Source organism: Thunnus maccoyii, chromosome 1 (genome assembly GCF_910596095.1).
Source record: "Thunnus maccoyii chromosome 1, fThuMac1.1, whole genome shotgun sequence".
NCBI classification, from domain to species: domain Eukaryota; kingdom Metazoa; phylum Chordata; class Actinopteri; order Scombriformes; family Scombridae; genus Thunnus; species Thunnus maccoyii.
This window is the reverse complement of record NC_056533.1, coordinates 22,045,948-22,167,843: the sequence shown is the minus strand read 5'-3', so window position 1 is coordinate 22,167,843 and position 121,896 is coordinate 22,045,948. Positions and strand designations below refer to the sequence as shown.

The 121,896-nt window shown below is 38.4% G+C and overlaps 1 protein-coding gene across 2 annotated transcripts; it reads right to left on the bottom strand.

Annotated features, from left to right (window-relative positions):
- Positions 1-8,452: 8,452 nt before the first annotated feature.
- Positions 8,453-92,944, bottom strand: galnt18b (UDP-N-acetyl-alpha-D-galactosamine:polypeptide N-acetylgalactosaminyltransferase 18b). Of its 2 annotated transcripts, none has more exons than XM_042418424.1 (12): positions 91,740-92,944; positions 91,303-91,602; positions 56,158-56,353; positions 53,626-53,792; positions 46,460-46,643; positions 45,234-45,431; positions 44,847-44,961; positions 24,639-24,824; positions 21,992-22,129; positions 16,152-16,247; positions 13,455-13,619; positions 8,453-9,165 (listed from the first exon to the last, which is right to left on the bottom strand). In XM_042418424.1, exons 1-12 carry the CDS (start codon positions 91,924-91,926, stop codon positions 9,019-9,021), a joined length of 2,079 nt encoding a protein of 692 aa, XP_042274358.1. In that variant the 5' UTR covers positions 91,927-92,944; the 3' UTR covers positions 8,453-9,018. The 2 variants fall into 2 exon arrangements, with proteins under 2 accessions (XP_042274358.1, XP_042274367.1); XM_042418433.1 differs by having other exon boundaries at positions 91,774-91,851.
- Between the last annotated feature and the right edge of the window lie 28,952 nt (positions 92,945-121,896).

Sequence of the window (121,896 nt, the reverse complement as noted above, 5' to 3'; positions counted from 1 at the left end):
CTTTCCAAATAAGGATTGTGGGGGGTTTCCTTTGACGCTCTGGAAACACACCCCACTACCTCGGACCAAAGCAAAGAGCTAGCTTACTGGGAACAATGAACTGTGCACACTTGGACTAATGTTAAATAAAGCTAAATTTAAACTTACCAAACTTACCCAAAATATTGCAACAGGAGTCTGAGCAGCAGGTGAATGAACTGTCTATCACACAGCAGACATCAAAGCTATTTTAAGTCTTCAAATCTTATTAATGGAGCAATAATTTCCAAAATGACCACCAGCACACTTATTAGAGGGCTTTAATCTAGCGATTGAGACCAGAATGACTTGTTGAAAAAAATAATTGACTCAGTATTTCTAGAGGTAAGTTGACACTTTTTGAATTTTAGCCAGGACGTCGGTGGCATTGCACTTCAAGGTTCTGTACTTCTGCATTGACTTCAGCCTCAAGCCGTGGAAGTTTCCGCTTGGTGTATTATGAAGTCTAGGTGGATGCATTTAGCAGCAATTATAACTTAATGTAGCATAACATACTGTACAGTATAATTGAATAGATTTCCAACATCCAAAACAAGGACTTGATTGAGGAGAAATAGGTGAAGGGGATGTCAAATCATGAATTACAGTCTCGTTCTGTCACTTATCCAAAGTTTGAGAAGCACACATTCTTGCATCACCAGCAGGGGTGGATTCATTCAGCATAATGTATTCAGCAGGTTTGACTCAGCTTTTATTCACACTAAGTAAAGATTGCGATCAGTGTTTGATTCAGTGACAGTTGATGCCTGCCTCAAAAGAGAAATAACACTCACAAAGACTTTCTACAGAGGCAGACAGATTTAACCTAAAGAAGACTGCAGATAATACAGTCAATACCCATTTTTACTGTTTAATCTGATTTATAGGCTTGCTCATGGAACCTCATCCATCACTGTCAAAACGCAGCTACATTGTAATGGATAAAATGTCACAAAGTCTACATCCTCTCACTTACTTAAAAGTGCAATATGTAGGATTTGACCACCTGCACCAAACATTGCAGCATACCACCAGAAAGCACAGTCCGCCGAGATGACCAGCTGTCTCACCTGGCCAGTGGCTGCAGCAGCAGCATCCCTCGACAACATCAGCACAAATTTCCAAATAGACATTATTTTGATAAACTGACCACATATTGGGAATCTAAATGATTACTTTCTCTTTCATCTGAAAAAATATTTAAACATAATAAAGCGACATATTAACAATCTTACAGTGAAACTTACAGCAGCTTTCAGCCTGGTTCAAAATCTCTGCCATTGCTGTTGTGGTGGCTCGGGCAGAGATGCTCTATAAGAAAAGAAGATGCACTATAAGCTGTGCCAATGGTATGAAATGGTATACACTTCCTGTCTCCTAAGTGAGCGCAGTCACTGATCTCAAATAATCTAGCCGCTTTAACTCCACATAATGTTAACGGTAAGATCTCTGCAGAGTTGCCAGGTTTGTGTTTTCTGCAAAAAAGTGTGCTATTATGATAAATAGTGAAAGAGCAGGATATGGGGGATACTTGACCTGATGGTCTGACAACCCTCAAGCTGTATGCATTGTTGACTAGCAGCAGCTGGCAGCAGCAGCGGCAGCAGCAGCAGCAGTAGTAGTGGAGTCAGTGAGGTGGAGAATAATAAATTCTAGGTTGGGTCAGCAGGAGGGACAAACTCTCACAAGGTTGGGGTTAAAATCTTGTGAGAATTTCACAAATCATCCCTCCAGCTGCTCCAATCTAGTACCAACCGTGGAGAATCTGAAGCTGTTAGTGTTGATAGTTTAAATGTTCCAAATGTCACAGAATTGAAAACAACTTTATTGGACAAAACTAAGATCATTTGATATTTTTAATTCCAGGCGTTAGGTGTTATTAGCTAATTTATGATTGTTGCTCAGACATACTGTTTAATTAAACAACTTTATTACTGTTGGTGAAAATTTCTCACAAAAATAAATTAAGACTGTTTAGTTAATAAGTTCTAATAATAATAATAATGTTCTGTAATCAATCCAAACATTAATCATTACTGGGAGACATATTTACCATTTAATGCCATCTCTCCCCTTTTCCATGAGTAGATCAAGAGCAGAGTTATTATTGCATATGTGTCATTAAGACATGAACATAATTTATAAGCTAAATTAGCTGCAGTTTGTCCAACTGATCTGTTTGTGACATTCAGGCATCATTTCATTATGAAAATCCTGTCAGCAGCAGCCTGAGCAGCACAGAGAGACACAGACAGTTTAGCTGTAGCCACTCAGGTGAGCTCTGTCATGAAACTCTTGGGTTGTGTCACCCAGAATCTCAGATGGGGTTTGCAGCACATTACCTACAGGTTTCTACACATTTATTGTGATAGTCTATGATAGGTTCATTTTAAATAATATTTTTAGTCTCAGATTTATAGTTAAGTAGTCTATCAATAAAATAGAATGTAAAAATCAGAGAAAAATTCATGATACAAGTCCAGTTTCAGGCGAGTAAGCAAATGCATATTCAGTAAAGTTAACATTCAGCAGAATCAGGCTCTTTATGTGTGTGTGTGTATGTGTGTGTGCACATGTGCTTGTGAAAGAGAAGAGAGTGATAGAGAGCAAGTGCACATACACAATTATTTTGGCCATCTAACAAAAAAAAGTCCCCACAAAAGTTAAAACCAGACCTGCTACATCCTTGAGTACAATACAATGAATGTAAGTGTGCTACATTTATCGCATCAAATCACAGATTGTATCTAATATATCTAAAAAAAAAAATCTAATATAATCTAATTTTAAGTGATCATATTTGGAATTATTCTGGAATTGTGAAATGTTTAAATCCTCTGGGAATACATTTACACTTCAGTATCAGCACCTGTAGCTTTTTAACCTGTGTACCCGTGAAAATCTCCTGGATCACATTCAGTCTTTTCATTGTGACTCAAGGCTTCTTTCTCCACTTTCTCCTCCTATTTGGAGAATTTTATTTCCACTGGAGCTGATCCTTCATTCACCATTACGCTCTTTTACTTCTCATACATTGTGAACAGATATACACAAGAAGAAATACACTCGTCAGCCGGTTCGTCAGTATAGGTCAAAGCATTCAAGCATGACTTAAAAAGGGCAAAGATTAAAGTTACATCTGCATCTGTGGGCAATTACATTCCGTCAGGGCTTTTCAGTTAATATACTCACCTATGGTCCGATGCCTGTGGATATCTGAGAATATGCAGTTTAGGACTTGTAGCCATGGCAACGCAGTTACAACTCGGATTCGCTCTCACAGAAAACAATTAACAGTGACATTTATCCACATGTGAAGCATTTTGGCTGCGCGGTGAATACAAATTTCACACCCACACGCATTGTTCTGGTAAATCTGTTTTTCTGCTTAAACATTCCCTCTAACACTGTTGGCTCGCTGTAGATTGTAAGTGAAGAGTCATTTCATCTTTGGCAGGGTTGATGTTTATTTTCACTCACAGAGAAGTAGATACTTAGACTATTCATAGCTTCTATTTCTCTCTGTGTGTGTTGTCCCATTTGCCCTGTGGTACTGACAGCCTCCCCTCAGCTACATGTGGCTCACCTGCAGGAGAAGGAACAGAGAAAACCTGGATCCTGAGGGGCGTTCAGATACTCTTACTTCTGACAAGCTCCTTCCTTTTGCCATATGGTATTCAAAACTCAGCTGATTCCCCTGATCACACCGCGTCTTCTGCCAGGAATATATTCCTCAATGTTTTATGTCTCCGCGCCAGGGGCAGAAAATAATGACAAGACTTGATACGTTGCCTCTTAGAGCCTTCTCCCACAAGAGGCAAAAATATGAATTATAAAGTTAGAGAGAGACACAGAGAAAGAGAGAGAGTGTGCTTTATTACAGTGTTAATATTTGGTACGTATGGGGTACCAATTAAATATTGGTACTGGTGTACTAGGAGAGACGTACAGGGAAAAAGGGGGTAACAAATTTACCTTTAGAGGGAACCTAGAAATAAATTCCACCCTAAATAAGTAAATTGTTTTAGCACATATTTAATTATTACAGTGCACAGACAAGGAGGAGACCAACAGTCTTAGTCTGTATGTCCTTTAACAATAGTTATATCATGAAAAGGAGCCAGTCAAAATCAGTTGAAATCGTCAGGTGGAACCAACATTAGATCCCAAAACTACATGACTGTTCCCCAATATTTTATCATCATCTTAAAGGCTATGGCTGGTGATTTTCTATATTTTTCTTATTGTCAACAAATCTCATGTGCAGAGCCAAACCAACAATGAATTGATCCTACTTACAAGTATTGTGTGTGTATCCAAAGGCTGATATATTTATTCCTTTGTGCCGTAGCCCCCTGTTGTCCAAAAACTATTAAAAACACGTCAGTGAGCCACCCCGCTGCACTGGGTGACATGTTCCTTCACCATGAAGATTATGATCACATTAGTTTCTTTAAAAACAGCTCCAGAAACTAATAACAGCAATTCTCTTTCAACATTTTCTTCATGAAATTCACAATTTAGCACAATAAAAAAAGGTTGTGATATGAAGCACAACAAGCTAGCGAAGCACAAATGAAATTGCAAGCGCAGTGGTGTCTGCTTTATACAGATCTACTCCCCGGAGACTGAAAATGTGATCAAACTAATGTGACCATAATCTTTGAGGCAAAGTAACATGTCAGCTAGTGCAACGGTGTTTGTTGACGACAAGAAAAATATAGAAATCATCAGCCATTGTTATGGTTCCGTCCTAGTCTCGTTCTTCTATGTCCCTATACCAGTCCACCAGATGCCCTTAGACTTTTTCCCTGTTTGTTGAACTGGACTGAATGGGAGAGGGACAGATAAATTCCAGATTATATTTAAGGACCACTTGAGATACTGTTGCTCGTCGCAGTGAACCTTTGTCCAGTCATTTAACTGCCTAGTTCATAATACATGTGCTATTGGAAGAGCAAACAGTAGTGAAAGCTGAATTACTTTCACCTGGTTTAGTATGAGAGTGTTTGTTAAGTTACCAGATTGTTTTGTGAATGTGTTTCAGGCTGGTTTCACTGAGCTGTCAGGTTTAGTGCTTTCAACCAATTCACATTCCAAGTAGTTATGCATCACTTTTTGGATAATGGAACAGATCTGTGTTTTGGACGCTGAGTTACATGTCTCTCAGATTATCTTGCAGCTCACTTAGCTCTGTAGCAGTGTGTTTTTTTTGTTTGCATTTGGCCTTCAGGCATTTAAGGCTTTCTTGAACCTACTTATTGTGTTTTCTGGGTTTTTGGTTTTCTGTTTGCTCTGTGTTTCCTTCCTTTGCTCATCTACACACCTGCTCTGTATCAGCCTCATCAGCCCTGCCCTGCTCCTCCTCAGCCAATCAGCTCTTTTCCTGTTCTCCTGTTCCACCTGCACCTCATCCCCTTGTCGGTTTAGTTTCTACTAAAGTCCTGGTTTTCAGTTCAGGTTTTTTGGCTCCTCTGTTCTGTTTGTTCAGTCTTCTTCTGTATTCTGTTTTCTTTGATCAGCCAGCTTTGTTTTTTGCCTGCAGGAGCCTATAATAAAGACATTATTCTTCAGCCTCGCTCTGCCTGCGGTCTCCTGCATGTGGGTCCACCTAACAGCCATATCCTTTAAAAACATACACAACTATTTTAAGGCTATAGCTGTAAAGGTAAACACTTCATCCCAGACTGAGGCTAAGTGTTTTGTGCCCAACGTACAACATATGAATGAATTACTCTGTAAAAAAACTTTTTACTATGTAATTTCCCTGAGTTGAACAGTTTAAAATCAAGTCATAATTTTGAAGTAAATCACAATAATATATCTGCACCATTATCCTGATTTATCATTTTCCTGTCTTATTCCCCAGTTACAATACCCTGTAATTATTGAATCAGTATTAAGTAATAAAAAAATACTTTTACACATAACAGTGAAATATGTACACAGTTCTTAACCTTTTATTAATCAACATCTTGTCTTCTTCCTCTGTACTTACATATTTTTTCTATAGGTATGAGTGTTTTTTTTATTATCCCAAATATCCTAAATAATTACAGTGTAATCTGTGTACTGTAATCTAAAGCTTTGCCTGAGGTACATACAACTATCCTACACTTAAACTAAATGTGTCAACAGCATGTTTAGACTAAAACATAAAGTCCCACTGATGGACTGCACCTAGTGTAGCTAAGTAACAATAATAATGAAAAGGACAACCACAAACCTGTTGAGAATCAATGTGTAACATTTTTCCTGCACATGTTTTCACACAGGGAGTCATTTTAATCAACAGAAAACATCATTTTTCCCACAAGTAATACGGTGCCCTTTTAGTCCAAGTAGTTATTTCAAATTTCCATTATACACAAAGCGAAATCAGATCAGTATATTTCTGGAAAGTTAATTGAAGAAACAGTTTCCATTAAAAACCTGTCTCCTGTGACAAATTGCTCATATGAATACAATTTTCATGACAGTTGCTCCAGAAAGGCAGGAGATGTACCTGTTAAAAGTCGGCATTTAATTCCCACAGCAACTCAAATGACTGTAATTTTGCAAATGTTTGATCTCAAAGGGAAGACAGACATGTTATCAAAATCAGGCCAGCACTTTTCTGAGATATGGTATGTGAGTCATGCTCAGACAGAGGCAGCTCCACAGCTCCATCACTGTGGGGTACAGTTGGATGTGTCTTCTACTCCAGATTTACAGGGAATTAAATTCTCCGCAGTGCACTCGGTGCCAACCTAAAAAAAACTCCTCAAGTCATTTTGTGGCACAAGATTTTGTGCTAAATCAACAAGGGTGATAAATGTATGTATGATAATAAAATATTGAGCAAATGTACATACACAGAGTCTCTATGTAATTTTAAAGCTGAGAATATGATTTGGAAAGTATACCAGCAGGGAATTGGGATAAGAGGTCAACTAGAAGAGGATGTAAGTGATGAGCATGGGAATATGGTTTTGTTGAATTTCTCTCATTCAAAAGTTTGTGCATACAGAGGCACTCTTATTGCATATATTAAGATGTGTTAGTGAGGGAGGTCCCTTTGATGAAAGTGGGTTTCCATGTATATTTAATGCCATGGTTTGCCGAGCTCTGCTTGAATGTGGATGGTAATGAGGACTGGCGTGTTGAAAACAGACTGTGCCACTTGTCTCCTCCCCAGGTGCACACAACAGACATATCAGAGAGCAGTCCTGTTTCTCAGCTTCTGCCACTGCATTTGTCATTACAAACTGACTACATCACTTCCATGACTCTTTGCTTTCTGAATGCCGTGTGTGTGCATCTGTTTACATTGTTCAATACAAGGTTCCTTTGTAAAGGTCAAATCTGCGGTGGCCTTCAGAGCACAACACACTGCGGCAAAAGAAAACATACAAATGGGGAAAACATTTGACAAACCAATTTGACACAACACATGCAGCATAAGAAAAAAAACACAAATAAAGAAACATGTACTTAAAGGGGTACTCCACAAGTTTTTGCACTTCTGTACGTTTGTCGGACTCAAAATGGATAGCTTAAAAAAAAAAGGTGAACAGAACCAGATATCTTTTTAAAAACTCCATGCATTCCTCTTCCTTGTCAAAACCTGGTGCCTACCTTACCCACAATGTAACTCTGATTTGATTCACTCGACTTGCATGTCTTATGCTAGTAGTTGCTAACATAGCCACTAGCGATAAGGACCAACTACAGATAAGGAGCTACAGAGGTCTGGTAACCTCACCTCTTTCTAACCCCACACCTCCAGATTTTTTTCATTTTCAAAGTTTGAAGTCTTCAGACCCTAACTAATGTTGCCTCAAGTGACATCAATTGAGGCTAGACAGCACACAGTTCCCCCTGGAGCCACAGAAAGCTTTATACACCTTTTTTCACATATGCAGTAGTGCACCCCAAAACCTGTAAACATACTTTGGTGTGTAAAATCAGCCCCTTTAACTAACACAATTTTAAAATTAAGATTATTTTGTTAAACATTCTGATTTCATTATTCATATATTATTGCAGACTTCTATTGTGTACAGTATGATGTCCTGGCTAACAGCCTGCATCACAAGTTAACTCCATGAGCCACAAATCATAGCTACAACTTGATTGCCCAGTTGTGTTTATCAATTTTATTTTTAATTTTACTCTGTGCTGTGAAACCTGCAGCGTTTCTGTATTTGTTTGTTTTTGGCTGTGCTGTCTGAATTTTTAAATGTGTTTCTGTTTTTGGTGGAGTTTTTTATATGCAGAATGTTTTATTATGCTGCATATGTGTTGTCAAATTGGTGAAGATGTTCTTCCAGTCCTGCAATTTCAATGATGAGGCGACTCTTTTGTTAAGATTTGAATCACAGATTGTGCCTTAAATAACACATGAAAAAGGACACTTGCAATCAATAGTTTACATCAGTTATTTTACTGTTATATATTACAAATATTTGGGATATGTACATTTAGAAAATAATCTATAATTTTCAGATTTATTCCAACATTTTCCCACAACTGTACAGCTGAATCGCATAATAAACCTACAAACCTGAGACACTAAATTAAATAATTATAGCAGGGACAGGTTCAGAAAGCATGCTACACAGTAGCAATTATGAACAAAGTAGAAAAACATATTGGACCCATTACATCTTTTAAGTCAACGAAAATCTGACTGTACTGTATTTACCACAAAATATACTAAATATACTACCTTGGCAAATCTGGCAATGCAAAATATCCGCCAACTATGGCTGATCCTGTAGGCAAAATAAAATGTTTAACATTTACGATGTGATGTCGACTGCTCATCAGAGGACTCTGTGGTGCTCAAAATGAACATGTTCAACCATGCATCGCTCATCCTCTCTGACTCCTGTATTGTATTCTTACACACACAGACACACTCTACGCACACACACGCGCATACACATGTGCACACAAAAGAAGCAACTCCATCAAGTCCGGTGTGCTATTCGCTCCAGTGCTCCTTTCAGCAGACAATCATAAGGAACTGCTAAACAGCACGTTTGTGATGAACCATTTCTGTCCGGTGCATTTCTGCAGAGCCAGTTGGTAGCCGAACTCATTGTCACTGCTTGCTACCAGCTCTAGGCATCTCTTTGATTTCCTGTTCTGAATGGATCCTCCCTGAAAAGATAAAAGCAGGCCGGTTAAAATTGTGCTGCGCTCCAGAAGAACAATTTGTGTGCACAATATAACTTGCTTCCTTTAAACCCACACTGCTGTGAATGGATATGGATGTGAGCTGCTGATGCGCCATAAGCTTTGGGTGTTTTGGCTGATTCACACTACCATCTACATTGCGCCCACCAGATAACATCAACATGGTTTCAAGGCACAACAATGCAATTGCCAAAGAAATCATTCACTTTTGTTCCTAGCAGGGCAAAGATTTTGAGCGAATATACTGGATGAAAAGATTGACTCAAAAGCATGGGTGTCACTTGGCCTAGGATTTTGAACAAAGATTTTTTCTTTAGCCTCGAATAATTCTCTACTTTGAGCAGGCTGTCACTAAAGAAGACAGCGGTGTTGTAATTTTGTGTCTTCAGTGAACAGAACAGAGACCAATCAGAGAGGGTTTATAGGAAATACTCGTGATTATTGGCTGGCAGGTTTCTGTCAGTTCTTCATTTGATGGGGTCACTATGACAAACGCTAGCTCACACAGTCAGTCAGTGTGAGGAACAAAGGGATATATGAAGATTTTTTACTGGTAAAGGAGTTGAAGCTGAAGCAGTGGCACAAACATCCTCTAATACTGAACCAGGAAAACAAGGTGTGTAAATGTCTCTATGAGTCAATTGAGAGACATTTACGCACCTTGTTTTTATGAAATGAGCAGAGCATAAGTTACATACAGCTAATGTACTTTGCATTGCACTGTAGCCAGCTAAACCGTTAGCAATGATAGCTTAGATGTGCCTCCCCTTGGTTAGTGACACTAACTAGCCTAATCTTGTCTTAGCCAAAAAATGTTATATTTTATCGGTCTGGTAGTCCTACAAACAGCAATAACACCCGGGGCAAGTTTTGCAACGAAATTATGGTTAAAATTATGAAATAATTAAGTTTACTCAGTCACTTTGAGTAGTTAGCCGTTTTCAACCCTCATTTGTGAAATTGCCATTGTATTATGGGTTTTGAGGATTTTCCATCATGTAGGCATAGTACTAATGGTAGCAGGTGTCTGATATGACGCTCATTTTGGTTTGAGACATTCAAGTGGTTGGAATATGTGCAGATTATATGGTAAATCAAATCCAAACCCTCCCTTGTTTCTCCAATTTTCACCTTTTTTAAACAATTTGTAGCGCTCCCATGTAAGAAAAAGTCTATGTAGAAGTACGTTTCTAAAAGTTCTTTGATGGAGAAGAATCTGGACTCAGCCCCTGATGGTTAACAGTCCAGCCAACACCACTGTTCAAAAGAGGAAAACAAGACACAGAAATATGACAGACAGATTGGAGACAAAAGATCTAGTGTTGAGGTGGAAGAGAGCTTGAAACAAAGTCATAAAGGTCACGAAGACCTCAATTCAAGTTTCAGAGCCATTTCAATATAGTTTAAAGTCAATTACTTAAAAGACAAGAAATATTTAAATTATGAGAGGATGAGGAATGTGGAGCCTGGAGGAAGAACAAAACCTTTTAGCGCAAAAGGTAGTAAAGTCCAACCATTTGCAAACATTAATATGACAGCTGTCATCAGAATCTGAAAAGAGTGAGCACATCAGCACAGTGAAAATATTTCAGCATGTCCTGATGAAATGAGGCAGGATTTTCTCATTACAGTGTCAGCACTGACAAAGGGCAAGTGACTGAAGACGAGGCCTTTAACAGTGAGGAGAGAGCTCTTTCCAATAAGAGCCATACAGAGGGCAGTGGGAAGAAAAAGACTGAAGAATTAGACAGGCTGTATAGAATGTGGCCCAAATTATTCTTTTTGTATTTCCAGATACGTCTAGTCTGTTGGAGGTCAAGCAGACATTTTTTTATAACAGATTTATATGGAAGTGGGCATTTATGGACCAGTATGTAGGGATGTCTTGAGCCAATTCATAAGGTCAGTGTGTGGAGCAATTAAAGTGTTTAAAAATTAAAGTGTATTATAAAGCCAGATCTGTGTAAGATACTGTGTTTTTTTAATCCAAACTCTGGGTACACTCACTTTCATCTGAACTGTGAATGAGTGAACAACTGAAATGATGACATTTCTATATTCTAAACCATTCCCATCACAACTGAGCAGCTCCATCTGCTGAGGAAGGCCATACAACAAATATTTTATGTTAATTTTCAGGTAGGAAACCTGTATAAAAAATAAAAAATAAGATTGCCTTTTTTGTGTCACCAGGACGCTCTTTTTATTGATATGTAACTGACTGACACAGCAGCCTGCGTACTGAAGGTAAATAAATTGTTTGTGAACCAGGTGTCATCCCGTCATTGTCTTACTGAAGGACGCTACAATATATTTCAAATTCAGAATGACATTACAGTCTAGGTGTTGACTGCAGAATCTCAAATGCTGTGCCAAATGGTTATTTCATTCAGAGGACAGAGCAGCTCCACGTTATGTGACAAACTTGGCAGAGTAGCCTAATTTTCAGACTGAATTGCCATTTTGTTGCAGTGACAGCCTGACATCATTAGGCGTTTTTATTTTGGGGTTTATTCTATTTTGTTTTGCCCTAACCAATCAGCAGCGATTGATGTATCTGTCCTGCCAGTGTCATTTTCAGTTGAAATGGAAGCTGCAGTAGTGGTTGCTTGGAGATGCTCATGTTTTCTTTTTGTTGTAATGTTATAAATTTGTTAGTCCACTTATAACAACTTGTACAGCTCATCTATACTTGCCACCATGTAGTCATTTTTCTGTCACTATTTCTCATGGATATAGCTATTTTCTGGCTCTGGTAGAAGACGACAACATCCCCATTCTTATCCTGCCAACAAAGCTCTGATTGATCTCTGATTGTCTCTTCAACCTGGAGAAACAGCTGTCGATCAGAACAACACCAGACCTTTATGAACTGCTGAACAAATCTGAGATTAGGGTTGTAACCAATAAAACCCACAATCCCTTCAAATCTGGAACTTGTACTGATAAAAACAGCTTTGAATTTTACAAATTCTGATAGCGTCTTGGTCCTCCAGTTGTTGGTTGATAAATGTGTATGTCAGCATACAGTACAGAACAATAGGTATTTGTTACAAAAAAATCCCCCACATGTACCCACAAAACACATAAGCAAACCAAAATATACAGTCCCACCCACTGAGCATGTTTGCTTTTCCAATCAGGAATCTCTTGACAGCCTTTCTAACACCTGCCAAGACACTTGACTAAGCTGTACATGCGAGCACATATTTAATTTCTTCCACAAATCAAATTTTATCAGAATCACTTTTTTGTGGTTAATGAGAGGCCGTTTCAGTAGCTGAAGGAAGTCAAGCAAATGTTTTATAAATCACTGGGTAGAGATAAAGGATATCTTCAGTTAATCAGGCTTTGTGCAGAAAGGTGCAACATTTGAATTAAGATAAAAAAAAGATCCATATCTCTAATTTGTACACTGTTGTGCTCTCCAAAGTTGTCACAGCTGCATCAAGGTAATCTACACTATATCTGTCTAAGCTTGACACTTGGCACATGTGCAGTCAAAACTGTAAATAATTGATGCCATATTTCAGAGACATGATATGCTCCAGCCTTGCTGATATGTCTCTATCTTACTTACTAAATTATACAACGTTAACTAAAATAACCACTTAGAGTTCAGGGTGAGGATATGTGACATATGAGTTCAAGCATATGAAACCTTCTCACACTTGGTGCCCATTACGCTGTAAAAGCCACATTGACACACCGTAGAGGGAGTCACCTGTTTAACATGGTTGAAAGAATATTGCACTTGTTATAACAAGCCTCTAACACAAAGCACATTTAAAATTTTACACATATTTCGATAAAAGAGGAACAAAAATGTATAATTAACTCTGAAATGACAGCATAGCAGACAACAATATGAGGTATTTTGAGCTCAAATCAAAGCATGCAGGGAATCCAATCCACCCACTGTCATGGGGCATTTTGTGAGGTTGCTGCGTGTTCTGGCAAAATAGTTTGCAGGCATACAGCCGCTAATGAAGAAAGACAATCATTAAGTTTCAATGAGTCTTCATGTTTAAATGAGATGCAGGATTGTGGGGAACTCCAGTCAAACAGTAAATTAAACCACTTGCATGATTTACAGCCACCTCCACAGTTGGCTTTCCTGTCACATTAAATAAATTACCTGAACTGAGGCTGAATATAAACTAAGAACTTAGTATTGACTTTGTGTTTTTTTGACCTATAGCTCCCCCTGACCATGTGATGTGTATGTTATGAGCTGTGTCCTGTGTTTTCACCTGAGTGAAGAGCCAGTGGAGCTTCATGCGTTTGTCTGCGGCATAGCTGCACTCGATGAGGCGTGGTCTGCTGTTCACATCCACCAGGCACTTGTTGTCATCGTCGTCAACGGTGGGACTGAGCAGCCCGATGTGGAGCTGCTGAGTACTGGTGTAGTACACATTCTGTGAGAACAACACATCCTGCGGTGAACGTGGTGACTGCACTGTGCATTCAGATTGCAGTGGTTGACATTTAGATAATGGCCCTTCCAGAGCTGCATATGGTCATACAGGTTATAAATATATGTGGCTTGCTCCTGGGTTGTCTTTGGGTGGAAAAGAGACATATATGAGGTTGATTTACATACACTAGGTATGCTTACTGACTGAATGGAGGACAAAGAAAGACATGGCAGGACACACAAAAGAAACTAATTATTAACTCAGGATTGGGGAGAAAACCCAAATAATTGTCTCTGATCGAATCCCTCCTAATTATTTTTTCAAGGGCAGTTGTTTGCCCATATTTAGCTGATTGAAAACTGAAAATTTGTAGGAATAAAGCAGGAAAGGCCCATTCTGTATGCAAAAAGGAAAAAGGCTCAGCGGTTTGAGGATGAGAGAGTGAGTTTGTCGATTATATCTACAGCAGTTCTCAGAGTTTATTGGTAGAGCAGTGGTCTTAGTTTGATGCAGTTCATACAGAGTGATAAATCAAGTGATGTACATGATGTTAAAAATAGAAATAGGATGGGAAATTGCTGAAATATGCAGTTTTAAACAAACTAACAACAAAAGTATAAGGGAGGATTACATTTGTAGAACTGTTGGAGATACAAGAAGAAGACATGGGAGTTAGATTTATATCAGAGTAAAATTGAGTAGAAGGGAAAAGATTTAACAGGGACTCTATACATTTCAGGAGCTGAAGAAGGATTGTCTCTCATTCAGCAAACCCCATCAGCTGTCAAATCACCCCAAGATATTTTCTTTCATTGAATAAATATCAGGTCCATGTTTGGTTATTCTGCTGCCTGTCTTACTTTTACTCTTATCCTTCTCTTACTCTAATCTTATTTGTCTGATAACGCCCAAACTGCCTCCTTCACACAAGATGCTAAACAGTCTGATGAGTGTGATTTTTTATTTTGTCAGTGCTGCTCATTTTTTTGGAGCGGTGCAGGCTGCCAGGCTGTATGTGACTGTGGTTTTCATTGTTGCAGTGTTTATGTCGGTATGTTTTACTCCTGCTTGTGCTGAAGTGCTGCTGTACTGTATGTTTGCTGACAACACGCTCTTGTAATGTCAGCCGTGTGTCGGATTGTAAGCTTTGTCCTTTCATGTGTGCCTGTGCAATTTTCTTTTAGCACGTTGATGTACTGCATTCAGACTAACTCTCCAAAAGCAAGCATCAGTGAAAAGAAGTTGCCATTTACTATGACACATTTTGACTGATTACAGCAAATATTTGTAATTGTTTATGTGTGTGTATAATCATACAGGCAAAGCAGGGACTAATTCCACTCGATGATGTAACGCTGAAACATAAAAATAGAGCAAACTAGATTTGTCTTGCCGAGGAGATCCGTAATCTTATTAGAAATGTGGCGCTACTCTCAATCCTTTGTTTGTCGTGCCTGGATTTATGGAAGATTTATAGCATATAACAATTAATAATTTGCAAGTTTTAAAGTTATTTGGGTCTGAGAAAAGGCTGTACACATTGTGAAATGATTTCTGTTGAATTTATTACGGAAACCACGAGATTTCTTATTAAAACATTCTCCTACATCAGTTTTAATTTGCTCGGTGGTATAAATATCAATACTGGGGTAATGAGTGTGAAACATGTTCAATAGATTCATTTGACTTGAGAAGGATAATGTGAGATCAAGCTTCACTCTATAAGACAAGTTTACGACTGTCACAGCAAGGTTAAACAATCTCTGAAAACAATCTGCTCAGACGTAATAGGATGACGGGATCGATAGGAGCTGGATGAGGCCGGAGAAAATAAATGATAATCAAGCTGTGCTAACATTTGAGGGCATTTAAACTTCCTGTTATTTGTGCTGAGATATTATCTGAACAAGTAGTCCAAAGGTACACTTTAAAGAGCATTACTGAAATGACTGATGAATGTGACACAAAAAAGTAGAGCAAGCTGTTAAATTTTTTCTCTTTTAAATGTCTGTGTGAATGAGATAATAAGAAAGTAAAAAATTTTTTAAGCATGACATTAAACTGAAGAAAGCTAGACACAGAAACAAGTTTTCATTTCAGCTTTTGTAGAAACCTGGTGCAGTCTAACTTAATCACAATATAACATTTTACATAGTTTCATCAATAATGTTGCATTTTTTTCTGAGCTGGATTCAGTTGGGACAAGTTATCTCTAAATGACGGTGTATGAAAAATGGAGACGTATTTAAAAACACAGAGGACTGTTGCAGTAAAGGGAAAAATAGAAAAGCTGATCCTGTTTTATGAGGTAAAGTTACTGAGTTTGATCCAATCTGAAAGCACAGGAAAGGTGATTTATTTTTCTTCACGATCGAACAGGTTTTATTGAATAAGAAAAACCCAAAATGAAGATAAAATATGGAGGTGATATATTAAATCTCACTATATGACACACACCGCATGAAACAGTGGTGCAGAGAGAGAGAGAGAGAGAGAGAGAGAGAGAGAGAGGGGGCTCAAGGGTGCTCTAACCTGAGGCGTCATCCCGTGACAGAGATACAGGATGGGGACGTTGTCATTGTCAGGCCCCTGGTCCAGACACAGATCATTCTTCAGAGAGTTTTTCAGCTAACAGAAAAAGAAAAACACACATGGTCACAAACATGCACAAAGACACAAAAGATGCATATTGTGTAGGATAATGAACTCAGGAACAGAAGAAAAGTTTAATTCTTTCAAAAACATTATGATTCCTTTTGGCCTAACAGTCTTTCTGTGTACGTGCACGGACCCAATGACCTCTGACCTAAAGGCATAAGGATGTCAAGTAAACATTGGACAGAACTAAAAACCCAAACTTCTTACCACCAGCCACGAGAGAAAATGGACAAAACAGTTTGGGAAATGAACGACTTTGTTTCTCTTTTCAGATACAAACAGACTGCTCCAACCTGGATGAACTATTCCCCACTCACTCACTTCTCTTAAGTCGTAAATTTGAGGGAAGCCCACATTCCTCTCTGAGTGTCCCTCTCCTCCTCTCTTTTTCTTTTATGCACATTAAGTGTCTGAATTGGTCAGAAATGCCACTAAAAAATATGTAAAAATATGTATCTGGACATATCTAACCGATTTTAATTTTTGATGTGTTTAGAACAATTTAGTCAGTTTATTATGGAGATTCAAACTCTGCTTCAACATTAATTAATTATAAGTCACACATATTATTGCATTTGATTTATCTGATATAAGTGTTTTATGTGTAAATGTACCATTTAGCTGTGGTTCTATTGCTTGGATAATGCTTTCTTAATAGATTTAATTACAGAATAGGAAAATAAGATTTATTAATTTTATTCTGTATTTTATTTGGTTAATCAATATTAAAATTTTTAAGTGCTTCTCACTTGTTCCCATGATCAGTGTCAACACTGACGACAGAATGAGTGAGTATTCAATTTGCAAGCATGTATAGTCTTCAAATATTCTATAAGAATAAAATAATTCCCATTTATTTGAGGGTCAGTTTTCTCTCCACAAAAAAGAATTAATTAGTAATCAATGTGGTCCCTCAAACGAGTGCCAAGGATCCTCTTTCTCTCAAAATACGCCTCCTAGACTGTAAAAACGTTTATAACTCTTTGTCAGGCGGCTGTTGCTCTTCTGCTTTTTTTCCTGGCTTGCTGACTTCTGCTACTTCTTCTGTTCTCTCTCAGCCTTATCAGCTGTGATAGCTGTCCATGCATTTTGGGCTTTCTCTTCTTTTTTCCTACAGCTGAGAGCTGAAAGCTCCAGAAAGAGACTCAACTAAGAAGCAAAAGACTGCAAAGATGCCTCAGTCACAAGCCAAGTCACACCCATTTGCATTTGAATATATATTATTTTTGTAATCTCCTATTTTTATCGTGTAGTTAAACTTTTAAAGACTTTCCCAAGGACTCTTCTGATTAGTCTAGCTCCACTCTGCTTTGCTGAGTGGAGCTCCATGCATCCAACTCAGCAGTCTGCTACTGAACGCACCGAGACTGGGACACCTCCCTGCTGTGTGTGTCCGCTACATGGCCTCAGCTAGTCTGAGACTGGATTCATCCTCCTGAGAAGCAGTGAACCAAAGTGCTTCACTGAACCTGCAGCAGCTTTTTCATCTGACTGTCACTCTGGCGAACTGAGGATCTCCAAGTCTGCTTCGCCTTGCTCAGTGCTGTCTGGGAAGTTCTTCATCATTAGCCCTTCATCACCACGGAAACAGTAGGAAAACTATCTACCATGCTTCTGTCTCTGAGTTAATGCAAAGAGCTTTACTTAGAGTTAATTGCCCCTCATTGTGTTTTTGTCTTGTTTTTGATAACATTCATTCATTAATTCATTCATCCTGTCGGCAATAACTTGTTAATTTAATTTACCCATTTTAATTGTATATATGTAATTATGCTTAGTGTTTCCCTATTTATCCCTACTCCTTAAGTAGTTCATAATAAATATCTTGATTAATCACCAAGTTGTTGTATTTGTAGTCCTTTATATCAGAGGATGAGGGTCGCTGTATTCAGAGTTCATGACTTTCAGGTATAAGACTGATTAATTCCATTTAATTATTTTACCTCCTAATTAGTTAATTACTTAATGGAGGTGGTGCCCCTATCAACGTTACGAGTGCATAATATTAATTTCAAGTGTAGTGTTATTCCTACAATTATGTCAATAATATGACAGTGTTTACAGGCCCAGACTAACGAAGATATTCACCCTAATCAGGTAAAAGTGTGAGTCAGACTGAAGTTGTTAACATGAATTTTTGATACCCTGTGACCCCATCGGGTATATATTTTACTATGAAGAATTTAGTCGGTGTGAGCTTCAATGCAAGTTCATTAAAATTAAAACATGTTGCACAACTATTCTCCAGTTCACCACACTTTACTCACCTAACCAAATGTTATGATGAAGACATAAAGAAAAATGAATACTGGATCACATTTGTTCTCACAGAGCCACAGAACAGGATTTCTTTTAAGAAAAATTGGAAATTTTGTGAAGGGATGGATGTGTCGTTGACATTTTAGGAAATACACTTATTCGCTTTCTAGCAGAGTTAGAGGAGAAGATTGATACCACTCTCATATGTATTCCTTAACAAAATCTACTACAAACACCTCTAAAGCTCAGTATTTAAAAAGTCATCCATACAAAACAGTGTAAAAATGACAATTCGTGGTATTACGGGGGATTATGTCCTGGACTATCTCTTGGCTCGGAGCAGTTGCCAGGCAACCAGTGGAGAGACCACGAGAAGCCAAGAAATTGTCCGACACATAACCCTGTGTAAATCTGCGATTTGTCATTTTAACACTTAATTTTTTTACGGATTAAATAAACAAGCTATACTGTGCCAATTAGTAAGCTTTAAAAGGTGCTGATAGACAGATTTTGTTACCTTCGGACAGAGCCAGGCTAGCTGCTTCCCCCTGTTTTTTAGTCTTTGTGCTGAGCTAAGCTAACTAGCTGCTGGCTGTAGCTTAATTTTTATCTCACAGATATGAGAGATGCATCAATTGTCTTATGTAACTCTGCACCGAAAGGTGTGTTTCCCGAAATGTCAAACTAATCCTTTAGTTCGACTTCGAAATTTGTTTGTTATCTGAAAGTATTGTGATGACCGCTGTCATCTTGCGGTTGCTGTGTGAGTCTCCTGTCTGTCTGCTCTCTGCAGGTGCTCGTTGGCTAACCTGGAACACCTGAGGGCCCCAGTGTGTTCCCAGGGTATTTAATGGTGCGTTCCATTTGAACTGGGAAGTCAGAATTTCAGAGTTCCCATTTGTAAATTTCAACTGGAACACCGCCTGAAGTCGGATTTCCCACTCGTAAAGTCGGAAGAACCTCACCAACCCCAACCTCAAAATACAAGATGGCTGCTCCACGCATCGACAGTGTGAAAGCTGTAGTAATAAACAGTTTATTAGCACTTCTGTCTTATTTGTGTGTCATTAAATCAATCATACACACAGTGCTGTCCAACTTCTATGTGTGGACATGTAACTACAGTGTTTGTATGTACAAAATACCACGTAATATGTTGTTATCAACTGGTATTGTTAACAATGGCAATATTTGCTATGGTTTTTTTTTTTTTTTTTTTAATGGTTTTCCGACTTATTGTACTGGAACGCGGTCACCTCGGGTGTAATGTCATTCCCAGCTCTGACTTCTGAGGTAAATGAAATGCAGCATTAGTCCTGGCTGCAGCACAGCTCTCTCTCTGACTGACTCTCTACTCTGCTGTTGCGGCTTTGCTCCTCTCCCTTTTGATTTGGTTATGTGGGTTCAGTTATTTACTTTGCTTTCATGCACCTTTCAGCACACACACACACACACTCACCACCCATGCATCACATACACCATTGATGCACTTCCACGCCTCATATTGTAAATATTCAGTTATCTGTTTAATTTGGTTTAATTTGCTTAAATAAATATCTTTTGTTGAATCTTTTTCTTGGTGTTTCTCCCTTTTGTTGTGGCCACTTGAACCAGGTCATCACAGTATCAAGAAATGGAAGTTTTGAAAAATATTCAACCTTTTTACCCATCGGTAGGTTAAGATAAAAGATTGTTTTTGCCAAAGAATACTCTAATACTCTACAACTAAAAACAGTTATAATAAGTTTCTTATTTATGGTGATTTATATTTACTTATAGATTTCCCTTACAAGAGTAAATATAGCATTTTGTAAAGAAAGTAAGTTATGTTTTGTGTACTTAGAATGGTGATCTATACAGTACGTCACATGACGGATCAATGGACGGTATATTTTGTAAGGAAACCAGAAACATCCTCAGACCACATATATGTTTGTTGAGATAAATAAAGCGTGGTGTACTGGAGAGGAGTTGTGCAGCATATTTGAAGTTTTATGGACTATGAATAATGGTAACAGACAATTCATGATCATGTGTGGTGTCCACAGATAAAATAAGCTACTGCCAAAACACAGTGAGGATACTGCATTTGCCACCTGCTCTCTTCAACTCAGTATTGCATTATTTCTACTATGGGTGAAAGAAACTATTATCCAAACATTAAGCCCTGCTTGCTGCTGTGCTTGCTGTTGATATGAAATGTATCCACAAGACCGTGTGAGCTTGAGTAAAAGTGAAAAGACAAAGATGTTTATAAGCAGCAGTAACCATCTAATACGGACATCAGCCAGGCATCCTCACAGGGATTCCCATAAAGAGAATATAAATATTAAATTATATTAACAGAAAATACAGAAGGAGGAAGATCTGAGCAGGTTGAAACATCTGAAAAATGTGAATCATACACCAGAGCTCCTTAAATAGATTTTTGCTTTATAAAAATGCTAATTTAATGCGTTACGCTTGATGAACATGACTCAGACTCAGAGGGTTATTCATGCGCGTCATGACAAAAGGTCTGCCTGATTGCGAGATACAAACTGCACCTTGGGGAGCTCCAGGAATGGCAGTTTTATGTGAGGAGCGAATTAGGTAAAGATGTGAGATCAGAAGAACACAGCTAGGGATGATTCAGCTCCCCATTGGCTCAGGAGATGTCTACTTCAATCAGATAATCAGTAAATCCACAGGCAGCACATGGTCCTGTGCTACAACTCAAGTCTAAACATGTCTTGTGCGGGAGAGTGAAAAATATTAATGTGCAACACTTGGAGACACCTGTTGGGGACAATATTTAGCTGTGTGGCCTGGCCTTGTTTGTTTACCTCTGTGATGATCTTCTCTCATTTAATGACTTCTCAAACCACCACGACTGACTAGCCCATCAAATGCATATAGCAAATATAAAATAATGAGGTCAACTAAGTGAAAGAAATGAATGTAACTACGCTGGACTATTTCCTTGCTATATCCATCCACCATTTGTCAGTTTGTACATGAACAAATCATCCGTACAACGTAGAAATCTGTGCCATAATAGTGCGGTCGGTGTGTCACTGTGTATTAGGATGCATCACAGTGATGCGAGGTGGGAGGACCGTGGAAATAAAGCTGTTTGGGAACAACTGGGAATGGGAAAATAGAAACACTGCCAGCATGCCCTGTTGGCTGTCAGTTTCTCTGGCTTCTCTGACTAATAAAAGCCCTCAAGCAGGATATAAAAAATCTATATTTAAAGTAAGCTTCAACATATTTTCTTTTTCAGTGACTTTTTTGGAGGAAAAAGTCAAAGTTGCAGCAGCAAACATCCTCTTGGTGAAATGTTTGCGCTGCTGACTGCAGCCATCCGGATCTCAACACAAGGGATTAAAATGATTTGCTCAGGCATGGTTCAGCCTTGTTTTGGCTTTTGCGCACACCGAATTTAATTTGGGATAAGGAGGAAGAGGGCTTACTACTCCGTATGCGATGGTGTCGCTGTACATCCTCATCTCGGGGTAGATGTTGACCAGATACCATCGGAAAGTTTTACACTGCAGCCTTTTCCTCAGAGCCTTCCTTTCAGAGATATCACCAATATCAATCCCTGAGTCCTGGGTTCAAAAAACCACACACACACACACACAGAAACACACAGAAGCACACAAAGCATAAAATTGATTAACCGTGGTTTGTGGAGAAGTGATAGATATCAGCCATTGAGAAGGGTTGTGCAACCATTTGTTATGTATTTGAATAGCCTCTGTGGGGTTTGATTTTTACTGTTCTGACTTGAAAACCGTCTATTTTCCACACATCCATACCCAGGGCCAGTCTCCTGTGACAATATGCCCAGACTTGTCCAGTGTATCTCATCTAACATCACTGATGCCTCTCTTTATGTAATAACTCAGAAGCTGGAGTGAAAACTGCATTGGGTGCAAATCTTGCTGACGTGGCTCTCTGTCCAAAAACATCTAAAAGTGAACTCAGATGGGCGCGAACGCACATGAACGCGGGGACAGTGTTGATTTTTACACTCTCTGAGGTAAATTAAAACTGACATTTTTGCTGTGTGGTTAATTCATGGGGCTAAATCTGGGGCTAAATTTCATGCTTCTTGAGTACAGACTCTGTTAAACGGCTCATTATTGACTGAATGAATTGCCTGCAGATGTTCATCTATTCATAACGTGGATTTACATATTCAAACAGATTATGCAGGAGAAGAAAAAAACTTCAGTGAACAAACATTTGACTTCGCCTTTGAGGGATGCTGCATTTAACATAAGACAACGTAGTATAAATATTTATTTTATTTTATTGAATAGTTCAAGATTAAATAAAAACTTGAATCTGCTCAACACCACTGAATACAACTCTGATAAAATAGTGGAAACACAACGCAGACTATGTAGACTACATGTTTTGTATCAAGTAGATGTACTGTGATACTGCAAACTATGAGACATTACGTACAATAAGAGTCGACACTGTAGACGTCTTTATTCAGCATCTCAAATGATACAATAAAGCCTCAAATAAAGAGATTAAAAAGAATAAATTGATTGCATTTTTGCTGAAAAATGTAATTATGTACATTCTTTCTGTTTGATTATTTATATTGCTCCCATGTCACAGCTGTAATGAAATTATTTTCTTTAATTCATCGTTTAAAATTCCATTGTTGCCTTTTATATTGAAGTTTCTAACCGTTAATGTCTCTGTTTAGACTGTTATATCGAATCATATCATATTTATTTATTCTGTGGCACACATTTAATTTAGGCCATTCTGTAAGTGTAAGAAATCATTTTTGAGGCTTCTGGAGGTGTCAGGAGCCTGATTCAACTAAACATCTGCGATGGGAGGAGTGCAGCTGATAACAGATCACACTCTGCCTTCTAACATTTAGATTAGGTGCCGGTTGAATGGAGCCGCTTGATGGTCTGGTAGATTTATAATGGCATCGTTTGATATCTTCTGTATTCATATTTGTGCATCAATTTATCACATCTGACTTGGACTTCTGAATGACTGCTCTGTATGGAGGGCTGCAATGACAAATCCTGTGTACAGGTAACATTTAAAAATACTATATAAAATAAACAAACATATTGTAGTAATAATAATAATAAACATATTGTGACTGAAGCTCCTTCTGGTTGTCTGGTTGATTTGTGACATGTTATTGATAAAATGACAGCTACAGTCTACTGTAATATTCTCATTAATAATATTGAGGTTTTCCTTCCTTTTCAGCACACATTGAAGTCTGAACTGTTTTGGTTTCTGTCAGTTCAGCCTTTTGCTAGTTAATAGCTGACATCCTACGTTGAAAAATGGGACAAATGTACGTATGTCAAAGAGGCTATATGCAGTTTGGCATATAGTGTTTCATCTCAGCTGTCTATAAAACTGTGACACAGAAAACACTTCATAATTAAGTACAGCATATGATGGATTCCTGCTTTGTCATTCCAGGGCTATAATTTCCCCTTCAGTTACACTACACAAATTAAGGATTGTTTTTTTATGTCTTGTCACCACAAAAATTCCTTAAAACGAACGGATTGGTTTAATAAACTGATTTGTACTCAGGTTATTTGTCTCAGAGCTCAGAATACTCTCCATTAATACAGACTAGATCAAAATAATAAATGCTGGGGGAATCTTGGTGGTCTAGTGCTATATAACCGCAAATCTTCTCTTGGTTTCCTCTCTGCATCTTCTACTGTAATCTATATAAAAAAGGCAAGATTCCATAAACATAAACTTTAAAAAGTGGTGAATGCAAAGGAGCTGCTGTTTATGCAACAATGTTGCTCAAAGTGATAAAATAAGTTGTGAGTGCAAGTTGTATTTTTCAAACCTAATTTTCACACAGTTGAAGTTTGTATCATTGAAGATTTGACCTGACTTTTGTTTAATGTAAAAAAAAAACACATACATTTACATATTTCTAATATATGAACAACAAAAATAATGAATCATTTGTATCACCTGTATTGTGATACCACTATTATCGTGAATAAAATATTTTGCTAGTGAATCATAACAAGACCTACGCTGTGAACTCCAATTCACCAACTGATCAAAATCATCATGGCGATGATCACTCACCTCCACGGGAATGTTCCAGGCCATGTAGACATGGCTTTTAAACTCATCCATCCAAACTTCTGCCACTCTGAGGGCGTTCCGCCGCACGTGAGACGTCAGATCCTCCGTGTAGGGTTTGTGAGCGCGCTCGATGTGGGCGATGCGAGCACAAGGCAGGACCTCAACACTGCCGCCACACTGCCACACCTGGTTTTACACATCACAAATAGAGAGCAAGAAAAAAAAATAATTTAACAATGAACCTGCTTTGCCTCTCAGTGTTCAGTTACAAATGTTCAGTTGTAGCCTCACATTAATTAAAAGTCACAATGTACACACATACTGTAGCCTTGAAGATGAGAAGTTACATCTGCACCAAAGGCTTAACTGATGTTGTTGTGACATACTGAAGGGCCTCACGCTTGATGCTCATACTAGCTATGAGTTGGGCCTTCTGAGCTGCATGGAAACACTGTTTGAAGTTTATTTTAGAAAGTTTTACTAAAGACTGACTCCTTGTGCTGCAAGGAATCACGAATCTCATGAAAAACACATTTTACAACTGAGACGTTTCATTTCAACTTCATGAAAAATGTTAGTTTCTGTGTACAGAGCTGTGAACCTTCACTCTTTTTCACCTCAGGGGCTTTGCCTCTTTTCTGCAACTTTTTTAGTTCTGATGCAAACACCAGACATTACTTTCACTGAGGTGGGAGAGCAGCTGAGGAGTCTCCCCACTGCGAGTGCAGTGGGCCATGATGGCATAATTTCCAGGCTGCTTAAAGCGTGTGCTGGCCAACAAGCAGTGCTCTTCATCACCTCTGCACCCTACTGAATCCTCGACTATGAGGAGGGAGGAGGCGGCGTTCCCATGGTGGAAAATGCGAATGGTCCCGGTGCCTGAGAGGGCAAGCGTTAGTCCTTGATGAGCAAAAGCCAGTGGCACTAACTCCTCAAATAATGAAGACCTCTGGGAGGCTCAGGATCCTGGTGCAGGGATCTTTGCAAACTTATTCTGACTGAAATACTTCTATCCAGCCATAAGTGACAGTGAAAACATATATCAGTGTCATTATATATTCAAATATTTGTATAAAGATTTTATTGTTTTTATATTTTGAATTTCTTTCAAACTTCATTTTGGTCCACTGAGCTCTACTGGTACTTCTGCTGCGGTTTTACATCCTTAATTTGCCTTTGTCATACTTGCCTCCATACATTTCTAATCAATATGTTAAGCATTTAAAATGATGGATGGCTGTGGTTATTTATGTAACATGTTCCTGCATCCTTTTACAGTTCAATTTTCCCATATGAGTGATTAACATTTTAATTCATTTTGTCATTAAAAAAATGTATTAATAAATCAAAAAGGATCAGATTTTCTGAGTCACAAAAACTTGTGACGATATGAGAATTAAATCTTGGAGGGAAATGAATTAAGCCGTACAATGTTACTGATTAGCATCTGAAGAATTTGAATGGTATCGCAAAGCAATTCAAAGACTCCACAGAAGAAATGAAGACGTGCTCTTCTGTTTACACGCTCAAATTTGTGTGGGGTCATCAAAGGAGATGTCACTACCAGAGCCTGTGGAGGATGCTCAGAAACCACTTAAATGTGCTGTGCTTAGCATTAGTCCAGGACACCCGGTGTTTTAGTATGAATAAGATTTAAATGATCACACTGTGCTGTTATATCAGCACCCAGCAGCACAGCTTACATCCTTCCTGTGTCATTTCCATCAAAAGACATGTTGCCAAAGAACATGTGCAGCGTTTGGAGATGAGCGTCATCAAAGATGAATTAGAAACATCAGACGTAAACTGTAGATGTGATTGGGACAGTAATGATGGGACACTTTCCATGGCCATTAAACTGGTTGTCAAGCAGATGTGGTCATGGCTTGTCAGTGTGTCGTCACTGATGATTATTTAAGAGAAAATGTCTTCTCGGTCTTTTATGGGGCCAGAACAGCGACAATTAAATTTTGGCATTGAAAATAAAATTTGGCATTGAAAACAAAACCTGAACTGAAAAAGGAAACATTGGCATTGAAACACTATTGGGAAAAACTGCATTGGCACTGAAACAAGTTCCACTGAAAAATAAAACATGGGCATTAAAAAATGACAATGTCATTATATTATTTAGAGATTTTTTGCATTATGATGTGTTTTTCAACATCAATCTTCAGATTTTTTTCTTCATGTTTATCTTTTTTCAGTGAGTTTTTTTTTATTTTATTTTATTTTTTTAATTTTTTACAATGTCAGTTTTTGTTCAGTGTTACTGGTTTTCAATTTCAACTTTCTGTCACTGTTTTGGCATAGAGAGGAGGGCTGGGCCTACTTTACCCAGTGTGCTTTGTGGTCTGACAAAGATATCCGAGGGCGATGACATCATGGTATGGAGATTTTGAGCCAGACTTGTAATTTTTGCTCTTGAACTTAATATGTCACTTTATTAAGATTTAACATTTTTTCAGTTGAGAACCAAGTAACCATGCAGATTCCCAATATGTGGTCAGTTTATCCAAATAATACCTTGTTTGTAAATCCGCTGCAACGTATTCGGCAGCAGATTTACCCTCTGCTCTGCTGTTAACCACCAACTGTCAAATAAATGACAAGAAATGGGTCATTACTGTCAAGATGGAAGTCAGAATCCTCCAGTGCTACAGAAGGCTGTAGACAGTACATTGCTATTTGGCTCAAAATACAACTGACTTATACAGTTGTATATTCATAATAGTGCACTCTCCTTGAGTGATCGAACCCACCATCTAATTTGCATTGTGACTCACGCATTCTGTTTCCAGTGTGCTGAAGTGGAAAGCATGGCTCAACAGCACTGCAGCAAACATTTACACTACATTTTATTCCACGATGGTGGCATTATCTTGGATTGAAGAGACTTCCCTCCACATCCATGCTGTTAAAAAAAATGTCAAACAGCAATTAGGTTTACAAAATGTCCAGGAGTGATAGACAGTTTCGCTTAGGGATGGTGGTATCATACTTCCCTCACACTGCGGTTTAAACAAATCTCATCTCCACCACTTATAGTCCATGTCTGAGTCTACTTTGTATTATTAGAAGTCAGGCCCTCACTCCACAGCTATGGAACAATCTCAGTGAGGACAACACAACCACTCCCTTCCCTTGTAAACTTAAAACTTATCTCCTCAAGAAATACCTCACGTCCCCTGCTCCCACTTGTATCATCCCTTTCTGCCACATCCTCCTGCCAATATGCTCCTGTCTAAATCTGTAGATCCTCACTATCTAGCTGTTCTTTGTCTAATTTCTTTTTGCAGAACTTTTCTGACAGAGACAGATCCATTATCGGAGCATGATCAGCCTGAGCCTGAGCTAATTTCACTGCTGCCCTCATCATAATTTGCTTTGGATAAGAGCAGGTGTTAAATACCTTTAATGTAAATGTAATGTGAGTGGAAGTGCTTTGGTGATTTTTCTGTCTACAGCGGTGCCAGTTACCAAGCAGAGCATTTAGTGGCTTAAAGTGGATTTTGATGGGAGTACTCACAAGGTTATTTCACATCATCTTTGAGGATATGAAGCATAATAATAATGCAGTTTTATGGTCGGTGCGGCTATACAGTACAAACTTAAGCTTAACAATTAGATCTTTGGATTCTCCTGAATAATTTCATGAACTTTTTACAACCTCTAGTTTGTGTATGGATGGCTCACTGCCTTAAAGTACTCCACCCAAAATCTATCTTTAGAGTTTCAAGCGCTCACCCCCCGCAGGCTTCAAAGGCGGCTCTTACATGTTTGTGTTTTTTTTCTTCGCTAACAACAGCAGCAGCTTGAAGCTGTGTCAGTTTCAATGGATTCCAAAGTTTTCACAGCCAAAAAAAAAAAAAAAAAAAAAAAAGGATCAAACATCTATAAAATATCTCAAACTATTCCTGCAGCATTAAAGATTTCTCCGCTGTTCATCCATATGCTCAGTGTTGTTCTGTAATGCTATTGCCCTTCACAAAGCTCTGTATTTCCAACAGACCCAGTGTATTTAGCCAGTAGAAAAGACTTTCCAATAAAATATTAACCAGCTGTGGGGGGTGTCTATGTCAGACACTAATAAATGTTGCAGTTTATTTGTCCAGGTTATGAGATATCCCTCGCCAAGATCTTTGCCTCCACACCAGGACAATGGAGGTAAATGGATATCCACACACCTGAGTTTTCATAAGGATTTATTCTTCAGTAGGAAATTCTCCCCATGAAAACAGTGTAGTCAGTGTTATCTGTGGATTATCCATTTACCTCCATTGCAGTGGGTTCTGACTCTGGAAGTAGATGTTGCTGTTTTGTATGTACTGTATCTGCAATACTGTCAGCAGTGCATATTAAATTCTATTCACCTCCACTGTGTTGGTGTGGAGGAAGAAATCGCAAAGACAAATAAAACCAAAACTACTGGATAGATAAAACCATGTCCTCCAAATTAAACAACAGAATACACTGTCAGTCTATTCCCTCAAGAATGACACTTATATTTATTTTCTGATGATGTGACACTGCTATGGTTAAGGTTTGGTTAGCTTTAGGGAAAGATAATAGTTTGGGTTAAAATAACTACTTTGTAAAGATTAGGGAAACATTGTGATTTGGTTTTAAAAAAGTTGGTTCAGGGACGTTTGTCGTCATGGTTACAGTAATAACAACTTTGTTACGGTTAGGGAATGACTGCAGTCATGCTTAAAAGAAACAAATGTTGATTGTTGGTTGGAAATTGAAAACAAGCAGTAATCTCCTGTGTTAAAGTCTGACATTTTGTAGAATCACCTGTCCACCGTGACCTCCTGCCTCTGTGGACTCTGTCGCTCTGTAATAACGTCACAAACAGTTTCCTCCGACACACAAAAATCATAATTCCTATGACTGCTAGAGGTCGGTCTTTGGGCAATTGATAATACGAATAATGCTCTTGTCAGTGTGTGAAATACAGGGGGTCACAGGGCCCAATATTTGACAATTGGGACTCCCTGAAAATCTCAAAATTAAATTTTCTACACAGTATCTTATCTAAATAGTAAGGTTTATTTTAAGTAACTATCAGTCATTAATCATTTTTAAAGTAGCACAATAAAAATATATTTTCATCAAAGCATTTACAGCATTTGAATACAAATTGCTTCATTTAAAAATAGAGTGTAACCTACAGTGTTGCTGTCACACAGCACAAGTTGCCAAGTCACCAGGAAATGCTGCTAAATGTGTAAGCTACCACATAGGCGCTATCTGTTATCCGTGCCAGTGTTAATGTGAGCTTGCAATGACAAAGAGTAAATCACACTCAAGGCATATTTTGTTTTCACTGCCAAAAAGTTAAGAAACAGCAGAAAAAATACGAATGATGATGAACAGGCAGCTAACGAAGACTGTGCTGGTGATTCGGCTGCTAGCTTGGATATGATACCGATGCTGCTCCCAAACAGGGCGCGCCCGAGCAAGAGTGCAGCACCGATGTGTAAGAGGCTGTGGCAGGCGTAGTTGAAGGTTCCCCCGATAGTGACTGGAAACTGCGAGGTTCGTCGAAGGGCAAAAATAATAATTTAAGCAGAAATATTAAAATGCCACAGGTTTACAATGCAATGGATACACCTAGTTATGTTTTCTAACAAAAAATGTAGTAAACACTGATGCTCACATTTGTGCAATTAATAAATACAGAGTAATTAATTAATACATTTTATCTCTGCACAAGTCCATATGCAAAATTAAAGTCCTTAAACAGTCCCTATATCACAGGGCAAACAAACAAGTAGTCCAATTTATCACCTTGGGATATTTTTGCCCATTATAACCCTGTTACTAAAAATGTTCCTTAGTATTATTAAGATAATACATGGTGATTCTCTCCATATTTATTATCATATTAATAACTTGTTATTACTGAGCTACCACACTTTATTTTTTATCATTAAATCATGGAATAAAGTTACCAATACATTCTTGAAAGGTATTTCACAGTCCACCATGATGTATAAGAGAAGTACATACTGGTTGCCAGACCTTTTCTGTTACAATATTATGGGATGTTATGACTCAATCAGACTACTGAACACGCTCAAGACACTGAGGGATTTAAAAAAAGAATGATATGGTCTCATTTCAAGCTGGGCGGACCATGAGTTATCACTGTAAACTGAAGGTGGGGATATAATGAAGTAGGGAGCATTTCCATGATAAACATCATGCTCCTTGACACACATTTGAATACCACTAGGTGTCTGGATATCATGGGAGCAAAGCATCTATCTCTGAATACAGATTTTTCAGCAGGATACCGCAAGGAGAAGGACAGCTGAAGGGCTCACAAAAGTCACAGTCAACACATCTAAAACTGGTTTAGTATCTTTAGAAAGAGACATTTGAAATAAACAACCTAGAAATGAGGGATACTCTTGGACATTATTTCTTCATTTTTGCTCAAAATAATTCAAAATCTAATGAAAAAATGGTTTGCAAACATGAGCATATGGATATGACCAAAACCTCCTTTGTTAAATTAGTAATGACCGTGTAGTGAGCAATGATATTACACGCATGTCAGAAAATGCGGTGACACCTTGTCGATGATAAATGCCACATTTGAAGAGAAATATATCAGCAAAAGAAACCTACACTTCTTCAGCCTCCTGACAAGATGAGCAGAACCTCAGGAACTTTTTGCACCATATTCCTGTGATTTACTATGCTGCTTTAGGAATTTCCTTTTTTCATTTCATACTCGGTGTTTTGGTTTCACTGCTATTCGGTGTATGTGAAGCTATCAGCTTTCATCTCCCTGCACCACCTCTCCTGTCCCCCCAGAAACCCTGACTGGCTTTAAAAAAAAAACACTCTAATATTTCCCACTGCATTCATTTCACATTTCCTCAGTATTTTGCGATAATAAAACCCTTCACATCAAAGCACAGACCCACTTTTAAGGTAAAGCTGAGTTTCCTCTTTTGCTGCCCAGAGCATAGAGTTGAATCAGTGCAGACAATTGGTATAGAGTTTCCATTGTATGTGTATCAGTTCACACTTTCTGCTGTTTGAAAATGGGAGCACATTTCCCATCCTCTCCACAGAAGTGCTGGACCATTTTCAGACAATCCTAAACCAACTTGTAGAGAAAGAGAAACAGGAAACATCCTCACCATTATCTTTCAGCCTCCAAACACACAGGTGGGATCGAATTTCTGACTGCATTTTTGTACATTTCATAACAGAAATCTGGTAAAGTCAGTTTTAGCCTCTTTCAGAAGTGCACCTTGTTGCATAAATGTGCTTGCAATTTTTCATGCCACTATGACTAAAGGTCACAACAGTAATCTGTGTTGAATCCAGAACAATAATCATCACATCATTAGTCTCTAAATGCCCAAGTTTCATCCATAAAAAAATGCCTACAGTATGAATATCTAACAAAATGCTTTACATACAATATGTGACCTAATGGGAATTAAATGAGAGTCACAACCTAATATCTTGACATTTTAAACTGTGCTCGGGCACTGTTGGACTGGAGGCGATAAAATACCAGAATGCTATTTTCTGTCTAAGAAATGATGACACTGATGAGAAGCTTTATTAGGGGGTCTGCAGGGTTGATTAGACTAGTGAGAAGCGGAGGTTGAGCATCCCTCCAACACTGTATTGATCTGGGACAGCTGGTATAAATGGGCTAACAGGGCTAAGCCCTCCCTATTTTTTACATTAAAAATGAGAAAATTATTGTTAAAAAACCTTAGAACAATTTTGATGGACCCTAGTGCAGCAACAGCACCAAACAGTCACAAGAAAAACACAGGATATATCTAAATGGGCTTATTTATTCATCCCAAAGACAGTAGCATCAGCTTCCATTCATCTTTGTAGTGTTAAGTGAGTGACAGGCATTGTGGCACACCCCCTTGATTTGCTGATCATTTGGGCGAAATTCATTCAGCTCACAGGCTACTGACTTTTGAACAATGACAGTGGACATACAGAGTAACGGTACGTACAGTGAGGTGCTACTTGTGTGAGAGTGAGAGGGGGAAGTGAGCGACTGTGGTAATGGCAGGCGTTAGTATGAATGAGGTGGATTATTTACTTTATCATCCATTTTCTTTGATGTCTTTGGAGGAAAAATTGGAAGTGAAGAGACAGGGAACACATTGACCCAATGATGTTTAGATAACACAAAAGGACAAATGACAAAATCGCAAGTTTTGTGTTACGTGGTTTCAATGAAAGGACTGGCTAACGGCAGGTAGTTAAGAATTCACTTTTCTGTTTCTCGTGCTTGCTTTTTGGAGGAGACATGGCTTTGATCCAACAAGGAATTGTGGATTTGAAACATTTATCCGACAAAATTAGGAAACATGAATGCAGTTACAAGTCACATTGGAAATAGCATAAAGCTATCAATTTTGGGTAAATTTAACATTGCCTGTCAACTTGATGTGGACCACTTCATCGCTATACAGAGACACAATGAGCTGGTAAAGAAAAACAAGCATTCACTATCACAGATTGAGGACTGTGTTGTGGGATACACGAGCTAGCTCTGCAGGGGTCCGATGAATCTCTGACTTCACTCCAGTGGGGCGTGTTTCTGGACCTTGTTGACCACACCCTTACACACACTTTGTGCACTACTATGCCCATCAGTTAAACCTTATCATGCAGCAGTCCTGCTCATCTCTTACACCCAGCAGAATATTTTTGGTCAACATCTCAGCTTATGCAACATTTTTCTCCAAGTCCCCCAAAAGAACTGCAGTCCTGGATGAAGTGTTGAGGATGAGGATTCCAGTGTCAGGACAAACAAGGAGGAACTTTAAAAGCCACACCGTGTTTGAACATCAAGATACTTTGAAACAGTGTTCTGAAAAAATCTGGAATGATCAGTCTTTGGACAGTGTGTCAATCAAACAAGCCCGCGGCCTGTCCGCATTGCTGGGGGATGTGAACTTTCTTTTCTTTTTATCTTTTTTCCACTCTGCCCTCATGCATGTTGATATTCTACAGAGCTTTCTTCAAAAACGAACCATAGATTCTCTCCAAAAACCTAACAGACCCTGGAGAATTTTTCCTGCTCCATAGCTGAACTGAAGGACAAGCTGACCACAGATGACACCCAGCTACATCCAGATGCAGACACAGCTGTTGCTACAGCAGGATGTGGCAGTCTGATAATCTGTCAGTAGCCAAACAGTGCTGTGAAATAAAGATAGAGCAGTCAAAGGCTTGCTTTGAGAAAGCCTGGCACTTACTATCTTTTGAACTTATTTACACTGAACTGTTTCTGCTGTTTAAGGCCAGTTTCCCCAAGAGTTTGCAGCATTAAAGTCTGCAATGTCACTTTTGAAGATGGTGACTGAGAACAATCTTCAGAGCACATTTTCTGAAACATTGAAATTAATGCAAATAGCCATCACAACTCCCATGACATCGACAGAATCAGAGAGGTGTTTCAGTACACTTAAGAGGATCAAATAATTTCTTCGAAGTACTATGGGACAGGATAGGCTGAAGGCACTGGCTATTCTGTCTATTCAGCGGGACTTCATCCAAAAATCACCGGACTTCAATGACAATCAATGATGATTAACCTTTTGCATCCTGGAAAGGTCGTCCATGTGAGCTTTTCTTCAAATAAGGTAGGCCAAAGCCTTTGGACCTCTTAAAAGACCATCACACACCTGCCTCTCTTCTATAATGATTATTTTGCTGTGGTTGCCAAATTGTTTCATTCGGGACACATTGTGTTGCAAAACGCCTGATAAAAACAGTTGCAGTATCAATTGGCAGTCGCTACAGCTGGAACATGTTTTGTAGTGCAGCCCTAGCTGGACCCACAAGTTCTGTGGGTGGACCCTTTTCTGACACTGTGGGCTACATGATAGAGTTTCTATTCTATCATGTAGCCTATCATTTCATCATTCTTGCATATTTTGCTTTTGTTAAAAAATGGCACGTGCTAATGTGTACAGAGATAAATAGTCAAATGGTGTGTGTGTGTGAGAGAGAGGGGCAAGAGAGATACAGAGTTTTTGGCATCAGGCCCTTCTTGTGGGTTCTTCTCTATAACATTGTTTTAGAGCACTTGCTATAACAAGGATAGAGTGTCATTGCTGTAACTTGGTATCTCTGATGTGATGCTGCTGTTGCTGCAGCGTTAACTATTGATGGGCATAATGCATTTCTTAGCCCACCTACCCAATATCGCCACCAGCCTGGGAACTTCAATCATTAATTATTAGAGTTAATAGTGATTAGATTAATGTATAATGAAAATAATTGTTATTTGCTAATCCTACTTAGAATGATAGTCCATTCTTCTGTCCTCCACTTTGGTCAAGATGAAAATATCTTGATTACCAGTCTGTCAGTTTACTCTGAAATTCAGTGTCCCTGCAGGACCTGATTTGGGTGACTCCCCCGTCTTTCATCTAGGGCCAGCAATTAATTTCTACAAAGAAATAGTCCTCCTTAACAATGTTGACAACGAGGTCTGTGAATTGAGTAATGGGGATATTGTTTCTGACTGTAGAGCTATTTATTTTGTTTTTATCTGTGAGCACCACAAACATAATTCCATTCACCTGCACAGTATTGTGTTTTTTGTAATTAAATACTAAATTGTAACAGTAATAGTAATTGTATAGTAATTTAAATACTAAAAATCCTAACTCTCACTGTTAGTAAGATGTTTGAAATGGAACCAGGCTGCCAGTGTTGAGGCTAAATGTTTTACATGCCCATCCACCTACTCATCCTCCACCCTTTTTATTTTGCTGACCCTCACTTGGCTCTGAATGTTGCCCTTGAACATAAATCGCTAGTGAAGAATAAATGCATATCAATGTAATTTGTAGGAGACCGGGCTGCAGTAATCCATACAGGCAGCCATGTGAAGATTCATAGCCTTGAATTATTAACGCACCACTTACCATCACATCCTATCTAAAATGGACTTTGCTAGGAGAGTGGAAATACTGATGGCCTTCTTATTGTTTGTTTATCAGGAACTGTTTACTAGCTTTCTTCTTCTGTTTATTACTTTATATTTTCAAAGGCGACCACAAATGTGTCAATCTGTTCAGTTTTTTTGCAGAAATAATAATCTTTCTGACCTGTGGAAATAAAAAAATCAAACATTTTTTGGAGTTAAACAAGCTAGGATTGATGTAATTTAGAACCACCCACTTCTAGTCTAAAGCTACACCGACCAGTATGTTGTTTTCTTCCAAAATGCTGCTGTGATTGCTAGAGTGACTACTTCCAGAAGAAACACTATAAATAATTTAAAGGGGAGCTATTATGTTTTCTAGCACTATATTTTTATTCTGGGACTCCACTAGAGCAGCTTTGCATGATTCATTCAGTCCAATCAGTTCAAAAAACACCTTATTTATCTTATACTGGCCCCTTATGCAGCCCCTCCGTTAAGCCTCTGTCTCAAACAGGCAGTCTTAGCTCCTGTCTCTTTAAGGCCCCCCTACTAATGAGCCCACTCTGTTCTGATTGGTCAGCTTTCCGGAAGCCTGCAAGGGGCAACATCAGAGTTGTGTTAAGTTACTGCTGATGCAAACCCAACATTTTCTGCTTTATTGCAAATGGAAAGCTTTTAAATGACTAAGTAACAGGAGATGAATTTACAGGAAATGAGATGTGTTCCTCACCGAATTAGCATAACTTCTTTAGCGTTGCTTAAAACCGGGCAACACAACAACATATGGAGATATTTGGAGCTTTTTGGTCAGTTGCAGGGAGGAATAGCACAAGCAGACATAGACACAGTTATGAAGATGTTTGACGAAGAGCTGCAGACAACCAGCACACCTCCAACAGGTAAACTACTTATTTTACTTTGCCCTGCTGTGTAATGGAAAAACACTCACAGTGTGCCAGCTCGACTCCAGTCATGGCTCAGCGTGACTACCCCCAAAACAATAGAAAAATACTATAATGTTAGTGGAGCAGAGCAGTGAACTTGTGCTTTGTGTGGAGCAGATGACCATATATAGAAATCAGTCACGAGCTGACGTCAGCTCAGGCTGAAAGCAGAAAAAAACGCTGGCATTCAGAGCAATCTGAAGCGGGTGCTTTTTGCTCATAGTGATTACTTCTACATACCTTTACCTCATTATTTGACACTTCATCCACATTTAATATGAACCCCCGACATTGTAACATTATATATATATGACTGAAAATAAGGAAAAGCATCATATGTCCCCTTAAATTCACCAGATTTAATGATGAGTGTCTCTTGGCATGTCTGTACTGTGGAAATCTCACCAGATACAACCACTTGGCTTTTATTACCAAATAAAAGCCTGCAGTCTGATCACTGACAAGCACAGTTTTGCTATGTGGATGTGAAATTGAACCCACTGAGAACAAAAATGTCTTTTTGACTGGGGACATGATTTATTCTTTAATCTGAGCAGTTTCCTTCCTCCTCACAACTGTTATCATCAGCACAAAAATTGTGAACTTTCCTTCCTGCATACTTGACAACACCTTCTGGGGTGAAACATTCACACAACAATCTTCTTGTTTGTTAAAGCTCAATAGGCTTCAACAGGCTTTTATTAAGACTACAATACTTTTTCATAAAAAAAAATCAAAGCTAATAAAGAATTAACTTCAGTTTTTTTTTCATGATAACAAAGGGCTCCATTCAGAACAACATTTTCATACCTGAACTTACACCTTCCAGTTACAACACACAGCACAATCTTTTCAAGATGGGTAGCATGAAACCATAAACAATATATTATTGGAGGGAGATTGCTAAAGAAATTGTCCATGATTGACAAAAGCTCAAGAAGAAGCATGAAAAAGCAAAGAGGTGTTAATGTTGCACAAAGCCCACAACACCGCAACCAAAACCTGATGCAGCAGGTTTTCCATCTATAGTATCTGTCAAATCTGATCCCTCCTCTTCATGGGGAGCCATTAACAAGCCTTAGTATTTACTCTGTGTTATTCAATCCATCCATAGGGTGTCTTGAAATACTCAAGCTACTACTACATACTGCTGCAGCCACACTGCCTTCAATGTCCCCCAGTTCTCCTATATCATTCCTCTCCTGCTCCTGGTAACGGGACTGTAAAGGGAAGTAGACCCGCTCTTTGCTCTTCTCTCCCTGGATAAGGTTTGTTGGTTGTTCTAGCCAATCTTTTCTCCACAATGGGAGAATCGTCTCCCCACAAACACCAAATTAATTAGAGCAGCTACAGTAAGCTGCCACCACCACCTCCATGTTCTGTATTAAACTCAACTCAAAACCCACTTTGTGACTAATTATTAAAGACCCCCTCTGGACATGTTTTATGACAATATTGAATAATAATTTGTGTCTGATATGTTTTTTCCTGAAAAAAGGTTCAATTACCTTGTTAATTTCTTTAAAATTACATCTACTCCTTCTTTCTCACAGAAAAATCCAGAATATATGAATACAGTATGCAATTATTTTTTATTTTAAAAGTTTAACAGTTGAATAAAACATGTCTCCTACCTTACTAAAAAGTCCATCATTCAGTGTTTGTGCACTGGAGGCTTTAAGTTTCCACATCACACTTGTGTAAGTTGCATACTGAATCATGATTGGCTCCAAACTAGTTGCTGGTATGTATGTACACACATTAAACTCTTTTAGGTGAGCGCAGAAAATTTCCTCCTTCAGCAGATGAATGTGAAAACAGTCTTCTAGTGTCAAACTCTGCACATACATCATTCTGCTAAGTGAAGCTCAAACATTAAACAATAAGAAAACCGCATTTTTGAGTGGAAAGGGCCTTTAATTTATTAATATACCAGCAACTCATGGTCCACTCCCTACTTTTTCTAGAGCTTGAGGACCCAGTCTTCAGAGCACTTTTTTCTGAAACATTATAATTAATGCAAATAGGAGACCTGTGCAAACTCCATCTGCTGATAAAGACTGTGACATTGAAAGTTGCTGATAAAAGTAGGTGCACCTTGAGTTAAGATAATGTTGTCAAACTACTATTCCCAAGATCAAGAATGAACTTTTACGCAAGAAAGACTAACTACAGTGCAATATAATACACAGTCGTACAGTGCGATTGAATTATAGTACTGACAACAAACTATTGTGTCTTGTAGTATATTTGATGTAGTACATTTGATAAAACACATTTTAAGCCTCTATTGTTACATATTATGAATTTCAGATGGTACATAATCCCTCATAACATCATTCATTGTTGATTATAATGCAACTGTATAGTATAATAGGGATTTTCTATAGTAATTTCTAGTTACTGTATTCATTGTTAGACTTGATATGACAATGAGTTGCTCTGGTTGTACTTCAGGGCTACATTGCTATTCACATGACCTCTGTCAGACAAAAGACTTTCTCATTGATTGTCCTGTTGGTTTGAGATTACGCAGTGGGGTTCAATAGATTTTCAGCAGCACAGGGGTCATGAAACTCAATCAGTGCTGTTCTACAATTGCAGACTGAGTCATTATTGTACAACGTTTTGTTATTCATACTCTATGATTAGACAGAACTAAACCTTTTGTACCATTCCAGTGATGGAGATAGTTGAAACGACAATGTAGGGTTTGAATAATTGACACACATTTTGATGCCGCAGTATTTATCAGACTAACGAGAAACAGCCTAGTTCTTTATTTATTAATGGTTACTTGGTTTGCTTTGGTTTCATTCACTTGAAATGTGCTTCCCAAATAAAGTTTTCATATTATTACTAAAAAGATGCTGCAAGTTAGACACAGAATCGCTGAGGCTTAGCTGGATTTATAGTTGAAAGTAGATACCTAATACATAGGTTTTGTTCACCGTGTAGTATCAGATTCCTCCTGTTAATATCAGCGCAACACTAGGCAGATGTCGGCTGTATCAAGGTTTAATTATAATCCCTGCTATGAGCAATGGTGGGAAAGTCCATCCTGTTTCATTACTGAATATGGGACTATTCAGTGCAATCGCAGTATTTATGTTGTTTCATTAGAGAGCAGCAGCTTTGCTAGATGTGTGTAACTGAAAAGGAGAAGATGCATGTAACTGAGCCTTTTTTCCGCTTGATCCATGTTGTTGTTAATATTAGCAATTTCTAATGGCATCAAAAACCAGTCTCAGTTGTTGCGGTCCCTACGTAGCATCTCTGCATGTACCCTTTAATCATCTTATAGAACTGCTGTATTTTCTTTGATAAATTTGAATTAATAAATGAACATGTTTTGCCTTCAATAGTGCTTATATACCTACCTTACACCTATATATAATACATTTCATTTGTTCAGAGCAACAGATGAAGATTCAGTGCTTTTAATGTGTGGGTGAATTGTTTTGTAAGTATATTATTGAGACTAATGTATCCCTATAAATACAAGAAATCTACTTTATTTGCACATCTCACTTTTATTCACTCTGAGTGCTACGGCTGTGCGATATGACCAAAATCTCATAACCTGATATAGATCATTTCATATCCAGATAACGATACATATAACGATATAGCACATTTTCTGTAAATTCAATAAATAATTAGTTTATATAAAATTACCACATGGAGAGGCCTATTTCTTCTACATTTTGAATTATATCTTGTACATCTTTGTGACTCTTTTCCATATGGTGTATGTCTACTTTTGTGCCTCTCATCTGTACGCACTCTCCTTACTATTTGACATGATTCTTGTGTAGGTGGTAAAAGAGGATAGTGGTATTTGAGTCTGTTGTGGGGACTGGTCTGCAGCATAATTTGCAGAGTACGTTTATCTGGTCCGTGTCAGACTTTTTATACCCAAATCTTGTCCGTGCGACAGAAGTAGCTCTTTTATGTATGAGCTCCACATTTTGTCTCAGCGTATTACCCTGTTCTGTGTCACGTTCACTCTCCTCCATGTTTGTTTGTGCTGCCTTCATGCAAATTTCCTGCCTGCATCGTGGATGTATTATAAGACCTGGATACCGAACCAAAAATGGCGCCCATTCAGTCCAACAAGAATTGCTCAGCTGGCGCATACGCCAAAAAAAAGTTTCCAGATTCTGGGTTTGCTTCCACGTTGTGCGGCCCACTGAGTATGTGCAGTAGTGTTTCCCTCACTGGCCCCGCCCACGAGTTCCCACCCGGCACATAGACTTTACATTGTGATGAAGTCACGATTTTTAAATTACTTTTCTCGGCTCAAGGAAAGTTTTACAAATATAAGACCTCCATGGATCAAAAATTCATAATAGAAAGAGTCACAATTTACCTTTTTGCAGTTCGAGGTGTCCTGTCAGTTTTTACAGATGTCTCTTTTACAATGAAGGGGAAAATGTTTTTTGTGTTGCAGGGGGATTTTTCCGCTGCAATACCGCGAGTGACCACTGGGAAAAATTGGCTGCAAGGCTGAGTGGCAGCGCCCTATCCAGCTCTTATATTACATCCATGGCCTGTGTCCATGCCGTGTGGAAGAACGCAAAGCGTCGTTCAAATGATGAAAAATACTGCCATAAAGAGTGTGATTTGCAACACAACAAAATAGACAATAGAGCATAATATGAAACAATAGACGTTTTTCTATCGTCACAGGATATATATCGTCTTATCGCACAGCCTTCTGTGTGCCATCTGTACTTTTCGCACTGCTATTTAATATATAGCCCTCAACGATCCTCATTTCTCAACACAACCTTTCTGGCAGTGGTTGAGAGAGATGATGACTGCTTAGGTCTTCTTGTGATGCATTGTTCCCGGCTGGCTTCACTGGCACAATACCCAGCATTCACAGGTGTTTTGGGAAATCATTTGTACTGTAATTCTGTTTCAGGGTCCTGCCCAATTTGCTGTGTTCTACAGCACAGTCTCACTTGAAGGCACTTGAAGGATCACCTCACAAAAACTATAGCTAAGATTTGCTGCACATCCATCTCTATGTCTCGAAACCCCCCCCAAAAACAAATCAACACATTGTGACTAGAAGCCTAAACAGCCATCCGGTGTTTGAGACAGCTATGACAGGCCTGTATTGTGAGGAGGGTCTAACTCTGTGCTGTGATATGAACTTCTCATGATTATCTAGCAGCAATTTATTGCAGGACACCACAGATGGCATCAGCATAACCTCCCTGCAATTGTAGAGACAGAAAGCATTCAGAGGGTCTCTGCATGTTCCTGGGAAAAAGTTCAAAACGAAAAGAGGTAAGAAGTAAAGCTAGGGGAAGTGCAAAAAAAACAGTTGCTAATTTCCTCTGAAAACACAGAACCTCCTCTTTAGGAGGACAATCACAGAAATGTACTCCCAACACTTAAAGAAGCATAGGAAAATGGCTAACTTGTGCCCTTTGAAATAAAAGTCTCAATTCCACAAAGTCCGCACTATTAAACTTGTACAGAAGAATGTTTTATGAGACCAACATATAAAATAAACATTTGGTTTATTTTTCCTCATTAGAATGACTCTTGTGCATCATGATGGAAATACGCAGCTTCGGTGCTGTGACCAAATGTGAACAGAGAGCAGCGGTTCCTTTCACCCTCACACTACCCAGGACCCATCCCTTTCAAGCCTCAGCCAAAGCCTGTAGCTGTTGGCCTGGTTTGAGTGTGTCTCTGAGGATCTGTCAGCAGCCAGTCTGCGTGCTGGCAGGTGGTCTGGAGGCATGACCAATATGCTGCAGACAGGCAGAAAGACAGAAAGACCCTGCTGGGGCTCTATGGGACCGCTAATCTGGGGCCAAGTCAGGGTCCTCCAGTGTTGTAGCTCTCAGCTCACTGTGTCACTACTGTGTTTCAAAACTATTATTGAACTCTAAACTACATTAACCTCCAGGCAAGGGCAAACTACTTCAGTCCAACAAACCCAAGCAAGTAAACAACATGGAGTGTAAATCTGAGGTCTGAACTCAATACTGACAAGAGCCAAAATGATTCATCAAACTATTTATACATAGTGCTAGGACTCTGGTCTATAATATATGTGATAAAATCATCACTGTGTTGAGCTATAAAGCAATCAGTGGGGCTATTATCAGGCCCAGGAATTCTAAAAGCATGTAATTTCTGGAGGAAAATGACTTACGGGACTAATCTCCCTTCTTTACTGATGATTGCATCTCTGTCATTAGTGAGGATGGATATTTTCACATTGGGCGTCCTGTCATAAGCTTGTCTCCACTCTCCTTCTCACAGTGCAATCTAGTCAGAGTGCAGCTGAAGAGGAGTCGTCCCTCGCTTCTCGCTGTTAGTGAACAGGCTGATAGCTGCATTAATGATCTTTGTACAGTAGATGTGTGCTATCATTAGTTATCCCTACGGAGGACTGTTCTTTCTCTGGCCCATCTGCTTGTGGTACCGGTGTGCTTAACGCACACCAACTAATTCCCGACTCCCAGTCAGAGCTGATGATGGTGTAAGAATTAAGTGTAGCACTGTGAAAATGCAACACAAAAAACAGTCTGTCTGCTTTGGATGGTGTCAGCATTCTCTTCACACATCAGCGCTAACAGGAACAATGACTTTGAGTCCTGAAACTCTTACATGTGCTTCAGTGGGATCATCAGGGGAAGAAGGTGATCACTCAGACTTCAGAATTAATTAGTGATCATTAATTCTAAACCTACACAAGAGAGAGCATGTCACAGTGTGTTCTGGGTACACTTGCTGAGGGATAATTTCCCTCGTTGTGTTCACTTGTTCCTGTCAAAGCGTGTAAGTATTTACATTAGTTATCTCTGTTTGAATTCTTTTAAAGGATAAGGCTGGTAATGTTCTATATCTTTGTTATATTACTGTTAACAAATCTCATGAAAAGACCGAAACCAACAATGAATAAATCCTATTGTTAACCTCAACCTGCATTACCATGAACATGGGCACTGTAATTTATTTTGAGTCAATCCCGTATACACATTCCTGCTGCTGTTAATACTTACAATCCCCAACAAATGCACGTTTACTCCAGTTTGAGTAACGTTAAAAAAAGGAAAAAAAAGGAGACATATCATGCACATTTCCAGGTCTATATTAATGTTCTGGGGCTCTGGAATGTCCTTCAATGATTTACAGTTCAAAAACCTCCTTATTTATCCTTTATGTGGCCCTGCAGTTCAGCCTCTGTCTGAAACAGGCCATTTTAGCTCCTGTCTCTTTAAAAGCCCCCTCCTTATGAGCCCACTCTGTTCTGATTGGTTAGCTTCCAGATGCTGCCCCTCAAAAGACTTCTGCTGGCTGTGGAGGCTCCGTAAACAAACAGTAGTAGTCAGATTTCACTTATTTTTCCCAGTCTCTACTCAAAATATAAACTTCTAAAATATATTCGTACCTGTTCAAGCCCAAATCCGATCAGAAATATGTGAGTGAACAACGTGAACAACTTAGCAACAAAGGCTACTGAATGGACGGCTGTTTGTGGGTGTGCGCCAACTGAAGTCATCTTGAAGAGGAAGTAAAGATAACATTGCAAACGAACATACCATAAATAACAGAAAATCCCAAAAAGCATGATATATCCCATTTAAAGTATATATTCCCTACCTATTTTTAAAGGCCTAGGTCCCACAGAAAAATATTGAGAGACAGACTGAAGGTACGGTCACATGACACTTTTGTCGTATTGGCCCATTCACTTCAAATGAAGTCCATGCAATGATAAATTCAAGGATACTTCTCCATTTTCTGTGTGATTTATCAGCCCATTCCTGTGGACTCCCGATTCAGAGTTCATCCTTAATCAACTTTGACTGTGCGAATGTGCACAGTGAGCAAATGGAAACATTAATGCACTAAAAAGCAGAAGTCTTTATTGTTCACCCTGTTTTGTACAATATTGCATTAACAGACTGCAAACCACAGCAATGCTCTCACAGACTGTTTACAGTTATTTATTACCTGCATTGGAACCACGTCAGACAGAAAGCTAATGTCGTTAATGGTCTTTTATGGAATTTGTTGACAATAAGAAAAACATAAAATAACCCCAGCCTTAAACCCATTAATGTGAATGTCAACGTCTCAACTCCATTTACTCTCTGATACTCCACCTCTACACAGTTTATAAATGCACAAACAGCATTGCTAAAAGCCACATAAAGTGAGAGAGTGAGACTCTCTGTGACCTTGCTCCCAACAACCATAAAGTGTCATTATCATAGTTAATTTTAAGCACATTACCTGGTTGAACAATGGCCCATGGCCACAGGGAGTGAAATCATTACTCACCCTGATGCCCAATTCCACATTTTCTCCCCCGTACACCTCCATCCCTTCATCCAGCAAACCTATCTCCTCAAAGTACAGCCTATCCACCACGAAGCAACCAATCAGGGCAGGGCTCCTGAGGGATTAAAGAAGATGAAGATCATAGTTGTTTATCTGTTGCTGTCTACTGCACAGGTAATGTTAGCTTGGCTCAGTTGCTATAGTGACAGCAGGGAAAAGAAGAAGAATGTGACCTTGCACAATATCTAATTTGTGCGTGAATGCTGCATGAATTACCCTCTTAGTGGATTGGACATTTGTTTACTTAATGTCAGGTAAAAATATGCTGAATTAATAAATACTGTTTAACTATTTGATTTGGACTGGCAAGATGCAGTGTTCACTTACTGGATGGGAGCGCTCTTGTTGCCCTTGTGCCACCAGGACTTGGGTGGGTTGAGGTAGCGACACCACAGCTCCCAGTCAAAGCCCTGAGCAGACAGCGGATACTCTTCAATCTCGAACGTGTCATACTTGATGTTATCAAATGAAGGGGAGATTATGCGGGTTCTGTCTTCTTTAATTCTCTGGAGAATGGGTTCAGCCCTTTAAATATGGAGACAGAAAGTAATTCCACTGTGAGTATTTGTTTTGACAGCCTTGTTTTTTTAAAAAACTATTTCAGGAGATGAATTCAGTTCAATTTATTAGACCAAAAAAGCGTTATTTCCATCTGATAAATGGATGGAAATGATTTCTGGGGGATTGTGGGGAGATAAAAATGCCAAATAAAATGTTTATTCACTTACAAACACTTATAATTGGAAAAACTAAACAATACATTTACTGTTGTGTGTGTGTATTTGTGTGTATGAATATGTTAATATAAAGTTCTTTATGCTCCCCTTCTAAACACATGACAAACATGTATGACAAGATGTATGACAACTAAAAGAAAGGACATATGTATCATATCATTTCAATAAGTCCATGTCTGGATCAAGACAACAGATCCAGTTTACACATTTAAAGTACAAGTATTTCTTGTGATGCCACTTGCACAATGAGGATTTAAAACCACATTATCTCAATGAAAGTGAAATTTTGGATGATGCTGAGATTCTCATTACAGATTTGAGAGAGTGTGAAGAGTTGTCCAGTGGAGTACTCTTGCAGATTAGTGATTGTTGTGAGCTCACACTCAAAATGCTGTACTTGCTGTAGAGTGAGCTGTAAGTATCATATCATATGAATGGTTTGTCACAGACACAGAATACGGTAGAGTTGCAACAATTAATCAATCAGCAGAAAATTATTCAGCAACTATTTTGAAAATCAAATAATCATTTTAGTAATATTTAAGCAAAAATGCCAAATATTTGCTGGTTACAGCTTCTCAAATGTGAGGTTTGATGCTTTTCTGGTTGTAAACAGAGTATTTGTGGTTTTGGACTGTTGGTCGCACAAAAAAAGACATTTGAAGACGTCACCTCTGGAAATTAAAATACAGCCACTAGAAAAAGAGACAATTTGGAGTATTTGTTTTTAAATGAAATTATTGTCAGTAAACCCACACAGACTGATATGACTCAAGAACCAGTGCTCGTGTGTTGAGCTGTGTATGAGTGACTCACCAGCCAACATTGAACTCAACGTGGGCATCAAACAGGGCAACAACTGGCGCAGTGGCAGCCCTCCACCCGCTCACTCTAGACCGGATCAGACCCTCCTGCTTGGCATGCCTCACCATCTTGATGAATCCTGGACGTTGGCTGTTAGTCTCAGACACAAAATCCTGCAGCTTCTCCTTTAGCTCATCTACAACACACACACACATGAATTTCAACATCTGAAGAGCTTTTGAAGATCCCATAAGAGACAGGTGAGCAAAAAGAGAGCTACTTGTGAGCAAACTTCCACCCACAAGACGCCGTCATGTCCTCCTCTGGTGAGCAGCATTTCATTGGTAGGAAGCCAAACGTACGCACGCTTCATTGCTTTGATCACTGGACCAAAGAGGCAGCTGCTTGAGCCAGCACTGCAGACCTCCACGGGGCTTTACCAGTCATAACGGGATATTGCAATATTGAGGACTCAGTCTGCAATGCTTTTTAAAATATGGGGTGATGAAATGGAGGAATTCCAGCCGATTTAATGTTTGGCTTCAAAGTTTACCTCCATTATTACCTGAGTTATATACTGTATGAGTCATACTCTGCAAGATAAACGAGTCATAGAAAAGTATATTAAAGTTCTCTCCACAAATTATAAGTGGTTGCAGTATGGCTTCTAATATTCTTGAAAATACAATGAATTATTAAGATGTATAGGTTCCCCTTGTGGTTCAACTAGAATCACTTTTAAGCCACATAAATGAAACGTGGGATGATCACCATATCTTTAAAAAAGGTAAAGGCCCTTTATATCACAACTAGATACTGTATAGACCAAATAAATCTGGAAAAAACAAAATGTTCATCTCGGTGTTTCATCATCCCTTGTATAAATCACCTAAGGCTGTGTTCTCACCATTTCACTTTTAACCGCTGGTGCCTTATAAAGGGAATGGGGAGCGGTTGTAAGTGGTGGTCGTGAAATTGTGCTTTGCCTGGGTTCAGTATAAGCAGTGTGAGACATTTTATAAAGCTGAAAAAAGTTGGATTTTCCAAATCAACAACACTAGAAAAGTTACACTAGAGAAGAAGTTAATCTGATTACAAAGTGTATGAAGCCACTGGAGACACAACATGAGACCCAACTTTATCAATTATACAAAATAGGATTGAAGCAGCACTTTTTGTACAGATTCTGTAAAATCCCACCACATACTTGGCACAACAGCATATGGAAATAAATTGATTTATCTTAATGTGAAATGTAATTAATTAAAAAAATTCCAGGAGCCATATTTTCACCTACAGGGCAAACAGCGAATACAGGCTTGTTTGGCTTGAAAGTTAATGTTGCCACCTGTTAGTAAACATGTCTCCAAGCATATTAAATCATGGCACTGCTTATGTAACAGTGAATTTTAATATAAAATTCAAGAATATATAATAACATATGATTTTACAGTAAGCAGTAATTATCTTCACCCATATGAGGAATATCAGCCTGGTTTTTCAATCGATTTCTTCTAATTCACAAGTATAATACAGACACAGTATTGCAAGAATAGACGTAATGCATCTCACATATTCATACATAAGGATGCACTGTAGATACAAATAAACTACTTATGGTCTTTTAATTTTAATAAAAATTAACATAAGCCTCCTCTTAAGGATATTTATTTATTTAAGGATTTTTCTGGTACACAAAAATATAACAATGTAACATAATTTCAAGAAAGCATGTGCCAATTTTGAATGAGTCACAAGTCAATATATTACTGAATGCTCACTGTTATGGCTGTTTATGTCAGAAGAAAGAAGAAAATGTTCAGTATTCTTACCAAAACAAACAGACAAAAAAACTCTCAAAACTGTCTGATTACCTCAATTTGTCTAAACATTTCCTTGGGCAAGTTTGGGGAAGCTGAGGAAGTAAATACAAACATTTCATAAAAATGATTTTTCAATTTTTATCTCAGTGGATGTTGGTCCTTGAGACACAGAAAAGTACTGATATTTCACACCAGACAAACAATTCTGGGGCTGAATAATCACACTGTATGCTCTATGGTGCATATATGATTCTTCAGTACAATATTTACCACTCAGAACAGTCTGCAGCTCTCCTTGTTAGATATCCAGAACTTAAAGGGACTCTAGGTCATAAAGGCAAGAGTAAAGAAACTCTAATTCAAGTGTATTCAGTAGAAAAATGAGCTTTGAAATCCCTTCACTTTAGATTTTTAATTCTACCTATAAGAAAGCTATTGTAGTTATTCATTTGAGTAGCTGCAGCTGACGTTCTAACAGATTACAGTATCTATAATAATTCCTAACCCATCAATAATTAAGACATTCTGATGTGTGCGTGAATTGAAAATAAGAATGACGATGTGTTATGCCTCATAACAAATCATAATAAAGCACAGTTCATTACACCAGGAATGGCTGATGGCCAACAGTCATCAATCTTTCAGGGAGTGATATCATGATGAAGCTCTGTTGGAAAGCAATGGGCTTTGGGATGGAGCTGGACTGGAACAACAAGCAAACAGGTTTCTAACACCATGGTGCAGTCATGCAGTAAATCCTGTCACACATTTGCAATGTAACAAGTAAACACTCAAGGTTTTTCTCAGAAGATAAAAGGCAAAGCTAATGGTGAGTGGCAATATAGTGAACACGCCATGTAGCTCATTTCTATTCTATCCTCAGTGAGATATGACAAAATAACACTGGGTGAAACTGTGTATAACTTCCTGAATAAATCCACAATAACACACTATGAAACTATTCCTTATTTAAAACTGTTTAAGCCTAACTTGGTTTCAAAATCCTGTTGTCAGCTTCAGATATGTAGCTCTATGCATAATAAAGCAAAGGATATTTTATAGAAAGATGGGATTTTAGTAATTGTTTCCTTTGATGAGGGATCTGCAGTTGCATGATCATTTTGTCATTTGTTTCTGAACTGAGCTTGTGTGTCTAAGGCTCAAAATTTTCCCCTAATGAATGTTCAAATTAGGCAACATTTATCACTATGCAGGCGCTACTGCTTGCACAGCAGATGGCAAATCGGCATGGATTCAGGTCTCACAGTTGCTGTGTAGTTTTCACCACACCACTTGGCAATTTCTCCGTACACAACTCTGTGGTTGTGAAAATCTGTGTTTAAAATATCCAACTGCTACTCTCTTTCTTCCTCCACAATTCCACCAGTCTCGTATCCAAACCCTGGGTCCACTGACAGTTTGTTAAAAACACTTCAAACTCGTTAGTTAAGTTCCAGAACAAATGTGCACTGCATGTATTTTATAGTTGGCGGTACATACTGTAAACTCAGCTTTGTTGGTTTTTGCTGATGTTTTCCCAGCTTTTGTGTGCCCTCCAGCTTTCATTGGCTAAACCTGCAGAGACTGGTTGCTGGATATCAAACTGTTTTTTAACGGTTGCATGGACTTCTCTGGACACCTGAACCACTGACTGAATCCACATTTTGCCACATCACTCACAAAGAGAGTGGAAGCAAGCCACAGGATGTGGACGGGGTTGCAACAGCTGCTCATAAATCCATCACCAAGTTTATGTGTAAGACCTTCCTAAATTTCTGCTAAATACTACCTAGTTTCACACTAGTGATTTACTAAAACCAAGTTGCACTATTAAAACTTAAAAATGTGTTAGCTAGTAAAGATTTTAGTAATGTATAAATCAGTTGCAAGGACACATCTGAAGCACTGTCCAATAAAAGGCAACCAACCATGTAAACAGGAAATTACTGTAGCATCACAAGCTGTAACATAACTTCCAAAAATAACAGTTTTAGGGGCCAGAAGATAAAATAAACTTACTTGACTGGAACAATCATCAGCTAGAGACATGAATGAGCTGTGAATGTGCAAACCTAATGACCAGTCACTGACCAGGGAACTCCTTCTCTTTTGTTTTTATTCTAAATGACTTAACTTGATTATTTAAGATTGATTTTGTTTTGTCAAAATCGACAGAGTTAACAATATGGAGTTTATTCCAGTGTCTTGATCATCTCTCTATTCATGACACTTCAGTTACACAGTCTATGTAACAGCCTGCATAAAATAGTTTTTTAATATTAGAGGTGCATTTAGATGCATATTGAGCTGCTTGAAAAAAAATGCTTAAAAAAAAGCTAAAAATATAATGATATAGCAAGTTAGTTAGTCATTCACTTTACTTTGATTTTTTAAAAATCTTGTATGTGTAATTATGTTATGATGTCACAGATATGCACACTAGTTAGTAGGTGTAAATATTTAGCAACAACTAATCTCTACATAAGAACTATTGTGTGGTGCAACCGAATTTAATTTAGCGATGCCTAAATCTCCACTTAGTCAACATTAAAGTTATAACTAGGCTAAGTTTAAACTTACGAACAGCTGGTGCAACTGGCTGATGATCAGACTAATTGTCAGCTGCTGTAAATGCTTCTTAATACAAATGTCTCTTTCAAAAAAAGAATCTTAATCTAAACTAACTGATTAGTCCATGAACAGAGATATTTTAGTATTTAGTATTTTAGTTTAGTTCTTAAAGTTTTGAAGTGAAAAAACAGCTTTCATGAACACTCTTTTTTTCTGACATTACAGATCAAATAATTAATTGATTAATTGAGAAAATAGTTGTCAGACTGGCCGATAATGCTCCATTAGTTGGAGCCTTAATCACAATGACACTAACTCTTTAAACAAAGGATTAATTAATTGACTGTTTGATGAGCACCTTAAGGACTTTCCTCGATGAGATGAAGCTGACTCAGAGGGCTCTGACAGACAGAAAACTGGCACAGACACCACAAAAACAGATTACATTCTTTCAACTGTCTACCTTTTGCTGCTCATCTCAAAATCCTTCACCCTTGCATACATACAAGACTGCTTGGTATTATAATCTAAGTTAAAGTATGGAATCACAAGTCTTCTGATAGCCTGTCTAATAAGTAGGCGCTTCTCAAAAACCTCTCTTACACAGACAAGTCTTTCTCAGGCCACAGCTTGGGACATTATCCAATTAAGGAGGAATCAGCTAGGTCATTTTGCCCTTCTCTCCCTTGATGGCTACACATTCTCCTGCATACTAATGTCTCTCGGAGGTGAGCTGTGACACTGGTGGATGACTCATGTAAAGCTGTGGATGCCTGAGAGGTTAGCTGACCTCCCTCAACAATCTTGGCGACATCACGGGTCAGCAGGCTAACGACATTTAGTACAGATAAGATTCTCAGTCATTGTGATAATGACAACACCCGGCTCATTGGTGGCAGTGTGACAGAGTGCTCAAGCAAACAGGGTGAAATGCCATCAGCAAAATGTCAATGCGTGACTTGGGTGCCTGAAGGAGCTAAAGGGGACTGCTCCCTCGCTCTCAATTAAGTGATGACACATGAATGTTTATGGTTTGTGATGTGTTAATCCTTCTGTGCTTTGAGGTGTGAGAGCAAGTGTTGCGTTTTCACCTTTACACCAGAACCAAGAGATAACTTTGGTTACATTCAACTTTCTGGTCAATAACAGCCTGAAGGAGAGGAATCATTTTTATCCCAGCATATTGAGATAGTGACTTACAAAGACATACCACAGTGATCTATATTTTGTTCCAGCAACCTACAGGCCACGCTATATGTTTTGCATTATTGACTTTGGTAAACATTCTTCCCAATGCCAGTATTTCCCATGTTGATTGCCCCTACAAGCAGCACAGCTCATTTAAAAAGTGCATTGCCTATAAATGACCTTGGCACAGTATCATTAGATTTTATGGCCTGCTTTCTGCCTTTGTAATGTAGTTAAATCTTGCACTGTAAATTACTGAGTCTACTCTTCACAGGTGACTTCAAGTCTATCACTTCTGCCTTGCATGGCTGGCGAGAGTTACCTCATCATCAGTGATCTCACACATCAGACATCTCAGTAATAAGCGAACAGCAGTTAGACATTGTCAGCATATATTGGATATCTTTTCGACCTGCCACTGTTTACACCACTTCCGATGCATGCAGATGTAAGAATTAGAGTTGCAAATGCCGACAAGATATGTGCAAACATTCATCACCTTGCTGGATAGCTATCTGCCTCAAGGCAAATATCCTGGCTCTGCAGCTAATTAGTGTTATTCATCTATCTGTGAAATCCAGTCAACACAACCCCAAATTAAAACACTAAAGGAGACTGGAGGCCATCAGAGGGGAAAACATTTCACAGATTCAGATCTCTCCACACATGAAGCAATAATATGTAAACTTAGACAGAACCGCTGAAAATGACTTTCTAAGCCCCGCCTCCCTTAGCTACAATAATAATGGTGTCAGATTTGACTCTCATTTGAAACAATGAGCCCTTGATTTCACACAAAGGTAGACAAAAGCAGCTTGTAGTCTTTTTAATGTTTCCAGCTGACTTGTTTTAAAATGAGAATCTTGTGAAAGGGTTCTTGGATGTGCACATGATTGACTGCATATATGACATTGTGTTAAAAGCTAAAGCTACATGTACCAAGTAAAAAGTCAGCATCCTCACCAGGTGATGATCCATGTAGAGGACATGAAATTGTTCTTGTTTTGTTATGTAGAGCTCTTCAGTTTACTTACTTAGTTCGTAGTTCATATTTTCAGTGTGGATAGTGGTGTGTAAACATATGTAACAGTATGTTTTCTCTTTTACATTATAAGAGAAAAAAACTTGTGTTTGGCAAACATAACTGGGTAACGATGGCTGTGGTTGCTAAGCTTCCTATAAATCCAACAAGTTACCAGACAAAGCAGCTAGAGTTATTGTACTCTGACAGCATCTAGCTTCCATACAGTGGGGAAATATTACACATTGGATGTGCTAATCTTGAATGGGGCTTTTTTAATGTGACCCTTCAAACTAATGTAGTTATGATGTGCTCCATGGCCTTCCAAGTAACACTCAGTTACTACTGTAGGTAGTATGATAGTTAGCTGGACATGCTAACAGTTGCAGCCTAGAGATTAACACAAGTTTAATCCATTTCTTACACTTTTTCTCTTGTGTTTTTGCTTTTGGAAAAGCTAACGTAGACAGGTCAGGTGTACTCATTTATTTATTGTTGCTATGACTCGACAATCACTGTTTGGGGAGGGATTTAGTGAAAGGTCAGTTGCTGTAGTATGAAATGCTGCTGCTTACTGTTACTGCTGTTGTCGTCCACCAGGATTATCTCTTTGAGAAGGTGGGAGGGCGTCCTTTTGATGGCAGAGTGAATGGACCGTAGGATGACGGACAAGGCTTCATTCACAAAAATGAACACAATGCTCACTTGAGGGAGGTTTAAAGGATAAGTGATGTTTCTGCACCTGTGGAGAACAAATAAATTGTTGGTGAGGCCATGTTTTGTCTGAAGGATTAGCACATAAATTTGACATTGTTTCTTCAAGAGCAGGGCAATGTCAGATTTCATGTCAACTCAGACACTTTGCAGTCTATATCAGGACCTTGTTTTTATGAATCAAGGTGTAAACACTGGCAGAGCCACCATTTCATGGCCTGCAGATTTTTGGAAATTTAACAATAGAGTGCTGCTGCAACAGTGGTGCACCTGCAATGCAGTTATAAAAGAGATCTCTTTAGGAGGAATAAATTATAGGTAGCGTGGTGAGGTCTGACATCAATCAAGCTCCTCTCTGTCTCTTTTAAAATACAGTTTCCTGTCATTACATGCTGACATTTTCATAGGGGAGTCCAGCCTCCTCTCTCATGAGGAAAGTGTCTGTTTCCAGGAAATGCAGAGGGAGCAGGTGTAAATATATGAACAATAAGCTGCAGGTAATGTCCCTTTTAGGTTGAATTAATTGTGGAAATCATTTTTTCTGTGTATAATGACATCAATGTGTTGGAGACAATCATTCCCACAATAACCGTATGTGACCTGTGGTTTAAAAACTGTTTATAAATGTTGCCCATAACCCCCATGTGATGACTAATTTAATTGTACAGAGTCGATTTTGTTGGGATTGTGATCTTTCTTACATGCCAGTATCACATTTTAACAAAATCCAATCACTATTACCACATCATGTTGTTTATCCCAGCCAAAAGACTATTGTATTTACAGCATGCCATGGCTCAGGCACTTCTTCTGGGAAATGTGCAGGGAAAACACAAATGCAAAATGCGTGATTAATGTATCCCCTGAAACTGTTTTGGATGAGTGTACAGAGCCGGTATTAGTGGGAACGGATGGTCTGAAGGGTGTTTGGTGACGTGCAGCAGAGAAAATGCCCTGCAGATCTTTGAGCTGTGTAAACTTTCGCACCAGGATGTCACCTTGTGTTCTGCCTGTAACCTTGGTGATGTGAACATGAAAGCTGTATAAAAAAGACACGAGTCAGAGCCAACCAGTGTGATGTTAACAATTCCCTGATAAGATGTTGGTGTATTCACTTTGCAGGATTGAGATTCCTTTTGTCCAAGACTTAATCAAAGTGCTGATACTAAACGAGTAAATGTATGAGGTCTTGAAAATGCACATGTACTTTAATTTATAGGATGCAGATGGAAAGCATGTAGCTGCCAGGTGGCCGCAGGGACTTTTACAGTAAGAATAACCTCTTATAAAGCCCTGTACAAACCGTGTGTGCTTCCATAATATCATTAACTCAGCAGCAGGTAGTTGCATTGGATGCTGTAGGCAAAATTAATTCTTCATTGGTTATCAATTAGAGGCAATCAGTGTTTGAGAGGGAACAACAATGTGTTTTTCAGCGTGGCAAGTGCCTCAGGAGTTCCTTTGTTTATTACAGAAAAGTAAGCAAAAAAAAAAAAAAAACCAGTCCAGAACAGCAGTGTAAAAAAGTGATAAGAAGATATATACTGTGTACAGTGAGACTAGAGCCGAAATGATACATTTACAGACATTCAATTGCCAACTATTTTGATAAGTGGTTAATTGTTTCAGTCAATTTTCAAGCAAAAATGCCAAACATTTGCTGGTTCTAGCTTCTCAAATGAGAAGAATCATATATACTGTAATAGTAAACCCAATTTTCTGTTTTTTGACTGGAGGTCGGACAAAACAAGCAATATGAATATGACATATCGGTCTCTGGGAAATTATAATGGTAATTTTTCACAATTTTGTGACATTTTATTGCCATATGATTAAATTGTTAGTTGCAGAACTAAGTGAGACTATTTACACCATAGTGGCTACACCTTTAATATCTCTGAGTGTATGAAATGTTGAAGGCAGTGTTGTAAATCAGTGTATGGCAATATTAAATGATTTCTTCCTTTTTTACCTTGATTGATCAGGTGTTTCATTTCCTGTCTGGTTACTTTATCAATAGGTTTTCCAGAAAATGTACATATCACAATATAAAATTTGATAGACTGTGATAAAGGAATAAGAACTGCAATGATTAGCCAATTAATTGATTAATCAATTGACGCTAATAGCTCAATTGTTTTGAGTAATTTTTTCAGAAACAGAGAGAAACAGAATCTTGTGACACACAATAAAATTGGTATATCACTAGTGTCAGGTCAGTACACTTGATTTACAGCAGCACAAAATTTGGGATCATGACTTAATATCTGTAATTCAAAGTGTCAGTCTGGGCTACTTCATAGATTTATATCAACTACTAGGAGGCAGTTTAGTGCGCTAGTAGTCTATAAAAGTGACTTTATAATATTTCAATATTCTCTCTGCAGTCTTACCCATCAGGCCTGAGGTCTGGTATTGGCCTGTCTAAAGAGAGGCGATCACTGAGGTAGCCGTTATAGCCGTAGTACTGAAACATCTTCAGCGCCACCCGCCGGTTGTCCGGGGCGAGCTCCTGACCCCAGTGAGCGAACAGCGACGAGTCAGAGAATGATGTGTCCGCCTGACTGTCCTCTCCCCTCCCTGGAGTCTCTAGGAGGCACAGGAAGACAAATGGCATGAATATTTGTCTAAGCCACAGCTTCTCAACCTGTGGGTAAGGTTGTCCGTAAGATGACATTTAAGGAACGGGGAAAAATTATAGAGCTAATATAATTACTGTGATGAATGCTGTTTTCCTCATGATATAATGTCCGTTACTAGGTGAAGGGTGGACAGTTATTTAAAGAGACTGAATGGCTAACCTTCAACAGACTGATCCATGACGACAAGCTTAAGTGTCCTTGAACAAAAGATTCAATCCCTACTAGCAACCGATGGGCTGTTTTGCAGCTGACCTTGCTCTTTGACCTCCACAGAGAGGAGAAAATAAAACTAATTTCCCACACACACAGAAGCTAATCAATCAAGAGGCATGGTTTGATCTTTTTTTTTGTTTAGGTGATAATAGTGTGAGAAGACTGCACTTGTGTTTCTTGAGCTGAAGACTGAAGGATTGAAAATGAATGTGGGTCTGACTCATTTCATAGCAGAGCAGCACTGACAGCACTGAGAGCAAATGGACATTTCACAATCACAAGTTTACTGTAACAAACAGTAAACCACTGCGCGTGGTTTTCATTGATAGACTCAGTTCATGCCCAGACTCCATAAAACATCGGTGGCATCTGCTCAAAATTCTGCGCTGCTTCCAAAAGGTTTTAATGCACTTTAGAGGAGTTTAACAATCAGGGTGCTTACCAACAGGCAAGTGGCTTACATACAAAACCTACAGTATATAAAGAAGATAAAAATGAAGGGATATCATCTTGAAGAATATACTGTAGAATGAGGGTTTTCCAGCGGAACTTGCATGATTACAGTGTATATCTCTGAAATCTAAGTCAAAGCATCATCTGTAGCCATATTTCTTACACCATGAATAAAAATGTAAAATCCATTTCCATGATAGTACCTGTTGGGACATTATGCAGAGATTCAATAGTGTTCCATAGTCAGGTGTGAATATTGCAGTGCTTTCATGTTATTGAACATCACAGAGATATTTATGATCTGTGAAAACATGGGGGTGCAGGTGAGAGGTTAGTGGTAACCCGGTGAAGTTGAGAAATTATTGATTTCATGTGCACTTCATCTGGTGACAAAAAACTGTAAGCTGTATTGATGAGTTGCTTAAGTAAAAAATACTATACTACAGCAAACAGTGTCTCTCAGGAAATGATTAACCTCATACATAACCTAACATAACCTTATGTAATAATTTACTTCAGTGAGAATGACTTCCATGAAACTGAATTCCATGTCATGGATAATAATGGCATATTGTTAATTAAAATGTCCTAATCAGCAGAAAATGAAATCCAATGAAAACTGGTTCTGCTGTCATCTGTTAATAATTTCATTAAAAGAAGCATCAGTCCCCTGCAGCATATTGAGGCCATACAACAATAATAAAAGACTTATTTCATTACAAAGCTTCAGTACTATTCGTTACTGCCAACAGACTGAGGTTATCAAGAATAATTCACAACCAACCAGACATATTAAACTGTTTTGCTTTCTTTCTCAGAGTTAAAGGAAAAGGAAGCTAGAAGTAAATCGATACCTTTAATTATTATTTGGCATCGGGTTTTTCTGTTGTTTAGCAGTTGAATTAATACAGTATTTGTCTCTCAAGCTTCAGAGAAGTACTGCAGGAAGAAGATAAATGAGTTTAGGCAAATAAAACAAGACTGATGATTTTTTTTTTAAGTAAAATGAAATAAGGAGGAACAAAAGTAAACTCAGAAGCCTCAAAGATCCAAAGAGGGGAGAGAGGAAAAGGCTTTGAGCCCCTAGTAAGACTGTAAACAAAGGACAAGGTTAAGCGTGTGTGCGTATGTGAGTGAGTGTGTGTTTTAAGCAGATTGGGAAAGGTTAATATTCATGAGCAGATTGTTGAACATACGAGTGACAAACCGTGTCAGCCAAGTTAGAACTAAGACAACAATACGGAGGCAGGTGTGAAGGGATTACATGATGAAAACAAAACAAAAACTGCTTCTGAGAAGGCAGGAGCTTACAGTCAATGTCTTTGGAAGGGGAACACAATTATTGTACTGCTAGTCACAGAGTTGTATCCTGTAAAATTAAAACATGCAGTATATAAATAAAACAGACCAAAATAATTGATATTTTTGTAGTGATTGTTGAGATGCATGTTGTGTGGAGAGTGATCAATACTAAAATGATCATTCATCATGATACTCTGAGAAGCAAGAGGTTTGACAGAAATTTGAATTATCCTGCACTTGAGTGCACATGAATTGAGTAACCAGGTTACAGTCAGTTTTCTCCAGAGAGCTGATTTCTTAACTGTCGTGTGAACAAGAAAACTGCTTTCTGTAATGGGAGTATGGGATTAGAGAAACCTGGTTTCCACAGGTAGATTTTACTCCCTGGAGAACACAGATTTCTCTGCCATATATACATGTAACCAGGTTTCTAATCAGCTTTTTACAAGTAAGCATGTGCACGGTAACAGACTGCAGACGGAGAAAGTACTGTGCTGAACGGCTTCATGAAAGGAGAGATCATTACACGGAGAGAAGCGTATCTCGTATCTAAAATAACACCATCCAAAGTCTGACTGAAACTACAACAAAGTAGCCTGTAGATGTCTAAATAAGTCTCCAGCTGAACATTTTATTGTTTGTTAAATTCAGACACATTCGCTCTGCTCTGCCTTTCTGTCTCTCACTGCACTGTCCAGCTGCTCCGACACAAGATTCGCTGGATTTATAACACAAGACAAATCCAGAGCATTATTACGAAATGGAATGGGGCACAATGATCATTTTATCTCAATTATCTTGTTTTCATAATCGTTGGAAGCCAAACTCGTAATTGAAAATAAAATTTGACTAATTGCCCAGCCATAATAAAAAGCAAATATTACTTTCCTTTGATACTGTTGTTTCCTTTAGATTGTAGACTCAATTAGTCTCACAGGAGTTTAGATCATAGGAGCATCATACAGTAGATGTAGGTGTATTTTGTTCGCTCTAAATTTGAAATGTTACTATTACTCAGAGGTTGACTAATGGAACAAGCTTGAGTCCTTGACACAAAGCAAGATGCTGTAATTCCAATGATAATGTACGTATTTTACTATTGGAAGCTATAGCCCTACATGTGGCTAATTAAGAAATAGCTGCGTCCTCAAATGTGCAAACGCAGTTATCCATCTTTTACAGTCCACAATGACAAACGTGTGCTCTAAAAATATTCAGTAACAATTCAAAAAGTCAGCCAACATCTAAGTTGAGAGAACAGTGCACAGTGAACGGTATGAGCCTGAGGCGCAGTGACTTCTCAAATTCAACACACAGTTGCTGAAGTTTCACTGCTGTGAAGCAGAGGGAAAGTTCCTCAGCTCCTTGATAAGACAACGCAGTGATTAGACTAAGAACTGGATGAAAGTTCTGAGTCTTTCAATCCCAGCAAGTATGCCTGAAGGCCTCTTTATTTGACTGCTTGTGGTGGTGATTAATTAAGCCTACAGAGACAGTTTCCTCAGCGGTGAATCCCTAAAGCAGTGGTTAGGGCAGGTTGGTGTTGTTTGGACTGGGTAACCTTGGCAATTTATTGTGTGTAATGTGTTTCACTGATGCACATACAGTAGATGTCTGTCAGACATGCTTGGACAACCTTACTGTAATTGGTTCAAATAAATCACATAAAATAAAAAAATATGAGATTATGTCACACGGCTTGTTTTCCATCACGCTGGTCATGTGACATACTGTAACCTTGGTGTTTGGAGAGTGGTTTCCTCCTGAGTACACATTCAGCCAACTAACCTTGGTGCTAACTCAAGTAAAGCACAACCAAATACCTGAGGCAAATATTAGTGTGTGTGTGTGTGTTTGTGTGTGTAGATAGGGAAAGTATTCCCAAAGCTTCCCAGCAGCACTCCAGGCGTGAGTGGAGTGCAGCACTAAGTGTGCTTCCACTGCGTGCACAGCAAGGCAACTCAGAGCTGTCTGCTCGCAGTCACAGAGGAAAGAGGCAGAGGAAAATATATACACATACGACATGTACACACTGTGAATTCGTACACGTTCATTATTATTAACACAGAAGCTGATGAACAAACTCAGACACTTAACAGAGAAGTCACTGAAAAGTAAGAACAAACCTCCAGGTCCTAAGTGAACTTACATTCAGAGGTAGAGCAGCATCTGTTAAATTATTAAATTTAATCCCATAAAAGGTAGTCCACAGTGATGAAACTACCCCACAATGCACAGAGATTTTATCAAATTATATTTTTTCATCCCCTCCCTGCTTGTGGAGAGGAAAATTTTTAGAATTTCAAACACAAATCATTATCATTTTTGACACCTTGGAGATGAAACTCTCTTCCCTGAAATGCTAACTCATGGTGGTACAGATGTAGACTTTTGCTAAAACTGCTGTAGACCTGATTTTTTTTTATCTTTATCTCCATACGCTGAGCTCTACTGTAGACTGTGAGGAAATATGGAAGCATTTGGCTGTTTTAACAACTTTAGTTAAAATCAATGAAAGGGGTAAAATCATGGTCTCAAGTTTTGTGCTCCATATCAGATGCTGTTAACTGTCAAATTGTGGCCACGATCAGTTTTCAGATACTTATTGCTTGTTTTTGTTTCGTCCTTGCAACTACATTTATATATTCATTTTTTCTAACTGCTATGAGCATTAAAACACTATAAATATAGGTAAAACAAACTAACAAATTAGATTTCAGTCCTGGGGAGGAGGGACATCCTTATTAGTGTAAACAGTCACACTATTTCAGAACAGTTTTATTTGACCTCCAATATCCAACAATCTGCTGCAATTCTAGCTGGTGTGCTAATGTCCACCACCTCCATGACCGGAGCTTTCGGACCTCTTTTTCTTCTCTCTGCTATCTTTACACTTTGCTACTGCATTTTGTTTCAATAATTTAAAGAACTACTTGGATCCTAGTCTTGCAATACCAGACAATCTGTCTAGGGATTTCTATATACACGGTAGTTGCTTGAACGATGGTAAGAGAGGCCGCTAACAAACTTACACCCCTTACATTTTGTCAAGGACATGCCTTACTGGAAATGATGCTCTTCCCCCTATTCTCCTCTGTCGTGAACTGCATGTCACCGCCCCAATATGAGGGGACTTTGGATTGGAATGCTATGCTGGGTTTTTTTAAAACTCTCTAATTGTTTCCACCCAGTTTTAACAACAAAACCTGGGAGATTGTCCTCAGTCTCTGTAAGCGACACATTCAGAGACTGACCTGTGAGTCTACTTGGATCCTGACTCAAGATCGTCACAATTACATGTAGAGATACAAAGAAGTTACTATAGGCCTCTTCTGTAGAAATCATTGGTATTTCAATACGAATTAAAATTGACAACAGAATATTGTTTTAATCTTGTTTGACCTGGACAACACAAAACCATTTAAAAAGGAGTTTGTACTTCGTCTGTTCCATTGACTTCACTCTCGTGTAAATATCTTCTAATTAAATCAGACAGTTTTGCATCCTCAGTCATTGTGAGAGCAAATTGTGAAGTCAAAACATCAAACACTGCGGTGCCTTCAACGTATTCATTGTATATTCATTTTGACACCAACTGAGAAGGAGGAGAAGACCTTGACGTACACTACAGTCTGTAAAAAACAGGTCTCATCATCCACATGAAAATTTCAGGACACACAGTGTTTCTACAACTTGATATCAAAGCAACTGTCAGCTAAAAGAGATGCAAGTATTTTAAAAACTTTTCACGTTCAAGGCAGTTTTGACAATAGCGCAGAAAATCCCCTGCACACTTACCACAGTCAAGTGCTTTTCCTGCAGAGCAGCTCCAGACTGCACACATCCTAACAACAGCTTCGGCTGTCAATCTCTGAGCTTCTATTCCTGTCTTGTGATTTTAGAGAATTTTTTTTAATTCACTTGCTATCTTACTTAACAATTACAATAATTATAATAATTATGAATATTTGAGGTATTCAAAATACAATTATATCATTTACAGTTTAGAAAGTACATTTGTGAGGATTTGTAAAGGGATGTTTTGTTAAGTGTTATTCAATAATAATGTATTTATTTTCAGCTGAATCCTATGATTACATGAACATATGGTGTGATTGTGATTCTGTTGTCCAAATTAATGATTCTTGGCAAATTTTAATGATAAACTATAACAAAAAGAATAATTTAAATTCTTGTTTTACACATGTGAAGATATAATCCTAATCCTTCCTAATCCTAATAATGGAACATAGTTCATTGCATTGAATATCAATTAGATTTTTCTGTTACTTTGCATACATTTGCCATATTACAATATATAGATATACTAAAATTCTCTTATTAATATTGTGATATTGATTTCAACCATATCGTCCAGCCCTAACCTCACTTTTTGACATATCTCCATGTCTGAGTAGATACACAGTACATGGTTTAACACTGGACTTGTAAGCATGAGACATGCTCTGCAGCACCTATTACATGATGAGCTTCTGTCGTCAGTTAAGTTCTTTCCACTCTGGATACTGTCTTGGTCACATAATTCAGAAATCGTATTTACAAATGATATACAATGCTGAACAAAGAAATGTCTCAAATATTATTTCAATTACTAACGTGTGAGCCCGACTGGCTTTTTTGGTCATCTTAATGCCATTAATTGATTAAAAAAAATAAAAGATATAACAAGTCTGCAAATAGGAAAACTGTGAAACTTGAGAGAAAATGTAGGCGTTGTCTGGTCATGGGATATCTACTGAAGCAAATCAAAGGCAGCAGGATTTGCTGGTAAGTCTTGAGGGTGTTTCACCACTTACTCAAAATCCACAAGAATTGCTGAAAGGAGGAAAAACAACATTTCTGACACAAAGGTTGAACAATCAATAGAGATATCTACCACCAAGACTCACTCCAAACCGCACCTGCGGATCCTTAAACACAGGAGAAGAAGGTCATGATTTCACTCATTAAACGCCTGAACCTCAAGTGAGCGGTAGTGTGAATTGTTGAGAAACAGCGGAGATAAGAGTATCATTAAGGCAATTTCCATCCAGCTGGTTCCATGTATATTTTGAAACTTGAACAGACATTAAAGTAAGCAAAGAAAAAAAGCCTTAATATTGCAAAAGTGCTATGCAAGAGCCCTGTGCTCAGAAAATGCAAGGGGCTGATGTTGTTTCAAGTATAGATAGAATATGATTCAGGGGAGTCCAGTCTGAGTCATAGATTCATGAGTTTAAAGGGGAAGAATCATGCACATTTCCAAGTCTGTATTTATATTCTGAAGCTCTGCTGGAATATCTTTGCATGATTTACAGTAAAAAAAAAAACCCTCCTTATTTTGTCTTATACTGGCGCTTTATGCAGCCTCTCAGTTCAGCCTCTGCAGGCTGTTTTAGCCCCTGTCTCTTTAAGGCCCACCTCCTGATGAGGCCACTCTCTTCTGATTGGTTAGCCCCTGGAAGCTGCCCCTCTACGTAAACAAAAAATAGTAGTAGGATTTAGTTTCTTTCACCGGATGTAAATTGTGGGTATAAGTCTGCCGCTGGCTGCCTATTTCAAGCAACATTCTCCTCCCCTTCCACTATTTGTGTGTTACTGTTTTCAAAATCCCTGTCGCTACATGAGACAAGAACAACAACAACAAAGCTAACAACCTAAACGCTGAAAATGGCAAGTTATGTTTGTCTTTTCTATCAGTAAAAGTCATGTAACATAGTCAGCATACTTCTTTTACTGTTTTATGTGGTATTTTCTTTTGCAGGGATTTAGCCATTTTAATGCCAAAGTCTCCTCCAACACTATTTTGCAAGGACACGGTCGCTGCATCCTGGGCTTAGTGCTGTCCTAGATGATTGTGATTGGTTTAAAGAATACAAACAAGCCAGAGTATTTTTTTCTCCTATCGCAGAATGATAGTGGGGTGCAGCCAGACATTTCTCCAGCAATGGCACAGCGCTGTGGAGATAGGACTGCCTATGCAAGACTAGTCGGCTCCTAACAGAAGCTAAATGACAGAATCATATTACTCCTGTTTTATCACCTGGCACTGGCTGCCTCTGAGGTTTGAAATCAATTTAAAGATTTAATTGATCACGGCTTCAAATCATAACTCAGGTCCCATAAGAGCCGGAACATAAAGGTCTTATATCTTTGGGAAAAAATCTCCCAACTGGTCGAGTCTAGACTTGAAAGTGAGGGGAACTGGGCCTTCAGTGAAAGCTCTTTTTCATAAACAGACATGATACCAGTCTTGGTGACAAAACGTCTTTAATTGGTAATCACATCAAATTTAAAGCTGCATTAATTTATGTTTTATATTAACAATTGAAACAATGTGTAGTGTGAAAGGTGTTGCTTGTAGTGACAAACCCACAGTGAATTATCACTAGCATCTTTCAGTTCTGCAGCTTCTGCTTTGTTTTGGTTCACTCTCACTGTTCTCATCAAACTTGCAGTAGGCAGCTGTTTTAATAGATGAGCTCTGATGAACTGACTATACGCTACCTGCCCAGCACCAAACAGTATACAATGTTAGTTGAAGCATTTAGCAGCTAAAGGGCCAGATATATGCCTCACCAGTTGGTTGAGACCAAAACAGAATTAAGAGGAGGAAATGCATTCATCAGGTGGTCAGATGAAACGCAACTTCATAAGGGTTCTGACGTTGCTCCATCTCTACTGGATGTGTAAGGTGGCATTGTTTGCTACCTGTAACACGTTCGCCTTGACAACTTTATAGAGTTGGGAAGTGAGAGATATTTCAGGCAACCCCAGTTCCAGAAGAACAATTCTCATTCATTTTTTCCATAGACAACATTACTTGACTTACAGTTTGAGCACTTCTATGGCTTGGATCAGTATGAAACTCTCCCGGTTACATCATTAGTACAAAAGATGAACAATGAATTAGAAAATATCTGGTTCTTTGATAAAAAGTCGAAGATACAAGACCATGTACATAAAAATTTTGGGGTATACGTTAACTATGGCTCCCAAGGTGCATTTTGGCAAGAAAGAGCCAATCACCTATCGCGTGTTCTTCTAACGGCAGGTGGAAGCTAAAGGTTACAATGTTGAGAAAACTGATTTTAGAATCTGCACCGTGAGTCGGTTTAGTTTTAATTTCCGGGTCACTTCTGAGTGAATTCAGCAACTGTGTCTGCTGTATACAACTTTAGCGACAAAGCGTTTTGAATTCACTATGCTCTGATTCGCGCCCGTGGCTTCTTCTCCATAGCAAGAGCTGAGCTGAGGCTTATGGGTATTGTAGTATTCTTAGCTGTCCACCATGCCAAAATCACAGACAAAACATGATTTCTCAGAAAAAAAAAATAATTTAAACTGGCAGTCATAATATAAACCTATAGGATTGTTACATGATCTTGGAGAATCCTGTGTTTCTATGTTAAGTGATACTGAAGACATCATTTAAAGAAAAAAATGAAATTGGAATACAAGGGGAAAACCAGTGAAACTCTATTAGAAGATAATGTTAATGTTGTGTTTACAGCTTGTTGAGCTAATCCAGGTTTAACGACCTTCTAGATGGCCTGTAGTCAGAGTAAAAAGATGATAATAACCTGTGACTGAACATTATTATATGAGCATGTATGACTTACTCATAAAATGACTAAACGCTGTAAACAACTTTATTCAATAGCTGAGAATAGTCACTTTTTTTGTAAAACACAGCACTTTTGACATCCAAAACCCTACTGATCTACCTACGCGCTCATGTAAAAGTGTATTACAAAGAACATACTTGTGTGTGAACACAGCAGCTCTCGCACACTTACTGTTGTGCATGCTCATACAGCACAGTTACATTACATACTATTACTCCTCTCTCACTTAAAGTCCTCTCTAACTTGACAGTAAATGCAGCTAATCAGCAATTAGCATGTTTACTGGGTTTGAGTCTACCGCTCTATAGGTGCTGTATGGGCCTCTGTGGCTCTGTAGGAGGGGGAAATTCTCTCATTAGGACGCATCAGGAGCTGGCACGTCACACTGACATTTTCCTCTTGAAAAGAGGAGAAGGGTGCGCAGCTTTGTCTTTCTCTTTGTTTATTCCCAAGAGGGGATATGCTGTGGCAGAATTTAGGAGGAGGGTCATGTTTACTTGCAGCAGCCTTTGTCATCTCTACCCCTTTTGTTCATTTCTCCTCATTAAAGCCTGAAATCACTTGTGCCCTTCAGAAGGGTACAAAGCTTTCTTTCTGCTTTTTCATCCTCTCCTCTAGAAATTCAATGTCATTAACACCAACAAAATCTGAGCAACTAGCTGCAATATTTGCCTTCTTTTGAAGAACAGGGGATGTTACGAGACAGTGGCGGCATTATTTGATATCAAGTTCTGGACATTTTGCTCCTGTGCCACGTTTCTTATTTAAACTGTTCAACTTGAAAAAGTGTATTTGTCATCCCATTAGATTCAGTCATCTGAGATGCCTTTTCTATAGCCTGCTATCAGATCTGACTTCTTCAGGACTGTGAAAAAAAGTGCCTCTCGCTGTATCTTTTCACTTTTTATCTTGCAAGTCATATCTGTGCCCTTCGTTTAACATCATTTGTCCTCTATGGGGGAGTTGCTTTCTTTATAAACTGGAGTCTAGGGTATTGCCCCTACTCAGAAAAGCACTCATCAGTGTTGGATATAAATCAAAAATATTTCAGAGCGTTCACCTGAAAGCAGAAAAATAAACTGATGTGGCCTGAGGCATAGAAGGAATATCATTAATCTATCACTTAGGACATCCATCTTTCTGAGCCAATACCAATTATTCATGGGCAAAGATATTTTAGAACATAACCACAGGATTTTTTAGATCCAGACCTATTTTTCCTATTATTTTCCATCAAACCCATCATACTTTTGGGGCTGATATTTGGAACTACAGGACTACATTAAGTTTCATCCTGAATGTGGATAGATTGATTTTATCCAACCGAAAAACATCTGACTTGTGATCACTGTTAAGGTTTTTAAATGGTTAATAAAAAGTCACAAAACAACAAGAACATCCAGAAAAATGCATGAATACAGGGGCAAACCCTGCACAATTATTGTCACCACTCCTCCAGAACCCAACTGACCCATTCAAAGCTTTAAATAACTCTGCCTTTGCAGGCTTGCAACTCTCTTGTAGTACAATATTTACTGACAGTGAGCTGTGAAAATATAACACTGTGCCAACATGCATGCAACATTCTGCATACAGTAGAATTCACTATTTGATGCAAGACTGATACACTCTATAAGAAATGTGCTAAAGGCCATCTTTTACAGTCTAAATGTAATTTTAATGGTAAAATTCTTGAATGGAAAATTCTCTTAACATTAATGAATCACTTAAAGTAAATATAACTCAAATATACATTAACATCAATTAAACAAATGAACACTATCATCTATTGAATGATATAACAAACAAAAGAATAAAATCAGCAGATTTTTGAAATAAGTATACACACCAACTAGAAAATGAGCAGCTGTAAAAGTGGAAATGGAAAATAAAATGGAAATGGAAATGAAAAGGCCATATAATGATCATCATTTGGAAAAATAATTACAGTGTCTGAATTCTTATCATTGAAAAGGATTTAATCATTTTTTCTTCTTTTCATAATAATGAAAAAATAAATTTCAACAAATTATTAAACGGACATGTCATTCAACATAATGCTGCTCACCTTCTCCTTCAGTTGGGAGTAGGTCTGGTTCATTGGCAGGGGGATGGGGATGGGGAGACAGGGCTGCTGTCTACAACTGATTCTGTATGAATAGCTTGCTAAAAGTTCACCTGCATTTATTAAATGTCGGCTAATAGAGGAGCGAAATGAAAACACTCAAAACTTTCTGTGAGGATATTAAGTAACTAATGTTAGGGGAGCAAAAGTAGCCTAGTTCACAATGGAGTAAGCTAAAAGGTTAATTTCCATCACTCATGGACTACACCCACCTTTCTTTGTGAAAAATTGGGTGACATACTGTTTCCCTTTCTTTTTTCTCTCCTACAATACAGAGACTCTCTGAATGTTTACTTTTTGCCAAAAACAAGAAAAGAAGTAGTACATTGTAAATGCAATATTCTATTAATGATGATAGGTTAATAATTTAATATTGAAAAAAAAATTACCTAATGTTCTAATAATTAGGGCCCCTGTCAGTCACAGGCTCTTATAATCCTCCTAACATTTCCACCCCATATAGCACACCTGCATGAATAAGAAAATGAGAACAGCAGCCTTGAAATATTTCAGCATCCCCCATGAACTGAGCAGAAAACACAGGTTCTGTCTTTGTTCAAACTCACATTGCAGTTTATGAGAAAAAAAGAACCACAGTGGCCAAAAATGACTGCAAATTTTGAACAAAATCAGGTAATGTTGAAACACTGTGTGTGTGTGTGTGTGTAGAGGCAGGTTTATTGTGATATAGTGTAATGTGTTTTTAAGCATGTACTCTGATGTTTTAGTGTGTCTAAGATCTGCTGTAGGTCTATTCAAAACGTTCTGTTTTATTACTCTCACGCTCACAAAACACATTCATACTCTATATTTCAATGAGTAAAATAGACTTCAGAAAACCAATGCATGTGTATAGGGCTTCAATAATTGATTAATCATCATTTTTCTTTAAGTCCAACTGAAATTAAACCACCTGTTTTTTGTCTTCTACAGCATACATATCTGCTCTGTAAATCACTTGTCCTGCGTCGCCCTTTGAGAAAAAATAGAAACCAAAAAAATAAATTTATACATTAAATCATTTTATTTCATGATGGTGCCTCCTAGTTTTACATTATTTTGATTAAATACCCTTCCGCCATCCACTTGTGTAGCGAGTCCTGATTCCGATAAGTTTCCTCACCAAAAAGCCTGTAGACTGTAGCTTGCTGTCTACCTTACTACGGTAGGAAAAGTCTGTCGTTTGTACTTTAACAATGTTACGCTTATGAGTTATTGATCTGGGATGTTTGAATCTGTCAATATATTTCCCGCTTTAACATTACCTGATGTGTTTAGTGTAGCCTACAAACAGTAGTTTTTCTGACATGTTTGTTGTTTACACAACTCATGTGAAAGGCCAAATGTTGCCACACCAGTGACTTCAGGGAAGCAGGATTTTCCAGTTCTGTTGTTTCTCCATCATCTCCGACTATGGCAGTGGCCATGGTGTCTCGAAAAGTAATGCAGCTGTAGGCTACACAGTTACGCTGTGTCGTTTCTGAAATGCTGTTTTCTTTTCTTTGGACGTGCACAAGTAGGCGAGGTGGAGAGAAAAAACTGGGAGACTTTTGATTTCGAAGATTGAAATCGAACTCATTTCCATCGATTTTTGATGTAGAATTGAAATAAAAAAACTATTAACAATACATTTACAAACATGTTGACATTATTTTTGACTGCAAAGAAGGATGATAAAAAGTTTTTTCAGTTGGACTTTAAATGGACTATTACTCATGTGATTGTAAACTGAATACCCAAGACATCACCTTGGGCTATAGGAAATTGTGGGCATTTTTTTCCAAATTTTCTGACAATTTATAGATGAATCAATTCATTGAAAAAATTACTTGCAGATTAACTGATACTAAAAATAATTGTAAATTGCCACCCTAAATCTGAGTGAGACAGAGAGAAAGTGAAAACAATAGAACTGCCATCTTTTGTATCTTTGCTTCTTTTGAATTTTTCAGAGAATAATTTTAATTCATCAGATAAAACCACACGATTTAGCAAACAAACACTTGACTGAGGGGCAGTATATGAATCAAAATCAAAGCAGGCATGACAGTCTATTCATCTAATTATAAAAAAGATTTTCTTAAAAGTATCCTGATGTTATCATCACCTTCATAGAGCAGTAAGTCCTCAAGGCCTGTCATATTATCAGATTATTTCACCTTTGGCATTACAGAAGAGCTATACAAATTCAAAAGAGAACCCACTGAGTTCTCAAGAGAATTTCTTTGCTTCAATATTTTACTATCTGATGCCTCTAACAATGAAAATCATTCCAGTTGAGGTGTACAAAAAGGTTCACCCACAATGACACCATCCAGAGATTTTTTTTAATGAATATAAAAAGATCTTAAGATGTGTGAAGGTTTCTGACATATTGTGTTTAATATTTCACTTACAAGTAGCGACAGAATCTTTAAAACACTGTCTTTTTCTTACCCGCTGCATGTAGAAACAGACGTTTCTGCTCTATATTAATGAACTCTACATGGACTTGGATGGCAGACACAGACATCCAGTATTTTATTTTATGTTTTGTTTTTGATCGTGGCCTCTGATGATCGCTGGTATGGGGCATATATCAATTATTCAGGTAGAGAGCTTCTTGATTTTCCACTCGGGGAAGTTTTGAGGGAAATAAGGCACAGGTCACTTAACAACCAGAGCTATTGTGAGAGTCTTTCTTTGGAAAGCTTCTTGTCTCCTGTGGTTTGTGGTTGTGACTCTTCCTTGATGTTACGAGTTGAGGAACAGTATGCAGCATACAAAAAAGTACCATTCACACTCTTTACACCAGCATGAATGGAAACTGAGCAAGAAAGCATTTGATTGAGCTTTCTGTGGCTACATATTTGCCTTTATTTAGTCATCAACTACTGAGCGACTCTCAGTACTTAAAAAGGTGCCCTGTGGAGAATTTTTGTAAACAAACAAAGGTTATGCTTACATTGAGTGTTACTCATCAGTGTGGCAGGATGAAACCTTAATATAATTCCATCATAAGTCCAACTAAAACGGAAAGTGTCCTCTGGGCATCTAAATAAGTCAGTTTCCACCACTGAACAGTTGACTATTTGTATAATTCAGACACATTCATGCTGTAAGGAAAAGCTGTGTGCTCTCACTACAGAGCCGTGTCCTCTTAATGCACCAACACACACCCCAACTCTGTCTCCTATAATTTATGTTTATCTACCTAAATGGAAAGAGTCTCTGTCTGTCTGTCCTTCGATTTTCTCAACAACCGTTCATCTGATCGACTTCACACTTGGCAGGTGTATTGCTGAGGACCCAAGGAAGTGCAGTGTCCAATGTGAAGTTGTTTGGTTGAGCAGTTCTTGAGCAATAAGCAGTAAGTAGCAATATCGGAGGAGAGCAGAGCTGGACAATTTCACCTCAATGAAACAAATCTAACTAAAATGGAAGGAGTCTCTGTCTGTCTGTATGTATGTCTGTCCTTCGATTTTCATCAGATCAACTTCAGACTTTGGCGGATGTATTGTTGAGGACCCAAGAAAGTGAAGTGTTGATTGTGAAGTTGTTTAGATGAGCGGTTCTTGAGAAAGCTGCAAGCAGCAATACTGAAGGCCAAGCAATCTGCCCGTTCTGAATGGGCACTGCACTAGTATACAAGTATATATATATAATGCCAAATCATAACAAAACTTATCTCAGGGCACTTTTCACATAGAGCAGGTCTAGACCGTATTCTTTCATTTAATTTGACAGTTTGACACAATGCAATTTGAGAGAAGCAAAATGTCACCTGGATTATGTTTTTATTAATCAAGTCGCAACAAGTTTATTTTATCAATATTTTACCATAACCACAATCTTTCTTTAAGTGATTTTGATGACTCAAGCTAACCACATGTGGGACTCCACAGAATGGTCTCCAATGTTAAAGTCCTGCACTGTGCTCGTCTGCCATCCATCTCAACCACGCCTCTACAATTTGTGTCTGGTATAGGGGCCCGTCTCACAAAAGAGATTTGTGACTACAGTTTACATGCAGATCTCATATGATGCCAGTGTCCTGTTTCACAAATGATTGTCAGTCACAAAGTGCAGGAACATTTGTGAGTCCTTTAGTCCCCTCACATGCTCATGCATGGGTCTTAAGTATGGTGCTTGTTTTTATTAGTCATACATGTCAAAATTAACACATGAGGAAATTATCTCATGTTGCAAATCTGGTCAAACAGCCCCAGAATCGCAGCACCTTCTTCACTTGAAGAAACACTGAACATCAGGAAAACAAATTAGTAGAATATAAAGGTAATTTCTCTGAGACATTGTTTCAGACCAACACAAATCAGGAGGAAGTGTCTTGCATCATTATTACAGTTAACATAAGTGACCCATGCTTTCAAAATGAGGTCACGGGTACGGAAAAAAAACAGTGAATAACCAGTGAATGGAAACACATTGATTGATTCCCTGAATAACCTGGTTTCTTGTTTGCATGTAAACATACTGACTTTTATGGGTAAAAATGTTCTTGAGAAACAATTAAATGCTAGCATAAATCTGTTTAGTTTCACTTAACACACTTATCCTCCTGTGACAGTTCATAATCTCAAATTGAATGCAGGATCTAAAATATTAACTGTGTACCACTCACATCAGTGTCTAAACTAACAGTGATATTTTAATGATCTTGGTGAAGTAGATAGTTTAGGGTATTGTTTGTCCTGAATTTGCTTTATTTTCATGCTTGTTGGTTGCCTGTGACAAAGGTAAAGTATCAGGTAGGACTGTTCATTTCTCTCAAGAAAATACATCTATTGTGAGATGAAACTGTAGCTTTCTCTCACCTGCAGCAGAAGTATCAGACTTAAGTTGACACACCCTCGAAACCCTCAATACACATGAAACCTTTTGTTTGTTTTTGATGAAGTATAAAAAGCAGAGTGGACAGAGTGCATTTCTGGCAAGTCAAAGCTGGAGGAGAATATTTCTGTAATAAAAACAAAAATGAGTCAGTGTTGCGGGTTAAAATCAGTGGAGGTGATAGTAACATTATTGTGTCTGGAAGTGCTGACAAGAAAGTGAAGTGAAAGCAAGTGAGACAAATGCTGTGGAGCAGAAATGGGCTCACGGGGTAGATAGCCTCAGAAAAATAATGGTCGAGCTCTTAAGGTTTGATAACCGACTATCCATTCTCAACATCTGCAAGTAAGTCGAAGACCTGGACAATGATATCAGTCAAGATTTCTCCATTTCTGTTCAGAAGAGGAGAAATGACCTGCAGGTCGAACTGAGAGCTGCCTGAGGAGGCGGAGGGATAAAAGCCAGCCTGAAATGCAATAAAGTTGTTGTCAAACCCTGGGGCTACAAAACTCAAGCAAAAAATACACACTTGAAATTTTCAGCCTCTTATTTTAATATTGTTAATCAGCTCTAATTTACTCACATATGGAATTAATTGGTCATATATTTTCCTAAGATTGTGCCTCATTTCCCACATCACAGCGTTGATGAATTACTGAAATTGGAAGTGTCAGCTGTGATTATGAAGAAGAAGATCATTCAAATCACCTGGACATTTCATTTGTTTTACAGCCAGGACCAAATTTATGAATATTTTCACTCAAACCAAACACTGCATCAACTAGTGCTATCTTATTTTGTTTACTCATGGCCCTGTGTGGCACATGATGCCCCTCAATATCTTAAACAATCAAAAAGACAATAAAAACATGAATAAAATAACGTTTATCGGAATTCTTTTACTTATTTCACAGCCATTTCCAACAACAATGCAGTTATGAGTTTGGGTCTGTTTTTTTTACGTTATATTTAATCTTATTTTACAGCTGGTGAAGACAAAATACTTTGACACCTGTCACACTTGTTTTCAGCTCAGTCAGTGTCTTTATTTGTTGTTTGTCCTTGCTTTTATTGGAGAAAAAATTTTAATGAGTCCTTTGGGGTTTCTTTATTTCATCTGAGGTAATGTAGTAATGTCTGTAATGCAGAGCTTCTTTTCTGGAGATGCAACAATATGCAGGTTTTTATTCCAACCAGTATCTGTTCCTTCTTTTACTTGTTCTCATTCTGTGACTGAAGGTGCACACATCAATAAATCAGATGATGCAGTGATTGGCTGGAAAGAAAATCTCAGATCTGTTCGCCTGTGATGACACATGGTTGAGAACAACTTTACAACAATGCTCCACTGTCAATGGATACGCCAACGGCTGTATAAAAAATGCATCGCTGATTTTTTGTGGGATAAAAGAAAGAAAAAAATGTTGACACAGGTGTGGTTGAAAAAAAAACAACATCACTTACAAGATGTTCAAACCTGAGAAACTCAGTCATTCCAAAGCAATTTCTACAGTGAAATGACCAACTGTTCTTCAGTCATCACGTTATTGACTTTAAAATATCGATACCGCACAACACAAGAACTGTAACATCTAAAATCAATCTGAACAATGCAAAGAAGGCATAAAGCACATATTGTAGAAAAACAAACAGAACATCTTAGACAAAACATTCAGAAATATAGAAATTTAAATGGAATTTTTACACAATAAAATGCATTTAATTATCTTAGGTGTCATTAGGTGTTCATTCATGAGGAAACGGAGGAAAACAGCCTAAGGCTTTCTCCATTCGCAAAACTAGCTGGCACCTTTCACATCCCCCATTCAGGGTGAAGAAACAAGCTACTGTAAGGGGCAGTAATGAGGCTTATCAAGCCTCTTGTGAAAAAAGGCTGCCAGTGATAAACAAACTGCTTAAAATGCTAGAAATATCACATGGGTTGTGAGTTTGTTGCAGCACATTTTATCTTACAGCATTCAAAGTGTGCCAACCGTGCTAAATACGCATAAAGTATTTGTTTCATCCTCGAATACACTGCAAACTGATGCATGTATTGTCTTCACCACAAAGAAAAGGTAGCTAAATGTTTTGCTTCAGGCGAGGCATGGCCGAGCTGCTTCAGTGCACCACCCAAAATGAACCCACCAACCAACAATAAATGTTTTTCCCAGGAGGCACCAAGTCCATGTTTTGAACCTGAGCCTGCGGAATCTGAGGAAACTGGCAGATATTTCTTGCTCTATTCTTCAGTTCTGTAATCAGACTGAAGCAGATGTGCTCTTACGTTTCGCACATCACTTTGATAAAAGCCTTGTTTTACATCCAGCTCCTGCACTCTTACTATCATGAGTCATGCTTGCTGTTAAATAATGTACAGGTTGAGGTTCAGAGGGAGAATTTTATCCAACATTAATTCCAACAACAATACAATGAGATGGATAATTAGCTCGAAAACTCTGTGCTGTGATGCAAAAAAAGTGAGACAGCCCAGTCCTTATCACTGCATAGCAGATGCCCCACAAAAGCACGCGACAGGGGAGTTTTTGCACAGTGTTGGTTTGCAACTGAGGCCAGGCCGACTGCATGGCTGCTGGCTGGTTGCTGATGGCAGCTGCTGCCCTCTGTACCAGGCTGACAAAGCACTGCCTGACAGCTGTATCCCCCTATCATGTTCTGTCAGAAGATTCAAAAGCTTTCCAAATGCTTTTAGAGTGCAGTCTTATGAAAACAGAGGAGCATAGTTAGAGTTTTGATATCAGCATCAAAGTAATATAAACATCCTGTATTAATGCAATTCAGGATCAACACTCTTTGTGAGATAGAACAGTATGTTTTTTTTAAAAAAAGAGAAAAAATAAAGGCAATGTTTTTTGTGTTTCGTGTTCATGAAGTTTTCAAACTTTTGTTATTTTCCTGGATTTGTAAATTAAAGCATTACAACTTGAACATGTGAGTATAATTCACAAGAGGCAATTTAACCTGTGACCACATGTTGCAGGACTACACAGATTTCATACAATACACATCTTATTCTTAGTATTTCTGACAATAACAAATGCAGCACAACGACCTTCAGAGGGCTACAGATGGTAACTGAAAGTGTTGTTAAGAAATACTTCTGGAGCTGTGATTCACCAACTGCTGTTCTCCTCTCTGCACAACTCAGCTGAGACATTCCCGAGCAAATACAAAACCAAGTTCTGAGTATTATTTTTTGAGGAGAATGTGTAATGACTTCATTTCTGCACCGTATCACCTCCTTAAAATGGATTGGATCTATTTTTATGCAAAGCATTTGCATTCTAGAGGCATTTGTGAATATTTGATGGCTTGCACTTGCACCAGGAGGAGGCACAGACAGGCAGGGGATGCTGGTGCAGTGCTTTAGGCATCAACTGCTCTATAATGAGTCCAAAATCAGTCGTGTGCTCATATTATTGTTCATTTGAAGCAACTTGGGGTTCAGAAACAATACAAATAGCTGTGTTAGTTCAAATCCCAGAGATTTTGGATGGCAGAGTTAAAACAAATCTAAATATGTCATAAGAAGTTGGTGGTTAATTAGGACAAAGTAATTCTTTTTGTAGTGGCAGGGAAAAATATGCATGAATTTGTAAATAAAAGCCTGGCTAACTAAAAGAAATAGTACAAATGCTTATGCTCTTTCTTCTTGAGAGTTAGATGAAAAGATTGCTACCAGTCTCATGTGTCTCCGTTCAATATGAGGCTACTGTCAGTATCTGGTTGGCTTAGCACAAAGACTAGTCACAAGGGGAAACATCTAGCCACTGGGGAAAGAGCATGGAGGATGTATTAAGAGAATTGGATCTGGCACTGCAGCCTAGTCTTGCTGCCAATTTTTCCTTGTGGTCATTTGTGGTATTGCAGTGAAAAAAAATCCATTGCAGCTGAAAAAGCATTTTCCCCATAGACTGCCATTATAAAAAAGATGTTTATAAAACTGTTGATATGACACCTCAAACTACAAATAAGGTCAATTATTACTCTTTGTATTGTGAATTTTTAATCCATGATGGTTATATATTTTGTAAAACTTACAGAGACTAGAAAAGTAATTTTGAAATCCCTGACATCATCCCAATGTAAAGTCAATGGGCCAAGCAGGAACTTGGGGGCGGGGACAGCAGAAGAAACACTACTCTGCACATTCAGTGGGCCAAACAACGCAGAAGCAAACCTGGAAGCTTGAAAACTTTTTTTTTTAGATGCCATTTCTGAGTCTGGTACACAGTTCTTATAATACATCCATGGGAAAGACGGTTACACCCCCCCGTATATGAAATATGGATATTGGTCCTCCCACAAAATTTGTAATTGATCAGACACATCATCAGATCCATTCAAAGGCTGAAATATTAAGTGAGAAACTGACTCCAAAATGCACCGAATGCAATTAAGGGCATTTTCAAACTTGTGTCGTTTAGTCCTGTTGAACTGGATTCTGGTTCATTTTTCCCCTCATTACGATTCGTTTGGGCGGATCTGGCTACTGCAATCTTACTTGAGTGTGGACCAAAACAACTGTACCAACACCCTTTGAGGAAGTGGTCACGGTCTGGTCCCAAGCGAATTCTGGAGTGGTTTGTCTGCTTTGGGAACATGGTGTGACCTCTGCAAGTTTGAGCTAAAGAGCTCCCATAGCCAGGTGTACTTTGTATACTGAGATGCGGATGAGTGAAATAAACAGTTACTAGCAGCCTGCTGGAGAGTGAAATACATTGCATTTTTGATATTTGGGCAGATGGGACATTCATCTTGTGTTTACATTTTCACACCTGCCCCAACTAACCAATGAGCAGAGTGAATGTTCTCACATGGTTTGTAGAGATGTATTTTGGTTTGCTTGGATTTTTTTCTATGAAAAAAGAAACTGAACCAAGGGGAAAACACAACAATTTTACCACCTCATGTGCTGATTCGGACCCCTACATCACAGCATCATTGACACAAATGTTAAAAGATAAAGCAATGCATCAGACTACCGCTCTTGTTGATTATTCTTGACAATGTGTTTCAATGTAACAGTCAGTTTCATTCAGTCAATTTCCTTTTTGATAACTGTGTCCAGATGATTTGTCTCAAAACTGTTCTATTGTTGTTCTGTTATTCAAAATGTTCACATGCTCATGGGTAGCAACTGTGTTCTATGTAATACACAAGAGTTCATACTAAAAATACAGAGATTTGGAAACAAATAAGAGCCTCACTGAGTTAGGAAATTGATTACTTCCAGATTGCATCAGGCTGTCTACATAAGGAGCCATGAGGTGGATCTCATCCTGGAGAAAGTAAAAGGAAACAGGAAAAGACCCAGGTGGCAAAGCAGAAGAATAATAAGCACTTTCACCAATATGATACTTTACTTAAAGCCTTTATTCAATTAACAAAGACATGTTGTTTGTAAAAGTGAGACATTATAGATTTATTGAGCTTGTTTTCCCTCTTTAAGTCTGTCTGTGACCCATGTCAAATAAAAATGATCATCACAACTTATATATGAAAGAATTATGAAGAAATATGTCAAATCTTCAGTTAAACAAGCCATTTAGTATTTACAATTTCCTCAGCTATTTCTAAAGTAGAAATGTTAACGGAGAAAATAAAACAATGATAATGATTATCTGCCCAATTCAAACTCATCTTCAATTAGCTGAGATCCTCATGTGATTAATGAAAGGTTTGAAGACGCCTTTTGCACCTTTTTTGTGATAAATTTTCCACCAGGACTCCTGGATGTCACAGCAGATTTAAAGCGCAGTTTGTCTGTGATCTGAAGTTCATTTCAGCCGTCGGCAGTGAAGTTAATTTCTGTCAGTTCTTCCCATTCTGGGAAAGTGGTCTCAGACTTTTGGACCATACTGTACATAAGAGAGACGATCATGCAAAAAATGGGAGGAAATACTGTACGATAAGTGTATCTTGATTTACTAATTAAAATTTCTCTGCCTATGACAAGCAAGAGCAAAAAACTCTTGTGATGAAAAGAAAACTGGAATCTATGTATATCTCTGTGTCAACATACAGTTTGGTTTTCCAGACGAGTCGGACCTCCCATGGCTGTTGGTCCACCGTGGGAAGAAAAAAGTAGGTTATTAGGATTGTAATTATTAGTGGGGTAGAGAGAGAAATATCACACGCGCTCTGGATGGACTTAAAATCACTGTTTAGTGCATGTAATATTAAAGTCACCCAACCTTCCCTAGAGAAATAAATCCTGTCCAAACAGGGATTATTTTTTATTTTACAGATTACAACCCGGGGAGATTTGCTCAGGATAAAGAATACAAACAACTTCTGCAATTATTTCAAATCACAAGAGGACCCAAAGTAATACTTGTCCTGAGTGAGCAGAACTTCGGTGTGATCAGCTGTAGAAATGGAAAATTTACATTGGTGCTGCGTTCAAGGATGTACTGACATTGAGGTTTAAGAGTTGGTAAACAGAACCCTTCTTAATGGAAGAAAAAATTCACATCGTGTTCCCGTTACTGTTTGTTTCTGGATTTGGACTGCAGCTGATCAGTGCATTGCTTTGCGGCAGATAACTTCAGTTCCAGTTTGGTCTGTATCAGTGACGGATTAATAATGAGTGAAGGTTGGGAACATGTATTGTGATAGAAGATCTCAATTATAGTTAGCTTTGATGAATCTTGTTTGCAGGCCTCGGTAATTCACTTCTGTCTCGTGTAGTCTCACCCTGTAATCCATCTCCACCCTCCCCCATCATAACCTCACATCAGTAACGACTGACTCAATAAAGGGAAATAGAAAATGACAGCTAAAGCCCCACTGTCTTATACTGTAGATAGCAGGATCTGCTGAGTAGAAAGAAATGCAGCTTCAATTTCCTGTTGCATGAAAAATATGAAGGCAACAAATGTAATCAGGTTAAAGAAGTTAGTTAACAGAACTCTGTTGAATCTATTGACGTTTTTGGTTGGTGTGAATAGATTAGCTTTATATACTGACTATACATGTACTGCACATTATAAATTTGTCACGCAGGCCCACGGGGTACATGAAGACAGATCCAAGCAGCTGGCAGCAGCACGTAGACGTTACGTGACTCACAGCTTGAGCACAGCTTGGACTGGCATGAAAGTCTCTTGGTTAAATCATCAGTACAAAAGATAAACAACTGTGTTAGAAAATATCTGGTTTGATAAACAGGAGAAGGTACAAGCCTGTGCACAGAAACATTTCAACAAAGTAACGAACTATGACCCCCAAGGTGCAAGAAACATCTAATTACCGAGCTTAAAATTCTGTGACGTGTGCCTCTAACAGTGGGACAGAAGACACTGAAGATTATGATGTTGAGAAAATCTACAGCCTAAATTAATTTACTTTTATATTTGAATTCAGCAACTATGACATTGAGTTTTGTTCTCGACTGCAAGGACGGAACGTTTTGAATTCACTTCTGCTCTGACTTGTGACACTGACTGGTCTCTACATCATGTTTTGAGTCATCAGCCATGCCAAAATGACACACAAAACATGATTTTTCAGAAACTAAGTTGAAATACTTAAAACTGATGGCCATAATTTAAACCTACATGATTTGTGATATACCTGAGTTTCTATGTTCAGTTACATTGAGGAAATCGTTTCAAGAAAAGTTTGAAATGGGAATACAGAAAAGGGAAAAACACTTCACGACCCTCCCACTTCACAGCTTTATTGCTTATATTTATGTTTTGTCTTGTGTTTGTCTTTTTGATATTTGGGATATTGTTGATGTATTGTTTTTGAGGTATGGCCTCTGTATTCTTGCTCTTTTTGATGTGCTCTATTGAGTTGTGAGTTGCTCTGAGATGTTTATCACCCTGGGCGGGTTGGATGATTAACCACACCTGTCATCATAGAGCTTGTCAGCCTATTGGTGTGCATGGATGTATAAATATGGGTATCTTATCCATTTTTTCAAACATTTTGCTTTGACGAAGATCAAAATGATGTCATAACTGATTCAATTTTGTGGCTCGGCGTAAGTCTACAGTCGTTCCAACTTTATTCATTGTGTTTGTCCTTTAACATCTTGGGACCATGTTGGAAAAGTGTTTTCACTAGCCTATGATTTTCTAAAATATAAATCTTTGTTTTGTTTCGTCATTTGTTTGTTCCTTTTATTAAATCATTTAGCTGCTTAGTTTGATATATGGAAAAGTCCCATTGATTAAATGCTGTTTTGAAGCTCTCCTACAATAACGAAGACAAATCTCTGAAGGAAATGTATAATAATATTATCATTTAAAGCGTGTTCCTTTGTTTTTCGGCATAAAAGTTGCAGATTCTGAATGTCTACAGGAAGTATTGTCTACTTGCAGCTTCACCACAAAAAAGAATGGGTTTGAAAATGTGCACTGACAGATTAGATTATGTAGTCAGGTCTAAACTAAACTAAAAGAGGAGTCTAAGTGCTGTACTGCATGAGGTCATGACAGTCTACACTTGTTCATACAGTAGCTGAAAACACTTTTTACATAATGGCATGGGTGTGTTTGAAGCAGAGCACACTTCCTCACTTAGTGCCATTAATTATGAAGAAAGAAAGTGCAGAGGAGGAGTGAGAACTAAAACGACTGCTGACAAATGTAGAAAATATGTAACAACTAAGCACTTCAGTTTGTCTTTACTGAAGCTTCATGATTTTGCAGCATGGAGACACAGTAATGTACAGAAAAGTCTGATATGAGGAAAAAACTGGGTGGTTTATTTTCTCACAAATGGTTTACTGTACAGCAGTAGCTACAAGGAGTAGCTCAACATTTTGGAAAAATAGGCTTACTCACTTTTTGCTTAGAGTTAGACAAAAAGATTGATACCACTGTCATGTTTGTACAGTCAATATGAAGCTAACGCCAGCAGCCGGTTACCTTAGCATAAAGACTGGAAACAGGTGGAAAACAGCTAGCCTGGCTTTGTCCAAGGTAACAAAATACGCCCTCCAGCACCTCTAAAGTTCACTAATTAACATGTTACATCTGGTTTGTTTAATCCACATGAAAACCAAAATGTAAAAGCCATAATTTGTTCTCTTTCAAGGGGGTTATTACTATTTCTTGGCCAGGTACAGTGAGTGTCCACTCATTGCCTGCAACCCTGACATTTGTGTCTTCCTCAAAACATACTGCACCTAATATTGAAAATTAACTGTAAATGAAGTGAATTTTTAGGAGACACAATTAGAAAGTTGATCATTTAGCATGCTAATGATCCAGATATTTTCCTCAGGGTTGGGCAGAACAAACAAGGCAGGAAAGAAATGGGATGTCCATGTAGCTCTGTGTCTGCTGAAAGCAGGCAGTTATTCACTATAAGATGTCAGCCAAGGGTATTTGATAACCTGATACTTTATCAGCAATGTTCCTGTGAGATTTCTGTTCACTACTGGTCAAAAATCATTTCATGCATCTGTAAGTCTATCCTGAAAATAGTTATTGTGTCAAGCAATGACGTTCTTATCAATACATCAGTGTACATCGGTGTATACAGATAAATGGCTTGTTGTCATCTTGAGCTATAATGTAAATCTCATACAGTCACAGATAAACCAGATTTCCTGCTGACTTACAAGGACTGTATTCATATTTTTGTTGTGGCTGCAGAAAGTCAGTGGGGAAAAGCAACACAAAATGTTTGCAATAGTGAACTCGTCTATTTAGTACAAATTGTCAGGGGACAACCTTTAAAATTGACATTCTTGTAAGAGGCTTTTACACGTCTAATTTATTCTCTTCTTGATGGTTTTGCCCTCTGGAGTCAGAATAATTAATTGTTTTCATTACCAAATATTCTCCAGTGCATTCATACCCTCATATTTCAATAACTTCTCGATTTATTGAAATTACCACCCAGAATATCCTACTGTTTTACACTCTTCACCGCCAGACACTTTTTTCTCACACTGTCTTCAGCTGTGCCTGGCTGCAAGCAGCAAGTGCTGACAGATGATTCAGACTTAGTACAGCACTAGAGAAATATAACAGCAGAATGTTCATAGAAACTGCAGTTGCGTTGATTTCATATTTATAAATTATGAAGAACGGTAAACCTCCTCTCTTCACTCTATTTCAACAGCTGCTCAAGCTAATTTTGGTTACATTCAGTAATATGAGAAACACTATTACTATACAGTGATGAATTACATGGGCTGGTCTATTAAAAGCGCTCAGATTTGCTTACAGCTCTCTGTCTCTCTAAATGTGTTCAGTGTCCTACCTGGCTGGTTCCTGTCATGAAATTCTGCTAACCATAGCAAGACTTAAATTTTCACTTAACCAATATCTTCTTAATCATATGATGTGCTGTATATACAATTGAGCCTGACTGCAAAATCAGTCGGTCAATACTATTTTAACTTATCACAGATATATGATTGGCACATATGTCATTGTGTCATGTGAAAATGCAGAAGACAAATGCCAAAGATATATTTGTAGTAATTTAGAAACAGTGCTGTCAGTAAGACAGTTGAAATCTAGTTGATTTTAGAAAAAAGGAGACAAAGACACACTCCCCTCCCTACATCAGTGGAGCTGAGGTGGAGCAGGTGAACAGTTTTAAGTTCCTGGGTATCAGCATCACAGAGAATCTGTCACGGACATCACACATCTCCACCCTAGAAAAAAGCTCAGAAACGACTGTACTTCTTAAGGAAACTTAAGAAGGCAAATTTCCTATCCTTTTACAGAGGAGCAATAGAAAGCATCCTGACTGGAAACATCACAAATTGGCATGGGATGTGCATGGCCCAAGACAGGAAGGCTCTGCAGCGTGTGATTAAAACTGCCCAGAACATCATTGGTACCCATCTACCAAGCATCAGTGATATCGGTGAGGTGAGGTGCCTGCATAGAACCCAAAGGATACTAAAAGGCAATACCTACCCCAGGCACAGCCTGTTCACCCTGCTGCCGTCTGGCAAGAGATACAGAAGTATCCACTGTTGTACTACCAGACTACAGAGAAGCTTCTTTCATCAGGCTGTGAGACTCCTAAAATCATCCTCTGCACTCCAACATAAAAAATAGTTTTATTTTTATGACTTATTATTTATTAATCCATTTATATAATTTCTGTTTTTGTGAGTAGCATTAAAGGACTACAAACTACATATCGTTATACAATCTTGTATTGTAAAATGGTAATACATGAATCTTGAATCTTGGAATAGTTTGTACACCAACACTAACTGTTTTCAACTGTAAAATACCCCGTTCAGTACATCTTGGTCACAATTTGAGCTGTAACGATTAGCTGATTGACAGAAAACTATTCTGCAACTATTTTCGTAATTGAATAATAGTTTTAGTCATTTTTTAAGCAAAATTGCTAAAGAAATGTGTTGGTTGCAGCTTCTCGAATGTAAGGATTTGAACCTTTTCTGCGTCATTCATGATGGTAAACTAAATATCTTTAGAGTTTGGACTGTTGATGCCATTTTGTTATCAGATTTTTAACTCTCACATATGTATCATATAAATATGTGAGAAAAAAAATCTAGTGGCTAGGTTATAATATACAGATAATATCTAACACAAAATAACTTAAGTTTTTGTAAGAAGGTGCAGTCAAAGTCAAATACATTAAGGGGGACCTATTATGCTCATTTCCAGCTCTATGTTTTTACTTTTGCATTCCATTAGAGTAGCTTCGCATGATTCACAGTTCAAAAAACTCTTGATTTATCTTATATTGGCCCTTTATGGAGCCCCTCAGTTCAGGCTTTCTCTGAAACAGGCTGTTTTTGGATTGCCCTCCCATCTGCCCCCCTCCCTAAAAGCCCACTCTGTTCTGATTGGCCAGCTTCAGGAGGCTTCCTCCGGCTCCAGAGGCAGCGTAAACAAATTTTAGTAGCTGGATTTTCCTTTTTGTTCTCATTCTTAAAATATAAACTTCTCAAATACATCTGTACTTATGGTAGCCGAAATCTGTTCTTAAATATGTGAGTGGACCGCATGAACATCCGCAGCGACAAAGATTACAGCAGAATGTCTCTGTTTGCAAAGGCTCATTACCTGCTTATTGTTTAACATCTTCATCCTATCTGTGTTCAGCTCTCAGTACTTTTGTAGCTTCTAAGTGAATCTCTGTGATGTGAAGTTTAGTTTCTCTCCGTTTCTACTTTTAGATATCTACCTTATTTTACTGTTTGCTGATTGCTTTAGGCACATATCAGTCAGCACGTATCAGTTGTGTTAAGTTACTGCTGATGGAAACCCGACATTTTCTGCTTTTGCTGCTTCAAATTAAAAGCTTTTAAGTGACTAAATAACGGGAGACTTTTATTGTGAAGAATTTACAGGAAATGAAATGTGTTTATTCGCCGTTTTAGCAGAGCTTCGTTAGAGCCAGTCAACACAACAACATATGGAGATATTTGGAGCTCTCTGTTCAGCAGATCAGTTAGAAATAATGCAAGGAAGAATAGTACAAGCAGAAACAGTCACAGAAACACCTTAATGTTAGTGCAGTGGAGCAATGAAGTCCAACGAGAGCAGCTGACACACACGCTCCAGCAGATGACCATATAAAGGAATCTGTCATGATTTGATATCAGCTCGATTTGAAAGTAGAAAAAACTTTTGGAATCCAAGCATTCAGAGCAGTCTGAAGCTGGTGCTTTTTGCTCACAGGGATTACTTCATAACTTCCGACAATATAGCATTATATATATATGACTGAAAAGAAGGAAAAGCATAATAGGTCCCTATAACATTGCTTGATAATTTGCATGAAATTGATCGAGCAGAAACTTACCAGGTGTATCCTTACTGGACTGGAGCCCAAAGAAAGCAGGCCTTTTTCTTACGCAAAACAGACAAACACATCTTTTTCTTGGAAATTAATATGAGACAGCTGTCCTTTTTTTGGCCTGTCCACAACTCAACTACAGTACTTATCATAACGACTTCTTCATCTTAATATACTTTTGCACTTTTCTGCCTGCAAGTTCTCACCTGTCCTGTCATTTCAGACCATTTTCTCTCAGCAGCAGCCCTCAGCTGTTCCTGCCATTTCCCCACTCACCTGATCATCACCTGCCAGCACACCTGCCCCTCATTCCCTTTGACCAGCCATTCAGTTTATATATGAGGCCACTAACACTGCCAGATCGTCTGTTGTGCCACTATAATCGTAAGACCCAATAAATCAAGTGCTAAGAGGAGACAAACCTAATTTCATTTTTAGTTTTGGTTAATATCCCCTGTCAACACAGCAAATGAACAGGTTTACATAATGGTCCCCTTTAACGTGTGAAAAAAAGACAAAATGATCATCAACCAGTCCATTAAGCTCCAATTGTAAAAGAAAAAAAGCTGCATTTTACCGCTTCACCATGGCAGCAGCTCTTCTGTGGTTTGGTGCACCAGTCTCCTACCTGCTGAAATAATGAGCTCTCGGAGTTGCCAAATGGAAATCTGTTGCAGAAGTTACACAACAGACTAATCGATGCTGAAAAGTGGATTTCTGCAGATGAAGCCCATTTTAAAAACTGAGGGGCGAATTCACAAAGAATGGTTTGCGGCTGCTGATAGCACCATGAATTACGCACCACTTGCAACTGCTATCTGCCCCGTCTCAAGGTCAGATTCACAAAAGATATTGTGCTAATAATGATATTAAAGCACAAACATGCCCATAAAGCTTTGCAGCTGAGTGAAATTTGTCCTTGTTCTGCATCTGATTGCAATTATCCATGTAGCAAAGTATAAATGTTGCCTTTGCACCAAGAACACAGTAGGCAGGACAATGGCAGAGTGAAAGTGAAAAATTAAATTTTCAGACCGCGAGCTACAAGCTCCGACCAACAAGGTGCAGGGGCATTCCTCAAAACTTCAGGCAAGAAATTTAAACATGACAGAGAGAAACCGTTTTTGGGATTTAATATCCCAGTCTGTCAGTATTGTTGGTTTTTCCAAACGCACACCTTCAGACTGCAAAAGAAGATGGCATGATTTGAAAAGAGGTCAAAAGAAAAAATATCATTCAGTGCCTCACAAGCTTCTCAAAGGGGCAGTGACCCGATCGATGGAAGGTGACACCCCTTATAAATGCGCTTCAGTTACCACCAACTCTCTGAAGATTTTAATAATTTCACTGTATGTGTGTGTGGCTATTAGTGCTGGTCTTTGTGAATTGGACTGTTTTTGCGATGAGACTCATTTGCATAGAAAGGGGCCAATTATGCACCAAATGTATGCATATTATCTAATTTACATATGTGCAAATAGTAAAAGGAGCACCAAGGCGCTATTTACTTGGCAGCGCAGTTTCTGGTGCATTTCACCCTTTGTGGGTGCTTTGTGAATTACATTGTTTTTTTTCTTTTCCTTATTTGTGCAGGTTAGGTGGCTGCAAAAGCCGCGCAATCCTTTTGTGAATTCTGTCGGCAGTGGAGACATTCGAGTCAATGGGCTCATTTTGCCTCGATAACTTATATTGTCTTTAATATAATACCTTAATGACACCCATTCAGTCATCTTATATCCAATTAAGTGTTATCATTCAATATCTTAGTTAAGTGAAAAAGAAATATTAGAAAAAAATGTATTTATTCTGTAAGACACAAGGTTGCCTTCTTCTAAAACTGTACCAAAGGAGCCTTTTGGCTGTTCTTCCTCCCAAAAGACTGAGCACTTTAAAGGAGCTGGAAGTATGTGTGAGTGTAAGTTGTACTTTCCCTAAGCTGCATACCAGAGCCTGCACGACTGCATGCACAAGCATGCACACATACTGTGCAATACATGTGCACACGTCACTGAAGACACACACACACACACACACACACGCAATGATTTCTCTTCCTCGCTCATTTATTCTACAGCTGCATTCATTGTCGCTCTGGAAAATCACATCAGATAAATACCCAAATATAACTGTCCTCTGAGCATCAATGGAAACGCCGATTTACTGAGCTTCTCAATTGACTTGACGGGTGGATTTGCTTGAAGCCGTCTTGGGAACTGTCACTATCATTTGCAGCTAAATCAGCATTGTGTTAATGACTTGCACTCGCAGGCCTCATGGCCATTCAATCAGACAACACAATAATAATGCACATCCTCAGAGGTCAAAGCAAGCCATCAAACAAACTGCCTTTTCATGAAAACCATCCCCATGAAACAGGTCTTTGTTAAAACCGCATGTTGGTCACACCATCATACACACGCATCACACTGTTTGCTTACACTTTAGGTTTCATTTCAACAGAAAATGAAAAACTATTTTGATAATTGTTTCTGTCATTTTTCAAGCAAAAAGGCCAAATATTCTCTTCTTTCAGCTTCTCAAATGTGAGGATATGCTGCTTTTTTTGTCATATGTGACAGTAAATTTTAAAAAAGGTTTTAGACTGTTGGTCGGGCAAAACAAGCAATTTGAAGACATTATTGTGGGCTCTGAGCAATTGTGAATGCCATTTTTCACTTTTTTTTTTTAATAGACACAACCTATTAAACGGGTAAATAATCAGCTGATTAATCAATGATGAAAATAGTCATTAGTTGCTGCCCTACTGAAAATATAAACTCTGCATTGCCATCATCATTATTAGTACTTTAAACACTTAAACAGTGGAGGGAATCACCTTTTTAACACTAATTATCTAACTGATCAACACGGCATCTACTGTATTCAATTCAAAACCAGTTATCTAAGCAAAAACAAAACCACAGTATATGTGGAATTCTGATAATAAATAAATATATAAATATAAATACCAAAAATATCTAAAAAAAACACGCACAAAGTCATACAAAAGCATAAAAAATGAGCTATACTAGAGAAAATTTGTATGAAAACAGGAAGTCTAACATTTTATGTGTTTTCCTAAAACATTTTAAGAGGACTCAGTCTTCTCTAGACTGCCAACAATGCAGTCACATGGAGCTGCTACATTTTTCCATGATTTTTGGTTTTGGTAGCACAAGGCAAAGAGTGCAGCGGCATCCCTCACGATGGGCGTGTGTGAACCTGCTCTGTCCAACTATCCAATAAATTCTCCTTGGCTGACTGTACTTAATACAAGAAAGAATTCAGCCTGTTTATGTTCTGTTGCCACGTTGCTTTTTCCTGGTAACAGGCCAGTGAACTTCATCACATATTAAAGTTGCAGTCGTGGAATATTTCTGTCTCATCCCCGAGTGTGTAGTTGACACCAGAGACACATCTCTCTTCACTGTCTGCAGTGAGTCAGCTGCAGTAAATCTTTCACTTTCTCATGCAGCGAGGCTCTGTGGTGAGGGAGCTCGTGTTGGCCTCCGGTGCACAAAAACTAAGTGCATGTACAGTTCGTGGCTGTGTGAATACAGCACCAGGACTCCTTAAGTGTGTAAGTCACAGCACTGAACTAGAGAATGCAAAAATCAGAATATATAAAAACAGGAATATGCTCTTTCTGCACTTGCCTCACAATATCGGAAGAAAATGTATTTCTAGAGATGTGGAAAGTGCACTAATGACTCTGGCTCTGCCCGCAGCTCACTGACTGTTGACGCCGCCGGCCACTTACAGACTCGGATTATAGGTCTATATTTGCAGCGGATGCATTCAGAGCAATTATTGGGGAAATGCAGACAATATGGCTCGCACTTAAAGTGACAGGTCATTTTGTTACAACGGTTTTCATTGTTGCAAATGTGCACTGATATGTCTCCAGTATTAGCCCCTACAGATTCTGCTGTCAACAACAGTAATGTGCTCCCAACTCGAAGGGCTAAAAAATGACAAGCACCATGATTCACTACTGGTATTTGTGTGACCTCTGTCATGTCCCTGCAATTTATGTGTGGTGCCTGGAAACAGGTTCTCAAAATTGAATCAGTACAAATACCCAAAGCAGCCAATAATGAGGCTCGCTGACTGTGCAGGAGCTCATGAATGTGTACATAAAAGGTGAAAATTTTTGAGCAAGAGCATGGACAAAACAAGCTTTTGGGATTTCCTATTTAAGTTTGATAAGCTATGTTTATAATCTTTTTTTAATACAATTATCTTTAATTTTAGGTGAAGGAATGCTTAAGTGGAAAATCCCTGTAAAAGACCGTGCAGATTTTTTTTCAACACAAATCCAGCATGAAATGATCTTTTCAGTCAGAGCAACATAAATACTTGAAACGTGTACTTAGGAGGAAAGTCACTGGGGGCACCTGAAGAAAGCTCCGCCCCTCAGATGCCTATGGGTGCCAAACTGAAATGGAGACCTGCCTCCAGGAGGAATGTTTATCCAAGCTTAGCATCGAGCCTTATTGGTCAAAACAGCATGAGTAGATTTTTCTGTCTGCGTTTCACTTCTGCACCAGCTCTGTGCCATTTCAAATTGAGACCTGCCCAATACGAGCCCCCCTGTGATGACAAGAATAGCTCCTTTAAAGACACAGAGTGGAGAGAAAATTAACTGTGTGTGATCAAGCGTAAAGTAACTGTACACCGGCAGTGGAGAAAAGGCTTAAAGGAATTTGAGAACAAAGGATTCCTGACATTCCTAAAAGTAAGGAAGTCTGAGTCCAATTGATGTTCAAGGAGCAGAGAATCAGATTCTAATAGCTCCATTAATAAACCTAATTTGCTTAGATGAGGTAACAAGTGACTTATAGAGGAAAAGATGAAAGGATGAAAAAAAAATCTCTTTGCAGGATGTCCGCACACATAATCGCACTGTGATATAACTGTATTTAAATGCAGACTTTTTCTACAGTCAGCACTAAACACTTTATTGGATTTTGGCTCTCAATAAGGATGCATAATGTTGTGTCACACAAGGAGAGTGCAGTTCAAGATATAAGGATTTTAACATATAGTGCACTTTTATAAAAGAATAAGCTGGTTTCTGGTTTGCAAGCATGAGTAGCCTAATGACTGAGACAAGGGTTCTTTCTCTGTCTTTAAATCACTAAGTGTTGAAATGTGAGTCAGTTTACGTGACATTATCAGACTTAATGATATTTTTTGCATCTAGAGTAAGACATTCTCATATTGTGGCCTACTTATGACTCTCAAATGTGTTATGTTAGAGCATCACTGTACTAATCCTTTTCATCAGGACGGGCAGCTTTTCTTACTGTCCTTTGTCTCTCTATCACACCCTCCAGACTAGCTGATCCTTAACAGACAAAAGAAGTTCCTGTTCTATCAATTTCCAAACACAGATAACGCAAAAACATAACTGCACCTGCAAACACACCTTGCTGTAAGTTCATTCATAACGTAAAGCTATAAACCTACTAAAACTTTCTTATGATAGCGCACTGCACATGTAGGTGCAGGTAAAGTAATGCACCAGTGAACAGTAAGTTAAACTAATTGAGGCTTTACCTTGAATATGCTGGTTGACCACATTCTCCAGGCGATCAAGCCGCTCCATGATCCGGAGAGTGTCTCCCTTTTTGTCACCCTCTAACTTTCTCTCCGGTAAAGGCATGGGGACTTTGATGTAAATATTGGCGATGTAATTAGTAACCCATCCGACATAGAGCAGGCAAACAATGTTGGTCATGCCGCTCAGGATCACGCATGTGGACACCAAAGTTTTGGTTCTCCTGGTGCAAGCCATGCCGACATCCCTCCATACAGCCTGCAGTTTCCCGTTAAACCGGACGACAGGGCGACACTCGCCTGCAAAAAGACGGGATTAATGAAGTTATTTCCAGCGATGCAAAATCCGAATCTGTGCGCCTTTACTTCAAAAGTGCGGTGTTTGGTTTGTTTGAGGGGGCGCGATGGTGAAAAACAAGTGAATGCTAAATATCTACAGGTGAAGGTTCCCTCCTTCGCTCCATCGCAAACCTCCGTCAGCTCCAGTTGCATGTGAGGATCAAGGAAACGGGAGAGACGCGGAGCATCCTGCTGCAGCCAATGGGAGTGATGGTGAGGACTGACCGCCTCCTCCTGCACGCGTCCCCGCTGCGCTGCGCACTGATCTGACCGGACTATTTCCATGTACAGAGACACAAACTATGACAACCCATTTCTGTCCAAAGAGCGCCAACTTTGCGCCACATTGACCTTACTGTGCACATGTGATGTTTGATTCATTTCCCTGAGGACTCACCCACCTGAGCTGCAGAATCTCTGAGACTTTTTTGGTTCATTTGATCTCAATTATCAGGCACTGTTACTGTAGAAAACGCTGTTGGAGTTACTTCGATATGATCCAAGGACGCAAATGAATACAATCGGTTTCCTGCTGCAATCCTTAATTAAGCCGTGAGATAAAGACGACGCGGGTCCACGAGAAATCAAGGTGTGGTGGGGTCATGTCATAGGTTTGGCTCTGGTCCAGCTCACCATGAGACGCACAGGATGCAGGGGAGGCACTGCACTTGTCTCACATGATGCTGTAAATAGACCAATGCAGGGATACAGTCTAATTACTGCAGATCTGTTCAAAGACAACGCTGCAGACCAGCTAAACACAAACACCTGCAACACTTTACCTGGTGAGACAAAGTGATTTTCTACCAAACTGTAGTTTATAGTGTTAATTGTGAATTTAGTATTTCAAAAATCAAGGCAAATGGCATGTTTATTCACTCTCTATAAGCATGAGGTGATTATTGGATTTCAAATTGAGGCATTTTCGGTTTGGAGGTGTCTCGGCACCACCCAGACTTCAGCTTTTTTTTATTTTTGTGAATGGTTTTCTCAGTTCTTGTTATTTCTGCACCCAAGGAGAAGAATAGAGGCTCATTAAATGGCACAGCAAAAAAAGAAAAAGCTTAAAATGTAGCCATTGTGAAGAGAGTTTTGCTCATGTTCACTCTCAAAATGCCATGCAATTCTCATTTCTGCAGGATGTGCTCAGTACAGCAGAGCCTCTGGATTCTGTTTGTCTGCCAGCTTTTTCTCCTTTTTTCTTGGGTTTCTGTGTGTTTGAGGTTGGTTGACTTGTCATTTTTTGCTAGATGTCCTCCTACTCTTTAAGAACATCAAATATTTTTTATCTTTGTGGGTGAGACTTGGTAGTTAAAAGGACGTGCTGCATCTCACTGAGGCTCCTTTAAACTAACATGGAAACTGCGGCTGAACGTCGGGTCTTGACTATAATTTTACTAAAATCCTTGATTGTGTTTTGACAGTGTGTTCTGGTATCATTTTTGCCAAATGATTATTTGCTAATAACAGCCTTTGCCATCCAATCTGCCAGACAACAACAACACAGCAGGCTGCCAGAGTGAAAGCATTAAATTTGGTGATGAAGAAATAAATGTTCAATGCAATACATTAATTATTTTTTAAATGGATTAAAAAGCATTGTTATGACATAGTTTTCCTGGATGACTGCAGCATGTGTAGGAGAAGGAAACAACACAAACAAACTCTTCATTTTGCAGTAATACCCACCATCTCTTCACTTTCAGAGCATAATGCTTCTCTATGGCCTGCTGCTATCACACCTCGATTATAGAGAACAGGAAAGAGAAAAATCAGTAAACTGAAGCGACAGACAGGCAGGAATATGTTGCCATTTGTAAAAGAGGAGCTTAAAACCTGATCATTTTCAACTCCAGTGCATATTGCTTCACACTAAAAACACGTAAGGGCTTCAATAATTGCCTCTTATTTATTTAGCCAGTCAACAATCACAAGCATTACCCTTTCCTCCGTGATCCAGATCTAATGACAGACCACCTCGTCTGTCCTGTCTGCTCAGCAGCAGCCGTTTATGGCTGTGAGATCAATGCAGGAGCATGCCGCCCATTCATCTCAGCTAACAGACCTGCCATAGTGCACAAAGGTAGTTTTTTTAGTTTGCAATATGAAAAGGGGTTTTTCTATTTGTTAGTGACATGTATGTGATGAAAATCATTTTTGTATCTTTTCTCACTCGTTTAATCACTTGTCCGTGAGATTCTGCTGAAAGTCGATAAACTGTTTTGTGGCCTCCAGTTTGAGTTAATGGAAGAAACTGTCCTCTACTGACACACCATTATAGAAGCTCAGGTTGCTGACTATGAAAGATGTTATTTACAACTAGTCTGATAAAGCTGAAATGATTTTACAATTAATTGATTAGCCTATGGACAGAAAATGAATCGATAACTATTCTGATAATTGATTAATCATTTGAGTCTTTTTTTCATCAAAAATGCCAAACAGTCCTCAGTTACAGCTGCTCTCTGCTGCTTTTCTCTGTTTTATATGATTCTATAAATGTATAATTGTAAAGTTTTGACTGCTGGTGAGACAAAATTAGACATCATAAGACATCACCTCAGACTTCAGGAAACTGTGAAGAGCGTTTTCCCCTATTTTCTCACATTAAGCTGACAAAAAGATTGATCATTTGAGAACAGACAGATTCATCAATAATGAAAATAATTGTAGGCTGCAGCCCTAAAGTTTGCATGGTTTTCATTTCACTGATTCATCATTCATAATTCACAATTTTTCTTCATTGTATCTTCATTGTAGCTTATTAGTACCATGATATATCAAATATTTAATCAGCCAAACTTGTCAAGCTTTGGCTCCACAGGGGAGTCTTTGTGGGGCATACTTCTACTTTCAGATCACAACAAATTTTTGAAATGTGAGCTAGAGAAATATTTCATTGAAATGTGAGAAACATTTAACTATTCTAATCAATTCTTGGGGTAATTCCTTCCTCTAACTTCAAATGGCCAGTGTGATACAGTATGCTCCTCAGACTGCAAACTGTGCCCAGCGTGGAGATGGATACAATTAAAGAGGATTGAAATTATAATGAGCAAACCATATCGCCAGTCCAGACGGTCACATTGAAGGGCCTATTCAAAGATTAGCTTGTTTTCTAACTAACAGAGTGGTACACTGTGATATATGAGTTCCCGCTCTGGTCTCACTTTGTTGTTTTGACCCTCACCTCTCTTGTCTCCCCTGAAGGGCAGAGCTGAAAAACGAAGCTTGCGAGAACAATCGCAGGATGTCCCACTAACACAAAGTGTTGTCATGAAGATGACCTCAAAGCCATGTACACATTTCATTGACAAGCCATAAACACCCACAAGTGTCAGACTGGCAACTTCCATTGATTTCTTTTGAACTGGAGCCAGCCGAAGGGACATTTTGAGGTTGGTATTAGGGATCTGCGATCCTCCCACTGAGTGATCCACACGGCCAAGCAGCTGCCACATTTAGTCTGAGCGAGTGGTCTTCTTCTGGGCTGATAAATTACTGTGTGCGAGAGGTTATCCTATAATCATCACCGTGAGGACTGGGAGACAAAGATACGACCACTGTAAGTTCTTCAGCTGTGGAGACAGCAACCATTAATCAACAAAACACACTCAATACCAAAGTGGTATAATTGTCCTTTTCTGAACCCTCCCTCTTTCGTTTACTGATATAAATTATAGGGAAGATATTTTTAACACTTTTAACACGCAGCAATTTCGTCCACAATGAAAGGATTTTGGAAAAGACTCTGAATCTCCTCCAGCTTTCAAAAGGTGCTGTTGTGAGGCCGACCTTCTGATTGTCTCACAATCCCCCCCCCATTAAATGGCAGAAATGGTCGACACAAATCCTCCCCTCATACAGTGCGACAAGCTGACCCTGTCCGCTGATCTCTCTGTGGGCAGGGGGCCGACAAGGAAAAGGAAATTTCCCCTGAGACTCAGGATCACTTTCAATTAATTCATGTTTAACTGGTGCACACTGTTGATTGCTGCACAAGAAGCCTGAAAATTTCAATGAATTTAAGTTTAAAGGATATCTTTACACATCCTTTAACTTTTACATTTTGGCATGAAGAACAAAATTGTTCACTTCTTGTGTTAACAGCTTATATGCAGTTCAAAATGTGATTGAATATAAGAAAGTTATATTTGTAGTCTCACATCACAGAAAATAGCCTTTCTGATCATGTACTGTGTGCTCATTCTTGGAGAATTACAGCGGTTTTATTCTTACAATTTATTATTGCACATAAAACATTTAAAGATCAAGAATCAGTCTGATGCATTTTTATCAGCTGCACCTTCTTTGAAAAAAAACTTGAATGGCTTCAAGTGATATTACTAGTCTTCGTTGCCTCAAATGAAAATAGTCTTCGTTTTTTTATTACTACACCGTAGTGTTTTGAATATTTGTGCTTTCAAAAAGATGTAGCTGTGAAACTATTTCTCGATGCGGACACAGGGATTGGGAGATGAGAATCGCATTAAGTTCAAGCTCATTTATTTATAGAGCACTTCATCACAAGCATGTCTCAGAGGCCTTCAGAGAGAGAAGGAGAGAACGTATCCAGATCTCTCTAATCATAATCAATCACATGACAAAATGAAGTGCTGTAATACATGATGAAACAAGTGAAATGCAAGGCAGCAAATAAAGCACAAGACACAGAATAGCTTCACGCATCTAATTAATCTACAGGATATCACAGGTACCCGTTAAATCTAGTGCAATCCAATTCAATAATCCTGCAATAAATTCTACTTTTGTGAAGCTACAATACTTTAAGACTGTGTGAGAGAGGAGCTGACTGTGGTAATTTATACTTTGTGTTGTTTATATAGGATTGAATTATGTGTTCAGGATGGAGCTCATGGGGACAAAATACAGTGAACAACTTACAATTTAATACATTTGCAGGCAGTTATTGCTGCAGGGCTGTTGTATGAGATTGAATTAGGTTGCACAGGTGATTCATGATATTGTGTCCAGGCCCTGTACATACAGTACTGTAGCTTAGTCCCTGCTCCCCAACACCACCAGCCTTGAAACTGTAGAGACAGTCTGGAAAAACCTACTTTGCTTTGTCACAGTTTAGGCTGCGAAGCCCTGTGTCAACGATGAAATCATTTAAAATCCTTTCACTAAAAATAATTTTAATATTCTCATCTCACAGTGCATTTTAAGGTCAGTGCTCTGAGTGTTGTGTTCTGCAGGCTGTCATCTTTTCAAATTAAACCAACAGAAATGAGAAGCAACAGATCTTAAGGCACACAACAGTAATAGACCAAAAAAAGGAGGACATGTGTGTTTTTAATTTTGGAACGCATTTGCAGAGTAAATTAGCTCAGAAAATGGTTGAAACCAGAAAGCCAAACCCAGAAGGGGCTTGTGTTAACTTTCTCAGCAGGGGAGAAACAAATCTGTGACATGAAAGCAAGTGTTTTTTGATGTAGAGAAATTAACACATGTATCAGAAAGTGATGGCAGGGGGGTGAGGAGAATCAGCATTCAGGTTTGGCAGAATATTGAAGGAGAGTGGTGGGTGAGCTCACCTGGGCTTTGAGAGAAAACAGAGTTTACAAGCTCAGTTTGGTGCCCTGAAACGAAAGACACAGGAGCTGCAAGCAGGAAGAAGGGTACAAGAAAGGTTATCACCATCTGTGTCTAAGTTGGGAGATTTGTGGACTCCCTTCCAGGTGAAGCTAATCAAATTTAAAAAGTTGAAAAAAGGAGGTAGCAGAGAGAAAAATAAAGAGAGACCGAGTTGAATCAGAAATGGGGACAATGACATGATGGCAGGCAAAAGTAAAAAGGATTGGCTTACAAATACACTGTTGCTGCAGCTGCACTCCTTGGTATTTATCCTTTTGTCTGAGCAAAATTGGACAATTGTTTTGCCTGAAAGACACATTGGCTACATTCAGACTGCAGGCAAAAGTTGCCCAAATCTAATTTTTTGGCTCATAGATGACTCAGATTTTTTGCAGTATGACCTTAGTCTGATCAGAATTCATGTGACTTTTATGTCACGGATCGACATTCATCACAATTCTGCACTGGCAGGAGTCACTCTGTGAATACAAACATGAAAGACAGCTGTGATGGAGGTATTCAGTGGAATGACAGTGAGGTGTTAGACCTCATCAGTATTTTGGGTGACAATTCTGCTCACGAATTCGCTGGCTTCCACTATACATCAACTTATAAATGAAACCATAAATGCTGACTTCAGTGGCCTCCATGTTTATTCCCATATGACAGTGTGCTGCATGTGACATCTTTGTTATTGTTCTTTTGCAGTTCACACTGGAATCTGATATTCCTCACATTTAAAAAATAATGTGAACAGCCAAACACAAAAATCAGATATGAGCAATACATCCACATTGAGCACTGAGGCTTGCAGTGTGAATGTAGCCATTGTTCTTAAGTTATGCTGCCAGGACTGAATCTCATCCTAAACTTTAAAAACATCAAGACACCTTCGTGACAGGCTGAACAGAGTACAAGTTACAGATATCTGCTGCAATTTTATTTTTTAAAAAACCTTCCTGACACCTCATTTGGCATGGTGGACAACAAAGACTCCTACAAGAAATGAAAAATATCACCTAAAATTAAAAGAAACTATTTCATGGAGTCATCTTGTATCATGTAAATAAAGCAATACATTTCAAAATTTCTTCATCCAGTGATGACAAATCACACAAATCATTTAAGCCTAGTAGAACAAATTATTTGATTATCATATTCTTATGGATAATACATGTCAAACTAGAGTAGGGATTTTTCAAGGTGCATGGAGATGGGAAATAATCTAAACTAAAACCAGCATCACATATTTATAATGAACAACTTTTATAACACCAACTTTGTTACTGAGACCAATGTTTCTTGTGATTTTTTTTGATTTTTATTCATATTTCATGCATAAGAAGTCAGGGTACTTTTGCAGGTAGATGCCGTTCTGATCACACTGCAGAATTTAAATATTTCTAACCTGCATTCAGATAAGCTTTTCAAAACCTGCTGGCCTCTAAGGAGCAGAAATGAACTCATCATCACTGACCATTATAATAGTAATGCCAGCATAAAATCTCTTTTCTTTGCCCTACTTTCTCCATTTGAGCTTCAGATTCTTTTCATCCCTCATGCAGGGATGAAGTGAATTGGCCAAACTCAGCAGAGTAGAGCAGTATCCAGTATTTGACAGAATGCATATAGATATGTCACATAAAATGAGCATCCCAAAGCCTCTATAGTGTACAGTGTGGCGTGTAGGTGAAGATGAAGTAATTGCCTGGAAAGCCTGAGGAAGTTTTAAAGGGGAACTGGAATTTTTCTCACGTTGTGTGCAAAGAAACACAAACTAAAATGATAATGCAGCTATTGAGCACATTTTTACATTACTCAAAAGAGGATAAAACAGGTTTTGGACATATTTGTGGAAACAGCATCTAAGCTTCAGGCCTCCGAGTGGGCGTTTCCCATGGCAACTGTTGACTGACATTTGAGGGCTCACGTTGCTAGGAGACACACTTTCAGCTTCCATGTTGCGCTTCTGGAGGACGTCATAGACCTGTGTAGCCTATGAATGTTGAAAAAGATGTTTTTCCCCCTTTTTAAGATTTATAATTTTTATAACACTGGGGAGGGCTTAGCGAGGTGTTCAGTTTTTAATTCACTCGTTGAAGCTACAGAAAGTGGAGCCTAGTTGGCTTCCCACTCAACATTACATTTCAATCATGTTATTTCAACACCAGTAGAGTCATCAGCAGCTCCTGCTCGCTAAGTTTTGTGTTTGTCCTGCATCATAGAGAAGAGGGGGTCTAGCTAGTGTTAGCTGTCTCTGTTTTAATGTTCGGTCATGATAACGAAAAATAACCAGTGTTGTAATCAGTTACTGATTATACACTGCTCATTGTAAAAGTAAGTCCATTACTTTAGTCATTACTTGGCAGCAAAAGTAATACCTTACATTACTCATTACTTTTGTTACTTAGCCTTTAAACAACTCAAATTCCTCCACACCCATACACTGCATCTTTTGTATTTAACTCATGTAGAAATAGAAAATGAGACGTTGTGGTATAACAAGCAGGCGGGATAGTTGGAAGAATTTACTTACCATCCAACAGCTAGTGTTAGCGAAGCCTCAGTGACTGCACACAGCACTCCAGAAGTCCCAACCTTAGCTGCATGAACTAGCGTCAGGTGACTCCTGAATGTAGGTGTACCTGTAGCTAACGTCATCAAGCCAACTAAGAACACACATGTGAATAAGACAATTTTGAAATTACAGCAAGTCACATTTCTCATCCTCCGGAGCAGTCTGTCAACTGATCACAGACACCACATTGATATCAACCCTCCATTGATCACGACGACCCCCAAGTGTAAAAGTAAAAGAGCGTTACTGGGATTAGTAACTGTAATGTAATTACAGAATTTCAAATTGTAATCCCTTACACTACTTGTTACTGAAAAAAGTAATTACATTACTGCATTACAAAGTAATGTCTTACTGCCCACAAGTTGTCCTGTAAACTCGGGGCTCCATAAGGTACCCCGTGACTCGAATTATAGCATGGAGTGACTAACGTCCAGACTTGCAGGTTGATGTGGAAAGTGCTGAAATCACAGAAAGTACTAAGCAATGGCTAAAAACATCTGCCCCACAGGTAGTTAACTGCCTTCACAGCCGGTGGAATTGAAGTGAAATTGCGAACCACTAGATTACAATACTGACCAAAAACCAAAACCTCACAGCCCCTGGAAAACATTAATGTAGTTGGCGCTATCATGGCAGAAACATAAACTTTCTTAAAGGACCAGTGTGTTGGGTTTAGTGGCATCTAGTGGTGAGGTTGCAGATTACAACCAACTGAACCTTCCCCTTCCAAGCATGTAGCGGAACCTACAGTGGCTGTGAAACTCATGAAAAATGCAAAAGGCCCTCTCTAGAACCAGTGTTTGGTTTGTCAATTCTGAGCTACTGTAGAAACATGGCGGTGCAACATAGTGGGCTCCGTGGAAGAGGACCCACTCCCTTTGTAGATATAAAGGGCACATTCCAAGTTAATGAAAACAAGATTCCTAGTTTCAGGTTCTTAGTTTCAGGTATACACTTAAAAACATAATTATGAATATTATATTCCATTTCTGTCAATAGATCCCTCTAAATCCTACACATGGGTCCTTTAAATATAATAGCAAACATAAATTTCTATTTCAGTTCGAGTTTAAGGAAATAATTTAAATGTTTCTATCACTTACAATAGATCGTTGGGAAGAACTGTGTTGCAGTTGTGACTGCAATTAGAGATGTATCAATCTTTAAACTGATCTTTCTCAGCCTTTCTTTTGTATCTTGCTCACATCCTGCAACCCTCAGGTGATTCACCCTCAGAAGTTCATTGTTGTATATTTGCTTTTAATAGTATAATATGTAATAAGTATGCCTTTTGTCATTACTACAGTAAATTAACTCTCTTTATGCCTGAACACTTATTTCTCTTAAAATTGTGTGTGTCCTCACTTTATTATATTCACCCTTGGGCACTTTAAGTTTAATCCTGATAATACGAGCTTTGTAGAAAAATTAATCTGTTTTAAATCCCTTTCTTTGTAAGCCTTTAAGCCAGGAGTGATTCGCTATTCCTAACAAGACTAAACATTCACACTGAGCCTCAATTTGTCTAACCCCCCCCCTAAAATATAAGGTGTAACGAGCAGAAAACCATTCAGCAAATCAACTTAAACAATATTAAAGATGACATCTCTTTGCTGTGGGTGACTGTCTAATGAGTTCAACACTTTGGAGGCCAGTATGTTCAGAAAAAGTCTTTTAGCAGTTGTGACCCAACATGTTCGAGGTTGTGTTCGTTTGTGTGGCTTCAATTGACTGCAAGTACTAGATAAAAGAAAAAATGGTAAATTAAATTCTGTCTGTGCGGAGAGGATTTAACATTATGGTATGTGATGTGAAAAAACATCTATCGTTGCTGAAGTAATGAAGCAACAAACCAGTATGGTAAACGAATATGATTAATTTGGCCATGGCGTTTTTAATATTAAGAATCCGTCATGATCCTCTATTGCCTATTGATCTTCTATTGCATTAAACTGTAATGTGAATATTTAACAACTTAACACCTAAGTGTTTCTTTCTTAAGTCTCTGAATCACAGCAAAAGCAAAGACACAGCATGGACTCATATAGACTAAGAATGATGAGTCTTTGAAAAGTTATCAAATGCAGGGCTGACCATACAGCACATACTGTACTGCTGACTACACATCTTTCAAAAATATATCAAAGGCCTTCATAAAAAAGTGGCCAACTAATTCTGATTCATGTTAAGCAGCTACTGTAGAAACTGTAAAACTTTATGGCCAAATGTCAGTCATCTATAAACTTTGACTTTTCATCTTTATGAGATTCAGGTGCAAATGTGAGGTTTTATCAACGTGTAATAGTTATATAGTGTAATGAAGAGCAGTAAAAACACCTAGCTTAATAGTTTAAAGAAGACATATTATGCACATTTTGAGGTTTATATTTTTAATCTGGGGCTGCCACTGTCTGAAACAGGCTGTTTTAGCTCTTGTCTCTTTAAGGCCCCCCCTCCTGAGGAGCCCACTCTCTTCTGATTGGTTAGCTCCCGGAAGCTGCCCCTTGGCAGATTTCCAGTGGCCCTGGAGGCTAAGACTAGTAGTCAAGCCCCTGGGAACAACACCGGGCTTTGAAGCCAATTTGACACAGTGGCCAAACTGTGTAATTACAACTTCTGGATCCATCACGTGACGCACACTAGCCCAAAAAACATTTTTCCTGCACACAATCATGGGAAAATGAGTGGCTGTGACACAGTGTATACATTTTTTTGAGCCTCACAACCATTGCGAAATGACTCATTTCACCATCAGAATTTGATCCATTCGGTCCAAAAACATTTGGAAAGTCTAGAAGAACCGCATGATTGAATTATTTTATCCTATTCAAGTTAGCGGAGGGCTAAACTGGAAGCTAGCCAACTTGGCCGGCAGAGGTCTCTGGTGCAGATGCGGATGGGACACCTCCCATCCGCATCCGTTAAAGGAAATGCTAGTGTACTTGCTCTGTGGGCCACACAGATACGGAAGATCTGGATAATTTTATACCTGGACATCAAACTTTTTTGGCTTCATGCGCCACTGAGTTACTTTCATAGAAATGAAATTCATAATGCATCTATGGTAGTAGTTGGATTTTGCTTCTTTTTCCTGGTCTCTTCTCAAAATGGAAACTTCTCAAATCATCTGTACATGTTTGAGCCGATCCAAAATATATGAGTGGACAACGCTAACAACACATGGATCACCCTTTGCAATGACTTTAGCAACAAAGGCTGTGGAACGGGCAGCCATGTGTGGGCATGCACAAAAAATCTAACGTCAGTTCACTTGGGAAGTAGTAACTTTGCAAACTAAGCGTTCAGAGCAGGTTAAAGCCCTGGCTTTTGACTTTCAGAGAGCATTTTTTTCATCTTAGGTTTTGGAATTTTAACCATGTTTAATGAAGATATCTGACATCATAACATTGTATATAAATGTCAGAAAATCATATAAGCATTTTATGTATTTTTTAATACATTTACTGTTTATTACTGTATATTGAAGAGTGAGTGTCATTATTACCACATAATGTTGAATGTTGCAGTATAAACACATAATTTAGCATATTTATCTTATAATGTGTCATTTTGTGGTCTGTCATGTTGTTAGTCAGCAACATCATGCCATTGCTGCAAGTTGGTTTTATTCAATTCTGTACAAAATAAAGACAAAAATAACACGCCGATATGTCATATACTGCACTTCTGTTGCTTTTTCACTGGGACCTTACACATGAAAAGCACAAGTATTAGTTCCATCAGGACACTTACATCAAGTTTCTTACCATTTGTTGCAACAATAACACACATTTTAGTTTGCAGAAGTAGCTCTGCTCATGTGATACTCTTCAAGAAATCTGAACAGACTTTGACACAGACTGTCTGAGCTCATAAACCCCTACAGCAGAGTCTGAAATACACAACATTTGGTGAATATGAACCTCGAAAGATTAACTTACTACCAGGCTGGAAAGCCATGTCTGGCCTGTTTTACACCCTGCAGCACTGATGGGTGTGGCCAGAAGTGATGTCACACTGTACCGCCTCACACTGGAGTACACTTATACATCACTGATGGGAGGTCAAACCAGTGGAAGTCAGTTAAAACAAACAAGACAGTAGCATTTGCAAATGTTTATAAGGACCATCTAGTGTTAGAGATAGGACGTGGACATACAGTATCTGACTGGCATATAGATCATGTGACTATGAAACAACTGCGAGGCTCAGTTGAAACTCAGTTAAATCTTTTCATAAAGTACACTGATGAGGTGAATCCAGGTGAAAGTCATTATCAATTATCTTACTGATTTCTTTATTAAATGTTTACAAATCACAAGGGAGGAGATATAAACAAAGAAAGGCAGAAGTTTATTTATTTATTATTATTTAAAAAATATTTTAGGATCAAATCTGCTTCTTTTCAATCAACTAAGTCTATTCACTAAAAAAAAGGATAAATAACATCGACTGATGGTGCAAACTGAGGCAACAAAAAAATTAGCACAGAACCTAAGTTGAAACTTACTTGAAAGGAACCTATAGGGAAGTACTGTCATCTGACAAAAGTAGCCTACTTGACACTTCATAGTTCTTGAGTTTTTCCCACTAAAGTTGATGCAGGACAAACAGCAGGTGCATCTAGTCAAGTCAGTTTTATTTATATAGCGCCAAATCACAACAAATGTTATCTCATGACACTTTTCATATAGAGCAGGTTAAGACCATATTCTTTAATATACAAAGACCCAACATTCCCCCATGAGTAAGCACTTGGCAATGGCAGCAAGAAAAAACTCCCCTTTAATGGGAAGAAACCTTGAGCAGAACCAGGCTCTAGGTTGGGTTAGGGTTAGGGTAGGGCATCTGCCTCGACTGGTTGAATTGAGAGAGAAAGAGGGAGGGGGAAAGAGAGAGACAGAGATGCACAGCAACAACAACAACAACAACAACTATAATAATAATAGTAATATGACTAATATTAATAATAGTAGTCAAGCAAGACCGCAGTGGCAAGTGGTCCACAACCATGATCAACAGAAGCCACAACCATGATCTATAGAAAGCTGCGAGACGGGAAAGCACAAAAACTCTGGGGAAGATGCTAATTTAGTAACATGCAATAATGGCATGGAATGTGTACAGATGGACAGGGAGAGGGTGAGAGAGGAGCTCAGTGCATCATAGGAAGTCCCCCGGCAGTCTAGGCTTATAGCAGCATAAATAAGGGATGGTCCAGGGCAAGCCTGAGTTGGCCCTAACTATAAACTTCATCAAAAAGTAAAGTTTTAAGCCTACTCTTAAACGTAGACAGTGTGTCTGCCTCCTGGACCCAAACTGGAAGATGGTTGCACAGGATCCTGATAGCTGAAGGCTCTGCCTCTCATTCTACTTTTGGAGACTCAAGGAACCACAAGTTAGCCTTCATTCAGGGAGTGCAGTGTTCTAGTGGGGTAAAAATGTCCATAAAAAATGTCTATGTTACACCCATAGAGTACAAGCTGACTCAAGGGGTGACATATTTTAGAAATGATTTATTATGAAAGATTAAATGAAAAACACAATATAATGCCAACTGAACTTAGTTGTAACATTAGAAATGACAATATAAAATAGTAACAATATAATATCAAAGTTTCAACATTTCAAAATACAGTATTAACCATGCATTCACTAGATATTTCCATTTAAAACCAATAGGCCATCAGAATCACAAAAACATAAAATTGGCTGTCATGGGTTGAGACTACCTAGCTAGATGGGTGGTGATGGTGTACAGGTGATGGTATCCTCCAAAAATAGCCAACTTGCTGTTGATGACATCACATTCCCATTCCCTATATGACATTTACCCACCTGAAAGAATAAATGAAAAACACAATAGTGAGTCGGCTGATTGTCAGTGGCTTTACTAGTTCAGGTGTTAACTGCCAAGTGAAGAACGCAGCACAAGCCCACCACTTATTTATCCGCTGGTGATCTTGTGCCTTTTATACTCAAAATAAAAATGTCTGAAATTGAATGGAGGATATCTGTAAAAATACAAGATAAAGTGCATACATATAAAATAACACATTTAAGTATGTAGGCAATTACATATAAATATCCTATGTGCCACGTATGCAGCCTCATAAATTTTTATAGGTGGTCCTTTGTTAAGTGGCGATACATACAACACACACACACTCACATGTAGCATATAACACATTATTGACCTATACATTTGGTAAAAAAGATACACTTACATCTAGTTACACCCTGCATGCCCTCAGTGCTGTAAAATGGTCTCTGGTGTACCGTCTGCACTTTACTTTCATACATCAGTAGAATCTGATTTACACTTCAAAGCAACGTAGCGAAAGACGGGGGGAAGAAACACTGAGAGAGAGAAAGAGGGAGAGAAAGAAAGAAAGAAAGAAAGAAAGAAAGAAAGAGAGACTAAGAGGCCCCTGGCTTAGTTTTGATTTGATTTTCATTAAGCAAGAGAACATAAAAGTAAAATCAATTAAAGTGTGAATCTTTGTTCCCCTCTGGTCACTGCAGGTTAGTGAATCTCTGTCATCAGGGTGAGCAGGGAAGAGCTCTCCACACCCAGCTGGTAGAGTTATAGATCCTGGCGTAGCTTTGATTAGTGTCTCGATCTCCTGCCTCCAATCACACCGCTTCTTCTGATGCTTTCCTTCGTTTCCTTTGTTAACCTCTGCTAGAGCTGTAAACTGAGAATGCACTGCTTCCTTTTATTGGGCACGTCTATAATATCAGGACTGTGAGCTGCCTGCTTTGTCAATATAAAACACAACTAAGCTCAGAGATGGTAAGGTGCTGCTTAGCGTACTGAAAATAGCTCTGACCTTATTCTGATAGCTTAAAATAGCAGGCATCATTTACTTTATATTAAAGTAGATCATGAACAGCCTCCAATGCACACACACCACCACTGTCTCTGGAGATACTGATTTTGCATTGTTGCAGGGTACAATCCACATGAATAATGTAATTACGCATTGTTTTTCTCATGCTTTTTAACGATACACTGATGACCAGTCTAATGGAAATAGTCTAATTATTATGTTGTTATGTTTTTTTTCACATCTGACCAAAAACTCCCCCAACAAACAATAGAGGCTGCAGAGCAGAAATACAGCATTACTCGGTAAATCACAGCAGACGTAAAGACAGACTCTTCAGAAGGCCTTGGAAGAAGCTTTATAGCCAGACACGGAGTTTGCTCTTTCATTTTGCTAATTCAGCAACAGCCTCAAATATACAGTAAACTGCTCATGCCTGACAAACAATATGGGACCATATGTTACTTGATTCTGTCAGTGCACAGTTGTGCAGTTGTTTGGGTAGTCTGCAGAAATGAGATGGAGAAGACAAAAGAGCTCATTTGTATGAAGTGTGATTTGGAGGGAACACTTTACTGATCAAACTCTTCCATTAGAGGAATAATGCTAACAGAAAGCTACTTATGGAATAACAAACAGGTTATATTTGTTTGCAGGCCTCCATTAATTTCAATTAGTGTTCAGTTTTGAATTCATGATCCGAGAGGTTGTAAGAGTAACCCAGCGAGAACATTAAATAACAAGCCTGGCTCTTCATTTGTCACAATTATGAAAAGCAATAAGAGAAAAAGATGGATCTTCAAGCAAAGGTACATTTGACCTGCTGAGGCATGAATTAGTTTAATTTAATCTTCAAGGTTACACATTTCATACCCGCTGGTTCTCCCTGTAGGACTTATACTATTGTTGCCATCATATTTTGAGCTCTCCATACAAACAATGACTATTGCCAAGACAGAGAGCCTTGAGGGCCATTTAACCAATTATCTACATATGGACATATTATATACAACAATATAATACAACTTAATGTTATAACATATAGAGGGAAGGCAGAAATATGCATTTAGTTCAAATTCATTGCACTGAAAGTCATTGCAGCTTGAACTGGGTGCGTTTTCTGTGTAATTAAAAAATTAGTTCATAATCAAACATCACCAACAATAAAAAATATATGCATTTATGTTACATAATAAACTTCAAGCTACCTTGAGGAGTTTTTGACCAATAGAAGCCCTATGGAGCAATGTTTTCAAGAGTTGGTCCATGTCTCATTTGTATCTCATGCACATGCATAAGGATGCGATATAAAGCCTTATCGATTGCTTGACGCTATTCCAGTGATCAAAAGCTGGTGCCATTTATGTGCCAAGAAATGTAATGATGTACCAACAAAGGTGAGGAAGGAAAAGCATGGATGCAAAGAATGTACTGTATGTTTCACATTCTTACAAAAATCAGTTCAAGGAAATGCATTCAGTATGTTTATCAGGCCTAAAGGTCATATACAAAACGTGTTAGTAATAAACAGTGAATGTAAACCTAAATTTATTTGTTCACAAAAGAAATCCACAAGGTATCTTCAAACTTTATAGTATACATCATATGATACACACCCTGTAGCAGATGCCAATAGGGGCAGTAATCAATAAAGTTTACTCTTGTGAATATGTACTGTAAAAAATCCAGTGCGGTATATTTTGATTTCATCATGGCACAAACATGGCACACAGTGTTGCATAATTCTCATATGTAACTGGCAATGTCATGTACCAATTTTTTGTAATGAGGTCAGTAACTTTACTGGTGTTTAGTACAACCCTTAAGAGAATAAACATCATTTTTAGATTCTCTGTTGACTGAGGAGCTTTTTCTTTAAAACAACAGAGTCCTTTTTAGTTCTTTCTATTGTGTGAGGACCTGACAAAGGAGGCTGCTGCAAGCTTCAGAAACATGTTTCCTGGGACATCTAAAGTTGCTGCCTGAACCTGTGAGCTCCCATGATTCACAGCATTATAGGTTATGCAGGTACAACATCAGCAGTGTCAAAACAGCCTTCTTTTCTATCACAGCCACAAAGCACAAAAGACACACACACACATGCACAAAAAACACATTTCCTGCTATAAACAGCCTGGTGCTCTATTACTAAGGTGTTAATGTGTGCATATATCCGTAAAGTGCAAACATCTGTTCACCTGAAAATCTGTCAGTGGTCACATACCTACAGCACTTCAAGTACAAACCAACCAAACAGAAATTCATCTGGGGTAATAGAACTGGATAAATAATAGGACCTATGTATGGACAATTATATGAAGCATGATGAGGGCCTATTGTTTAAACTGCTGTTGTGTTTTAACCCATTTTGCTCGCTCTTGTTCTGTTTTTTTACATTTTGTATGTTCTGCTCTTGCAGCATGTAGCTGAGCTATAACACAAATTGCCTCGGATAGAATTTCACTCTAAGAGGTGTTCTGCATTATATCTGTCTGTCCAATCTATATCACATTCCTGACTGCTGTGGAGATCTACGGTAATTCTATCTCGAGTATTATTAATGTTTCATCTTACAATGCCAAGAATGACTCAAAGATCGGACATTCATGTATGAAAGACTTTATGAGAAGAAACAAGCTTTGAAATGATTCACATGCCAACATGCTGCAGCATCAGATTGCCACTTAACTGAATTACAGACCTTTTCTTTAGGGGCACAGGAGCAATTGCTGGATATACTGTTAGCTCGTTATGGCTAAAAAAAATCAAATAGAGGGGAAAAAATGCATGACATTACAGAAACAGGGATGCAGGAGTGCCACAAAGGCATTCATGTAGACAAACTAACTGATACCATCCTTGAGGCATACAGAGCAGTAAAATTAAATTGGCTCCCTCAAACAACAGCATCAAATCCCAAATGACTATGTTTGCAAATGGGATGTAATGGTGCCTGCTTGGTATACAAGCTGAGCTGGCTAAATAGTTTCTCCCCCCGAACTCCCTGCTGAGTCACCGCGGGTGTTTCACACAGCTTGAGCATGTTCAGTAGCATCATCAATGAAACCTGCAACCCACAGGCCAGGTCTGTTTAAAAGCCTCAGCCTTGGTAAAGTCTGTCCATCTTTACTCCCTCTGATCAGAGAGATAATGGCCTCCGCAGCAAGGAGTCCAAGGCATTTTGTTGAGCAAAGTGGAAGTTCTTAGTTTCCTGTGACCAATCAATGGAATGTCTGCAGTCGCTGGTACCTCTGTTAAACTGAAATTGGTGGCGAATACAGGTGACAGACTCATTTTTAGACTGAATTAAATCTAGTTTCCTGGTGTGCAGAGGGCTGGTTTGTCGGCTGAGGTGATACACTATTGGAAGTGCAACTTCAGATGGGGCAGGGAAGAAGGCTTTGTCTACCATAGAGGAACCATCATATCCCTGTTCTCCAGGTAAACTCTACAGGATGTAGAGTGACACAACAGGATGCCGTATGTGAGAAGTCATGTATCCCACAAGTATAGAGGCATAATTCTTAGAGACTTCATTTTAATCTTTTGGTTTTGTTACAGTGTTTTTCTCAAATTTTTATGTTACATTTTAATTATGTTCTTATATTTTAAAGCCAGATGGACCAAATACAATTGTCCACCTTGGCAGAAAATAAAGTTGTTTTTGGTCTTTTCTATCTGCAGTGCATGAACATACATTAATCAGATTCTTAAGAAACACCTGAATTGTGTAAAATTTTCTCACTGTTCATTCATGGACTGTACCTGGGGATTTGTAAAAATCTTTGTATTACATCTAAATTGTAGGCAGACAGCAATGGCTCTAAAACTAATTCATACAGCCAAAGCATGCAAACGCTGCTATTTGCATTTTATAAACAAAAAATGAAATTGTGTTTTGTCTGCTGTGAAACTACTGCAAGGCCCAAACCATTCAGCAGTGTATAAACACTTTGTGTATAAGCTGTGATTAAGAAAGCGTAGTAATTACAAAACTATAACATAATCTGACACTACAATCTTTCAGTTAAGACTTTTGTCTTCATATTTTCTTTCCTGCTTTTGCTTGATTATGTTACCAAACGTTTGTAATCATAATCACCCTCTATCAGATTCAGACCCTTTAACTTTTAAAGCTTATATTTGTTGAAATTCATGTTAATGTGTGATGTGTGAATTCTAAGTAAATGTACCATTAGAAATGTTAACATTTATATTTAATGTATGTTTGCCCAAACTTTTGACTGGTACTGTACAAATAACTGGTTGTTTCTCCTGTTAAATAATCACTTTTAATATCTCCTACATGTCTATTAAGACAGCCTTTTAAGCATCCAGTTTGCTGACAGACAATTTTAAAGATCATAAATAAATCTTAAATAAACATGACATGATGATGTAGATAGCTGTCAGGTCTTTGGATGGTCATTTGCTGATTGTTATTTTTAATTCTGCATGTATTAACCAGATTTACAGTCAGTGAGTAGATGTTTGGGAATCACTGGACAGTGACCTTGAGCACAGCATCTTATCAACCTAATTAATTCATTTAATTTTCCTCCAAGTCCCATAAATCAACTTGTCAGTCTCTAACTGAGAACAGATGTAGAGGATGGTAGACTATCTATTATGTTCATGTATCACTGCTGATACAAAACACAATCATGTTGCTGTGGGTGGGAACACAGGAACCTGATAAGCAGGAGGATTTTCAGCTTCTTTCAGCAACATTATTTGCTGAGAGGTGATCAAAAATTGATTCACACCGTTTCCTAAATCTAATATAAAATAGATCAACCGATAAAAACTACCCCTTAAGTAATGTGATGAAACAATTTTTCTTATTATAAAAAGGATCAATACTTCTGTACTCTGCCTACCACACATACATCAAAAAATCTAAATTTCAATATCCACAATGTCAGATAGTTGCTTCTAGAGACACTTCAGCTTTCAATCTTTTCAAGAAAACCTGCATTGTCTCACAATTTATTCCCATAGTACAGTCACACACTTCCCCGAAGTTCAATGTATTTAATATACATGAACTGAATATAGACTGTATTGAAAATGTATTCTATATTCAATTCATTCTCAAAGTTGCAAGTTCAAACACTTTTGCATTCATTTCTGTCTTTTAACACTAAAATCACAATATATATTTAAAACAGTAGTGTAAACAGTAGTCCTCGCCTAAGGGCAAGAACCCTATTTAGGGCCTGAGCCCCAAAGGGGCGAAGACCCTATTGTATTTTGTGTGTTTGTTTCTTTCTTCTTCTTCTTCTTCTTCTTCTTCTTCTTCTTCTTCTTTATTATTACGCCACTTCAACCCTTAATTTGACCCCCTAGTTTGGCACGCACATCAGGTCTGCTGAAAAATTTGATAAAATGTAAAAATTATCCCCCAAAGTGCTAAAATGTGCTCTATAGCGCCACCTATGTATCTAATATGGCTGCTATGGCCCGTAGGAATGTTGTAGAGAGATTGAACCAAAACTCAATTATTTGTCTCATCAAGACCTACAAATCTGACACCCCTGACCTAAATCCAACAGGAAGTCCACAATATGCCCATGAAAGTATGACTTTGTGCCAATTTTGGACCCCAATCAAACGCTATCTCCTCCTAGGGCGTGAATGATATTGGCCTCAAACTTTAATACATGTCTTATTGTAAGCCCCGAAAGTTGAAGTGCCACATCACACCTTACAATGTAAACCAATGGGGAGGCAATCTCTAGGCATGGACTTTGTGTCAAACAAATGGTTCTGATGTCTGAACTATAAGTCTGACCACTTTGAAACCTGTATCAATGGATTCGTGACGAAATTTCCTACAAAAAATGTGATTTTTAATGTAGGATTTGGCCAAAGTCATGGGATTTATGAGGATATTTCACAAGAAGAGTGACATTCTCCTCTCCACCTGAGAGAGAGAGAGAATACGGGGGTGTGGGAGTTGAATGGAGCTCATTGAGTGAGAGTGACAGTTTAGTGATAAAGTGCTGCAGAAAAATAAAATCAAAACTAAAATTTGTAGCTCTGTACTGCAGTTTTTCCTTTATTAGGGCCCAAGCACCTAGTGGTTCGCTCACTCTCTCCATTCAAATATATGAATATTTTTCTGTGTCAAGCTGCAGTTACTTGTCTCTACACACCTGACAGTACACATTTCAATCAAACTTTGACCAGATCATGTGGGTCAAAAGTCTTTACTTTTGTAAAAATAAACTTGATGAAAATTAGGAAATTAATTTGTTTTACACAAAAACTCATCAAGAGTTTTCAATTTACTAATTGAAATTCAAGTGAAAGGGCCCAAAACTTGCATGATTTTGATGTCACAGGTGTGAGCAAGACAGACATGTCTCACCCTGCAGAAAAGTCTCATCCTGTCAATCAAACTTTTAAACGCTGCTTGCAGCTTTAATTACATAAAGACATTGTTGAGTAAAACTAAAAATGACTACTTTCTAAACGAGGAAGTTGAGATTATGAAAATATTGTGAAATGGACATTTTTGTTTTGTGTGAGTATTTGAACAATGTCTGGTCATTAAGCAAAAATATTGTATATAGGTTTGTTATTTTTACAGGTTTATATATTTTGTGTTATGTGAAAAATGTGCTTTTCATGAGGAAGGGGTGTAATTATACACACATCACGTAGGTGCAGGGCTACTAGAAGACAGCAACGATGGAAAGAGAAGTGTGAGCGTTACTCTCTTTCCAAAAATATGTGAATATATGTACAGTATTTACAGCAATGATTATTGATGTTATTGTTTGGAACATGAATGTCAATCGCTGGAAGTTGTTATTTAAACTGTAACTGTAAACTGTAAATCTTGGGGGCATTTACATATACAAATAGAGAGAAGTCACACATACAGAAACATCTACATCAAGGTCAAGTAAAGATTGTTGCTTGTTGGTCTAATTTTTCTCAGAAGAGATTTGACCTCATCTTCTATATCAGTAGAGCGCACACTGTGCACCCAAAGTGTAACCTAATAAAAACTGGAAGGGCGTCTTTGAATTTCAGGCTATTCACATTCAAAATAAAAGAGGTCCGACTTATGACAAATATTTTTTGAACAAAGCAGTTGTTCTTTAGCTGCATCTCAGGCGGACTTTCCTATCAAACAGCATCTTACTGGATCTTATGTTACCAGTGTTCCAGTGTGCTCTGATACTCCTCGAGGGCTGTTCATGCAGTATGTTACCTCCCAGTACCCCGTGTCTGACCGACCAGTGTTTTGTTCAGGTGCAGACCTCTCTGAACTCACACAGTCTCACTTACCTGACTGCTCCCCATCACCCACCCCCCGTTAATCCTCTAAGTGTAGGGTATTAAAGCTCAGCACCTTAACAAAGAATGTCCTTTAAGCTTTGTGCTGGATGACTGTGTTTAGGATGTGATTTTTAAAATGTAACAGTTATTGGAAAAGTCACACATTGCTGTCAGTGCTGAAAAACCCAGACAAACAAATATCTCACACCTTCATGCACAGATGAGAGAGGCAAAAAGCTCCGGGATCCATGTTAAATACTCGCCTGCAGGCTACTGGAATGGCTCTTACATTGAATGATAAGTTTAAAATATTTGTCCTCAGGGTTTGGCTTTTCATATCATTTTCAATTACTGAAATTCAAATATTCTGGCACGTGCTTGTCACTCGGATCAAGTCTTTCCCCCAAACTGCATGTCCTTTAACCATAAATGAGTAGCACAGAATTTAAGTCTCAAATTTTTGTAGGCTTTTGATAAAGAAACAGGAGAAGAAGAGAAGAGAACACTGGATCCAACAGTACAGCAAGCACAGTTGTTATCAGTATACACTCGTAATGACTGCAGCACCAGCTGGCGACTCTCCATTCAATGGGCTCAGTCAACCACAGATGCAACAAACACAAATTCTCCAATTTTCTTCTTCATCCATTCATTGTTGTCATGACATGAGAGAGAATGTTTTTCATAATTTCGTTGCACAAGTGCACCACTCTGCAATTCATTCAGTTTGCAGTTACACTTGCCAAATCAACAAAGCAACAAATTCATACATGTACAGCTATATTTTGGATTTATGTAGTGGTTACTGCCGAGACTGTCCTCCCAAGAACAACGACAGAATAAGTCGTAATGTTAGTAGCCCAGAAAGGACATATATTTACATTTGAGTGACAGATGCTGTCTGGTGGCCTTAGTAAGATGATGTACTATATAGAGTATATGTCAACTACTTCCTTATCGACAATAAAACTAACCAAGTGGTTTTTGTGCCTAAACCTAACTAGACCTTAGCCATAGTGTTTTCACATCATAAAACATCATAATTTTTTAAATGTGATTTGTTGGTTGGTTTTGGAAAGCACAAACAATTTACTTTGTCCTTCAAAATGCCCCTAAGTGTTGTTCTGGAGTCAAACAACATATTTGGTCGTTTATTTGGAGGACCTGTTGCCTTTACTGAGGCTTGTGGGCTTCTGACATCTGAGTTTGAGCAGACATTGCTTCACTCTCAACAGTATTATTCTTAGTATGAACAGCACTGGTCACAGCATATGAAAAGTTTTTACAAAACAGGTCTTTGCATGTGTGTCCTTCTGACACAGTAAGGTTAAAGCAGAGCACTTTGTTCCTATACTAACTAAAGAAAGAGAAAACTAAGATTGAAAGCTGTCTAATAACTATTCATATATACTACACTGAGCTACACAGTCTTCTGTTGCTGTAAACATGTTCTTTTACAGCAAAGTGTAAAAGAAAACAAAGCAATGTCAGTGAATGATACCATGCATATTCTAGTATGCAAGCCTGATTATACATCAAGTCTCTAACAAAGCAGAGTTGTGGGCACACAATACACACACACACACACACACACACACACACACACACACACACACACACACACACACACACACACACACACACACACATACACACACACACACATCTTGTTTGGCAGAGGATTGTCAGTCAATTTGGGGTTGGAAATTAGGTTTTGTTGTCATGAACTAGAATTGCTTTTAATTCCCATCTTCAGGAAAACTTCTTTCTGCAGAACCAAGATATTTTTGTTGCATTGTAGCAGTTTGAACATGTGTTACTTGCTTAAAAACAACTAGAAGCAAAGATTACTGAACAATAGTAACACATACATTTAGTAATAGTTTTAGTTTAAAATACTAAATAAAATAATTCTGAATTTCTACTCACAAATGTGACTATCTTTCAAAAAGTCATTCCTTAGATTAGATTTTAGTTGCAATGATTCCTCCCTTTCCTTTAAGTAGTAAAATACATTAAGGTTAAGGTTTATCGCAAAACTGTACGATATAATGCTCCACGCATGGCACGCTTCTGTTCTACAAATCATATCAATCAACATGTACATCTGCTTCTCTGCTTGAAATGTGTCATCTGCTAAGTGAGAAAGAAAGTAAGATAAATGAATTACGATGCACAACCGTGACAGCCAAAGATGAAAATCTGACAAGACCGGCCCCTCATTGTAATTTTCTCACAACTTCACAAGGTGTCTCTGAAAGGCTTTGAAAGATGTAGAAAAACTTCTTCTTCTTCGATTTTCAGTGAATATTGATGAGCATTCTTGAACAAAACAATGCTATTGGGACACTAAATTATTAATAATTCCTAGTGAAGAACTTAAGATTTACTTTAAACTATATATATGTTAATGAATCAGCCTTGTCAGCAAGCTTACTGAATATTATACTTACAAGTTCAGCAGCAGAACCTGATTGCTTTGTGAGCCTCTTTTTATTTACAGTAATTTTCTCCCCCAGGACATACTTTTTTTTCCTGCTCTTAAGTTGGAAACCTGAGCTGTGTCCCCTAAAGCACCTCATTTATACTCCATCACCCACACAACATTACACAGTCATTTGGCTGTTGTGTAGGTAGCGTTGGCTTAATGTATTCTTGTTTACATTACCTACAAAAAAAGAACAAAAAAAACAAATGCACACACACATACATTCCTACATTACATAACAGTGGACTATCATTCTACACTGTCAAGTGTGGACCACTGTTTCGAATCATTTTGAAGAAACAAAAATGAAATAGAAAATAATTTTCTTGGGTACAGTAACTTACAAATCTACTGTATATACAAGGAGAAAGACAGAAGTGGAGTTTGGAATCATTTCTTGTTTCCACAGACACATTCCACAGAAAGGACTGTTTTTACAGTTTTTTTGATAGTATTTGATACATGATATGTGTTTCCCTCAGATCAACAGCATAAATATTGTCTCAAGCACATACACACACTGTTTGGGTCCCATGGAGCAATTCTGCTGCAACTCCCAATTATCCTGTTTCATTCTCAAACCCTCAAGTGTAATGTTTTTGTTTCCTGTTTGTCCACTTCACCAGGGATACTTTGATGTGAGTGTTGACCATGTTGCCCTTAAGTTGTATTTTTCCTGCTATTTTGTATTTTCGCTGCTAGTTAGAATAAAGAGTATTTAATCTTAAATCAATCCAGTTATGTGGGCGTGAGTTAGGTGTGTAATCTTTTACATTTTCATGACCACATCTTATTTGAGCAAACTTGCCCTTTTGATGTGGCAGCTGATAATGTTACAGCTTTTCTTTTTCAGCGTATCTATCTGAAAACAAACAACCAGATGCAGTTGTGGTGAATCCGTTTGTAGAGGAAATTTGAAGGAATATCAAATGCAGTATGTAAATTACTCATGATGCATGTCAGTGTCTGTATGTCAGTGCACATACAGGGCAGCCTGATTACAATGGAGAAATATTAAAATGTCACATTTATCTTAACATCATCAGTAACTAAGCACATTCCAATGTGACAGCTGTTTTATGTGTAAATTTGATCATTACCCCTTCCTCAAGGATAATGTCTTCTAGGAATGGTTCAATAAACATGCAAGTGATTTACATTTACATCAGGAGCTTTGCTTGAAATCAAATTGAGCAGAGGTGGAGTCCCACCGTCTGCAAATTTAGCAGAAACATAAAAGGGACAAGGGTCAGTATTTGCCGGCATTCATGCGGAACATCTTGTGAAGTCATTTTTTTTCAGAGGGTGCCTGCTGTTTTGAGAGAAAAATACAGTGTAACTGAGTGAAGAAGGTGTTCTTAATATCATGCACACTGAGTTCACAGCTCCAGTATGAGAATGAAGTCTGAAATTCTGCTCAATTCTTGGACACCAGGAGCAGCAGACAGGAATGAAAGGCTTTACTTTATCAGTAGTACACCAAAGTTCTTTTTCCCTGCATGAACGAGAGGATCTACTGAGGCAGGACATTTCTTTTTCACAGCAGAGACTTCTAATTCTTTTGCTTAATTGCATTCAGGGATTCTATTGTTCAGTTTTTATCTGCCAGCTTTTTCCTTCCGAACCATTTCCCATTCACCCATGGCTCCCTAACAGACACCACACAGTCTGAGTCTGGGCAATCTACCTCAATAAAGCCAATTAATTTTGGGAAACAAACGGCTGGGTAAGAAATACTGTGAAAATTAGTGATATTTGCAGTCATCTGGAAAAACCCATTTCACTTTACCATGAAACTGTATGGTTTCAGTGATGCAGCTTGTATTATAGCAGCAATATTCACTTAAAGTCCCACTAAAATCACATTAAGTCATCCCATTTTGCTGTAAAAAATAATGTCAGCATGTTTTTAAATGTATTGTTAACAGTTTTTATTATTAAAATACTGGAGGAGCGTGTTGATGTCTTGATTGACAGTAGCTGGCAGACTGAGCTCCAGTTGCACCTGCAGGGGAACAAGAGACACAGTGAACAAACTTCTGTAGCTACAAGTCAGCAGCAGCTAATTAGCTATCTATCTTGTAATCTGATGTTAGCAGTACACTTTTCCCCAGTGAATGTTTGTTTGATGTCTCTTTCAACAAGTTAAGTTGCAGGACAAGACGTGTGTTCATGTTTGTAAGTTAGAGGAGACTTCAGAAGGAAAACTAATGTGGGTTGTTGTTCAGAGTCTGTGGCTCTTGTGTTGTGTTAGCAGGATGCTATCAGGCTTAGTGTGACCGTCTGCTCTACCTTTGATCGAACGCCATATTATCACTTTATTCAAGATTTGATTTGCTGTTTGGAATCAAGGTCTCTATCTACATAGACAGTACAGTACAGTATTGTTACTGAGTTTACATCAACATTAACTAAAGTGTGTTTGTTGTCAAAAATCTCCAGGGTCAAAATCCTTTGCTTTGTAGACATACTATGGAGAAATCAGTGCGGTACAAGAACATTTGAAAAAATATCATCCCTGAACTTAACCCCAGTAGCAATTACGTTTCCCTCAAAATGTATTTTGCTAAACAAATTAGAAAAAATATAAACATAATTTCTAGGATACAAGGGTTGAAATTAGATCTCATTTACAAAATATAGAGATATCCCAAACCAGAGAATTTGCAGTCTTGTCTAAACTGTTGTGGATGCTATATGAGATAAACATCACCTGCTGGGCCTGCAAAACACAAAGTTGTCTTTGTCAAATCTTGGCTCATGTCTCACTTGTGATAAGTGCAGAGTTTTCTGTACACAAACCAACAACACAGTCAAACCAATTCCACCTTTTCTGACCTGCTGTATTCATAATTCAGGAAGACGAGTTGGTGTTTACTTCTTCATCTGAGCTGAGCACCCCACTGTGGAGGAACATATTCAGATAGATAGTCCACTGAGCACTCCTAAGAGTCATTTCCCTTGAGTCTACATCAGGTGACTGACACTGAGCTGTTTTTCTCAAAATCTGCAGGTAAATCTCACACTGAGTTCAATCTCTCTTGACCAGAAGCCAGTGACACCTACTCACTGCATAATAGTTTCTCCCCGCGTTTGGATTGTTTTACAGCAACATTACGAAGACACTGCAGAACCCTTTTGAATTTAGGTTTGGCTCAGAAAATTTGATTTCTTTGTCAAAATGGATAAGGCTATCAAACAGACTGCTATATGAAATTGAGCCAATAATATGATAGAAAAATAGAAACATATATTTGATGAATAGACAGGTGGGTAGTTGGATACTTAGGTAGGCACAGCAGCATTTCTTTGTATGATATATTGCCAGAAATGTTCCCCACTTTCTTCTGGCTTTATGTACTGTGAAGCAAGACAAAGACAAAACAATGAGACTTCAGCATGTAGCACACTGTGGTTTTTCAAATATGGCTTTAATAAACATCCCCACACTCTACATTGGATGTCTCCTTTTTCATATAATAGAGCACAGTTGTTAAAGCACTGTTGCAGTAAAAAAGAAAAAGGGCCCGAAGTCTACAATCCTTCAAAGATGCAATAATCATTGCTCATTGTAACGACCACACACAGCAGAAAATGTAAATTTTACTCCAAGGGCAGAGCTTCAGAAAAGGCCACAGGTTCATAAAAATCATATCTGTTTATTCCCACCGAGAGCGTCAAACATACAACAAATGTTGTATGTTTGACCTGAGGATGGTGCCAGAGGAAAGCTTGTGTAAGTTCATCTTCTGGAAAGTGTAAATGTGCTCAGTAAAGTTCAGGGCAATCCACCTATTTGGTTTTGTGAACATGTATGTGAAAATTTCAGCCTGATAGTAGAAGCTCTAGAGGAAAGGTCAGTGGACCATGAATATCCACAACAAATGTCATGGAAATCCAGCCAGTATTTTCTGAAATAACATGTCAAGTGTTGGTAAAGGGGAAATTTTGACCTGTCAGTGGTGCTATGTGAAAGGTCAGGGGGGCCTACAAAGTTACCCCTGGTCCACTTTTTCTTCTTATTTGTGTAGTTCAGGCATCTGCAGCAGTTACACTATGCCAAGATGATTTTTTTATTTCTGAAATCCTCTTTCTAACATTGTAAAGACAGCTGTGGAGAGTGTCACATTGATTGCTGCTATTAAGGTCAATAGGGAGGCACAACCGAGTGTCATCCTCGCAGCAATGGCAACCAATATCATTTCTACTGTACGTATACTATGCCTCCAGGGCATAGCAAACATACAGAGTATATTAGTGTAACGACAGACTGCTGAGGTTCATCACATGACGACATGTATTACCAAGCACACTGTAAAAACAGTTCGAAGTCTGAGATGGTGTTTCACATATTTTAAGGACTAATATGCTCCAGTGAGGACACTAGGAGTAAGAATAAACAGTTTATGCTTTCTGATTTAGGATTACATGTGGCTGAAACACAAACTGGCTGGCAAGCAGTACAAATTAGGTGGAGAGCAGAATAAAACCCTAAACAAATCAATAAGGGCACTAACACAGATAATTTTAACACTGGGGAATTTAGAGTTTCATGTTCACAGTGAGTGTGTTTACATGCCCATTAGTATCCCGGTTTTGATCCTATTCGGGATATGATCTTTACATGTAACATGAGGAACGTGTTTATTCTCTCTCTGTATACATGATCGCTCTAACAGTGTCCAGGTTTCTGATCATCTGTGTCCAGTGTATGTGGGTTGTGTGTTGTGTTTTGATTCCTCAACATCTCAGTCACTCATTTCTCTAAAAACAGAGCAGCAAAATGCACTTAAAGTGTTAAAGTAAAAGCATTCATTTTGTCCCTGTGACTTGTAATATTCTGTATGACATTAGATTGTTAGTGCATCAGTGTGTAATCAGCATTTTCCTGTTGTGGTTGCTTGAGGTGGATCCAGTTTGAACTACTTTATATACAGTTATCTAGTTTTGTCCAGTGTTTCCTAACCTAGGGCTCAGGAAAGCTTATTTTTTAACATATGCTGTTTTTACACCAGCCTCTACTTATGGGTGCACACAGGAGGAGTTATTGTTGACAAATACATGAATTTACACTTATATCCGCTTATAACTACATAATAGTGCTATAAACCATTCATGAACTGTTTATATTCTGATTATAAATGATAAATAAGGGGACTTAAAGTTAAGTGTAACCCTTTAATGTTTAATGCATGGCTCACGTGAATTTGTGTCATATGTTTTCTTCCTGTCAAATACTACTGTAGGAGGTCAAGCACCACAGGTTCTATCAGGACAAATTGGTCGTTTTAATAACAATCAGTAAAACCTCACACATCTGTATTTATTATTTATGTGAAGCTACATTTTCATGCTGGCGACAGTTGCTGCCATTAAAATCCACAGATCCTAGCAGCCTAGCAAATCTTACAGCTTGCCTCTCTGATACTAAATCTTCAATGTCCCAAAATTTTCTCAAATTTAAT

Excerpts from the sequence above, each read along its gene's own strand:
- galnt18b (XM_042418424.1), bottom strand. The coding sequence starts at position 91,926 with ATGGAAATAGTCCGGTCAGATCAGTGCGCAGCGCAGCGGGGACGCGTG. Across the intron at positions 91,603-91,739 it reads GAAGGAGGGAACCTTCACCT|GCGAGTGTCGCCCTGTCGTC; the intron begins GTAGATATTTAG and ends GTCTTTTTGCAG. Across the intron at positions 44,962-45,233 it reads AACAAGAGCGCTCCCATCCA|GAGCCCTGCCCTGATTGGTT; the intron begins GTAAGTGAACAC and ends TTAATCCCTCAG.